Source organism: Cinclus cinclus, chromosome 2, assembly GCF_963662255.1.
Source record: "Cinclus cinclus chromosome 2, bCinCin1.1, whole genome shotgun sequence".
NCBI classification, from domain to species: domain Eukaryota; kingdom Metazoa; phylum Chordata; class Aves; order Passeriformes; family Cinclidae; genus Cinclus; species Cinclus cinclus.
Genome location: NC_085047.1, coordinates 86,403,035 through 86,524,930, shown reverse-complemented (window position 1 = coordinate 86,524,930; position 121,896 = coordinate 86,403,035). Strand labels below are relative to the sequence as shown.

At 40.3% G+C, this 121,896-nt stretch overlaps 1 protein-coding gene across 5 annotated transcripts; it reads right to left on the bottom strand.

Moving 5' to 3' along the window:
• Positions 1-290: 290 nt before the first annotated feature.
• UBE3A (ubiquitin protein ligase E3A) lies at positions 291-52,947 on the bottom strand. 5 transcript variants are annotated; one of them, XM_062487865.1, is made up of 14 exons: positions 52,702-52,947; positions 48,881-48,969; positions 43,136-43,203; positions 34,766-34,884; positions 31,386-31,430; positions 21,353-21,663; positions 16,947-18,202; positions 9,610-9,754; positions 5,809-6,014; positions 3,413-3,577; positions 2,882-3,037; positions 2,715-2,788; positions 2,107-2,250; positions 291-1,895 (listed from the first exon to the last, which is right to left on the bottom strand). In XM_062487865.1, the coding sequence occupies exons 4-14, from the start codon at positions 34,783-34,785 to the stop codon at positions 1,775-1,777; spliced, it is 2,643 nt and encodes an 880-aa protein (XP_062343849.1). In that variant the 5' UTR covers positions 34,786-34,884; positions 43,136-43,203; positions 48,881-48,969; positions 52,702-52,947; the 3' UTR covers positions 291-1,774. The 5 variants fall into 5 exon arrangements, with proteins under 5 accessions (XP_062343849.1, XP_062343851.1, XP_062343850.1 ...); XM_062487867.1 differs by lacking the exon at positions 48,881-48,969; XM_062487866.1 differs by lacking the exon at positions 52,702-52,947 and having other exon boundaries at positions 48,881-49,071.
• Between the last annotated feature and the right edge of the window lie 68,949 nt (positions 52,948-121,896).

Genomic DNA, 121,896 nt, shown 5'->3' with positions numbered 1-121,896 from the left:
AGACAGCATCTCTCCCTTTCCAGGAAGTTTCAGTCCCATGTGTCCAGGCCATCTGGCATTAGCTTGAATTTGAGAGGGGAACATCACTGGATCCCACATCACTACAGTTCACTTGAAAGCTTTCCGTACCTGCAACCCTCAAATTATGCAGTACTACAACAATTTCTAATCAAACCATTTAATATCTAATTTAATATCCAATTAATATCAAAGTAAGAAAGTAACTTGTGTTCTTTTTCACTGATCCATGGTGAAAAAAGGTCATTGTTTTATTCAGCATCATAGTTACATAACAGTTGTCTGTTTCTATTACTAGAAAGAATTTATTAAAATAGTCCTGAAAGACACCTTTTCTTTTTCCAATGATTTCAAAACTAAGCCTTTTAATGCCAATTCCACACAGTCACGGGTTTGATCGGTAGTAGCCAGTCATAGCAATTGTCAAGGCACAAGCTCAGCTCTGCACACCTGCTGCAGCTTGTATTGGAAAAGAGATATGCCAGTTACATCTGCACTTACAAATGCATAATCCCTTCATCATATATTGCAACAGGAGAAATTAACATTAAACACAGACTAAGAAAGGTAAAGGATTTATTTCTGATATGATTTGTAGAATTAAATAAAAAACCTACTGAATACTTTATGTAGTAGATGAACATAGCCTTAGTACTTACTTTCTAACAGTTTATTTAATGGTTGGAAGTGTACAACATGAAGTAGGCCTCACGTTTAATATTGTTCAATTTTGCTTGTTGTTAGATGAGATTAAAATACAGTAGCCATCCCTTTAGACTATGGTGCAACACTGATCATGTGCCTTGATAGGTAGGAAAAATGATTCATTAAATAAATGATGATGACATAACATGTAGGGAAGACTTTGGATTGTCTATTTTAAATGTCAACATAATAGGCAATTAAGAATAGAACTTCATTTTAAGTGCACTTCCACATGCTTTGTTAATAATATAGCAAAAACTTCCTATATTTTTTTCCAGACACTTCACTCCCTACTCTAAAGCTGTTCAGTTGAAAATGCACTTTTCCCAGTAAACTTCTTTTTTAAAAAAGTAACTAAAATTTCTACCCTTTCATATGCTAAGAAATGTTTCCTAATTAAAAACACAGTTTATTACAAGACATGTGAAGACAACATATAGTGAAATGAATTTTAATTGTTGTGCTGTGACTAAAGTAAAGTTCTCAAGGCTGCAATTTAACATTCCAAGTTCTCCCTTCCATCTTTATTGATTCTTAAGATTTTGCACAGAAACTCTTTGGGGGCTAGAACAGCAGTAATTGCATCACACTGTTTTTCAAGACTTCAAGTTTCAAAAGCAAACTCTTCAAAAAGTACAGTTCTTGATTTGATTAGATACAGGGACAAAAATATAGCACATACTTGAAGGTTACATGGTCTACAAATGATGGCAATATTTTCCTTGGGAGAGTACAGTTTGTTTTCTTGTAAATACTCAAAAAGGCTCAACTTCAAGCAGTAATAAACACAAGCAAAAGTGATTTAACCCTTAAAATAAATATTCAGGAAAACCTCTCTGTACATACAAGTGAAAGAATATGTAACACTTTCACGCTAAAAGAAAAAATAAAGATTTTGTTCATATAAGCAGCTGAAATCTGCTGTTCCAGCCCAATGTCCCCAGTAAAGAAGGGAGGCACAAACACAGGTGACTACTGTAGCTCACTATCTTATGGCCTTTTTGGACAGGGACATCATCACCATCATTTTTAATCCCTTTTGTTATACTTATTACAGCATGCCAAATCCTTTGGCATATGTGATGGCCTTCAATAATCTTTCTTTAAGCTTTTCTTTGCTTGAGTACTCCGGAAGCAAAAGTACATTAAAGCATGTGTGAGATGTAGGTAACCTGTGGGACAAAAAAGACAAGAATTCAGATCTTGGAACATGCAAAAGAAATACAACTCTACTTTAAAAGCAAAAAAAAATGAATTTGAAGAAAACAAACTCTTCTTATAGATCCAACTTGCCGATTTAACTAGGTTAATAGTTTAAAAGCACAAAATTCACTTTGATTTATAAAAAACCAAGCAAAATGCAGAGTTTTTGGTTTTTTTTACCTCTCTGTATCTGGGCCGTTTTTGGCTATGATCATCTTTAACTTTCCAAGTCCTCCCACAGGGGCTCTGTCTGTGCCTGTTGTAAACTGTAAGAATAGTCTTTTCTGTTCATCTGTAAATGAATGGACTATTTCCCAGAATTCCCTATCAAAGAAGAAATCAAAAAGTAAATAAACTGTAAACTTTGGTATAAATAAGAATTTCAAAAGTAATTGAGCTTTGAAGGTGTAATAATTCTAATAATTCTGATCAGTCTTAACATTAAGTTTACAAGTTGCATTCATAAAGTGAAAGTCTCAGAATGTATTTACCAATAAATGAGGTTCAGAAATAGAAATCAGAAATATTTCTAAATATTGCAGTTTAACTGTCTTTAAACATTAACTGTGTTCTGCAGCTATTTTATTATTCCTATTTCCTAAGGAATGATACTGATTCAACAATGCTTATACCATCTCCTCTAATGACAGTATCTGAGAAAAGTGAAATTACACATAAGATTTGCATCTCCAGTACTACAAAAATACTAAATCTTACAATATTAAATTCATTATGAAGAAACAAGCAAATTAAATGCTTTTTATCTTTACAAAATTGGAAAAAATTACCTAATAATAAGAGAGTCTCTTGTATAGCCACCATCATATTCTGTAGTTTCTTCTAGTGCTTGAAAATCTAAATTCTGCAAGAAGATCATATTTTTAAAGATGACCACTAATTATATACTTGGATCAAAAAAAAGCTCCACACTCTAGAGTATATTCAAAATTCTTACCCTACTTCCACAAATAAGTAATTCAATTTCCTCTGGTCTAAATAAATATTTCAAAGGAGATTCATTGGTCACCATGTGGAATCCTCTCCGAAAGGCCTTGAACTGCTTTTCTACTGATTTATTGAGTATATAGTCAGCATACAGATTGACAAACTCCTGCAAGGAAATAAACCCCAAAAAACCTTAGTGCTTCAACACATGCCACTTGAAGTACATCCCAAAAATACAAGACCCCAAAATATATATAATTCTGTCATTCTACGCAGATTATCTGAGCTCAGCTTTTATTCAACAAGGCAAAAGAATGAGTCTCAAATACTTATCAGAGAAGAAGTTACCCAGAAGCTACGTGTCCATTATCAACGCTTTCTTTAAGAGAAGCCTTTTCTGTTCACAACCACACTGTGCTATGGCAATTTTAAAAGCCTTTTAAATGAAAAAATTATGAGACCAAACCTTTGTAGGGTTCTACATAATTCTACATACAGCATATCAAAGAACTATAGATTCTGTTTAAAAAGCTGAGTGTACCTTTCTGTTTTCGTTTGTAATAGGAATTTTATCACCGTTTTCCTTTAAATCATGCATCATTGGATTGCCAAAGAGATCCGTGTGAGATATTTGAAACGTTATCATCATATCATCTTCCACACTTCCTTCATACTCTAGTAAGTCTCTCAAACTCTGATACAGAACCTAAAAGAATAAGAAATACATGTCTGTCAAAAATAAGCCTTGATAGATTCCACTGAGTAATACAAGACATGAAACCACCTGTCTCAAAAAAGGGCTGTTATATTCTATGACACAGATCACCTAAAAATCTGCCATAGCAGTCCAAACAATTATTTATTAAGCTCAACATCTGGAACGAGAAACAACAGAAGCTATTAAGATAAAAAAGAAACATGGCAATCAGTGACAACTCCCTCAAAATAGCCTTTTAGTATCCACCAATCTTCCAAAACGCAATGGTAAAACTTGCAATTTAATAAAGTCTTCTTAAGTCTTTTGAATCTGTCTTTACTTGAGGCATCCTGAATATGTTACAGTAGTAAGGAGAACATTTACGAGTTAAAAATCAAAGAAACCCCTGTATTTTATATCAGATAAAATTCAGAGAGCAGGCTTTTATCTTCTACTTCTTATTTAAAACCAAAATCAACCAGAAAGTAATCCTGAAGCAACACAGATGGGGTAGTCTTTAACATAAGAAGACATTTATGAACAAAAAACCAAAAACAAACAAACAAACAAAAAAACCCAACCAACCAAACAAAAAACCAAACAAACAAACAAACAAAAAAAAAAAATCACAAGTTTGGTCAGAATTTACCAAGTGGAATCTGAAATTACCTGTAAGAGTTTGCTCTGTTCAAAGGAGCAACCAGCTTTCCTCCCTGCTATGCCTTAGGAAAAACCCAAGACTCTCTTGGAAACAAAAGATTATGCAGCAAAGGAACAATTAATTATTTGGCTGCAGTAGAGGTATAGGGGCTAAAGAATACAAAGCAAAGGTGAAAGGGACAACTGTGCACAAATGTATTTTTATAGTGAAGTTGAAAAAATTTATTTCCCTCCAAGGTTTTAATTGAAACATGGAAATTAACATGTGAGCCTTAACCTCTTACTATCTGTGTGTTTTTGGTTCTTCCAAGGAAGAACTACTTAAAAAGGACCTTGCACTGAAAATCACTGGACTGTGAACCATTGGTGATGAGGGATAGTGAACATGAGCTTCTCCATGCTCTACAGTATTAGAAAAAGCATTTGGAGGCTTGACTACTGTGAATTTCATTTTGGGTTTGAAAAGCTCTGAAGTGTTTAAGTCATATGAGAAGACAAAGAGTTGAAAAAGGATTATTTTAAAAGAAATTAGTGTAGGTGTTAGAGGAGAAATGTAAGAGCAGGGGAGAAAAATTAGGAAATGCCCTGACTGCCCTGTTCCACAGAAATACATTCACTTTTCTTTTGGTCACGAAACGTTTTCAGTACGTAATAAAAGTTAGAGGAAACTCAGGGCACTATTTCCCAACAACATTATACAGAGGAACTGGTTGAATCTGGCATGCTGTTGTATGTAGCCATCCAAAGCAGACCAAATAATGTATTTTTTGACTACACATGCCCCATTTTCAAAAATGAAAACCAAGTTCTTTTTAGACAGTATCATTTTACTAATCTTTTTTGACAAGATGAAGATTTTGTATAACTGCTTATAACAGGGAAGTGTCCCATCGTTTAAAACAAAAAGAAGCTTGCTAACAACTCCTACCAGCAACATGAGGGGAAGACACTGGTGATCTCTGACTGCAGGTGGAGCAGGGCCAAGACATCCTGCACACACACTTGTGTGCTCTATCTAATAAATAAAGCACATGTACAGCTCAGTGCATGTGTACAGCCACTGGCTGGGAATGGGTGTGGAAAGATGGACACTCATCACTGCTCTGATAGGGATATTCATTAACTGTAGGGATACTCATAAACTGCTTCATCTGTCTCTTGCTTTAGACAAAAAACAGTAAGAACCTTTGCATGTTTACTCTTACTTGCACTTTCCTGGGATAGAATTTTACTTCTACAAATAGCTATAAACAGCCTAATTTTAGAAGTCGCTATGGGAAGAGACAGGTTTGTTTATGCTTAATAATTCTTAGCAACATTTAGGAGTCTATGTCGTAAAAAAATAAAGCTTTATTGATACTATGCTCTATTCATTGACATTACAGTTTTGCCTCCTCCAAACCAAATGTAGCAAGAAGTTTTATTGCTTATATATCTATTTTAACCAATATAGACTCTTAATGCAAGCCACTGTTTATTTCACTTTCACTTTTGACAGTGATCTTGCGTTTAACTGAAATATAGATTAAATTATTGCACGGAAAATGCACTATTGAACTTGAAGAACATAATGAACTTACAGGATGAGAGTCTGCCAGATCACGGAAAGTTCCTTTTTTGCCCATTAGCTTTCTGTAGACAACCATGGGGAAATGTACATCCAGTATACAGTTGTTGTAAATAGCCAGTCCCAGTACTATGCCAATCAAGGTGAACTGACCCTCAGTTTCAAAAGAGGACGGATTAAACCAAAACAGTTTTGTAGACTCATCGTATGTGAACATTCCTGTTAAAGAAAAAGAATTGAACAATTATGGTTGCAATTCAATGAAAATGGCATGTAAAACATACCACTATAAACCCATTTGCACTAGCCATTAAGACACGTTTAACTTAACATTATACTGAAGTGAATGGCAAAGAGAAACTAATTACCTTAGGGTGACTAGGGCTGCTCAAAACCCTGTTACTCAAAGCACCACTAAAAGTGTGCAAGACAACTGTGATGCAACATCCTACAACACTCACTGAAGCTGAATGTACACAAGCTTTCACCCCCTCCACTACTGAGGAACCAGCAGCACACCGACAACAGTGATTGTTACTTTGATAAATACAGTGGTACAAGAAAAGAATGCAGTCAAAAATATGTGGATGAAACAATCCTGAAGAACTCTTAATTACTAAAAAGTTACAGCCTTTCCTCAATGGCCAGTTCCAGCAAAGGAACAGAACTAGATGCAGTCCTACTACTTAATTAGAAGCTGTGATGATGGAGCAAGGATTGAACAAAACACATGATTTTAGAGTTATATGCCCAACACATTTGTTTGCTTGTTTTGAGGACCATTGTTACTGCAGCTATTATACACATCTGAACTTGAGGGGAAAATAGACCATGGCCTCACAGAAGGGGCTGCAATTTTAACAGCTTGCCACTGTCCAAAGGGAGTGGTTTTGCTTCTCTCGTTCAGCTCACTATTTCAAGTGACCAACTTCCTGCCCAGCTCATGAGCTGAGCACTGAAGACTTCAACAAACAACTGAACTGGTGCATGCCAGAAGCTGTAGGGAGAACATGTGAAGACAAGAGACAGGCAGAGGTCTTTACCTTTTTGGCTGTAGCAAGACACAAGATAGCTCTTGTTTATGAAACTGGAGTGTACAGGCTATAAATTATTTAAATGAAATCAACAATAAAATCTACTGCTTACCTGACTAGATACTGAAGCAAGATAAATGCAAACCCTATAGACTTAAGGTGAGAGAAAGACCATCCTGGACAGGCACAGTCCCAACCACCTGTTGCTTGTACAGCTGTCACAATTTTCTGGAAGAGCCTAAGAAAAACTGCCTCAGGCTCCTTATTCTCAACACACCGTAATTCAGATGTGGTCAAGAATTATCAACTCCATTTGCTACAAGGATTTATCTATCCAGCTCTTAAAAGATATGCTTGTTTGCAATCTATGAGATGTAGAAACTGACAACAAAGCGACATGAGCACAAAATTACTCTGAAGACTGAAAATATCATCTTCATTGAAGAGAGAAATTTCCTCATTCCATGTAAGGCAATGAACTGCAAGCTCATTCAAAGACTCTGGCTATTCCACAGAATGGATTATGTACCTCAGTAAATGACTAGGGCTGGGTCAGCAATTAGGGGAGCACACAAATAACAGACTGACCCATCAGATAAGGCAACTGGAAATCAGAAATAGATTAGCAACTCAGGCATATATAGGCCAAACACTATATAGAATCCTGCATGCCATTTTCTGAAATGACTGAAGTAACTTCTGGATTACTGGTACGTAAAGCAATGACTTGAACTTTTTGGTATATGATGGAAAAGTTAATCTGTCAAAACAAACAACTCCAGCAGATGTCTAATAATGAAGGGTCAACAGTTTGTCCAGGTCCACATCTGGAAACACTTCAAGGTGAAACACAATGTTTTACTCCCTTACCAAAATTAAGACTACAGTACATTAAAATCATAATGTAACACCAGAAGAAACTGGAATCTGCAAGAAGGGGAAAACAATTGCCCTTGAAGTTATATGAAGTTAGCACTTCTTCCCCTTTACCATGGAATACCTTTACCAGTAGCTTTTCTGAGTTATTGCCCCCTTTGAGTAAAACTTTAAGGTAGATCAATATGGAAATATTCAGAAAGTCAAAGAAGCTGTAATAACAGTATCTCTCCAAATTACAAACACATCTCTCCAAATACACCTATTAGAGGACAGACATTTTAAATTTCACTTACAGGATCTCCTTTGTTTTCTCAGGTAAAGAAAGCCTTTATAAATCAACAAAAGTTACACTTTATATATCTGGTGCATACACAAATTGCTATACTGCAACACATATATATACACATACACACATATATATATATATATATATACACACACACACACTGAATGCAAGCTATATTTTCTGCTTTTACACATTTATGCCAAAAGCAAATAAAAAGCTTCCACCCCCCAAAGTTACTATGAATACAAAACGTGTACATACTTTTTTACATTTTTAATAGAGAAGTAAAACTTAAAACATGCATGCACATCCAATCTATTGCCTATCTTTAAATGCAGGGAGTATATACACAGTGCTTGGATCTTAGGTAAGCACACCTTAGCAATACTAAATAAAGAGTATTTCAATACACCCACACAACCTGTGTTTTGATAAACTCAAATTGAAAATGCATTTATTTTGTGTTGAAAATAAAATTTCATCAATCGAAGTACTAAGAATTCTTTATTTTGCCATACTTCAAAGTAAGCTAATTCACATTCCAAATCTCTCCAAGTTAATTCCATTTTTCAGAGTAAGACTTGTCTACAGTTCTGTTCCACTTTATAAGAACTAGCTTGCATATGGGGAAGGGCAAGTGCCAAGGTTCAGATTTTTGCTACTGATTCTGGGTACTTCATATTGATACCTCCTCTCTAATCCAGTCAAAATAGATTTCTGTGTATGTTCATAAATTTTCTAAGCTACAAAACCAAGAACAGCTGCTTTCTCTTTTAAAATAATCCAGTGAAACCAAATTAACAGCCATGAGCTGTTAGGCTTCTTTAATGGAAGCCATTACAGGAAATACAATGTAACATCCTATTTCACATAATACCTGAAATTAGTACAGGAATGTGGCAGGTCTCATTTCTATTCTAACATGAAGTATTCTTATAATTTTATAACATTTTCATCTTTTCAGAGTAGCAGACAAGCTACACACTAAAAGAAGCATGTCCTGGCATAAATGATTGGTGCAAGGAGCAAGGGAAAAAAGGGAATATAATAGAAGTATGACTCCCAAAACACAATGTAAAATTTTGGCTCCAGTGTATCAAATTACTTTTGGTTCTTTAACTACAATAAAATTTGACATTTCTGTCACACTTATATCTGTAGAACTGAGACTTTAAGATTTACTAAGCTGAAGGAAGTGGAGGAAATAACTCAAAAACTCCCCATAGTCCTACTCTTGCTTTATTGCAGAAGCTCCTCCTCTTTGGTTTGTTTACTAATTCCAGAAGCTAATCACAAAGCAAAGTGAGGAGAAAGGTGAGAGAACAAACAAAGGAGCCCTGCAAAAACCCCCTGTACTAATGATTTGCATCCAAACAAGTAATGATGGTTCTCATTAGCTATACACAGTTACTCCTATCATTTGTCCTTTAAGAGGATGACTGCTGATAACATAGTGAGCCTCAATGTGCTGACCATCAATGAATCAGGAGAGCTTCAGAGAGAAGCAGCAGTGGATATAAAAGCATAAACAAAGAACAATCCAGTCTGGAAGATCACCCAGGCCAACATTTTCTGAGAAAAATCTGTTAAAACAGTAAATTATTAGAATACATACCAATATCTGGATTGAAGATTTCTTCCACAACCAGTTGAAAAAATTCTTTGGAAACACCTCCTTCATCTACCCCTTGCTCTCCTTCAAATTCAACATACAATTGCTTCTTCAAGTCTGCAGGATTTTCCATGGCAATCATCTCTAGCTATTGAGTGAAGAGATAGAAATATTTCATTAGTAAATCTGTTTATTGGAATAGTTCAGTATCAAATAATGAAAACAGAAGTACCCTCCAAATTTAAGAAGGAAGCAAGTGACAAACACAACAGTAAAATACGAGAAATCAATAGTAATGCTAAACCACTCAAAGCATGTTTTAGAATCTGGGGATTAACTGCAAGAAATTTACCACAGAGCTGATCTGTCAGCCCATTAAAGCTCACTGGCTGTTAGCATTCTCTATTTCTATTCTTTTAAGCACTTATTTCAAACAAGTTATTGTGTTGCACACAATTCACAGAAAAAGGAAGAAAACAATGTATTACTGGGATAATTAAATTCATCTGACAATGAAGATTCTGCAATATGATCTAAATGTTTGACAATAAACGGCTTTGTGAAAGGATTACACAAAGATATGTTTTCAGAATGGGAGACAGAAAACAAGCATTTGATGAGTAGTTGCATCTCTCAAACAAAGAGCTGGAAAAAAAACAACATATAAACAAAAAAGACAGTAGTATTAAAGTCAAATCAAGCCCCTCTTCTTGATCCTCATGAGGAAGTCTCAGAATTCTCTTGCTCTTATTTCTTCGATGCCTTTAAACAGATCTACTGCACTGCTGCTGTGAAAGTGAAAATTCAGTTAAGGCCAAATAGAAAGTCTGACATTTTACAAGAAAGGGTTTCAAGTCTATATAAAGGCCATTAGAGGCCACAGAATCACAAAATAGTTGGCATTGGAAAGGACCTGGAAAGATGATCTAGTTCCAACCCTTTTGCCATGGGCTGGGACACATTTCAGTAAACCAGCTTGCACAAAGCCCCTTCTAGCATCAAACAGTGCCAGGGATGGGACATTCCCAACCTTCCTAGGTAACCTGCTGCAGTGCCTCACCACCTTCATAGTAAAGAATTTCTTCTGAATACCTAATCTAAACTTCTCCTTTATCGTTTGAAGTCGTTCACCCTTGTCCCATCACTATATGCCATTTAAAAACTTCCTCTCCAGTCCTCATCAGCCCCTTTTAGGTGCTGGAAGTTTCTGTAAGGTTTCCTGGGAGCCTTCTCTTCTCTGGCTGAGCAACCCCAACTCTCCCAACCTGTCTTTATAGGAGAGATGCTCCAGCCCTCTGATCATTTCTGCATCTCTCCTCTGGACTCAACCCAACAGGTCCATATCCTTATTACGCTGGGGACCCAGAGCTGGATGCAGCACTCCAGGGGGGAGTCTCACAAGAGCTGAATAGAAGGGGACAGATGCCTCCCTTGACCTGCTGGCCATGCTGCTTTTGATGCAGCCCAGGGTATGGCTGGATTTCTGGGCTGTGAGTGCACATTGCCAGATTCTTTACTTTCTTACACCAAAAAATATATCCTTTCAGTAAATCAAAGTTAAGCAACCTCATATGAAATATGCTACTTAAAAGCATAAACACACTGGTTGCACTTACACAGCACAATTAGACTAAACATACCTATGTGACAAAGAAGACTCAACAGCAGTGAATTAAGGCACAGACAGACCTGTACACTCCTCTGCCAAGACCATATTACTTGTGAGATTTGCCTCTGATTTGGGCTACTGCAAATTGTACCTACTTGCAGGTGTCCTTAACATGCTAAGGCTTACTTTTTATTTCACTACCCTACCTTATCCACACATGCCAACATTCTTTATAGCCCAGAATTTTACTACAGAACTGTAAAGTAGAACAGGAACAGAACAGAGAAGGTAAAGGCAGCAGTAATGACACCACTGACTCACAAAATCACACCACCAGCAAGACACATTTTCTCCTTCTTACTGCCACGTCAGCCAGACATGATCCAGGCAGCACAACAGGCAGGATGTGTGAGAGTTAGGGGGATTATCATAATGTGTTTGAAGACTTTGAAACATCCCATGCAAAAGGACCATGTGGAGAAAAAATTGCACTACCTGGTATTGAACACTAAATTTGGGAAGAGAGGGAGTGTAACTTCATAGTATATAAGTATCAGTTAAAAAAAATATGAAGGCAAGCCATGAAGACCCCAAAAGTGACAGCAAGTAAGATTCGTCTATATTTCAATCAGCAAACCACGACATTTTCTGAAAAAATTAGTTATGTACAACCTAAGCCATTTGTATAAAAAATTCTTTTCCTATGATAGCAATGGACCTTAAACCATGATCCAAGTACAACTTGCAACTTTTGAAAAACAGAGAACTAGCATTTATTTTAAAGCTGTAAATTAAATGTTCAAGCTCGACAGACATAAAATCTCCTATTTGGATCCCTTCCACTTAAAACCGACATCAATAAAGCTGTGGTTTTTTTTCTCCCCAGTCATGACTTTGTTGGCTTTGTAGTCTTTACCACCAGTAATTTACTATACTGCATGATTTATGAATTTTCATGAGTTCTGAGAAAGCATATGTTGTCTCTGCATTTCTTTTGGGACAGCAACCCTATGTCATAGTGTGAACACTCTGTTGTGTAATGGAAATGCACTAAGGAAAGTGTTCATATTTATACATATAGAGCAGTTACAGAAATTTCAAAATGATCTTTTGGCTGACAAAAACAGCCTAAAAGAAAAGAGGAAGGAAACAGTCTTAGTTGAGCAATGCTGGCTAGGCAGATTAGAACAGTGCACTGGATGTCTGCAAGGGAGTCAGATAAAGGATTACCCAAAAGCCAGCATTCTGAGCAAAGCCTGATGCTCCTTGAAGTAGATTCTATGAGCAGGAATATGCTGCTAAGCTGCTCAACTCAAAGTTGTGGGTTTAGCTGCTCCTTTGAATATCTGTGTCAACACTGATGCTTCACAATAAAAACTGAATGCAGTGGGCAACAGCAGCAAACACAACAATAAGGAGGCACTAGATTTTAGCAGAACTGCAGCAGTATTTCTATAGCAAGGAAGTATGAACTTCAGTTATTGCTGTCTGGCTCTTGGGTTTTTTGGGGCTTTCCTTTGTTTTTAATAATCACAGCTACCTCAACCATGTCAACATAGATGCTGCTAGATAAATACAATCCAGCTGTGTGAATTACCAAGTTTTAGAAGTTGTTTTCTGTCATCATGTTTAACTGGCCACGTCATTGAAATAATCACTACATTTTCCTGGACTTCCTAAAAAGCAAATGTGTAGCATGTCTAAAGTAGCAGAAGAATGTTATTAACTGAAAAGCTGAAAGCTGAGAGATGATGTCATAAAGAATATCTGTATTTTGTTTGCTGAAACACAACAATGTACCACAGCTTAAGACATTGGGTGAGTTTACTTTGTTTACAGAATGACACTGCTTTCCTGAAAGACAGGAATGTTCACAGAATGACAGACATATGGCAACATTCAAAAGCTTAATGTAACACCAAAGTTTGGTGACCTGCTTAAAACTGATAGCAACTGAACTAACTTCTATGCAATTACAAACTACCACAAACCACCTTAAGTTCCAACATAACATACAAGTTCTCTTTAAGGCAGAGGCCAGAATACTTTTCACACCAGACAGCAAAAATGCCAGAACACAGTTAATTTAAGCTTGAAAGTACCAGTGACACATCATGACATAAGTTGGTCAACACATTTTTCTAAACACTGGCATGGAAAGTAACAGTTACAGTGACAAAGTAGCCTTTTCTCCAGCTGTACTTTACAGTTCATGCATCTGGAGCTTGCACACATCAAAGTCACATGCTCTGCATCCAACCAATGCATACCAGTGCTGACATTTTCACCTGAACACACAAACTTCAACTTGGTCTGAAACAATGTCAAATCTCCTGAAGTACTTAGCTGCTCATACAGGAGAGAATCTGCCTACTGGGCTCAGGTGTCACAGAAGAATTTTGGTCATCATTACACTCAGCAGAGTAATTTACAAGCAGGAGAGCGTTGCTGCCTACTAGCTGTCTGCATTCCACGTGAAATTTGTCAAAATGAGTTTCTAATTTGTAAGCAAGTACAAGCCTGATGCTGCTGAAGGATTCCACCATGTTTTCCACTTGCAGAAGTTGTGTCATAACTCACACCCATAGCTTTGAAGTTCCTTAAAAAAATGGGGACTAAAGTGTTACACATTCTACCATTCCACCCTTGTCCCCAGGTGACTTTTCAGACTGACATACATACAAATCAGTATATGCAAATAATACAAAGAAAGATGTGTCATTAAATAATTTCAAATAAAAAAGGAAAAATAAGTTTCTGAGGCAAGTTTCATACATGCAAAGAAATTTAAGAAGGAATTAGTAAATAAAATTTTTTCCTAGATGTATGTGTTATATGGAACTAAGATTCTTTCAATAAGCAACTTTAAACATGATAATGCCTTAAAGGTATTTAAAAAGTATTGCTTCATTCCTAGTAAAATAAAAAAAGTCCTACGCTAATAATAGCAACAAAAAATCACTTACAAGTATTCATATTTGCTTTAATGAAGTCCAAGAAGTGAGAATATATAAGTATTGAATTATAAAAGCTAAAATATTAAGTACTGATAGGAGAAAAGTAGCTTGACAATTACTTCATCAGCTCAACTAATTAGCAGAAAGCCAGTATGTAGTGTGCTTGCAAGAAAATGTGAAGGCTGATCAATATATTTGTTTGAAAAATATTCAACATCAGTAAGGAAAATATGAGTAAGACTATCATAACCTCATTTTAGTCAATATTCTTGAAAATGCTTTTATCGGGAAGTTTTCAGTTATTCCACAGATACTCAAAAAAGTTTTCACTGACTTTTCTGTGAAGACACAGGTCTAGTGACATAAGTAGTAGTTACAATTCAAAGAAGTCTGTAAATATTCAAACCTCTGAAGTTAAAACAATATGAAAATCGAGGGTAAATGTGTTGGTACTCATAATTAATTCCCTGTACATTGAGCATGTTCAGAAACATTTTGTCACTGAACAGATCTAAGAGCATGCTTTCAGTAGTGAAGATTATTATCTCTGAAAGATCTTGCTGGTATTTTTCAGTGAGACCCTTCCTAAATTCTGCACTGTACACCTGTTCTGATATTAAAATGAGAAAAAACAAATGAAAGGGAATAGGCACACTGCGGTCAACAGCTATAGCAGAGTGCTCCATTCCCTAACACTTCCTGGGGAATAATTAAAATATATTCCTTGAGCAATGATACTTTGTCTAATCAGTTAAGACATACCACTAGGTATAAAAGGTGGATTCTGTAGCCACTTCATACAACACAATTTTCCCTAAGTCCACATCATCCCACAACAGCTACCTTGTAACATTTATTTGAAAAAGCACACACTCCCTTCCTCCTCTTTGAATGGCATGTCTGTGCTTATCTCCATTTCACTGAATAGAATTAATGTTCCACTTCTGAGAAATGCCTGGGCTGCACTTGGTCATGTTGGCTACCACTACAGTTTAGTTCAGACTCCCTGAATTTAGAACAATTTTATCTTTTCCCTTTATTTTCTCTCCCAGAATATACAGTTTAAAATCTTACTTGTCTCCTGCTCGGACAGTCAGGTCACTATAATTTAGTATCTCTGGGAGTTTAAATTAACAGCCATAGGAGGAACCATGGCAACTGCCCAGGCATGCAACTCAGGCTGCTAGGCTGAGCAAGGGCTGCTGCAAGTGCATCACAATTTAGATTAGCATGTCTGAGCCTAATCTGAATTAAATTTCCTATAGGCCAAGAGTGTGCACAACAGTGACTGATGTTGCCCACAAGCTTTTTAACTGTACTAAACAATTTTTTTTGTCCGCAAAAGTTTCAACTTCCACAACATGCAGTATGTGGAAGAATGCCTCTTCTCATATTTATGGACTTTCTTTCTTATTATCAGCATAAAGAGGAAGGTTTGCTTTTGCTCTGCTGGAATTGACACTGTAAAGAACATCCAAAAACTAGCTCTTATGCTCTTTTAGCTCACCCTCTCCTAAAGAGAAAGTATTACCCCTCCCTTTTTCCCAGTATTTATGTGCCCAAAGCTGAACATTCAGGGAATAAACTCCATTACAATAATATGACAGAACATAACTGGACACAACTGTAAGTCTGATAGGCAGTGAAATTACAAAGAGTATTCTTAAAAAAACTGGTACACAGTATTTTCATATTTATTTGCCTAATATAAAGTTGAGTTAATAGACAGAAGCCATTTCTGCATTGCAGAAATTTTATTTTTCCTTTTGGTACTGAAGACAAATATTTTCCCTGATAAGTCATAATACCAGCAATTCCCATGAAGCAGCTAACCCAGCTGGAAATTCCTAGGCATACAGAAAAATCAAGGTAGAAGGTCATTCAGAGTTCTCACAATTGACCTGCACTGGCACTCAAAGTCATCAAATTTAACTACAAGTAACAGCTGGGCTGAGAGGCAAAATCAGGTAATTTCCCCAAAACCTCTCTAAACACCCCTCTGGGTCTTCAGTGACAAGTTTTAAGCCATAGGTAAATTTAAAAATTTACAAACATCGTGCTTTAATAACAGAACACTTGAAAATGAGTTTTTGAAAATTACCAGCTTTAACAAAAAAAAAAAAAAAAAAAAGGGGAAGAGTCCTAAAATTAAAGAACATATTAATGTTACATATGAACCTACTTACAGTAAAACAGTTTGTATCCTGTATGATTCTGCTCTTCCAAAAATGCATGAAGAAATAGCATCTAGTTTTAATATAAGAAGTCAGCAAATTCAGAAACAGGTTGCTCTCACGTTTCTCTGGTATTAACAGGTCTGTCTTTCTCAGCAGTATCAATATTTGCACCAAATTAAAATAATGCTTTATTTCTAGAAATTTTTAAGTCCACAAGAGGAGTACACAACTAAAATGTTTTAATTCTAACTTGTATCTGAAAATCCCTACCATCAGAAAATGATCCAAGACAGTGCAGAGGACAAAGAAACAGAAGTTGGTCAGTCTCACCATCAAGATCTGTGCAGGATCTGATAATGGGGAATAAGAGCTATTTGACACTTTAAAACATCTAAATCTGCAACCACTCTGAGCAGGAGTGCTGAACATAGAAATCTTCAGCATCATGCTTAGAATTCAAACAGTAAAGCCATTTGAGATTCTTCAAGAGGAAATCTAGTATATATGCACTCACACCGAGTCCTCAGTTACTCCAAGCCCATGTAGTTTGCACGAGTCAGGGAACAAACCCAGGCACCACGCTGCTGTGGGACTTACCCGGACAAGCGCATCATCGATGATGTGATCACGTCTCACTTTCAGTCGCAAATATGGGTTGAGCTGCTGCCCCTGAACTAAGCTGTAGAGCACAGTTATGCGTCTTTCACTGTACATCCGGATCCTATTGTCATAATACAATCCCAGGTTCTTGGTGACAGCATTCAATATGAAGGGACAGGTCATAAATGAGAATTTATTCTCTGTTTCTACTTTGAAGAAAGTGTAGTCTTTGTCCATTTCTAGAACATCATTCAGTGGTTCATTAATAAATTCTTCAAAAGGGATAAGTGGTTTTCTGCAATCTATAGTTTTAACACCAAGTTCAGTTTCCAGTGGGTCCACTCGAGGACCTTTTTTATTTCTTCTTTCCTCGCCTAACAGCTCTTGAAGAGTTAGTTCACTTGATTCTGGGATGGGTTCTTCATCTTCCTCTTCGTTATGATCTGTATCCACATCCCCTCCTACTACATTTGCATAGTAAACCATTTTCAAGCACTTTGAAGCAGCAACAACAGCATCATCATCATTCACTAGGTTACGACTATTGAACTCGTTGCTTATGACTTTGTAAGTAATAAGCTGCTGAAATGTTTCCATCATTCTCCGAATCTGATCTGCTCTATACTTAGACCACAGTCTGACCAGTTTTGCTTGAGCTGCAAGGGGTAGTTTGCTCATTGCTTTGCAAAACAACGGTAGAGCCATTTCCAGGTATTCTGGGCTATGAAGATTGCCATTCTCCATAACGATAATAAACAAATTCAGATAGTTAGGATCCCGAGAGTACACATTATGGTAAGTCAAGTCACATTCCACATTAGGTGACAAGTACACAAGTGCATTTAAAAAGGCAGTTTCTATTTTTTCGTTAGAAAGTAACCTATCATAGACCCGTCTGACTGCTTCAATATCTACAGACACTTCATCTGGGCCTAGTTTTTGGAGGTTATTGTCTCCCTGTGTGTTATCACCTATTCTTGATGACGAAGATGATGATGCACCAGAATCCTCTTCCATAGCAGCAGCTGAACAGGCAGCTTTTTCCTTTTCATCTTCATCTTTGTCTTCATCCTTTCCTTGAAGAGACTTGAGCTCCTCCTTTGTGTGCTGCTTGGTTTTTCGGAAACTCTGCACCAGTGCTTCAGCACTAGAAAACACTCTCCCAATCACCCGGATTAAAGGGGAATAATCCTCTTTTTCTCGACATAGTTCAAGAATTTCATATATCTTGTCTTCTGTTAGAAAAGTCACATCTATAAAAAGATAAAGATATTAGTTTTATTACGACAGAAAATGAAAAATATCAAATACTTCTGGTTTGCCCTACCCAAGAAATCTGTGTGTCATATCACTAAAACTGCAAAAACAGTGCTGAATAAATTCAAGACAGATAGTTTATAATTTCACTAGTATGAATAAATCATGATCTTATTCACTGACCTTGTAAAATATTTTATTCATGGATGTCAGTCAGAGAATGTGCACAATGGTGAAACTGTTTTGCAGCCAATTAACTACATTTGGTAGTTAACAGTAATGTATTGTCTAAACAAGTGTAATCAGTAAGAGGTTTAAATTTCACAAGACTTAATGAATAAGGCTGTGACAATACAGTCTTCTGGTAAATCTGCACAGTTAATGTGCAAGTCATTAAACTGAACAAACTAGACTGTATCAACCTATTTTTCCAAACCAGACCTTGAAGAAAAGACTCAATCACTTGTTTTGTTGTACATTAATGGGAATATAAGATTTCTTATTTCTTTTTTTCAGGCTTTCTGCAACTGTTTTTAGACAAAATTGATGCCTGAAAACCCACCCAAAACCCTCAATATATGCTCTGAAATTTATGCTGCCTTCTATATTACACGTACAGTGTGGCATGTAGATTAGCTCTTTGTACATTAGGCCTCACTAAGATAAGCAACTCGGGTATACTCATCAACATGTTATTCAAATGAACAAGATGGTTTACACACATCATCTGCTCCAAATACCTTTCTGTTCTCCCTTTCCCCAAACTCCTGATACAAAACAAGTCATTTGAAGGGTCCATTTGTTATTTGAAATCTTCCTTTCTCTTTAGAAAAAAAAAGAAAACATTATTTATAGCTTTCCTATGTTACTTCTCAAACAGAACCCACAGATGCTTTCAGATCAGGTGATGATTTATAGTAGGATTACCACATGATCAGAGCCTGAAAAGATATTCTAGTTTAAGCAGATTCTTCTGAACTGACACTAATTTAGAACTAAAACAGAATCTGTTTAATAGCATCTCTAGAAATCTAGAAAACACCTCAGTACTGTATTCACCAACCATGCTAGAACTACCTACCTCTGCAGAAAGAAGTGTATCACTTTAATAAAGACATTTAATAAAGATATACACGAAAATATTTTTAAATGCAATAATCTACACTGACACTCATTCCAAGAAATCATTAAAATAAAAATAGATGATGCAAAGACAGACAACCTACTGACTTTCACAGAACCCCAAGTCACTCTTAGAGCACATATAACACAGGAAAGGTTAAGCTTACTGTCTAAGCTTAGACTGACTTCCAATCTGAAGACGCTGACAAAGCTCAAAACTAAAGTCTGTCCTGCTAAAAAACCAGCTATATTGAAAACATTATGAAATGATTCAAGCTTAGCACAGCATCTATTTTTATCTGCTGCAGTGCATGCTCAGGAAGCAAAACTTGTCTTAAAAGAAGTCTTAATTTTCTTGTGTTAAGAGAAATTTACTTGCTGATACAGATGATGTTCCATGACATGGCTCCTCCAAAGGAGGACCACAGTCTCAAGTTCTGGACTGGAGACTGTCTCAAGACTCTGGATCACAGCCATTATTCATAGCAGAAAAATTATCAGCACAAGTTGATAAGTTAACAATACAACAAATTTCGGATTTCCATACTTAAACAGGAATTCCTCATTCACTCTTTTAAAGGTTTTAGTATTTCAGGAACTTCAGAAAATTAATTTAAGTAATTATTTCCGAAGGACATTTCTTTCTATTTATTTAGAACTTTCAATCCTATGTTAAGCATTTAAGCAAGTTACACATCCTTTTCCTTTGCTTTGCTAAACTTTGCTGCAGATTTCCCAGTAACTGTTGTAGCAGGTAGACCTTAAAAAAATATTCAGAGTGCTAGATTCCTCAGACATCACCTAATTCCAAAGGTAACTAAGCCTCAGATGAACTTCAAGAATGCATTAAAGCCCTCTGTCTATACAGCTACAAAGAAAGTTCAATACTTGTGATGTTCCAAGAGACAAGTCTGAGTCACTGCTGTAGCCAACAGACTGTCTCTGGAGGTAGGTTGTGAAGACTCTTAGGTACCTGCCTTAGGGAGAGGGAATGGTTATACAGAGTAAGGAAAATTCTGTATCCAAAAATCTCTATTAAAAGCACAAAAAAAAAATCAAGAAGCAAATAACGAAATAGACTTAATGTGCCTCTTTCTCATTTAATGCTACATTGCCTTCCTTTTCCCCTTCCTATTGTTTGCCTCTCTGCTTATTCAGATCATAAACAATTTAGGTACAAATTTATCCTTGCATCAGATAAAGAAGAAATGGATACTGCTATTGACTGGAACATTTTGCAACATCTAATAATGGGTAGCTTATAACACAGTACTCTGTTTTATTGCTAATTCTGCAGGATTTTTAAATCTTTGCTGTAAACAATTTCACCTCCTTTAAAATAAATGAATCCAGACTTGTGTTTATACCACTTTTTGCCACAATACTTAAAGGTGATCTCCTCAAAGGTTAATGGTTTTAAAAACCATTTGGCCTGGTTCCTGGATGTGTTTGCACGATGGATTTTGGTGACAACTAACATTATTCTGTTAGTATGTATTTACTATTAGAGATAGGTTGGAATGCTAAACAGAAGTTAGAAAACATACACAGAATAGTATTTTATTTTACACTGGCTTAAAAATAACTGTGCTCAAACATTAATTTTAGCTTAGTGAATGTATGGCCTATCACTGTATAATGTTTTTTATCTGTTACGTTTCTTAACATAGAATCTGAAATTAGTTAAAGTATAACTTTTAAAATTTATTAATTACAGAATAATTACAGAACTAGCAAAACTAAAACAGTCATACAACAGCACTTAAAGCTTTCCCATATTTGCAAAAATCACTCTTGTAAGACTACAAATGCAGACGGATTAATAGAGGTGTGGTCAGGATCCAGATTCAAATCAGTGTTTAGCATGAATCCATGCATTTTCCTGAATCCATAGTAAAATACTCAATTGTCCAATACTGTATTTTACTAAAGTCAGCAGAACACCACCAGAGTGAATTCTGTTGGTTTGAATGCGTGTATTTGAAACATGGGGCTTTCTTTTAGGAAAATTGTAAACATCTTACCTTTAAAGTCATCTCTTGGGCCTTGCATCTCCTTCTTATTCATTTTTCTGTCAGTGCAGGAATTGTTATGGGCACCTTTGGAATTGTTTTCTAGGTAAGCTGAGCTTGTTCCTTTCTTGGAGGGATGAGGATCACAGAGTTTTGCATTAATCTTATAAAGCTCGAGGGCCTTAATGGCTGCTGCATTGTTATCCATACGGAGAAAAGTTGGACAGGAAGCACAAAATTCATTCGTGCAGGCTTCATTTCCACAGCCCTCGGTTAACTGGTGGTAGTAGCGCTCTATTAGATGCTTTGCAGCTGCTCGCTTCCTGTAGCAAACATTCAAACAGTAAGTACAAGGATTAGTGGAGCTTTCACATACAAAGCTCATTCAATAGCATCAGCAAGGCAGAGATTAGTCAGGCACTGAAACACAAGATTTCTGTCAGAGAGAACACATCAGAGAATTTTTTAAATGCAGGATTCTCATCTTGACAAATGCAAATATATTTAACACACAATTTAATTTGTAGGTTCCATGTAAGTGAAAGATGAATCCTGTTTATGCATAGTTTTCAGCTTCACTTGGTAGAGCTACAGTGGAGACAATCTTGCAGAGCTCTGAACAATCTCAACTGTTGCTAAAAAAGAGAGCAATCTGGTTGCAAAACAAGGCTGCAACTGAAACAGAACTGGATCTTGTACAGGTGTTTAATCTAATATATAGTACTGAGGCATGATTGCACTGACAGATGAAAAAGACATGAAACACAAAAATCCAGACATTTATTAAGGATTACTGTCAATACTACACTATTTTACCCATTTTAACAAGATTCCAGATGACTAAATTATCCTATTTAGTCTGTTTAAATCCATACCAAAAAATACTCCTCGATTCATTAAACTCATGCTAAAAACACAATTATAGATGAGCTCAAGGCTGGATATATTTCTCCTCAGTTTAAATAAATTACATGATTGTCTAAATAAAAGGAAAAAACACCCCAAAAAAGTGCTATCTGTCAAATCCTTCTCTTTCTCCTGCCATTATAGGTGGCAGGTATGTATTCTGAAAATCCATAGCAGTATCTATCACTGTACAAGTCTAGTGCTCATTACTATATATATGCATAAAAGAAAATATAACTGCCTCATTAACAAGGTCACAGAGTTCTACAAAAACGTGCAAATAGTAAAAAAAATCACTGGAAGCTGAAGGCAACCAGGACAGAAGCAGCTGCATCCAGCACCAGGAACACCATGTTTGACCACATTTCAGAAGAAACCCCCTAAACCTTGACTTCATTAAAGATTTTAAGTTATTAATGAAAACTACCAACTATGAAAGATGTCAAACATTCTGACTAGATTTTACAGGCCTTTTATGGAACTTTAGTAATACAGTACTATTAACATTTGAACATCAGAAATTGTGATATTAACTTAAAATCATCTTTTCTGATGTTGATGCATGCACAGATTCTGCACAGAACAAGTACTTCAGAATTGAAGTGCTAGACCCACTGGTACTACTCAGCACTGGCTGCACCTTGCTGTTAATTATGGCTGGTTAAATAGCAGTTTCAGTGCAGCTATTTTAAAAGGGAAAATATTCTGAGAGTGACTACTGAGGTGTATATTACTCAGCAATAAGACCTCTGCCTCTTTCTTTTCACCCTTCAATATCTCATGATCCCAGAGAAGAAAATGTATCTTACAGGGAAAACAATTACTTTGCTGTATACCTGAGCTTTCAAATGTCCCAGTACATTCCAAGGAAAAGAAAACAAACAAAAAAACCAACAGAGAAGAAAGGTTTCCCTGGCACTCTGAGATGGATGTGGAAAGAAAAGGCAGCATGAACAACACCATTAAAACCATTACCATGTAAGAGGGAATAGCTATATTCTCATCTAAGGGAAGAATTCTAGTCTCTCGCATTTTTATATGTAGACTAAGGAATATCTGCCTTTCTCCATCTACATCTAAAAATAAGTGGGTTTTTTTAATCTTGTTTTTCATACTTCAGCCATTAGTATAACAGCTTTAAGAAAAAACACTCAACTCCCCCCCTAACCCAAAGCAACAGTGTTTTAATAAAACTTGGACCAGTAAATTATTTCAGAGACAACTATTTCTCAATGCAAAATTTAGTGCTTTGATCATTCCTGACTTTCAGTCATTCCACACTTCCAGATTTAGAGTGTGAAATACTGCAATTTTTAAGAAGGTTAAATATTTAATATGAAAAAGCTGAATTTTTGCACTTGAGCTGCGGCCACCAACATGCACACCTTTCTAGCTCACACATCAAGTTTGAATAAAGTTATATCCACGTATAAACACTCACATTAACAACACCTTTTATCATCCTAAACAGCACTCCACTTTAATCAGGTCATGTCTGAGATGCCAGCAGATAAAGCTAAGCTTAGACTTGCCTCTAACAATTAACTACTGAAGGGCTCAATATTTTTTTCCACTTTTAGTTTTTAGCTACCAATTACTTCTCAAACTTTGCCATGCCTACAATAAAGCTGATTGTACACTTTTATTTTGACTTGGGTTGGAGACTCACTGACTCAAGTTCTCTGACACTCTAATAGAGAAAGGTCTGACTGAAGGTTGCATTTAATTTTTTTTTTAAAAATCAAGTATGGAAGCAAACAATATGGTGTACAACAGTACTAGAACACAGGAGTATTAGAATTTCATAGAATATCCTTAGCTGGAAGTGAACCACAAGGATCATCCAAGTTCAACTTCTGGCCCTGCACAGAACCATCATCAAGAATCACACCATGTGCCTAACAAACACTTCTTGAATTCAGGCCCGGTGCTGTGATCACTTCCCTGGGGAGCCTGTTCCAGTGCCCAAACACCCTCTGGGTGAAGAATTTTTTCCTAATATCCAGTCTAAATCTTCCCTGACACAGTTTCATGCCATTCCCTTGGGTCCTGTCACCACAGAGAAGAGATCAGTATCTGTCCCTCTGCTTCACCTAATCAGGAAGCTGTAGACCATGATGAGGTCTCTCCTCAGTGTGCCTCTGCAGGCTGAACAGACCAAGTGGCCCCAGCCACCCCTCATATGGCTTCCCTTCAAGTCCCTTCACCATCTGTGTACCCCTCCTTCAGATGCTCTCCAATAGCTTTGTATCATTCTCATATTGCAATACCCAAAACTGAGCACAACATTCAAGGTGAGGCTGCCCCAGCGCAGAGCAGGACAATCCCGTCCCTTGCCCGGCTATGATGCTGTGTCTGATGCCCCCCAGGACAGCTGGCCCTCCTGGCTGCCAGGGCACTGCTGGCTCATGTTCACCTTGCTGCTGACCAGGGTCCCCAGGGGCCTTTCTGTGATGCAGATTCCAGGAGCACTTGCATTTGTTGAACTTCATGTGATTGGTGACTGCCCAACCTTCTAATTTGATGAGGTCTCTGAACAACCTGACTTCCTTCCAGGGAGTCAACAGCACCTCCTCAGTATCACTGACAAACCTCCTTTGTGGACCGTTGAGACCTGTGTCCCAGTCATTTCCGAAGATGTTGAGGAGGGAGAAGGATGGAGTCCTGTGGAACTCCACTAGCGACAGGTCACCAGTCTGGATGTCACTCCATTTACTGTAACACTGTGTGCCTGACCTGTGAGCCAGTTGCTCACTCCTCACATGATGCATTTATCAAGCTATGTTCTGGATATTTAATCCACAAGGATACTGTGAGAGACAGGATCAAAAACTTTATGGAAATCCAAAAATCCAAAAAGAGGACAACAACTGTCTTCTCTTGATCAACTGGATGGGTTACTTTGTCATAAAAAGAAAATGGGTTTGACATGAACCCATGATGGTTGTGACAGATTTCTGTGGTGTGCTTCAGGTGCTTTTTATTAACTCCCAAAATAATCTTGTCCATAATTTCACCAGGCACTGATGTGAGACTGACAGTCCTGTGGTTTTCAGGGTCATTCTTCCTGCCTTTCTTGAACATTGGGTCAATATCAGCCAGTGTCCAGTTGACTGAGACCTCTCCAGATTCCCAAGATCCTTGAAAAATCCTTCAGAGAGGCCTTGTGATGACATCAGCTATCTCTTTACGTATTCCAGTATGAGTTCTGCAAGGCCACAAACTTACAGGGATCCAGCTGGACCCTCCCCCCTCTCCCTGGCAGCTACTCCACAAACTTTTCACATTATTTACCTAAATCATTTGTCTGAGGTAAATAAATAAATTTAAGTGAGGATACAGACCTCAGAAGGTAGAAGAGAATTTACCTAGCCTTCCATAAGAGCTACACTTACCGAGGTACATCAATAAAAGGACTTACAGAAAATGCAGTTCTGAGTAAGTCAATGTGTGATTTTATAAAACAGACATTCCATACCACATTCCCACTGGAATACTTCAGCTATTTTATCAATGTCCATTGCCAAAAGCCCACATTTCCTATTTCTACATTATTTTGCAAAAGAACTTGTAGCATATTCTCTGCATTGTCCAAAAGTGAAAACTTGATCTCTTTCTACATTCCCCTGCTCATTTAGTATGCTGAAAACTAAAGTTCTTGGCCTGAGGCATTAAAACTGGTTCATCAAGCAAAGTAACATAAAACCACTCTATTCTTAGCTCATGCTACACCCGTGAAGACTGCGGCTCTCTTTAAGTTCCTATAAAGAGATCTGGTGAAGAGCAACTGGTCTCTTAGAAAACTCAAGGTCTGGTTCTCTGTACATTAGCACACGCAGTTACTACGGTAGCTTAGGCTGTAGTGACTGACTTGCACATACATTTCCAAATACTCATTGTTGTTGCACATCCAGCTATGAAACTGCACTGGTGTGGCTGCAGTTGTAAACTCTTCACAGACATTTCACAGGCGTATCCTTATGACTGAAGGATAACTTCCCACTCAGTGGGCCTTGTATAACCTCCTCAAGCAATACACACTGCTTCAGTGAGGAGGAGAGGCACCTAAAATAGACACCCAACTTCCTTCCTTAAAGTCCAACAATTTCACAAGCACACTTTTCTGTTTAAAATGAAATTAGCATTCAATGACTTACATTGTAATAGTTACAGAAAAAAGAATTGTCTTTAGGCTTTTCATATGTTCTTCTAATAAGTACTTTCCATTTGTAATTTAAATGGTGCCAAAATTATGGAGTATCATGAGAAACATGTATCACCAAGCCAAATGTGAACTGGGCTGCATTTTCTGTAGTATTTTTTGAATGTCTAAAACCTGTAAGAAACAAGGATTGAGTGTACTGGTTCAGAAGTTTCTATGAAACAGACCTTAATTTGCATTTCTCAAATATTTTAAATTAAATGCAGAGAAATATAATGTAAAGGTATCTCTTGCCACAGAGAAAATCAGAAGTTTAAACACTAAAGAAATTTTTGAAAGATTTGAAGCATGTAATAACTTAAAGTTTCCCTACAAAGCATTTACATTCAAGTTTACATTTACATTCAAAACATGCCTGAACCTTAAAATATCTGCATAACTCCATCGTTTTTGCTTGTAAGTTTACCTAAATTTTAGAAATACACATGGTTGTTTCATGCTTGTCTGGAAATACCAGCACAAAATAACACGCTTCGGAATGATTTATGCCTAGGACACAGTAATTGTTTTATTACTTTTACACATAAATCTCACATTGGACAGGAATGTTGATCTGCTGGAGGGCAGAAAGGGATCTTTCTGCCAATAGCATGAGATTCAACAAGGTGAAGTGTCACAGGTCCTGCCCTTGGGTCACAACAACCCAGTGCAGTGCCACGGGCTGGAGCAGAGTGGCTGGAAAGCTGCCCAGTGGAAAAGGACCTGAGGGGTGTGGTCCACAGCAGCTGAGCCAGCATGTGCCCAGGTGGCCAAGAAGGCCAATGGTGACCTGGCCTGAATCAGAAATAGTGCGGCCAGCAGGACAAGGATCTCCCTGTTCTTGGACCTTGAATCCCATGTCCAGTTTTAGGCCACTCACTGCCAGGAAGACACTGAGGTGCTGGAGTGTCCAGAATAGGGCAATAGAACTGGTGAAGGGTCTGGAGCACAAGCCTTACAAAGAGTAGCTGAGGAAGCTGGGGGTGTTCAGCCTGGACGAAAGGAGAGTCAAAAGTGACTTTTATCACTCTCTACAACCATCTGAAAGGAGGACGTAGCCAGGCAAGTGTTGGTTTATTTTCCCAGGCAACCAGTGACAGGACAGGAAAGAAATGGCATCAAGCTGTGCCAGGGAGTCCAGGCTGGACATAACAAAAAATTTCTTCACTGAAAGGGATGTCAAACTTTGGAATGGGAAGCCCATAGAGGTGGTGGAATCACCATTCCTGCCTGGAACTGTTCAAGAAATGACTGGACATGGCACTGATGTTCTAGTTGATAAGGTGGTGACTGGTCAAGGGTTGGACTCAATGATCTTGAAGTTCTTTTCCAGCCTTGATGATTCTATGATTGCTCCAAGATGGCTAATTTTATTAAATGGAAATCTGCAACAGCCTCTTATACAATGGCTATTAGGAATTTAGAAATGCCAAAATGTTCACAAGCAATTTTTCTTAAATAAAAAATCCAAAAAAGCATTAATATGCATGGAAACTAATATGCATGGAAAGTAGGTTTGTCTTTTGGCTAAGAAAAAACCCAGGAAATAATTTTTTTTTTTAGTACTAATAGCCAAACAACTTTCAATAGATGTGTTAACAGAGGCATAAAGAGACATGTCTGCAACAGTTATACTACACTTTGGAAACAGGACGACCAGCATAACAAAAACTGTTAAAGAAGGTGTTGTAGATGGTCATCTTCATAAAGTTAAATATTGCTTCATGCAAGTTTCAGCTTCAAACCTTGTACACTGGTTTTCCTGCTTCTGTTTAGTTAGAGTAAGAACAGCAGTGCCAGAAAAGACAAGCTTCCAGTAACAGCACTGCCCACACTGAGCCTTTTGAAAAGCCCTGCACACCAAACTGCCAAACACTCCACCCACAGCTGGAGCCTGGCCCTTTGTTCCAGCACTGCTGTAACACCTTTTGCCTTCTTCAGCCTCTGGCACCACAGCAAACGTGCACCTGTCAAATGTGAATGGAGCTCAAATTTTCCAAACTCCATTCCTTCCAGTGTGGTGGACCCCAATAGCAGGGGTGGATTGTGAGCCCCCTTTGGATCTCTTTGGGCTTAACCCAAGGGACCTCCCTTCCCACTGTGTATTCTAGTTCCACCATGCCTCCGGGAACATCATGTGCTGACAAAGGCAAGGCACTTCCTCAGGAAGGGCAACCCTGAGAACAGGTCTGTCCTGGGTATATGGAGCAATGCAGGAAGACAAAGGGAGTGAAGAACACAAGTCAGCAACTATCTCACAGTCTTGCCTCAAAGACTGCCTTGCTAGAGTCGTATTAAAAACAGAGAAGGGTTTCAAAATTGCGAAGAATCCCATCCTCAAAAGCAGAGGGAAAGATGAACACATAGAAAGCTGTAAGAAGACAGCCATACCTTTGCCTTGATATATGACACCACATAATAGAGGGAAAAGACATGAACACATAAGAAGTTATTGTTAAACAATCAAATGATGTAATTTAGTGCTAAAGAGATTTTTAGGAAGTTAAAGTAATCGAAGTTGAAAGTCAATGGAGATGTGTGACAGAAGCAGACAGAAAATGCTGACCTTAACAATTCTAAGACCTGAATGAATGTTAAGATAAAAAAACTCCTAACTTTGAGCTAGCACCAAGATGTTCATCACATGGCGACCAAGAATTTGAAAAGCCTGGAATAAGCGAGACTTACATATGGAACATTTTGCTGTGTAAGAATCTGAGTATTTTCTTTAAATTTCTTTTCCTTCACACATGAATCATATATGAGTATGCTCTTCGTATAAAGCTTTGCAATTCAAAACATGGAAATAAATAAAGCAATTGTATCAGCCAACCAGAGCAAAACCAATCATTCATTGTGCAAACAAAAAAACCCACTTGCTTTAGTCCCTGCATTTACTAATGAATTTTAGGCATGTAAATAACACACTATTTTAGCAACAGAGCAGGCTTGCAGGTCACAACTAGCACACAACCTGCCATTCCACCTTATGTGGCAAGAGCAGCTAGGCAGTAAGATTGCAAAAATTCTCTGTAACAGGTGTAGTGCACATCATATTGTGACATAGTTTAAAAAACATTTAGTTTTGCAAATATACTGTATAACTACTAGTCAAATATGTGAATTCCTACTTGACTTGTGAGCTTGACTGGCTCACATTTATTTTAGACAGGTAGCTAAAATTTATGAAGTCAAGACCACTGTGACCACTGGTCTATATCAAAAAAGAAAAAGCATTCAGCTATAACACAGAAAAGCTTACTACTGTAAATTATTTTTCATGTTTGGTTTTAAGGAAGATAAATCACACATATACAAGAATTGTCAAACTTCTAGAAGGAAAGAAGTTTTATTGCCTTTTCCTTCTGATTTATCCTACATCCTTAAGTCTTTGTTTCACACTAGTCTAGGTGAGTGCTGCTGACACATCTTTGCTTAAAATGTATAAAAACAAGTAATCAAACTGATAACATTCAGAGCAGACTACAGCCAGGCTGCAGCCTCACTTCTCCTGTTTGGCTAGGCCAAAGGAAACAAAAGGGCACAACTCAACTTGCTGCAGGAACAATAATCCACAATGCATCACGGGCCACTACTGGAGCAGGAATAAGTCAGCATGACAGGGCTTTTGCCCTGTGACCTCTAATGCAGCAACATGCAGAGTCCACATAGCAACAGGCAGAGTCACCTCTCAGGTCAGGATCCCTGCAGCCTTCACTCTTACGAAAGCAGCTGGACAGCACTTTGTTAGTAGATGGTGTGAGTGAGGGAAAAGAAATCTGTCATACCGGGAGAATTGCTTCTCCTAGTGCAAGAAAAGGCTTCATTGCAATGAATTGCTAATAACACAATAGAAAAGCCCTCACTGTTTCCTTGTCCTCATTTTTAGGTATGCAGTGCAATGTGTGGAGGGGCTTACTGCAGTTTTTCTCCTCCTTAAGTTGGGCAGCTACAGCAGAGAAATCCTTGAGCAATTCACAACTATGTCCCTAGCCTGCAAAACATCCCGAAAACGGCATCCAGCCCATGGCATGTAAAATGCTAGACTGCTGGGGGGAAGGCGTGAAGGAGACAGTTTAAGGTCAGAGAACAAGTCTGTGGCAGAAGAGAAATGAACCCAGATCCTTTGAAGTCTCAGACAGCACACTAACTACTGGGCTACATTCCCTCTATTATTTTGGAACTTGTGCTGTAAGCCAGAAGAGCAGTTTGTGGTTTCCCTGTTTGAGTTCTATGACAGGACAGTTTGAATAGCTAGAAAAGAATTTTGTTTGCTAACTCACAGAAGAATAAAGTCTCAAATAATTTTTTTTTAAATTGTCCTGTAATTCCTGCAACCCCTTTGAATTTTGAATTGAAATGAACATTTCAGCCTACCACAATGTTGATTTTAGCTCATCTTGGCTTCTAACCTAATGAAGCCAGACAAAAAAAGGTTCAGACCTGTCAGCAGATGCTCTGTGAATACTGTTTAGTGAAAGAGAGCTAGTTTTCTGTTTCTAGAAGTAACTGGCATATAAACTCACCAAATTAAGTCACAATTTCTTTTTCTCAGTTCAACAATCTATCTGCCACAACGGACACCAGCAGGTATTCTGCTTTACTACTGAAGTGTCTTCAAACCCATGCAAGATGTTAGTGAATGGCAGGTAAAAATTACATCCCGTAAGATTTATGACACTGTATTATGCTACCATCTACTGGTCCACATTAAATTAAACCTCTGAATTTCCCCTCCAAATCATTCACCCTCAAAAAAAAATTCTACAGAGGCTTAAAATTGCAAAAATTGCAAAATATTAATTTGAAATTTTCTAAGGTAATTTCACAGTTCTACTCAGTTTTTGTCTTCTTTTTATTAAGCAGATGCAAGAGTGTTACATATGTTCAGAACATTTTTAATCAAGATAAACCAAGCTCATCCACTCATTTACTTACATTCGGCTAGTTTCAATGTTCTCAGAGTGCGGTTCTCCTGGTGATCTGCAAAACCAGATAGAAAACCTTAAGCACTGCTTGCTCCTTCAAGTCATTACAATATGAAGTCATGAAAGATGGAATGCCATGAGTGTATTATTGCCACTAAAAGCATCAACTTTTTGACACTTGCAGATTTAATTTGTCAAACTCTAGACTACAGTTTATTACATAAAATATGATAGTATAATTAAGCCGAATTTCCCTAAGAAGGAGAGCACTTTTTCCCCACCGCTTACTCAACAGAAAGGGAAGAGATCTGCTGGCAGTACTTCCACATTCAGGCTGCATAGTGCTCCTGTTCTGGGCTAATTCCTCATAACCACTTCTGTAACCAAAACATGTACTCGAAGATTATCAGTGATCAGCTGCAATCAACAAATTCTCTACAGAGCTGGACTCTTAAGAAGTAGCAGCTCAGAAGCAGGGTCCAAAATAAACTCGAAGCAGATCTCGCATTTCTCTCCACCTGAATTCAAGGAGCTAATCTCACAAACTGCTTTCTGTTTTCTTCAATCCAGCCAAGAGATCAGCCAGTAATATTCAGAATTAAGTGTTATTGCCTGGCACAAGCAGCACCTGTGTTTAGCCTGGCAACCCCATTGACTTAATTTACAGAGTAATTCAAGTGCTATAGCTCAATACTAACTTAAAGTAGACTAAATTACAGTTATTTAGCTCCTCCTTACTCCCATGTTCCTTAAGACAGCACTGATTCAACTGTTAACTTTTTTTAGACAGTATTCTTTTTCTCTCTTTGAGGGAGAACTTCCCCCTAGCCAGTGACACTGTAGCCAGACGAAGACAAGGCAGTACAAAGTTTTGATTCCCATCATCTTAAGATGCCTTGAAATCAGACCTTGCGGAATCTTCACTTGGGTACAAACTTTGGTACAGTTGACCAGAACTGCCATGCTGGAAATACTGTGCAAGGACTGGAAATAGAGCACAGCCATTACAGTAAAACTCTGCAGCTCAGATGAACATAAATGTCTTTCATGACAGCTCTCTAAAAACAGAAGTGAGCTAAAATCTGCAAACAGAACTAACTTTGTAGGTTTCACCAGAGTCTGCTGGGAGACTTCACTTAGGACAGCTATGCAGACTTTCCCATAGTTTTACGGGGAAAAAAGACCTTTGTTTATAGGAACAAAATTTCTAAATTTCTTTATTATATAACTATCTATAATATTCTAAATGCTATTGGAAATATCCACATGTAGCCTGATACATTCCTTTTTGCCTGTTTCATTGTGCCATTTTACTGGATGGTCTCTCCTATTAAAGCTTGGACTACTCTTCAAATTCTCTACAAAAATTTTAATTCCTCTTCTGAAATACCTGAATTCTGAATCTTTTGGATTCTACTCAACAGAACCAGTGCCTAGAATGCATTTCTGGCAGACAGCTTATAATTCCTAAGATAGCTGGATACTGTGTGGTGACAGACGATGCAGAACACAGGAACTTATTTGTTTGTATTTCATTAACTCACAAAATTTAATGGACACTGGGGACAGAATTCAGAACTTCCTATTCAACTAACTTTATACTGATACTTAAAATATAAATACCCTTTAACTGAAAAATAACATAAAACCTGCCCAATCTCAACATTTGGCCTCTATTTATTACCTCCAAAATATGTTTCCCTTACTCTTTAAATTTAGGACTGACAAGGCAGTTGCTGACAAAAATAATGCTCAGCAGCAAAACAAAAAATAAAAATTTCCCTTTAATTCTGGTGACCAAAGCAAGCCTCTAAATACTTAGTGAAAAGAATCTCAATTTTTTTCCCCACTTATTCGCATGAGCATGTAAGCATTAGAAGCTGGAATAGTAGAAAGACACATATTTATATTTATACTGGTTAGCTCCTCTATTTACTTCCACAACTTTATAAGATGGTAGCAAAATGTCTGGACATTTAAGGATTTGCTCTCTTAATTCTAATATTGGGACATACAACACATTGAAGCTTTGGGAAAGAGTAGTGCTTTTAGTTGTTATGAAAATGCAAAGGAAATAGTGGTGTTAAAAGAAAAACATCAACAATACTCATTACTTTTAGCCTTTAAAATAAAAAGCAGTATGAAGAACTACAGAAAAAGAGCAGACTGGCATCTAAACTCTGCATATAAAAAACAGAAGCCTGGTGATCTGCAGTACAGACATGTAAACAGCTAGCAGTATATCCAAAATCTTTTTCTATCCTCATTATTTGTGAGAATATTATCAGGGGTGAAATGATACAATACAGTTCAGTGCATGTTACTAAAAAAAAAAAATAAAAAAAATAAAAAAGAGGTAAGAAAAAATACCATCTAGTTGAGGCAAAAAAGGTCTGGTCCTCTAAGTTAAGTGGTTCTGCAGAACAGAGGGTGAAAATTCCTTCAGCTGTTTTCTAAAACATGAGCAGACCTACTATAACTATGATTTACAGAACTATTAATGGACATGTTAACCTGATTTTAAAAGGTTTCAAATGACAATGTAAGCACCTAACAAAATGAGCTTTGAATACTCAGTAAAATGAAGTGGAAGATCAATCTAATTACAGGAATTGTACTTGTTTGCTGAGAAGCTATTTATTTTGCAATACCCAATTGTTTACAACCAAGATACCTTGTTATTTCCTGTGAGCAGGCAACAGTACTGAAAAACAACTATATAGTACGGCAAGACGTCCTTTCATCATGCTTAAAATCTGAAACAAGAGTTCTGTTCAGAGAAAATCTCAGAGCAAATGCTCTTAAAAATTTCAGCTTTGAATTAAATTGTAGATACTGATCACAAGACACCAATTAATCTGAATACTGCGGTATGAGCTCACAAATTCAAATGGTGGCTTATTTCCAATAACACAGGGAGCAACTTCTCCATTCTACAAGCCACTCCTTTTACCTCCAGTGTACCTCTCGAGATGAGAAACATAATGGTATGTAACCTTACACATACTTTAATATCAAGCCTCCCAGATAAATACTTCAAAACAAAAACTGAACACATGCTTGGATAAGCATGCTAAACAATTTATACAGAAATTCAGTATGACAGTGAAAACTACTAGAGACTTTTATGTGATAGTATTGTTCTTAAGAGGGACATAGTGGAGCACCACAATGCTTGTATTTTAAAAAGCAGGCAAGGACAAACTAAGTGAGCTTTGAAATCACTGTTAGCAAGAGTGAGTCAACCTTGCTAACTGACTTATCTTAAACAAACAACTGAACTTAATATTATTTATAAAACTAACTTCAAGCCATACAAATTAAATACCTTAAAATAAACATTATAGTAGAAAAACTTCTGAGAAATAACCTGATATGCTTCATGCTTACCTTTTACAAGCTGTGGCCATTCGGTGACATCAGGGTGATCACAATTTTGAGTCACTGATCAAAACCGAGTTGTTGTACCAGTCTTGTATCACGCTGGGCTAAGCATAAGCTTAACAATTCTAAATAAGTAAAAATAATTTAGTTAAAAGTCCTTAAAAATTATTTTCAGCCAATTCTCTAAATGAAAAAAAAGGAGAAAAATATTGATGCTAAGCATTGTTTTATCAGCAAGATTAAGACTTACATTCATTTTTTGCATGACATTCTAGCTTCTAGAGTAACTCACTACAGTACAATCAACTGGTAAACTTGAAAATTCAGGACCTTATTTTCGGTCTTCCTAAAAAAGCAAAAGCCATACCCATCTCTTGGACCACTGGAAAACACCCAATGTCAAGACAATAAGCATTCAAAGACCTGAAAGTGCGTGCATAAACATGAACTGTAATTTCTAAGTACAATAAAATTCGGGTAGATGTTTTGCTGCTACAACTGGGTTAACACTCCCTTAGCAAGGCTCTCTTCCCAGGGGAGCAACAAGCAACAAGTAACCTGAACTTTGTTATGCGCCTCTCCCCCCAAAAAAAAGTAAGCTATAGCTATGCAAAAGTTTCAGAGAAGCAACCTTTGCTATCTATGGCAAATCTTTTAGGTTCTTTGCTCCATTTATATCATGTGTCCTCTCTCCTTTCCCTTAAATTTTCAAAAGTATATTTTACCTGTCAATTGTTTCCCGTGATCTGGCTCCACTGGTATAAATTGAAGGGTTGGTCCTTTACTTTGTCACGCAGGTGGCAGCCAATGATCACTCAGCAATACTTGTGCCCAGAGCGCCCTGGGACCACCCCAGCTGATTACTTCCATGGCTGAAAAGGAACCAGTTAGTCTCTTACCTACTGCTATTATCTACTCTAAACTAAAGTTAACGGATAAAATATTTCCAAACATAATCCTCAACACTCAATTCTATCCCATTCTCTCTCCCCCCCAAGCTCCTAAGTGTGCTGGAGAAAGCCAAAAAAGAAAAAAGGCCTCTGAAGGAGAATCAGATGATAAACAGCATTTGCTTTTTGCTAATATAAAGTTTTGATAAAAATTGTAGTGTTAATATTGTATTTAGTAAATAAGAACTTATCTTACTTTTTCTTAAGAGCAGTAGCTATGAAGACAGACCTCTGTATAATATCCTGGGGAGTTTATTCCTGTGGTAACCCAGATGAAACCCCACATTTGCAGGTTGCCATGCAGCAAAAGCCTCACACAGAATGAAGGTGCACAAAGCTATTGAGGGCACAGCCGCAGCTCTCTGCAACTCCTGCAGATATAACAATCTGGTGCAAATACTAAGAGAGCACATCAGACAGCTTTAAATATTTAGTAAAAAACATTTATTTCTTTACTGCACCTTCTTTTGTGCTTCAGTCCAACCTATTACAAATTGCAGTAAGACCTTAGCAAGGCTCATGATTTTTTAAAGTTTGTCAGAGAAGCTGCCCAGTTTTGCCATTCTGCCATGAACTCTGCACAGAACAGTATTTGTCTTAGTTTCAGAATGATGCTTATTACTTTTATCATTCATTGAGATAGGTAAAGTGCCATCTGTTGATTTTAATATCAGTAATATTTGAGTGTTCTCACCGTAACACAAGTGCAGTTGACACAAGGAAAGTAAAAAAGAAATAGGCCACCAAAAAATCTCCAAAGCAAAACAGGTTCTCCAGTACTTCTGTTTCATAGGTGTAAATTGTCAAAGTTTAACTGAGCCAATGCCAGGAACATAGAACAATTAAAAGTCAGCTGGAAAGGTTCCTCATCTGTCAACATCACAGAACAGGGAAAAGATTTTCCATTTAATGTTTGCTGACCATCAGCTGTATATAAAGGCAACACCCAAGATACTGATGCAAAACTAAGTAGCTGTGAAACACTGCTCTGCTTATGACATTCTGACTGAGACCTGAAAACGTACATTTTCAGGCAAGCCTTAGTTTTAAGGAAACAGATGCCTATTCCAACACTACTTCTAGCACTCTGCCCAAATAACTTTTACTTCACTGGTCAGAGGACAGTTATACCTCTCTAAAACCTCACTGGTTGGGAAACCTGCATTCAGTCTGACTACTGGAAGTACCAGCTTGTGTTCTGGAGTGTGCCTGATCAATGACTCCCTACCTAGACTTGGTCCTGTATCACCCAGACTACTGACAAAAGCTTATTACAGTAGTCTTCAATTAAGATGGAAGCATGCCGAACACCAGGCTGCCATCAACCTGAGTAAAACAAAGTTTTCCTGAGGCTGTTTCATACAGGAGAAGTCATGAACATGACTGACAACAGCGAAGGAGCACATGAAATGCTGGTGCTGGATTCAAACACCACCAGATTTTGAAATGTTAAAAAATATACATTAAGTTGGCAGCTTCACAGTCATAGTCAAGACAAGCTTATGCCAAGGCCTGACACAAATCCAACTCTGTTAGTCTGATTTACCACACCACTGAACAGCAGTACCTACAGCAGTTTTGTGATGGGAGGCAGTGTCTCAACTGCCACAAGTATCACTGAGCTGAAGTTAACTCATCTGAGTTTTGTTGTGAAATTTGTATCTACAAACTGAATTTGTCATGGGTCAGAGCTTTGAGTCAGTTTGTTCCAGCATTTCTGATTCGTTGCACGATACCTTAAAAACTACACTTATTGTACTGTGGTCTAAAATTCTTATGCTTCTTTTCAGCAGTCTAGATGCAAAAAACCTTAATGAATAATTTTTCTCTTATCTCCTTCTCATCCTACCTTCCCCACCTATCCTTGCTGCCACTCCTGTGGAACAGAATATGACTGGCAAGGATTCAGATCAAACAATTAATTTTTCTAAAATCTTACTCATTCATGCATCAGCAGAGTAGCGTCTGCCTGCAAAGAGACCAGCATGCTGAAACACAGGGTGGGTGGTGAAGGAGACTGCCATCAAAGATTTATTCTGAATATATTTCAAAGGACATTTTGACTGCTTGATACAAACAAGGCACAAAAATCCCCAACCTGGTTAAGATAGTCAAAAGACACTACATGATTAGGAAAGGAAAACCTCACTGATGAATACACTAAAATCTTGGATAATGGTATTATGAATTGTGAATTGGTCTAAACCAACTGCTTTTTGTTACAGGAATTTCTCTACAAAAAACCTCCTCTGTTTGTAACTTACAGTATAGAAGACAGAAACAGCAGCCCTGGAGCAGATATTTATTCATATTACTCAAACTAATTTCCCTGGTCCTCACTGTTACGATCAGCATGGCTTACAGTTTAGGCTCTTACAGACACACTGAGCAGCTGAAGGTATGAAAGGAAGTTTGTGCCTGTGGAGTATGTCCAAGAAACCCAAGATGGCTGCCAGGCTCTTTGGGATGGGGCAGGCTCCAGAACAGACACATTTGTGTCTGCCTAGTGACTATTTACTAGGGGTAGAATCAACCAGGGCTGCAACAACCCCTATTACAGTTAGCAAGACAATAAACAAGGATCCATGCCTTCAAACCATGTATCTGAAGAACTCTGTGTCCTGAACTAGCTCTCATGAAAAAAGGAATGGGATAAATAATGTTTATGCAGTGATTTGGAACATCTATTTCTCCAAGATGGCACAGGTGAATATTTTCTTACAAGAATGTTCCTATCAACTCAAGGGGTTAAACAAGAGTGAAAGAACAAGACCTCAGGAAGGAAGTTCAGATGCATCAAAAGGGGCTAAAAGCAACTTTGTTGCATAGCTTCAACTTTGGGCACATTTCTTGAAACCTTGAAAGTCTACAAGCACAACAAGGCAAGAAGAGATCCCCAACTTCAACATACAGAACCTAAAGCCACACCCTGGAGATTTTAAGTACTTATTTTTCAGCAACCAAAAAAAGGGCAAATAACTTCCAGCTACCAGTCACTTATTTGAACATTGTTATTTACATGGATTCCCTAAACCTACTACTATCCCTGGGTTATCTGATGGTCACCTTCTGTGAGAGAAATGCAATCTGGCAGCTGAGACACCGTATCTGAGGTCTAGGAAGATCCCCTAGAGTATGAACACTTTCCTTATTTAAACTTTAACTTCTGATTGACTTATTCAAAAAGTGGCACTTGTAAGAATTTAGGTTTCCTTTACAAAGGAATTCAAGTATCTACATAAGTAATCTTCGATCCAAATTTAAGGTTTTCTTTTTGATCTATGATGAAAATAGGTGTGATTCATTGTACAATGAATTTGAGTTGCTTAATTAAACACCTCTCTCAAGAATATACCACTGAAGACAACTTTTAAAGGTCTTTTGAAGAGTCCCTCTGAATGCCTCAAGAATGAATTTTACATATTTCCAGAATGACTCTGAGTACCACAATGAAACAATCATCTATACAGTAAGAAATTGACACCTAATAGGAGAGCTGGCCTTTTATAATTTGAGATTGAGTCAAATGTCCCAGATAATAGTCATTAAACTCTTAAATTCAATCTTAATTGTCACATGCAGAAAAAAAAGAAAAAGTAATGTAATAGGCATGTTTGAGCTTGTATTTCTTCATAAAGTTGGAAGTACAAACTACTTTTCAGGTTGTATACTGCTTCCAATGCACAAAACATAAAAAAATAAGATTTATTCATCTAATTAGTAGGCAAAATTATTACTGATTCTACCGTTAAATAAACCAGTCACTAATACAACCTGGTCATACAAATCCTAAGAGAGCCAAAAAAGCACCAACAAAATAATAATAAGGCCTCTCTAACGTTTCTTTCCCCCACTGCCTGGCAAACCAAAGCAATTCAACTAGTAACAACAAACACAAAATCACATTAGTTAGAAAATCAAAAGAAGTGGGTTCTATCCTAGAAAACGCCAACCTAAAATGACTAAAGTAGTCACAACTGATGGGCAAATGTACACATGCTCCCATATATTACAAAAAGAATGACAGATATGACTCATGAAGGGTCCCTGGAAGAGTGTCTGTTTGTCTGCACAAAGTACTTCACACATCTTCCAAACTTAAACCCAGTTTTACAATTATCAATATTCTTTAAAAGTGTTCCAGAAGTAGTAGAAAAGAGCCACAAAACCAGCATGAAAATAGAAGAAAATGCCTTGTGATTAGACAATGAAAAGAGTTCAAAGTTAATCAAGCCTATCAATATATGTACTGGAAGAAACCAATTATTCTCACAGCAAAAAAAAATACATAAAGATCTTCCAACTGAAAGAATGCATATAAAATTCCCATGAATAGAAACTGAAGGCCCACAAATTCAAATTAGAGCAGGAACACGAGCATGCAGGAAAATGAGAACACTTGAATAAATTATTTGGGATGGCCATCTGAATTTGCTACTATCTTCAAATAAAAGTGCTACTCTGAAATTTACATTTCAGTAAAAACACTAAAATATTTACGACGAAAAGTTGTTTCTGAGTTTCATAAAGGCAGAATCTTGTTCATATCAACACAAAGAGATCAAACATGGATTTAAATAAACACTCCATCCTATAATATCTGTATACTTACTTTGCCTTGATGTCAATACTCTCCACTGTACTGGTTTTGGCTGGAATAGAGTTCATTTTCTTCATAGTAGCTAGTGTGGGGCTGTGTTTTGGATTTGCGTTGACACGGGGATGTTTTTGTTATTGCTGAGCAGCGCTTGCATAGATTCAAGGCCTTTTCTACTCCCCACCCCCCCAGGGAGGACGCTGGGGGTACACAGGGAGTGAGGAGGGTTCACAGCTGTGACAGCTGACCCCAGCTGACCATAGAGACATTCCGTATTATATGTCACCATGCTCAGTGTCAAAAGCTGGGGGAAGAAGGGAAAAGGGGAAATGTTCGGAGTTACGGCATTTGTCTTCCCAAGTTACTGCTACATATGATGGAGCCCTGCTTTTCTGGAGATGACAGAACATGTGCCTGTCCATGAGAAGTGGTGAATGAATCCCTTGTTTCACTTTTTTTTTTTTTTGCACAGCTTTTGCTTTACCTATTAAATTATCTTTATCTCAACCCACAAGTTTTCTCACTTTTACTCCTCCAATTCTCTTCCACATCCCACTGTGTGGGTAGGTGAGAGAGTAGCTGTTTGGTGTTTAGTTGCCAGCTGGGGTTAAACTATGATATCCATAATCACAGAGTAACAGAAAAATGTCTAATGTTTGCTCCCACTCCCTCCCCTCAGGCCAAAAATAGAGGTCTGCGTGTTATTCCCATTTTCTAGAACTGCCCCTGCAACTTTGGACTCTAAATTTCACCTTCAACACCTGGATTGGGTTAAATATTTCAGTGAGATCATATATGTATTTTGTTTACCTTTGCAAAAGCAGAAATGATCCAAAATTATCCTTAGCTTCTGTGTTTTACACTTAGACCACAGATGATTTTTTTTTTCTTCCACTAAACACACACACCCCATGACTTTTTTTTTTTTTTTTTTTTTTTTGCAGCAGAACCATTTGTTATATTATACCTGTTACTTCAGGCTCCCTCCAAAATGATACACAGCCATGAACAAAAAGCCCCTTCTACACCAGTAGGTGAAATTCAATCACCTATTTAAATGTCTTTTAGTAACTCTCCTTTTATTGGCTACTCATCATGTTAAGTTATTTTGCAGTCAGGTTAAGTTTTACAGCATAGCTTCAGCTTTACTACCTAAGCTTTTATTCCATCTGTCCTTTTGTTTATGCTCTATTTTGATTTCTTTTGCCATCCATCTTTCATTCTGCCTTCCATGTAAAGCATCTTTCTGTTCACCAAGTTCTTCAGCATGTTTGTTTAAATATAATTGATATTAAAACCAAGCAACCATGAAATTCTGTAGCATGACATTCAGCTTTTCTGATGTTCCATTAGTATTTATTAGTCACAATTTGTGGGGGATTAGAAGGGAATTCTTCATCAATTTATGAAGCACATACCATTACAAAGACTCTATGCATACATACAGTGGCAAGCAGTTAAACAATCAGAAGAAAAGCAGCCAGCAGGAATAATGGCAATAAAAAAAATAATGGCTTGGGTTTGAAGAAGAGCCATCATACACAGAACTGGTATTGACGCTGGAGAGCAAGAAGCAGGTGGGTGGTCCCAGTGGTGCTGTGGGTGCAAAAATGAATATGCACTACCTGCCAGATGCCTGCTAGAGTAAAGGACCAATCTATGCAATTCTCTCATTCTCTTGTGATAATGTAACATTGTAGCTTTTTGAGAGACTTAAAATTTTTAATTAGTACACACTACAGCTAAAGTTTCAGCTTAGAATTAACAGTTTTACTAGAACCTGTCCACAGCTTCCCACAAAACAGAACTTAAGAAGACATCAAACAATTCTTCAGTAAATTTGAGATTTCTAAACTTTATTTTTAAGTTAATTATCTTGAAAGAAAAATCCAGATATAAACCCATGGCACAGAAAACACAGAAAACTCCTATCAGCTGTTACTTAGCTCTTCCCCACAATGTAAGTGGTTAAAAGATAAAAGTACACACATGGCTTAGAAACTGCTCTTGAAATAGCTAGGTACAATCTCATATATGCGTTAAGAGATCTATTTAATACAGCAGAAAAATTAACTTAATTGTTGTTTTTCTGAATGCAGCGATGCTAAAAGTTTCAAAAATTCTTTATGTACCAAGCTGCAGAACTACAGAACTTAAAAGAGACAGTACAAAGTGGTGCAGTAACACCACGTATTACCAGAGAACTACACCAGAATTAAGTTAGGAAATGACAGTTAAAATAACTACAAGTTCAAGTTCCAACCCTGCCACAATACACATACATATTTTTAAGCTGGAGGGACATTTAACAGCCTAGACTAAAGAGAGATGCCATGTGCCACGGGTTTATGTTAACGTTGGTAATAAAGATTATATTTCTGTATTTCCCAGTATTCCTATTTGTGAACTTGACTTACACTGATGACTGTATAAATTTTCTGCAAGTTCTGAACTTATTTGTCAAGACATATCCTCACTGTAATATGTTCAGTAATGAATTAAAAAAAAAACAATACAGCTTTCAGAAACACACCAGTTCTTATCCAATCCATGGAGAAATAAATGGATGGTAGCAGCATGATGATAAGCTTGTTAAATCAAAAGGGAATTCATCAATGTTATATCATCAGTATTTATTTTCCCCAAGAAAAATCAAATAAGTCAGTTTTATGACTAAGTAATAGATACCATAGTTAGAAAGGGGGAAAAATAATGTGTGCCTCATCCTTAATGAATTTTCAACCTTTTTTTAAATCTCAGTGAAGAAAAGTATAATCATTTGCTATTACAATTAGCATACAAACAATATAAGTGGAAACATAAACATACCATATCTTTCCAGAGCTGCAGAATCTTGTTCTTTCAAATTCTAAAATGGACTCCTACAGTTCTTGTACCTATAAATGCAAAACATTAAAATTCAGTTCTTGCACTATGCTCCATACTAATCCGAAGCTCAATAAAACTTCAAGACATTACTTTCAAAAGTGCCTATTTGACTGGTCACAAGTCTGCAACTAAAGGAAACACAAAATCATAGAACATGTCTAGTCAGAAGGGACCTACAAGGATCATCATACCCAGCTCCCCACTCCTCAAAGGACTACCCAAAACTAAACCATGTAAAGTTAAATCATACTTCTCATAGAAAAGCACAACTGAAAACAATTATTATGTTAGATAAACTACAAAAACATTAAGTTCATACACACAGTGTTCCCATTCTTTCCCTGTAGTGATGCAATTGTTTTACAATTCCATTCATCCAGTTTGTTACAAATACTAATTTCCTTTCTCCTTCCCACCCCTTATTTTTTCCTTTTGTTTTTTCTTTTCTTTAAGAACTAGTATTTATAATAAGCAAAAAACAAACAAACAAAAACACTCAAAAGAAAAAGATAGAACCAAATCTTTGTTGTGGGTGCATAAAACTGCTGGAGTTGGAGTTCAGTAAGCTTTTCTATTAATTCATTTTCAGAGAAGTCAAAAATAACAAGGGACTAAAACATACCTGAAATATTTTCAACAAAGACCTATAATCACAACCAGCTTTGAAAGAAAAGGTGACAGAAACAGACACATACGCATATAACTAAAGAAAGACAGACTGTGGAGTCCCCATCACAGGATGTGTTCAAAACCAGGCTGGATGGGGCTCTCAGTAACCTGGTCTAGTGAAAGCTCTCCCTGCCCATGGGCTTGTAATTAGATTTTTCTTTAATGTTCCCTACCAATCCAAACCATTCCCTGATTCTATGAAATCTACTAATTACTTTCCAAAATGTCAGTAATTTGACACAGAATATCACATTTTCAGTACTGTGAACATTTAATCCATAATTTCTTGGCTTAAAGCTCTATTAAGAGCAAACAAATCCAATGTAGCTGATTTAGGCTGATCTCCAATATAGATCAGGGTTCTCACACAGGAAACCCCAATCTGGTTACCTTAATAGTACATTCAGTTTTATTTTAAAATATATCAAACCATCAAGAAATCATTTAGTATCAGGGGCCAAATTCTTTATCAGGGAATTGAAATGGGGTGACCCTAGACCAGTTTTGCCACTAAAGCTCTTAAGCACTAACAATACCACACACATTCTTGTGTTTAAAAAAATTAGTTAGACAGGGCACCATACAACTTTTGTGAAAAACGACCACTATTTCAACAAACAATTCTACTAATTATGTAGATTTCTGTACAGTTATGATTACAGTGTTAATGATATGCAACTGGTCAATAAAACTTTACTACCATTCAGAAAAAAGAAAATTTTATCTGAACAATATGAGGCAGTAGCTTATGATTTTCCTGATTGCAAGTAGCACTTCCACTGCATATCCACAGCAGGAATCCGAAATACCTTATATTCTACAAAAGAGTAATTCTTCATTCACAGTGGTATCATTAGATAAACTCAGTTAAAGGTATTCTCACAAATGCAACCAATATTTTCACACCTTGTGTCAAAAGGACTTCCAGATTCAATGTATACATTTGTTCTTGTACAGACAGAGCAGTGTCACCTGTATAAAATTCTCTCATTCTCCTCTTAAGATACAAAAGCATAAATTTTCAGTGTGCGCAGAGTAGGAGGACACCACCAAGTACAGCATGACAAAGTATTGCAAATACATGTAGAAGGGATCTTATGATTATTGCCCAACAATAGATTTTAAAAAATAATTACTCCCAACAGAACTGAAGCTATGGAGTAGAGCCATACAACTGATGGAGAAAACAGACCACAAAGCAGAAGATGTAGACAGGTTATTTGCGTAATAACACACAGCAACAGAAGAGCAAATCCAACAACACAAAACTGAAGTTCCTGGACTTCCAGCTCTTCTCCTTCAGTCTCTCCCCACCAGCTACCACTAAGGCAGAACAGAGTTCAGCAGTCTACTAAGTCTAAAGTCTACAATCGCTCAAAGGCTACATAACAACACAGAAGGAAATAAAGCTCTGTAATGCTTGTCTAACAGGAATGAAAATGATTACATGAAGTCAGATGTACTTCAACATTCACCTTCAGTACACTTAAGTAGCACTAAGCCACATCTGCCTAAAAAAAATGCAAATGACAATGTGAATAAAAGCTTGGCCAACCTTACTGCTTCCACTCAACATTAAAAAAATCTTGGTCAATCACGTGACCAGAGCCAAAAAAGTTGCTTGTTTACAACTATGTCATACTTTTTCAGTAAGAAAAGGAGACTTCAAGGCACATTGAATTATATTAACACAGAAAGTAAAGCACTGAATTAACCACACTGTAGCAAAAGGAATTAAAAAATATTTAAGAAATTATTTATAAATAAAAAAAAAATTTTGCAACTCTCGTGTCTGGCTCAAAAAAAGATATCATGAAATCATCCCTATCAGGTGCTTTCATTACGTTTTCCACTTGTGGTTTTGAGTTGTTGTGTTTGTCTGGTTTTATCCAATAACTAATAAAACAGGAATAGAAGAAAAAAATTCTGAGAGCACTACCCTAAAGAAATAATACCTAGTATTACAATTTTTTTGACACAATTTCAAATATTTAAGTTCAATTAAGAATCATTTTCTTCCACAACTAACATCCTTAACAGTAAACAAAAATCACGTTAGCCAAACAAAAAACAAATATTCACAAACATCCTTCTTTTAATCAGATATTCAGGTTATAGGAATAATGCAGATGGAGTATTTTTCACAGCCTTACTATGGAAACGGCTCAATCCTTGCAAGCAAGAAATACCAGGGTTTCAAAGAAGTGATACACTCTCTCAGGAGCTCCTTTGTCCTTGAAATCTGATGGGATTTGCAGGTTGTGTGGACTCTTAAGTATGTATTTCTATTGGCTACAATAAGCAAGTTTTGCTACACCAGTTGAAACACAAGGGGTTGCTACTCAGCCAGTGTACACTAACTAGTATACCTTGGACTTTCTAAAAATAAACGTGGGTGTACACACATAGCAAAATACAATATTCATCACCAAGATTTTGGACGTGAGATTTCACTATGAAAAAATGAGCAATCATTATCTGAATATAGCTATATAAATAAGAAAAATGAAAAACTGTATTGGAAACAGAAATTCTGAGACAGCGACAGACCTCTTCAGTATTATCTAACTTTGCAGAAGTTTGATTCCTTTCAAGAAAATGGCAAATACCACCTTGTAAAATAAGAATATTTAAAGCACTACTTAGCTCAAACATACAACTAACCACAACGCAAAAGCAAAACTCACCTACAAGCAAGACAGCCTTTCTTTAAGTATTTTGACCTACATTCCATTTGAGAAGTTCAGTTCCTTTAAGAGCCACTCCACCACCTGCTAACAGCCCAAGCCTGCTGAACTGCAGCTGCTCCAGCCTGGGTCCCAGGGAGCATACCAGAGCAGGAGTACACAAGTAGTGCCAGAGCCTGGCTGCCTGGACAAGCCTGGCATATCTCTGTGCCTTGCAAGCTTGGCAACACAAGATAGATCACTCTTGTACCTCCCCTGCACACAGCTCCTAAGGGTAAAGGAGAAGGTATCTGTTATCCTGATCTCTTAATTTCATCGATTTCCTTGCTGTAATGATTATCAACAAAGTATTAAGAAATCCTAAAAGCAGTCTGCCAAAGGAAGCAAAGAGCACAGTCGTCACACCTAGAACTCTAGTCTGGTCAGAAGTCTTGTCACAGTCCTGACACAACACCAGAAGGAAAGCAAACTATGTGGACTAATCATTGCCAGACCATTATGCAACAACTGCTAAACTTGAACAGAGGTTCTGTAATTTTCTATGTGTGATCCTACCGATCCACAGGCCACAAATTTCAAATTTCCTTTGGGTTTCAAACCACTCTTTAGTTTTTGATACTTAAATTTTGTCTTTAGCTGTTTAGGCCACAACTGTGACATTCTGTCACATGAGGAAGAACATGAAGGCACATGGAGGACAGGGAGATTTGAGACAGCTAGCATGGCTTCACCAACGGCAAATCCTGCTGGACCAACCTAATGGGTTTCTGTGACAGTGACTGCATCAGTGGACAAGGGAACAGCTAGTGGTGTCACCCGTTTGGACTTCTGTAAGGGCTTTGACATGGTCCTCCACAACACCCTTCACTCTAAACTGGAGAGAACATGAATGGACTCTTTGGTGGATAAGGAATTGGTTGGATGCTTGCATAAAGGTAGTCAATGGCTTAATGTTCAGATGGACATCAATGACAAGAGGTGTCCCTCAGGGGTCCATGCTGAGACCAGTATTGTTTAGCAGCTTCATTCATTACAGACAATGGGACTAAAAGTACCCTCAGGACACCCACAAACAATACTAAGCTCTGTGGTTGTGGCTGATATGCCTGAGGAATGGAATGCCATCCAGAGAGACCTGGACAAGACTCAGAAGTGGGCTCATGGGAACTTCATTCAGTGAGGCCAAGTGCAAGGTCCTGGGCTGAGACAGTCCCTGCTATCAATACAGGCCGGGGGATGAGGGAATTGGCAGCAGAAGTAATTCCAGAATATCGTGGAGACCCTGGTTACTGGAAGGCCAGCCTCGTCCCAGCAATGTGTGCTTGCAGCCCAGAATGTATCCTCAGCTGTGCCAAGAGCAGCATGGCCAGCAGGCCAAGGGAGACCAGTCTGCCCTTCTAACTCCTCAGAGATCCCCCCCACCTGCGGTGCTGCATCCAGCTCTGGAGTCCTCAGCACACAACAGGCATGCACCTCTTGGAGCAAGTCCAGAGGAGGGCCACAAAAATGATCAGACAGCTGGAGCAGCTCTCCTACAAAGAAAGATTGAAAGAGTTGGCGTTGTTCAGCCTAGAAAAGAGAAAGGATCTGGAGAGACCTGTTTGCTTTTGTTTAATAATGAAGAGGAGCTTACAAGACAGAGGACAGATTTTTACAAGGGCCTGCTATTACAGGACAAGAGGTAATAGCTTTTAACTAAAAGACAGTAGATTAAAACCAGATATAAAAATAATTTTTTACAATGAGGGTGGTAAAACACTGGAACAGATTGCCCGGGGGTAGGAGATGCCCCATCCCTGGAAATATACATGGTCAAGCTGGATGAGGCTCTGAGCAACCTGATCTATTTGAAAATGTCCCTGCTTATTGCAGAGGAATTTGGACTAGATGACATTTAAAGGTCCCTTCCAACCCAAACTATCCCAAATCTGTGGAAAAAAAAAAAAGTAATGCACCCCGTGTCAAGCAGCCAATTGGTACATCAGTTTGAGCTGTCCTATACCCACCACCACTGCAACCCACCTCTGGGTGACAGTCCCACTTCTGTCACACTACATAAGATAAGCATGGGTCTCAGAAGTAAGTGATATTAGTACACAGAGCATGTTTTTAAAGTTATTTGAATGGATGCAAACAGCAATGGTTTTCAATGAAAAGTACTGGGACAGCTACATACTGTGAATGCCCTTTTCAAGCCACCAGATTAAAAAACTAAAAAAGAATTCAAAGCTCTGCTTTGCTAACTAAAAGTTTATCTAAAAAAAAACATATATGCTTCTGTTCGAATGAAATGCAAGTAGCTTCAAAAGAAGCAGATCACCCCTCTTACCTAAGACAGTGAAGTGAGGGTCCAGAAGGAAGCCACCCATTTAGTTCCACTCAGCTGAACAACTGCAGCTTCTCTAATTCTTCACCACTCTGTAAAACATGGGTAAAGAACCATGCAGGATGGTAACGGAAAGAGTATCGGTAAAGACTGACTTCCACCCCCTTCCTCCATTCAGCAGTTTGCATAATACAGGGAAGCAGGCTCAACCTATCAAAGTAAGTAAGAAGTAGTTAATGCTTCCTTTAAGAGATTCATTCATAAGAGTATGTTAGACAGACCTATGATAACATTTAATTTACAATGCAATTTTGCACCCAGCAAGTTATTTTGTCAATAAGCTCTATCCCTCCTAACCACAGGAAGGTGTAGCTATTCAAAAACAGCAATTTTAAGTGCTATTTAGTCAGATGTTACATTGCCAAACCTGAATCTTGGATCTCAACATTATATGATTTCCATATTCTTCCTATGAGGTTATTTTCCTGAAGAAGTGTGTCACCAGCTGGTGTAGTTACTGAAGTGTTGCTTCATTACAAAATGTTACCTTTAGACTGTATTTGCTGACTTTCTGCTAACCAACCAGATATGTTACACACCTTACTATTCCTATCAACCAGCTTTTTTTTCAAATTTTATTCATGGGCAACACAGCTTATCAGCCACTGCTTGTTAATACAAAAAGTTAAAGCAGTAAATGTTAAGGTCAAAGTATTTAAGGTGACAAAATTCACTTCAAACACGAGATCTGCTCACTGCTGTTGTCTCTTGGAATCAGCTATTTAGCAGAGCTTATAAAACTTCAGTGAGGGGGTGATGTTTTTTTTTTTTTATAAAGTGAACAACGTACTCCAGATTTTTTCATTACAGACCCTGATAGCAAATGTATTGCTCCCCTCCCTCCAGGTATAAATCAGAATTTGATTAGTGACAGAAAACCTTTTAACACTGCTTCTCTAAAAAAAAAAAATCACAGCTACCTTAAATACACTGGATACTTCAGAAAAAATGTAAAACACACCTCCTTTGTTTAAAAATCAATATCAATTCATTAATTAGAGTGAAGAGTTGGCCCACACTATCAGAAGGAAGATTGATGCTGGAAATGAGATCTATGCCTACATACTTTTTGAATTCTGTTCCCTTTTCCCTCAATTGCATGTTCTATTTTTAAGAATTAGTGGCTTTCATCCTCAGGTGTATAGGTACACTGGTGTGGGGAGGGAGAAAGACATTTCTGCATTTAATTCTCTCTGGACATTCACTAAGTAAACTAAAACTAAAAGTAACACGGGAGAGGAAAAAAAAAAAAAAATCTTTCTTGCACAGCACAAATTAGGACGATGCATACTTACAAAAACATAAAAACTGAATTAATTCCATGATAAGCATCATATCAAGTACTATACTAATTATTGTATATAAAACATGTTATATGTTTAGCCATGTTCACAGTTAAACATGTTTATAACTTAAAACTCAACTCAAAGGTATTTCCACCCCCATTATTTATCTGGTTAAGCAGAACCTGTGAATTCTGAGAACTAGTGAAGAATATGTCAACAAAGGACATAATCATAATGAAACAAGCATGATTTTATACTGTGTGTGCTGGGTCCTGGTGGTACACATGACATTTTATACTTTCAAAAGAGAAGTAAATCATATGAAAAAGAACCTGGTTTATTTTTCAAGTTGATTAAAACAATCAGGGACAATTTCCAGCTGCTCTAACAGGGACTCCAACAGGCTGAGAACACCCCTATATGTATTCAACATACACACAAAGTTTTCAATTCCATTCACAAAAGAATCACCATGCCCACATTTTTAAACAGCAGCAGCAATTTAAAAAGAGGAAAAGACCAGAAGTCTTGTTTGCTATTAAAAAAAGGATCAAACCCACATAATTTTAGAGTTCTGAAGAGGACTTGGACTGAGAAATCTAGGCTTTAAAACACTGCTGTGAAGCAGTTTCTGCTTTTTCAAGTCTGAATTTTTTTTACAAAGTCACAGAATGATACCCTGAAATAAACCCAAACATTCATTTTGGTATTTAGCTTGGGGCTTTTATTTCTATATTCTTGGGGGATGCTCAGCACACTATGATGAGGAGAAATAGCAAATACATCTGATAAAAAAAATGAACTTAATTCCAGCAGGAAAGATGCTACATTAAATAGTAAACACTTAGAGTGGAATGGAAGGTATTTGCAAAAGAAAGATGAAGCATCTGTAATGCTGTACAGAAAAATGTCAATTAAAAGTATCAGCTCTGTAAATATAAGTAGTGGACTAGGTTTTCTTTCACAATCTTCCTGTCCTGAGTTGACAGAATGATACTGCACTACAAACTGCATCTATTTTAAAATACAAACACATGTGATAGTTTTCTCTGTATATCCATATCAATTTAGCAATACACATTTCGTACTTTCAGTTCAACACACTCAAACGGAATTTTGCCCTATTTTCAAATTTCAAAAAATACCTTCAACTGTTTCCAAAACGAAAGGGTACAGCTATTCAGAGCCAACAACTAAACCAAGCACTTTGTGAGAACTATAAGCCCATTTTCTAACATTTTCATTCTTATCAAGTAATACACCTCTCACTATCACCATTGTTTCCCTCTCCCTCCATCATAAGTGTCTAACAACAGTACAACTCAGAGTGTGGTTTCTGCCTTAGCAGGGAATCTAACTGGATGTTATTTGCATGAATTAGAAACTTAATCTTATCCTTTACACCTCTCCCTTTCAAAACCAGTCAGCTAATAAAAAAAACCAAAAAAAAACAACAAACAAAAAAAACCCCTGACAATACAATCACACAGGTACACAGGTCTTACTTATTTAAGAAATCAAGGCTAAAACCAGGTACAATTTTCCACTGAGAAACTTTCTGCTAGACATGCAAGAAACATAGTAAAACCACTCTGAGAAGCCAAATTCTCACAGGGCTTCAGGTTTGCAGACTTACTCAACAGGTAAGTTTCCACATGGACAGAGAGACCATCCCTGAAGTGACGTTTAAGACACACGCTTAGTCCCAGAATTAGACCAACATATTACACAGAAGGAAACATAAACAAGTATTTCCATTAACTGGAGAAAAAAAGAAAAGGAATAACTACAAGTCTGTAAGTTACAGGTTCTTGTCACTTAAAGAATTGCGAAACATGTTTTGTTTCTTAAGCAGTAGTAACTTCTGAATGACCACAAGACATCATCTTAGACATCTGATTTACAAATCAACAGTGAACTGTAATATCCCTTAACAGAAATACTTGTAAGTATGCTTAAAAACTGAAGCCTAGAAAGTCCTGCAGTGAGGGGCGACAGCATCACACGCAAGGCAGCCTGCTCACAGATTCAGATCAACCTCTTCAGACTGGACAGAAGGTAGCACGAGCAAGTGATCAGACCTACTTTGTCAAACAGGCCTTGGCCACTAGTTAAGAAAGAGACCCTCGCAGTACTTCCCATTCCGGCAGCCGGCCGCACCGACGGCATAGAGCCGTCCCATGCCCACAGCAGCCGGAGCAGTCACGGAACCGGGAAACTGAGGCAGAGGCAGACTGGGTTCACCCAAGGTCGCCCAGCGAGCCCGGTCTCGCCGGGGGAAGCAGGAGAAGCTCGGAGCCACCCGCCCGCCCGGCCCCGCACCCATGTGTGTCACGGCGCGGAAGGAGAGGACCTCCGGGGCTGCCGCCTTCCCCTCCCCGGCGCGGGGGAGCTGGCAGGGCCGCCTCCCTCCCCTTCAGGGCCAGCGTGAGCCGGGCGCCATCCCCGCTCCCGGCCCTGCGCAGCGTCCACACCGACCTGGGCACCTCGGCTGCTGCTTCCGGGCGCTCCCGCCGCCACTGCCACCCGGGCTCATACGGGGGCCGCGCCGCACTCGGGTCGGGCCGCGGGCGAGGAGGAGGCGCCGCCGCCGCTGCTGCTGCCGGTGCCGCGGCCTGGCGGGGCGGGGAAGGAGAGGCGGGCGGGCGGACGGGCCGGGTCGGGCCGGGCGGGTGCGTCTCCTGCTCCTGCGTCCGCCGGGCCGCGCTCACCGCGAGCCCCGCACCTCCATCTTGGGACAACGCGGATGTCGGCGCGGCGCAGGCTCGGGGCGCGGGGGGGGGGGCGCGCTGGAAGGAGGGAGGGAGAGAAGGAGGGAGGACCGGCCGTGTCCCGGCGTGCAGCGCGGGCGGGGGGCGAGGCGAGGCGGCGGCGGCGCGCTACCCACCGCGGGCAACCATAGAGAGCTGCCGGGCCGCGCCTTCCGGCCGTGTGCACTCGCGGCGGCGCCCGGCGGAAGAGCGGAGTCGCGGCGGCGCCTGCGCGCCTGCGCGCGCGGGACGGAGGCCGCCATGTTGGAAGAGGGCAGCGCGGGGTGGGGGCGCCGGCCTGGCGGGCGCGCGGGGCAGGGCGGTGCTCGGGTCTGCGCGTGCGCGCAGGGGGGAGGGCGACCCGTGGGTGAGGCGGTGCGAGGGGGGCGGGAACGGCTGTACGTACACATGTACACGTACGATCACGCACATACACAGGCACACGTACGTATACAGAAACATATGGAAATATAAACTCGTGCACACGGATGCGCACGCACACTCGTACTGACCCACACGCGGGCACAGTGGCGCGCAGGTGCCCAGCCGCACACGCAGCTCTGGAGGCCGGGGGGGAAGCCCAGGGACTGGTGGCACAGCAAGCGGCTATCGATCCCCTAGGCAAGGAGAGTGGCCGGCACCATCTCTGAGTCCCTTAGTCCCGAGCCCCACCAGAGCCCAGCCTGTCCGGCAGGCCCCGTGGCAGCCCGCCCAGGGTTTATCGGGTTTAATCTGGGCAGGGAGCCGTGGGCGGCTGGCAAAAGGGAGCAGTGGAAGGGAAGCGGCCGGTGACCTCTGGAGGAGAGCCCACCCTGGAGCCGTGTGTTAGCCAAGGCATGAGAGGACAGGCAGTACCAGGCCTCACCAGTCCCAGGCAAGGGAGGAGAGGACGGGGAGACCGAGAGCTGGGTGACCCATAGGTGGCAAAGCATGGGGACAGCCTTGTCCCAGCCTGCAGCGTCGGGCAGAGATCCACCACGGTGTAAATTTAGGTCATCTAATGCCTAGTGTTATTCAAACCTAGAACCCCGGGGGGTGCACAGAGGGCAGAGCTGGCTGGTGGGGCTGGAAGGGTCAGGGTCTGGGACACGGGGGTGCAGCCCAGAGGGTGGGCAGCACACCCTCTGGTCCTGTGCAGCCCTGCCTCCTGGCTCTTTCCTCTGCACCATGCTTAATTTTTCCATTGCCTCTTGGGTCATTCCTTTCTTTCCCCTACCTACACTCAGGCCTATGTGTTACAATGTAAGAAGCACAAGTGAAAGTGTTTTTGGCAGGTGAATGTTAAAAGCAGTTTGAACAAATTTAAAACTGGGCAATGCATGCAAAATTTTACTTTTTTTTGGATATTGAGTTTTTAAAGCTAGTTTTATGTGGCGCTTCCACCATAGAAGGGGGAAGGAGTAAGTAGGAAAAAAAAGGGGAAATAGATTTGACTCTTTTCTACGTTGTTCCTTAATAAAGGCAATTAAGTAGAGGTGCTTCTATCCTGGTAGAGAGTATGTGTTTTCTTTTGTTTCAAAAAATATAGACTAGAAAAATGAGTAGTTCTCAAACATTAGAATAAGCTGTTAAAACCATAAACACTAATTCTCAAAAGTATGATACTAAAACCAGGTTCTGGGCTAGGAAATATGTATTTAAGAGGACATATCTTGGGCACAATTTTGCGAGACCTGTTGTGTTTGTTGCTGGGTAATAGCTGTTAAGACCAGTGGACTCAAATGGCATTATTACAAACCAGGGCAGAGTCCTCGTACTTGCAGAGGACATGGTGGGCAGGTGTATCATTGAAATATTAAGGCTGAATGAAATATTCTTGTAGTTCAGTGTGGTCTAAAAGCAGGGTATGTTGCTGTGTTCAGATGGACATTGGTAATCATCTAAAAATAATCACTGGCATGAACACAGGCACCTGCATCTGGAGGCTCTCTCCCACATAGTAGCAGAACCTGCCAACTTTCATGTATTAAAATATCAGATTCAGGCCAAATTTATTGTGCCATGGTCTTTCCAGTCACTTCAGAAGTAGTAATAAAAAACTGCATCTAGAAAATGCAGAAAATGCACTGTCTTGTTACTTTTCCCTTGCTCTGCTGCAGAGCCCATGTATCTGGTCCTTATCTCCTGCTTGACTGTAAGGATGCTGTGGGGAAGCATGTCACAAGCTGAGTCCAAATAAACATCTGCTCTCTTCTTACCTGCTGTTGGGGGTTGGTTCTTTCCCTTTTCCCTCTGTAGAATTTTCCCCATTGTCATGCTAAGATACCTGTTGACTGGGCCCTGGTGGCAAGGGGGAGGGGAGAGAAGAGGGAAAGCCCTCGATATTCAAACAGCCAGAAGAGGAAACGGAAGGCTCGGCCTCGCCCCATTTTCCCCCGCGGAGTTCGGACGAGAAGGACGATCTCCGCCTCAGCCCCATCCCCGCCATGTCAGCGCTGGGATCCATCCTCACTGCTGTTGGACCCTGCACTGCTGCCTTCTTGCTGTAATCTGCCATCATCCAGCACTCTGCTGAGGATCGGGACCGACACCGTGAGCGGAGGGCTCTCTCCATCTCTCTCTCTCCCCCTGGGACAGCTCTGCCATCACCCCCAGCCCTCCTGCAGCTCTGCGGGACCTGCCCACCCCCAGCACCGGGAACTGCAGCTCGGGGAGGAGGTGCCTGCAGCCAGAAAGGGACTGGGACTGAGTTACTGTTCTGTTTGTGGCTAATTTCATAGCTGTTGTTGTTCTTGTTTGTCTTGTTAGATATACTAGTAAAGCACTGTTATTCCTACCCCCATATCTTTGCCTGAAAACTCCCTTAATTTCAAAATCATAATATTCTGTAGGAAGGAAGGATCACATTTTTCAGTTCAAAGGGAGGCTTCTGCCTTTCTTAGCAAACACCTGTCTTTCAAACTAGAACACCTGCAGAGCCTTTTCTTTTCAGCTCAGGCTGAGAAAAATGCTGAGGCATTATTTGCTTCTGGTATATCCATACTGGCTGTTCCCAGTCTGGATGCTCTTGATCTTACTGTGTCTGGAAATAAGCTCCCATATTTTCAGGTGAAGCTGCTCAGCTGTATCCTCACTGATCTCTGTACCTCAGATCTCCTTTCCTGCAGCCCTTGGGGACCTCTCACGAACGCTGTGATTATTGAGAGATGGCAGAAGGTGGCCTCACAGTGACAAGGACCTGCTCTGTTTATGTTATCACTTGCCATCTGATCTCATGAGTGTACATATGTCCAGTTTAAGTAGTCTCTAACTTCATGCTCCTCATCTGAGACCAGAATCTTTCTCCCTCAAGCTTTGCTATTCTCCATAAGGAACTTGGAACTCCAAGAATACACCATGCCAGCAGTGATGGCATTGATGTATTCTTTTCTGTATCCCATTTGCTGATGTTCTGTCTCATTTAGAAGAAGTAGCGCAATTTCCTTAGTCCTATTTTTGCTGCTAATGTACCTACCAATGCTCTTAGTTGTCCTTCATGTCCATCACCTATTTCAACTCCAGTTTAACTCCAGCCTTCATTATTTTATCCCTACACATTCAGGTGATGGTCCTAAAGACCTTCCTGGGATTTATGACAGTCAATGGAAGCTGTCTCCATAACTTTTATTAGGACATTGGGTCATCTTGTTTTCTTAGAGTAGAAAGACCAATATCCAAGATAGGAACACAATTTATATCTATGATGATGGTGTTTTAAAACCCTCTGTGTTTCCAAATAGTAGCTGATACTTGTTTGGGGTTTTTTGGCCATTGGAGACCATCAACTGTACTTTTTTTCTGTGGGTTGCAATCCTGAGGTCTTCTCCCATATTAGTAATGAGCATAACCCATCTCTGCTCTGAGATAATATAGCTTAGATGTGTCACAAGTTTTCTTCTGAAGAAACCAGTGCAATTATGAGAAAGGGGAGATGATAAGGGATGGAGGAAATGTGCAGGATGGATCGAGCTGATGTGGAAGCTGGTTATTGCACTGCCTAGATGCAGAGGTGGGGGAAGGAGAATTTTCTGAAAAGGACACAGGTGTGAAAAGACTCACCTTTCCTTCTGTTTTGAGATGTGGGACAAATCACACTGTGGACAGGTGGAGAATGATACATTAAGGAATACACCCCAGACTAATTGCAGTACAGCAGTGTTGCACGGATGACCAAGCTGCGTGACAGATTTTGTTTTGATTCTGGAGGGGACAAGTCGCCATTTTGGGGGATCACTTTTAGGTTTTGCAGCATGTGCTTGGGGCTTCTTGTTTTTTACTTTGCGATAGCGTGACTAGCAGTAGACTAACTGTGGCCATAGATGTGCCTAAGTTGTTTGTGTTCCAGTGGGGATATTTTTACTTTCTAGCCTCATTTATGTATGTTACATATTCTGAAGTGATGAGATACTAGGGTATAGAAATGCTTTTGCTGCCATGAGTGCTTTCAGCTACTTTACATTGGTATAGCCAGCTGCTGGAAATCAACTGGATCTGCCCAGCTGAGCATGCTCTGAGTTTGGAGAAATCTGACTGGAACTCCCAGTAGAAAAGCCACCACTCCCTCCCTGCTTCCTTGCTAATCCCCGCAACTCTTGGGCCTGGCTATGGACTGCAGCTGAGGAGAACAAATGATTTGACTGCCTTTTGCAGTGATCCCTTCACAAAGCAGGCTCTGGTGAAATGCTTCGATTACATTATTGAAGTAATGCTTGCTGAAAAAGTAAAAATCAACTATTATGGCTAATAACTTGGACATGAAGTAGAAGTTCTGCAAAAAATAGAGTTTTAGCATATGAATATTTGGAAACAGTTTTTTTTCAACTGCTGAAGGGAACAAACACAACTTGTCTCATAGACAAGTTGTATGGAATAGGCAGTGGTGCCCAGCGGGAGAAAAAAGACTTTAGAAATAGAATCCCAAGTCTCATTCACAATTTACTTATGATGCTGGAGAAATGCCATCGTGAACCAAGACTGCTGCATATTAATTTCAATAATGTTGATATCTCACTTCAGACATTTGTGGCAAATAGTTTCCTGCCTTTCTAAACATACAGTGCTGTGTGTGTTCTGTTCTCATTTAATTTGAAAACATCAATATAAATGGTTTGATAATCCTTTTTTTGGCATTCATTTCAAATAGTTATGTGAGAGAAAATTAAATTGTGAAGCTCTTTAAGTGTAACCCCTTAGGTGATAGGGGGTTAGAGACTTTGTGAGTCAAGCCAAATGCTTCAGCATACCATTTCAGATAAAAAGATAAGGGATGGGAAAAGATCATCAGTGATGGAATGAAATACTGAATTTTTGAGTTAGACCTTAGTCTGGGAAACTGGGAGATTCAAGAAATCCCCTTTATGCAAGCATTAAAGCATACTTGTTCTCCCTTTTCGCCACACAAATAGATGAACTGGTCCCTTGGTTGAACTGTGATGTGGAGGTTCATGTCATCTTGAAGTGGCTTTGTGAAGACTTCTCAGTCGAGTGAGGTTGTTTCAGTTCCTCCCTGTGACCTGAAGGAGGTTTCATGATTCTTTTGCTGAAGTAAGATTGTCAGGGAGAGTCTTGTTTCCTTGAATGCTTTGCCCAGCCCAGTGGCCTCTGGAAGGAAATAAGGTGAAAGGAGAAGCATGCAGCTGTTGTCTCCAAGTCCAATGTGCCATCTTTCTGCATGCCTTGCACTTAGGTCCTCCAGTCTTCTTGAAGACAGAGCAGAATGTAGGCAGCATTTCAGTTCTTTCTCAGGGGTGAGAGGTTTGTCGTTTGCTGCAGGTCTTAATTGAATTTCCATTGGTCACCTGTGCACATGAACTGGAAATGCTCTTTTTATGGCCATTATGCGTTTTTCTACATTCACAGTCTGGCCCTGGTTCCTGACTATCTGTTTTCAGAAAGAAATCTTGAGCAGTTGTAGCTGTGAAAGATGCTTGGGAGCAATGCTTTTGTTTACTCACAGATTTTGTGGGGACATCTTGTTATGTTTTGCAGCACTCAACACAGCTGAAGCTGCCTTGCATTACATAGCCATGCAGGTTTGGGCTAGCCATTGTTTTGATTGTAGAAGAGGAGCCTGACTGACAGCTGTTTTTCTGACCACATGCCTACATTTTTTTCTCAAGAGATATATAGAAGTCTGATTTGCTGAGCAGAGCAAAATGGCTTTGTGCAGTTAATGTGACATGCTTAAAAATGCTTGGAAGGATGCAGGCCACTGCATTTATAAATCTGCCATGGCTAAAAAAACAAAAAAATCTGACACGCAATCCCAGTGCAAGCACGTGTTTTTCTAAAAAAGGGACCATGTAGTGCCTAGTTGTAATGTTGCTTTTGAGACAAAACACTCTGTTTTTCCAAGAGAACTTAAGTCATGCCAGAAACTCACTTTATCCTTGGGTTATCCTACACAGTGACAAATTCAATTTATGACTTTTTTTCTTCTTGGGAATTTTAATGTCATAATTACACTCCTATTTAAACAGTTTATTCATTGAATACAGAGTATGGTTTGGTTATTTGCACTGCAGTGGCACCTTGGTGAAATCAGATTCAACCAGCTGTCCATATTTTTTCCAGTCAATAAATGATTTTTAAAAGGTAATCATGACATAATTGAAAAGCTGAAGGCTCAGGTAATTAGCATCAATATGCAGCTTTCTCCACCCAGTATTTTATAAGCTGATTTACTATTACTGTTGTCTGGGGAGGTTTTAATTTGAAAAGGGCACTCACAAGGGGTGTCTACATGATGATGAAACCTTATTTAGCTTGAGAAAAAGTACCATCAGCCACAGCTCCAATGTCTCTTGTCTTAAATGCAAGAGGCTGTTAGAAGAGAAGCCCATCTCCCCTCCTTTCCTTAGCAAGAGTACTCATTTTACTGTAGATGTTGCCACTGCAGATCACACCACCTGCAGCTACACACCAAGTTCAACCTCCTGTAGCTATAAGGACCTACCCTGCAGAATGACTTTGCTCTAAAGGTAGAATGTACAACTCACAACATTTCTTCAACAGTGTATAAACATCAGATGCCTGGCTGGCTACCCCTTTCAGGAAAAATGAGGGATGGGGAAGAAGATGGGTAGCTGGAGCTGCTTCATGTGTCTTGTCACAGTGAATTGACTGGGTTTAGTATCAGGTGGAAGTTTAATTCCTGTATTTTGTGACTTGCTCCCTGTCTTACTTCCAAGGAACATCAGAGGAGGAGGAGGAATAAGGACAAGGGTCTAGGAGGCATTGATCTTTGAAGAGTGTATCTGGGGAGAAGAGGATGAAAATGTTAATTTATTATCAGAGTGGGGATGAATTATATTTGAACCCAGAGGTTAAAAGTATGATAGTTTTTTGTGTCCTGAGGTAACTGCTATCCCCAGTGCTGAGGTCTCTGCAGAAGTGTAGGATTGAAAGACACCATATACATAAAGTTTTATGCTTGGAGTCCTGCTAGTGTGTGTTGCAGGCTGAATCTGACCCATGTGAACCTGTCACACCTCTTAACTCCAGATGTGGAAATTACTCTAGACTGGTAATACCCATTTTGCAGAAGAGACCACCCAGGCTATTTTGGACCCAGCAAAAGCATTTGATAAATGTTTGATCTGGCAGAGCATTGTACATCTATCCCATTCATATTGATCCAACAGCTGCCCAAACATAGATCTGCGGTTATGGGTCCTGTTTGCATTTTTTTTTCTTTCAGTTTTACTTTCTTATTTTTGCATTTTGTAAGATCAGAAAATAAAGCTTTCTGTCTGGCATGCTAGAGGAATATAGCTATTTTCACTGAGAAAGTGAAATCCTACGTGACAGAGGAAAATCCACTTGAAATATGCATGAGTTTTTCCCTGAATAAGCATTGAAATGTTTGGCCCTTGGAATGGAAATAGACCTTTGAGTTTTACCAAGGTGCTTCAGAGATCCCTTCTCCCACTGCTTTTCTCTTTCAAATGTGATGACTGGAGCTGTCCGGATGCAGGACTCATTTGAAACTAAAAATAAATATATTTTAAAACAGGATCCTCATTCTCTGGTCTCTCAGAAACTCTGCTATGGTATGATACAGTTCTTGGTGTTGATTTTCTAGGCTGTTTTTTAATCTCTGTAGATTTTTAAATGCTGATTTTACTTTATTTATGTGGAAAAGGCCAAGCTTGTGAATAAATTATTGTGTTGCTGAAGATCTGATAAGCTTTTTAGTACCAGTTCTTTCCTAACCTTCAGTACTCATTTATTGCAAGTACTTAAAAATAAAATCAGCTACTTCACTTTGTTTGGAGACGTTGAAGAAGAAATATAGAGCTCTTTATGCACATCAGATTCAGATACAATGAATGTTAATTGTGACTTCTTGTCATGTTTTCCTTTGTAAGCCTAAAAGTTCCTTCACAGCCTTGCAATTGTGGAAAGAAATATTTTTTAAAGCCACAGAGCAAATGTGATTCTGTGCCCTGAATAGCTGAACTGGCATCACTTTTGCAGAAGGAAGCAGTGGGTGAGTGCTTCTATGATTTTTCAAAAGTCACAGCTGGTTTAAGAAGTACCCTCACCACACCAAAGAGGATATTGAAAAGGAATATAATCTCATTATTCTAAATTGATCAAAATTGATATCTTTGCAGATTTAAAGACATTGTAAAGCTGGATGAGCACTCACAAGGCAAGGTAGGGTAAGACTCTTAAACAATGTAGGTTCTGTAATAGTGGACATCACAGCATGGTCTGCTGGGTTGCAGTTTCTTTCATTTGCTGTATGAACAAGACTGGATGCTTGTCTCTTATTTAGGACTTCCTACCTGTACTGACCATAAAGGACGTGAAAACGAAAAGTTAATTTTCAATTGTTGTTTTGTTGGACCCAAAGTACCAAGAATTGCATTTTTGAAATTGAGTCACAAACTCCTGTGTTGGAATGGAAAATTTTCATTCAAAGCACAAATTACCCTCTCCACCTTGGAGTGAAGAGCTGAAAATTGCTGAAGAATCTGTCCCTTGGAATGAATGAAAATGTGGCAAGATGCATTGTGTAGGATGGGAAGGTTATCTTTTATTAAAATACCCATTCTGAACTGATGTTACTAAGACTTGCATGTTACACTCCAGAAGGAATATCCTTCAGTTTCCAATTTTGGTTAATTCCATGCTTACAAATACTTAACTTATTCACTCTTAAACTGAATTAATGAGCCTCTAAATGTAGTAAATACATTTTTCCCCTTATTCATAAAAATGCTCTTCCTGAACTCAAAAGCAAGATTTGCACAAGAAAAATGTTTTCCCTCGGAGTGAAGGCTGTGACTTGATTTCCCTATCAAAACTGCAGGTTTTTCAAAAGCTTTTTTATAGGCATGTAGGGTCCTCAGCTAAGAGTTATATAGTACAGTAAGTGCTTGCAATAATTTATGAACAGGAATTAAAGTTGTAGAGTTATTTCTAATACTATAATGCTTGTAATGCTGGAAATAGTATTTTCATGCAACATGTCATATGTTTCATTACTAATTAAGATATAACTCTTGCTATCATGTATAAGTAATCTTTCTTTTTTTCCTTTTTTATTGTCTTTCAGAAAAATGATTCCAAATCTGTGAACTAAAAATAGATGAAAATAATATTAAAATTAATGTCAAAACACTCAAGGTTAGATATGAGCTCTGAAGTTTAACACTAAATGAAGTTCTGATCCTCAGTTTTACTGTGACTATATGCAAATATGGGATATATAAGGAGCCATGGCTTTCTTCTTCATGTTGAACTTTCCTTATATACTGGTTTTATCTGAGGCAATTTTCTTTTCAGTGGCTGATAAGGGGCTGTTTTTGATTTGTGCTAAACACAGAGTTGATAATATAGAGATGTTTTTTGTAATTGGTGAGCAGGACTTACACAGAGCCAAGGTCTTTTCTGCTTTTCCTACTGCCATGATGGTGTGAAGACTGCGAGTCCACGGGAAATTTAGGAAAGATGTCATTGTGACAGGTTACCCAAACTGACCAAAGGCATATTCCATACCATATGACATCCTTCCCTGTATGTAAAGTGGAGGGAAGAAGAAGGAATGGAAGGACATTTGGATTGATGGCATATGTCTTCCCAAGTCACCATTATGCATGACGGACCAATGATGTCCTGGAGATGGCTGAACACCTGCCTGCCTGTGGGAAGCAGTGAACTAATTTCTCCTTCTGCTTTGCTTCCATGCATGGCTTTTGCTTTCCCTATTAAACTGTCTTTATCTCAACCTGTGAGGTTTCTGGCTTTGTCTCTTCAGATTCTCTCCCCAGTCCTGCTGGTGGGGGAGTGAGCAAGTGGTTGTGTAGGGTTTGGCTGCTGGCTGGGGTTAAACCACGATGCCTTAGAAGAAGAAAAGACCTCTCATGCTGTCGCACAGAGGACATCATGAGATGTCATCAGAGACACAGTGCCTTACCTTCCTTGCATAGACACACATCTAAGGTGAGTGAGAACTGGAGAGGCCACCTCAGGCTGACCCCCATTAACAAGTCCTTTATGCTCATATTTCAGTTTCCACTCCCTTAAATTATAAATAAATAAATATAGATCTAGCACAAGAGAAGACCGCTTTTCATGGTGCTTATGCTACAGACTACATGTAAGTCATGTGAATGATGAAATACTTGAACTGCAAGGTCTTTTATGTCACATTTATATTAAAAAAAGTCTTTCCTGACCTATTTGAGCAAGTAATTCTCTTATGTACAGAGGTCATGATTTGTCTCATTTTCAAATGTCTTTTGCTAGGAGTGATTGGTCTAGAAAGTGTTTTGCTTTCCCTAGCTTTTCTATTTGTATTTATGGGGGGTGGGGAGCACTGATGCAGGAAAAAAGAAGGAAAATGTATAATAAAGGCCAATACTTGAAAAGGTTGCTTTGGAGTATTAAAACATACCTGTATTGGGATATTGTACACCTATGAAGAAGACAATTTTTATTTTTATCCTAGTGAGGAATTGGTAAGGAAAACAACAGCAGCTTATTTTAATTTTTTTTTAAACAAAGGATTTGAATGAATCTATATACTGTTAAAGTAAAATGTGGGTAACTGGAATAAATTGCTAATTGTTTATATAGAGAAAGTGTCAATCTAAATGAGTATTCATAAGAAATGACCTGACTGATAAGACCCTTATATCATGTGGATTCTACATCAGTGGTTATGACTGTCTAGTCTCTGCTCTTTTACAATTTTTTTTTTTTTCCATTCAGGGGTGACTTGATGTTTGAGAAGATGTGTGATGTTGTTAGCTTTGTGGCTGTGAAAATGCTTTCAGTCAAGGCAGCAGAGATAAAAAGGCTGCAGGGAAAGCATCAGGGAGGGATGTCTTTGCTCCATGGGTGCTGACTGAAGCTGATTATTGAAAGAGAGTTGTTCCCTGGACGTTTGTGCCAGGTTCTGGTAGCTGAAAATAGTGGTGATCGCTGTAGGGCTGTCTGTGAAGGACTAAATTTTATCTGTAGATAAAGCAATTATAAAGGAACTGTATGTACTATTATCACAATACTATTTTTTACCCACTTGAGAGAATAATGTGAGAGGCTTTGGACAGTCTCTGTTGATCTGTAAGCATCAGGGTCCTTAAGATGATGAATTACTAGGCTGAAAATGCCTTGTACTGGATTTGGACCGGAGAACTGGATTTGGAAACCAGTAGAGTTTATGCAGCATTGGAGTCATTTGGCCCTAGGGGACAAACCTGGGTGTGCTGCTGCCTGAGATCTGAGTTAAGCACAGAGTAACAGCACTTGGAGAATTGTAGCTAAGTCCAAACCTCCAAGATGGGCTTCTAATATCTCAGCCAACTGGACAGGAAGAAACATCCCTGACTAATGCTGCTAGCAATCGTATTGCAACAATGAGGGATCCAAGCAGGAGATTTTACATTTGGGGGTCAGATTCCTGAGGCCCCCTCACATTTTCTGCACTGGGTAACTGATGAGTCATCCTCTCTGCAGAGTTATGCTCTGACTAGGGATGGAATTTTTCAGTACTGACCTAATAACTTTCTTATTGGTGTTATGCAGAACGGAATTGGGCCAAAGCTAACCTTTTGGTGCAGCTATTTAAGCAAATGTAACACCTCATGCAAGTAACACCTCATATGTGAAACTTGCAGGAAGTCCCAGGGTGTCTAGGTGAATGTCTGAGGTACACTGAAGGGGTGTCACAGAAAAGGAGTTTCCTTCTCAGCTCTCCTGGCTTTTGTTCTCAAAGATTTATAACAGGTTTTGCCAGGATAAACCACGTGGCTTTTCCCGGCTATGTCCGGTAGGTCTGTGGTGCCTAAACTGAATGGCCTTTAACATTAGCCTTTAAATCTTTTAATGTAGTGATTGAAGATGACAGGGATTAAGTCCCTGCCCAATAGCAGCTCACCTGGGTGCGTTGTTGGTTAGATGCAATGCACAAAGCCAAATGCTCTTAAGTACCTAAGCATACGGCTGTTTGAAAATGTAGCAAGACCCGTCACGTCTTGTGGTTAAGAAGCATTTTTTCTTTATTGAAGATCGAGTGGAACAAAAAGGTGGTAAAAAGAAAGCCTTTCAGAGCAAAAGAAATAGACTGCGAACAGAGGTTGGAACAGAAATGGAAAGATTTTATCCTAAGTGTTTTTAAAATATATGTATATAGTATGGTTTAGATATATTTAGGAGGTACCTATTTTAATGAACAAAGAACTTAAAATTTCATAATTTCCTCAAGTATCTAGGCAAGAGACTAAATTACCCATATAAAGCAAATCCAATAGAGTTTGACACACAAACCATTAACTAATAAAAACATTCTTCTGGTTGCCAAGTCACTTAAAAATCTCTCAGGAAATGTCATAAAGGAGGTATATGTGGAAGCCATAGAGCCTTTAATTATGCCAACACATGTTATACTTATTATTGCAGGCTTTTTGTCTCAGTATGTTTTCTTTTCTCATCGTTTTATGTGGATTTATGGTTAACACACAGTTCATGCATGATTTAAAGCTTGTTCAGGAGACAAAGTCCTTTGTTTCCTTATTGGCCTTTTCCTATGATGCTAATTACTATAGCAACTGAGTGCTTCCCATGGTTTTATTTTCATAACATCTCAAAATGTTGAGGGGGTAGCATTACTGTGCTTTACAGATTAACAACAGAAAGTTTGAGGTAAAAAAATGAAGTAAGGTTATACATTTATAGAGGGAAAGTGCCATTTCAATTAAATTGTCCATTGATGAGTTTTGCTTTTAGCTGGAAATGACTCTGAAGAGTGTGATTGTGTCACTCTAGAAGCATGATAATTTTTTTTTTTTCTCCTCCAGAAGAATAAAATCAAAATATTTTCTTTCCATGTGCTTGACTTTAACAGGAACACATTTGAGCTGCACTGCCTCTAGATATTCCGTTTGAAACCTCTTCTCCTATAGCGAAGTGAACTCGGACAGTGGAGCACAGTCCCTGGCAGATTATGTCTCCTAATACAAAGCCTCTGTGCAGGGGTTGCATGATGCTATGTGCAGCAGATGGAAACTCGATTGTAAGCCTGGGTTTCTAAAAAAGCAAAGACAACTTGTGGATTTATCACACTATTGATTTGTGTGGACATGCTAACAGCCAGGACAAAAATGTCAATTTCCCTGCAGAACAATTTCTCTGTGGTAGGTGTGCAATGAAGTAGGTGGTAGACAGCAGCTGCCAGCTGGCCTTTGTGGGTTGCCTGGGGGCTTTTGGGAGGGCTTTGGGGTGCTTTGTCAGAAACTTTCATATGCATTTCTGGACTGAAAAATTTGGAAAAGGAGACACTCAATGCCTCTCACCTCCCAAAGCTTTTTCTTTAATCTTTCTACCTTTTCTTTTCATACTGCTTTGCACCTCTTGCTCTCTCCTGATGCCACATGTTCACTTTTCTCTGCATCCCTGGTTCTCCCCAGCCTTCTGTGCTTCTATTACCATGTTTTATTTATGCATCACTTTTCCTACTGCCTTGCTGAACTCCAGCCCCTGCTTTGCCTTTTCATGCTTTCACTACTCAGCCAGTCCCAGTTTTCCAGTTCTACTCCCACAAATGCTGTTTTCCTCATTGTCTTGACAGCATCCAAATCCATGCTCGCCGTTTTGTCCTCCTGATCTTTTTTTCCTTTTCCCAGTCCGGTTGTTGGTCCTCATCTGCCCCCTGCCTCCCCTAAACCCTGCAGATGCCCATCCACTCCAGGTCTGAATTCATGTGTTTTTTACATGGTGCTTGGATGGCATATTGCTATTCAGTTTTGGACTGCTCAGTCTGAAGTGTCCCAGAGATGTGAAAGTGCAGCTCCAGGCACAAGGGAGCAGATCAAGCATGTGGCAACAAGGAGACATCAGTCATTTGGAGGAGACCTTTCTGAGGCCGGAGGGGCTGTGGACATTGGAAAGGCTGCTCATGGACAAGCAAGATGTGTAAAACAGAATCCTTTGGCAGGTCTGGGAAGGATGGGGGGGAAGGGGGGGACAGAGAGTAGTGGGCAGGGGACACGGGTGGTGGGCAAGGGCCAGAGGTGGAGACTGCCCTATTCCTTCAAGGTGCCTTTTGGACAGCCTTCTTATTGCCAGCTCCTCTCTGGGTTTGCTTTTCCCATGCCCTCTGAGGCAGCAAGAGTTAACATGAAAGGAGGCAGCGGGACATGGCCAAAGCCTTTGGCCGGCCAGTCTGATCCATCCAGCAGCACCTGCCTCCTTCACTCTGTCCAACCAACACCCTCCACGCACTGGGCTGCCTCCTCTCTCAGGCAGAGGGGCAGTGTGAGACAGGTACTCTTTTGATCCTGCTCTTTTTTTTTGTGATGCACAGTGGCATGACCCAGCTAGGATTTTGTGAGAAGGAGCAAAGGATACTCTGACCCATCACAAAATCCCATTGCATGAACTGCTGCTAGAGGGAAGCTGCCCCCACAATGGAGAGAGAATTTTCAACAGAGAAGGTTATTTGCAGCAAGGTGTGCACGGGTGGTCAGAACAGTCTTTCAGTTTAGCTACTGCCTAAGCTAATTTTGAGATTGTTCAAGGAAGGCTGGAGAAATGGGGAAATGGTGCATAAAAGCAGAACAAAGAATCCTGAAACTGAAAAATTACCAAGGGCAAGACATCATCCACATGGCAAAGAATCCATAGATTCCACAGGATCCACAGTGGTCTCTACTTACTGCTGGAAATGTACCTTATCTGTACCTTACTTCTGAAACACAGCTGAGTTATGTTTAAGGAAACAAAGACTTTGCCCAAAGGTATTCTCTGTTCCAGCAAATGAACTGAAAATATAAAACATATGGGGCAATCTGATTTTCAACAATACTTTAACAAAAAAGAAAAAAAAAAGGAAAACGCTTTCACTGTGTATTTTAGAGTTTCAAGGACAGCAAAAAATCACTGGCATGATTTAACTGTACCTGGAGAGCTGATGCAATCCTTATCAGTAGGGAGTTATTTAACAAATCTGGGCAGAGTTCCTGCTGGTGGAATCTGTCGGACATCTTTGCAGTGTAATAGGTGATATGTGGATGTTTTCGGATTCCTGCTCTAGGTTCCTCTGTTAGAGGCTGTCAGTTCTGCTTGCTGACAGACTTTGGAACTGGGCTGTCCCATCAAACAAACACACATTTAATCCAATGTGCTTTTAACCCCCAGAAAGTACAAGTAGAAAGAGTAGAGGCCTTTCTGATAGCTTAAATTGGGGTATTTTGCTATCATTTGTATTTCTTTTGAGCTAAGAAGTTTATGAAAGAGGATTTAGGTACCCTTGCATTGAGTTTCACAGGCAAAATAATTATGAGTGTTGACAATAAAAATGCCTGTGTTATACCCTTTGTGGAGAGAAGCAGGAGGTGAAGACAGCAGGTGCATTGAACATTGCCACGATGATGGTCACTGTGGTAAGCAGAGGTCTCAGAAAGCCTATTTCAGCTAAAATAAAGCACTGCATCTTCCCTCTCACAGCAGACCAGAGATTTACACTTAGATTTTACACTTAGTTTAGGTTCCTCCCAAAGCTCTTGCAGTCTCCTCTGAACTCCTGCACGCACATAATCTCCTGCTTCTGCTAAGTGTCCAGACAGCCCAAAAATAATTTATATCTTTATGCTTTCAAATATCATTGTTGCTAAGAGGAAATCCCTGCTGTTTCCTCCTCATCTGTCTCTGCTTCTCCCCCCCTTGCCAGTGAGGATTAGGCTTGACTGCAGCTGACTTTGCTGTCTCATTTCCCGCAGTGGTTTGCCAAGCGTTCCACAGTGATACAGCAGTTTTTCCTCTGTTCCCTCCATTTCCCCTGGCTGCCCCACTCATTCAAAGCCACAGGGCTGATGATTTTTCCTGGTTCGGGGATGTGATAAGACTCTGAACTTTTTCTGGGGGCTGGCTTGCTACAGTGGGTCTGAAAAGTGCAGTGAGGTGAAAGAGTATGTGAGGGGCCACAGGATTTTTCACAGGAATGAACCAATTCAGAGTTTACTAATATTCTGCATTGGTAAAACAACACAACCTCTTTTTATACATTTTATTTTCTGTGGGAGGAAGGAAACCATTATGAAAAAGTTGTAAGTTTTATATCCACACATGCATGCTTGTTTGGATTCAGAAGTGGAATTGATAGCAATTAGCACTGAAGAAATGCAAGCACTTTTTAAAAATTTCTGTCAGACTTTTTTGTGAGCCTAAAGCATTGTCACAGGACTTGACTGGTTGCCGATTTTCCAAAATCCAATGAATTTGTGATCTCACTGAAATTCCTGTGAGTTTTAATAAGTACAAGTTATTGAGACAGTGAATAATACCTTAAAGACCTATTTTTTAATCTTGATTTTGAAATATAGTGATTTGTTATTATTGTTGTCATTCTTACTGCAAGTCTGAGGTGTAGAGGCTAAATTTCAATATTTTTGAATATACTCCTGGAAAACAAATGAAAAGGAATTCTGCATTAACATGGATGGTTCACATTCTACTCTACTTGGTACATTATAATTTTCCCTCTTATTGTTTTCCTTCTGATTGTCCAAAGCATTTTTTAATTTCTCCAAATCACTATGTAAATTTACATTCTGGCTTAGCTGCTCGACTTTTCTATTTTGGAAAAGTCAAATTGAATTGGCTTGGCAAAGTAAATTACTTCCTTTAATGAGAGGGTTTTCCTTGATGAGAGGGGTTTTACTCAAGTGTTGGTTCACAAGGTGCACAGCTCCCTAACTGCTGAGCTGCATTAGTTGACAGACATGCAAAGTTGTCCACCTGAAGTTGTTGCTACTTGTAAAGACTTGAATATGAAGGAAAGTTGTCCCCTTTTCCCCCCACCCCTGTTCCCTGCCCTGTGTTACCTGCATGTCCAAGGCCAGGTCCAACTCTGGGTGTGGTGCCTGCAGGGCAAGCCTAAGGATGAGCAGCAGCAGAAGGGATCTTTCCTCTGTTTTCTGTTCCAGGTTTCATGCACATGCTCATTCCCTGCCATGATCACTTTGGTCTTCACTAGATTAAGTTTTTAACTCAAGCTGCCCATCTCAACTGGAGTTCAGTAAACCTAGGAAAGCACATTATCAGTTTACAGGGAGAGGGATGCAGAAACAGGTGATATGAGAGCATCTGATACCAGTGAAGAGGCTGAAGATATCAGACTTACTAAGTGTTTTTGATTTTCTATTTATACTTTATCCTGCTATTGTCTTCAGAGGAGTTTCAGCAGTAGATGGTTGTGTAGGAAAGGTTGTCTTTTCTGTTTCATTGATGTTTATCATCTGTTCGGAAAGTTTTATACATTTGAAACTGCTTTAAGTCTTTTGGCCTACCTTTTTTTTCTTTTTTTTTTTCCCCACTGAAATCCTTGTGCCTATCTCTGACTTGAGAAGTCTTATGCAGATTGAGAACCTGATTGTGAAAGGTCTGTGAATAAGTATTTCTGCTGGTTAATATTCTGGCCTGTTGCTGGAGAGCAAAACATGTCTGTATTAAAATGCTAACCATTCTAAACACTGGTTCAAACCTTAAATTGATTATGGCAGAACCTCATCATCTTTCTGATAATTATCTGTGTACTGGAACATACACAAAAATATATATACAAAAATTGAAATCAAAGAGCCGATCACGTTGATGGTGCTCTCAGTCATATTTCTTTTTGAAGCAACTGAAGGAAAGAGATGTCTGAATTTTCCCAGGCTGTACTTGGCTGCTTTCCACTGCTGCTCTGCCTGGGTCTCCCCTCTGGCTGAGAGCAGAGGATGAACTCTTGGGAAAATAGGGAAAATCTCAGAGCAAGTCACAGACCTCCAAAAAAGCAGCTTGTCCTTTACAGAAGAAATAACTTCTAGCAAGTAGTGTTTTATTCCCTTCTTTAGGGGAAGGGAAAACTACTTGCAAATAACTGATTTTATATGTTAGGGAATTTCGAGACACTAAGCAAAAAGGAGCGTATAATGCAAGGATAGAGGTGTCAAGGGAATATTTTAATCTGGACTTTTGGAAAAAGCTACTGATTAGTTGTGTAAAAGCCTATGTTATGTTCACCTCCTCTAGCAGGGTGGCTGCATAACATAATTAGCCATGCAAAGTAGGGAGGATGCTGCATTGGATCATGTGAGAGAAGTGAAGTTAAAATAGCACAACAATAAAGACCATGGAGCAGAACTGATGCTTGAAACAGTCGTCCACACGCACGAAGGAGTAGCAGTTGCATTTCAGAACCTCTGCTGCTTTTGAAAGACAGAACGTCTCTGAAAACAAGCTGTAACAAGGAGGAGGGTGGCACATTTCTGAAATACTGAGTACTTGTGTGTGTGTGTGTGTGTGTGTGTGTGTGTGTGTGTGTTACACCATCTCTTTTTGTTCACAAATCTGTGTTTGTAGCCTAGGTGTTTGGCCCACTCCGAGTCCCTGAACAGGCAGCAGAGAGAGAGGGACTCCTGGCTGGAATCTCCAAAAGTGGTGAAACATCCTTGTTCACGTAATCCATGAGAGCAGCATGGTGGGCCTTACTGAAAATTTTAACAGAGGGCTGAAAGAAGTGGAATATGGAAGTTACACCAAAATTGTTCCTATTAATCTATTTAATATCTTAAAAAAAAGGACAAAAAATATTTAGTTTTAGCCGAGTCACTAAGGAAAAACAAATGAAATTGATGTATCTGTTCTTATAGTGTGTTTCAACAATAGCAAAACCACAGGAAAGCTGTCAATTAATTGAGCATGAGTTAGAATGTGTGAATCCCAGGGGTGAAAGTGAGACCAGTTAGCAAAATACAAGGTATCTCTGTTCCCCTCTGGAGCAAAGACACCATCTCCAGTCTTCATTTGACATGGTGGCTTGTGTTAGTTTATTCATCTCTGCTTATCCTAGGGTGACTTAGTGATGCTTGTGTCCCCAGTTGTCTGCTCTGTTTATGCTGGATATTAAGTTCTGCACCTTGAAGACTGGTTCTGAGAGCGAAGGAGGGGCAGAAGACGTGTGCAGTTTGTTTGCAGAAGCTGCATTTGCTCCCCCACTTTCCTTCTTTCTGTCTGTGTTGCCTGCAGCATGGACAGCAGAACAAACTCTCCTTTGCTTTTATTTATTTTTTGTTTTAGTTAGCTGAGGTCAGAAGTTTTTTGGAACTGTTCAGCTATTGTTCAGTCTGGGAACACCAGGACTATTGTCTGGGGCCCCCCAAGCTGCACTGCAGCCAGGACACTGGACCTGAATCCTGCAAAGAAAGACCCTAGCCCTGGAAAAACTGAGTGAGCCAAGCTACACCCCACGAAAAAGACTCTCTAATCTGAATTTACCATCTCTTCAAAACAACAAAAAGTAACATTATTTAATATTATTATTTTGTGCTTGTGAGTACTTTGCTTATTGAATCAACAGTTTTTTCCATTTCTCTCAAAAAAAAGTTTATAACTCCCAAAGCAATGGGGAAAAGGGCTGCTTAAATTTGCTTTCTAGAGGGACTCCATTTGGAAGTTTCCTCTCAAATTTTCCCTAAACCAAGGTACTCCTTAAGACCGTTGTGCCTAGAGCTTCTGTCTATTTTCTCCTGCTGGTTTCCAAGTGGGAGCATTATTCTCTCCAAGTCTGGATGTTTGGAAACTGAGTTGAAATGTGGGTCTGGTTTTAATTTTGCAGTCCTGCAAACTCTGTCTCTTTTTGTCCCCATGGCCATATTTAGTGTCTTCCAGATTTTTCCTGTTCACTGGTGCAGTAGAACAGGACCTGTTGCTCCATAACCAACCACTCCTGCATCTGCTCCAGCATCCTCTCTGGGGCAGTGGAAAGTGCCAGGTTTGGCAGTGAAAGGTCTGAGAAATTCTAGAGCATGATAGTTAAATAGAATTTCCTTGGAGGGGAAAAATTTGCTCTTGCCCACCCTTAAAGATCAGTTTATGTCTTGAAGCCTACACTGGAAGATAGTCTTCATTAAAACCAAATTACGTCTTCAGTTTTAGCACTTGACATATTCTTTTTTTTTTCCCATGAAAATTTTAATTCCTTTTTAATTCTCAAAAATTAATTCCTGGTTTCAGTTGTCTCTGGTGGAAAGGAATAGCAACAGGAAGTTCCTGTGGGAAAGAATTGTTCTTCATCCTTTGTCTTTCATTTTCAACAGATACCCTTCTGCTCCTTTATGATAGGAAATGATGAACAGAACCCACTTTTTTTGGTTCATTCATTAATTTGAACAACTTTATCTTTTTCCTTCTCTGTAATGAACAGGTTTGATATTCTTATTCATCTGGAAGCTTTTCATGGCTTCTGATTATTTTCATTGTAATTTCTAAATACATTTCATGTCTGTTTTGTCCTTCTCAAGATGTCCAGAACTGATCATGATGTGCTAAGTTTAGGTAATAAAAAGTATTTTCAGTATTGCTTCTCTGTTCCATTCTTTTCCCTTCCTAACTGTTCCTCTTTATAGCACCATGAGACATCGCTGCCAAAATGCCAGTGACACCCAAGTTTTTCTTACTCTTCACAGTTAAATTTAGAAGCCAGAAGATGTAGATTATATTCTTCCTCTCAGAAAGCACCATCTTCTGTTTGAAAATGCTGCATTCATCTGTGAAGGCATCTTGCTTTACCAGTGTCTCACCCAAGTTCCTCTCTTGATTTACTTAATTTTTTTTTTGCCTTCCACCATCTTTACTCTCCCATTTCTTTGTTCCTTTTCAAACTTTCTCAGCAAAAAATCTTTTGCACTTGGCTGTCCAAGACTGTTTTGTATCCACGTTTTATTCCTCTCCATTCCCAGAGCCTGATTTTATAACAAGATAACTTGAGTGATCTTTTACATTTAGTAGTGTATATATTTTAAATACTTTCAATCCAGGTCAGATCAAGGCATTACCATGGTTTATTAGCAGGTCTAAAAAAGCTTGGCTTGTCTATTCTGTACTTATGGCAAAACCACTTCATCAGCTAGGATAAATCACTAAAGTTCACTCAGAAGTACAGGTGCCCATCAGCTCATCAGTCAAACAGGCTGCAGAAGGCCATGGGGCAGCAAACATTAATAATTAATGGCAGATTTGTGGGCTTTTTGTTTATCTCCCTGAGACATACTGACCTACAAACAAAGAGAACACTGTCATTGGATATTTCATTATTACATCACCCATCAGAGAGGCATATTTGGGGGATCAGAAAAAATGACCAACTTTATTTTTTAAAAAAAATGCTTACTCAGGAATTGACCAATCTTTTCTCATTACTGTAAAATAGGATCGATTAAAAATGTAATTAAATATTTTAAAAAAGAATTTAAAAATCCTCCACACAAATGCTTGTTTCTTCTTTCTCAATTGCAATTTTCTGACTTGGGGACTGTTTCCAGGGCAACATAACAAACACTGAAGGAAGTACACAAGAGAACTCCCTCTTCTAATTTGGGTGAGAGTTATGTCCCTCCATTATTGCTAAGAAAATGAGGAGTATTTTGCACTGAAAAGTACTCATCATGCATCTCTGCTTGAAGTATGCAGAGCCTGTGCAGTCTGTTTTGTACCTGATGTTTGCCAAGAGATGGAGCTGCAGAGTAAGGCACCTACCAAGCCTGACCCTGTAAATCAGGAGAGTTATAATAAAACCCTTGGCAGCAAAAACCTGTAGCCTCTCATACTGATGCCTGTTGCTTTTCCCCAAGTGGCGAGGAGGCTTGTGTTGGGCACTTAGCCAACTCTGTTCAATCTATTCCAATTTATTTCATTAACCCGTGGCTCAGAAAAGCCAAGAAACAAGCTATATTAATCTTGCTGGATATCCTGGCTGCTGCTCAGATAATGCTATAGAAAATGCTCAGCAGCCCCACAGTTGAGCAGTAACAGGATGAAAACAGCTGCTCTTTTGGACTTGCCTTAAAACTTCTGTTCCCTACAAACATTCCAGTGAAATGTTGGTTGCGCTGTATTGTTATTACTCAGCTGGTAATTTTCTGGGGCTACCTTCACAATTTAGGCACTATGCAAAACATGTTTCAGTTTGTAGGCACCTGCAGTGAGAGACAGAAAATAGCAAAAGGATTCCCGAACTACCAGAGACCTGAGTTTGTCACTCTACAAAGTGTCCCTCCCCATATGGATTTACAGGCTTAGCTCTGGAAAGCTGTAAACCTGTGTTAGTACTGAGCAAAGCCAAGTATTTTTGGAGCAGAGCTTGGGTTCAATGCTGGGTTAATGCAGTGATCTGGTATGACTGAGCCAGCTGCCATCCACTCCATGCTCCTGTCCTTCCTGTCCCAGCACTCTGGCAGGCAGGACAAGTCCAGGTTTGTCTGTACCTGTCTTTAATGTCCCAGGATTGCCTGGAGCTACTTTGGGATTAGGTACAGCATAGGGAGCCTACTCAACTAATTGGGCTCCCACCCCTCTCCAAGCCCCAGGGGATTCTCAAAGTAGCTATTCCTGCAAACCAAGTCACTCCAGTTGCTGAGGCTCCCCAACATCTGCCATGTGAGTTCTCATGCCAAAAAAGGAAGAGCCAAGGACTGACTTACCCAAGTGTACCCTCTTGCACCAGTGGGCAGTCAGGGCATTTCTTTGTTTTCAAATCTGTGTTCTCCTTCATTTGTTTAATTCAAAATCCTCTACTGATCAGTGCCTACTGATTCTTTTGGTAAGAACCACCAGATTAACACGGGATAAATTCTGTCTTTGCTGCACTCTCAGGTGAGGGAAGGAGGGAGAGAGGGAGGTGAGCAAAGAGAGGTCAGTCTACCTCTGCCTTTGGACTGCAGTGCAAACCTTGGGGCTGTCCCAACCAGTTTAGAGCCCTTCTTCTGATGAAGATTTAATAGATTTCATCCTTTGTGTTATGTAAATGAGACAGAGACTCAAAAGTAAATTGATTAGAAGAAAAGCCACTTACACGTTTGCTAAACAGGGTTGAGAACAGTCTTTTTTTACTCCCTGGTTTTTTTCATGGGAAAAGGCAGACCTAGGTTATAAGCATAACTCCAGCAAGAAAATCTTGTCTGGGAATACTGATCAGACTGAGGGGTTCAAATACTTTTCAGGATAAGGATTCAGCAGCCTGTGTCTAGTTGGGATTTCTCTTTGGGTGTCCAAGACAGCTCTTTGCTTGTTAATTTTTGTTATTTTCCCTAATTTTTGGCTATGATTGGCCCTGGCTGTCACATATTTGGAAAATTTAGCATGGTAGCCCCAAGGTCACTTTTGAGTTTTAAACTGCACAGAGTTGGTGCAGTTGGTGCAGAGTTGGAATCTGATTTCCCAGGGGAACGTTTGTCAATCAGTCTGTTGTTTTGCAGTAGGGCAGGGAAGAAAATCCAAAAATAATACAGAAGAGAAATGAACTATTATCCATACTTGTGGGTGACTGGTGTCTGGTCAAAATATATGTATATTTCAGGCATGTGTAGATCCAAAATAGCTTAACACACATTGTGCCTTGCTGTAGTGTCAAAAGAGAGATTTTGAGTGATGGGCAAAAAAATATCTACCTGACTTCAGATGATAACTTTTTCAAATACCTGTGAGGTTTTAAAACAGTAAATCAATTATGTTTTTTTTTTTAAACCAAAATAATCCCCTTAGACTTAAGGCCTTGTGATACAATGACTTCCAGGTCCATACGTTCCACTGAAAAATGACTCCCAGTTTACACAGCCATGTCTCTGAGCCCAACAAATCCCTGTGGAGCACACGCTGGACTGGTGGGAGTGCTAGCTGGGGCACTGGGCTATGGTTCAGGTAAAATGTGCTTGTTCCTCACCTCTGAACACTCACCACATCACTAATTAGAAAGTGTAGCTGTAAGTAAGCCCTGGTAGCTCACTGAACCTCTGTGCCTCAGCCTCTCTGCATTGGTAAGTAGAAACATCAGTAATGGATAAATGTAATATGTTTTATCATAGCTTAAAAATATCCTGCTTTTTACAGGTGAGCAATGCTTTTCTACTGTCTCACACTGTCTCTGGTTTAGAGATGTGGTTACTGACAGAGAAGTGGGAAAGCATTTCCACATGGAGCTCAACAAATTCACCAGGAAGCTCTTAAGAGGTTTCACTTTAGTGTTGGAAAGATGCCAGTATATTTATGTACCTCTATCAGCTGGTTACAATACAGCTTGTTGGGAGCTTTTGCTCTGTGAAAGACCTGAGGCAGTTTGGTCCTGTCTCCTGTGTATATTTATCTTGGTTTTCAGGGAGTAGTTCCATGCACAGGAGAGCAGACAAATCACATGCATGGGGCTGAGCTGTGTTTTTAAAAAGCAATTGAGAGCAGTATTTTTGCACTGCAAAGATAGTTGATATTTTAAATTATGTAATTGCACACACGTGCTTTCTTTATTAAAAATAAACCATCTATTTTGAAGTCCTATAATTAAATAACCATGTCTTGTTGGAGCAGCTCTATTTTTAACATTGTAAAACCACATTCCCCCAGCACAAAATTTGTGGCACCATTCAGTTGCCCTCTGGGGCCATGAGGACGTTGTTGTGCTCCGCCTTAGCCAGGAGCTGGTTGTGTCTGGTGCCCAAAACCTGCCAACTTTCAACAGAAAAGTAGGCTTTGGTGGTTACTTCTGGAGTTAATTCTTGGCACCAGACAAAACCTTTAAACACCATTTAAACAACAGCTTTTTTCAGTCTCTAGCTGAAGTTCTATGCTATGCTGGTGTTAGCTACTTTAACAGTGTGTCAGGTAAAGCAGACATCTCTTGGACATTCTAGTTTTGCTCCTCTGATAAGCCATAGTGTAGTAGTGACTCGGACTTCAGGCACTTTTAAAAGTCATGGGATAGTAAGGACTATTTGAGCCTCTGCTTCTACCTGTGCTTATCTCTTTGTAAAACAAAGATTCAGTTGTAATGGGATCGTAATGGGATGAGTATACTCCACATTATTTTAAAACTAATTTATATGTGTATTGTGGGTTGACACCATACATAAGTTTGAAGAATGGGAAAAGAAAAAGATCACATTTGGGCTTTTTAGATGAAAATACTAATGGAGGAGCTTGGAGTAACAGGGCAGCAGATGGCATTTGTCCATATGCTTCCCTTTAGCTAGGTATTTGGTTTAGCTTTTTGGGCATTCCTTTGGGACAACATGAATAAAATTTTCTAGGGTGATCTGTTTAAGAGTAGTTTAGCCTTTGAGAAGCTTGGGATGAATGTAATAGCTTTTGGAAAATTTGTGTCCAGCTCCATTATTCTCACCTGTTGGAATGAGCAGCTTCAAAGACCAACAGGGATTGGTTTTTTTCCTCAGACCTTTTACTCTGACTTTTCTGAACCTCACTGCTATTAGGTTCAAGACTTACCATAGTATATGGGTCCACAGGGTTCTCTTTATTTATGAGGGTGGGTGGGCTGTGCAGCATATCTCCCAGTGTTACCAGTGTCAGGTAGTGGAAAAGAGAGGCAAAGCCCTTTCACTTTTGGAGCTCTCAGTCCTGGTGCTTTTCACAAGCAGCACATTCAACCTTTCTTCTTTGCTGGTGGCTCATGCAGTTTCCTCTGAGGCTCCTGCACTGTACTGATACAGCAACAGACTGACAGATTTTACATCAAGAGCTGTGTCATAGCTCTTTCTCCTAAGGTGGTCGATTCAGGATATCTGGAAGACTTTCTGTGCTGCTTCCATTACCTCTCTGGACTTTCAAATTCAAATCTATTTTTTTTCCCACAGAGATGTCAGATTACTTCCTTTTCTGCTGCATTCCCTTCTGGAGCACATTCTCCATTGGCACGTACAATTCTGTGGAGAGGTATAGGCAATGCCTGGCTATTTTTGATGTATACTTTAGCAGTGCCAAGTGCTTGCAATTCCTGGGCCATTAGACTGCTGGAAAGCCTAATTCCAGAGGAAATCTGCTTAGTTTCCCACCAGCTCACAAACTCGGACTCCTGGCCAGTGCTCCAGAGGCAGCCCTACCTTTCTGGCAGCTTTTGATTTGTATACTCTTATAAAGTCAAAAAGTGTGTCTGAGGCTCCCTAACAGGAATTGGATCAGAGGACACTGCAGGTTGTGACCATTAACTGGGCATCTGAGCTACATCTGTGTTTCATAAGGGTCGGGGCATGTGTTTGAGTACTGCTCTGTGGTTTCCCACACTGCTTGGTTGGGTTATCCTGGCTGCTGGCACGGTTGTTTTTTTTTAATACTGATTACCAGCTGCAGATACTGGGCAGTGTGAGGAGAGCAGCATATGCCAAGGGCCCTTCCTGCCAAGCAATCCTGAACACGGTGACCCTAATTTTGGGAGGAGTTTGCCATACACAGGGGAGAATTGAGTTTTGCCGTTTGTCCTCAGTGTCAGGGCACGGCTCATTTTACTATTCCAGACAAACCAGTAGGTGACTGCTGAGAGACTAATTGTGCCCTGGCTACTGCAGGGCAGGGTGCTCCCACAGCATTATGTAGGGCTGTATAGATCGGTCCTGTTCAGATGGCTTGAGGCTGGCTGCCTCTAGGGCAGGCTGGAGCCAGCCTATGGCACAGCTGGGCATCATGTGCTGCCCTGTGCCTCTGTTGTTGCTGCTGCTATTACTCTCATTGATATTGTGATGAAGATGATTAAGTGTGACTTTCTGGGCTTCCCACCTTTAAAATTATTTGAAGTCTCTTCTCTAACCTACCAGGCAACTTTAATGTCAGGAAATTGCAGGTGCAAGATTCATACCTTAAGCTGGGGCATAAAAGCCTGCAAGATCACATGGAGGTAAAGAATGGGCTGGGGACAAGCTGGATGGTGGTGATGGTAGACAAATGCAAAGCTGTTGTCATCACTTTCACACTGCCTGGTGGGAACTGCTCCTGGAGCATGCTGTCACCCTAAGCTGAAGGAAAAATCCCACTCATCCAGAGTAGAAGATCATCAAAGGCCAGGCCTTAACAAAGAACTTTGTGTTATTTAAGAACAGACATACCATAATAGTCTGAACTAGTAATTATGAAGCCCCAGCTGTGCAACTTCTTGAGGGCTGCCACCCTGCATCACTGCATCACTGTGCTGTCTGTCCCCAGGACTTGTCCCAAGTGTGCTGGAGATTTCCTCAAAGACTGACAGCTGCCCTGGCATGCCTTTCAGTGGCTCCTTGGGAGTGATGGGGCTGTGAGCATCAGTGAACAGCAGCAAGCAGATCTTTCCCAGTTTCCTCCCCTAGACTGGTATGTGTTGTGTATCTGAGTATTTTCTCTACCTGCAGGATGTCAAAAATGGCAGGCTGCACCCCAGCAGCATTTGTAAGCTCACAATGAGTCCTTCTAATTTACTGTGCAGGAAACAAGTGAAAATTCCTTTTTCCCAAAAGAACATAACAGTTTTAAAATAATTTGACAATATGATGAAATTATTTATTTACTTTAAGGGATGAAGAAACAAAGTTTGGGAATATAACAGTCATCCTGGTTCGTTGAACCAAAACTTCAGAGATGTTTTTTTCAGGATGACTAGTTTTACAGTCCTGGTGGAATTTCTCCTTTTAATTAAAACCAAGGAGTTTTCAGAACATGTTACATGCATCTTGAATAAGAACTATTCTGGGACTAAACTAAATCTGAAGTAGTTCTCCTTAAGCTTCAATAACGGATCCATTCAAAAGAGGGATAATCCTTTCCACTGTGAATCTTAAGTGCAGCATCCTTGCTAATCTTTTAATTGATGGCAAAGACAGTTCTTGTGTTTTACACATTAGTACTTTCCAGTTGGTGCCATGCCGAATGACTAGGCCTTAAGGTGAAAAAGGAATTCAGGCCTGAAAATGCTGCACTGCTTCCTATGATATTGTTATCTCTTTGATATAATTATAATTTAGAATAAAAAAGCATGGGTAGAACAGCTGCTTCTTCCTTGCCGTTGTGATCCCGCATATATCCTCTGTTTCATACCTGTGCTAACACATCATCAGAGCATAGGAGTTAGAAACATGTACTTCTATGAGTCACACTTCTGATGTTTCTACTTGAGACAAACCCATGAACTATTTAATGGTTAGCTTCATTTCCACATTTGAAGAACTGGAGCTCATGGGAGCCAATTATGAATAACATTGCTGAATGTCCTAGTGTTCTTTGCTGCTTAAATGATACACTTGTTCTTCTGGATTGTCTCAAAATACATAAAAAATGTGTTTTTAAAACATGTGGAATATGTTAGCTAAGAAGTTTTAATGTTTAGATCACGCAGGAATACCTGAACCTAGTGTCAGCTTAATTGGTTGGCTTGGAGTCTGGTGTTAAAAATACTTCTTCAAGGAAAGACCAGGCTCCAGGTATTATAATGTCAATATAGTTTTCAAAGTTCTTAAAAGTTTTACTTGTGTTTTAAAGAGACAGTAATTTCTTTTGTGATTCATAAAAGTAGTATATTTTTTTCATCAAGAAAATGAAAGATACCATAAAACTGTCCACATTGTCATTAAAGGAGACATATTAGTTGCATTGGTTGCAAAACTGATAAGAAGTCATGGAGTTTGCAATGAGTTATATATTCAAACAAGAATAGACATATCAAGGTAACTCTTGTTATGGAACTCCTGGGTGAAAAAGGGAATGACAGGTGACATATTTTTCTTATATTTTACTCAAAGATATGCTTTATTTTTCTACTGTCAGTACATGGTTAACAGTTTTAAAAAGGGTTTATTCCAGAATCAGCTGCAGTCAAAGAAACAGGTATTACTTTACTGAAGGTGAAGTAGTTGGCCTAACTACCAAAAAGCATGGTATAATGAATAGACTGAATTTTCTATCTCTGTTACACTGAAAGTGCACTTGAAATGTAATCTTCCTGCATGTTGATTTTTTCATGTTTTTTTAGAAGTAATCACTGTCTACTAAAAAGAGGCAAGCTCTTACCGTGTATATTTCTAGTTATTGTGGGTTTATATTTCATTACTTGAGTGTGAAAAGAATAATGATATTCTTAAAGAATGTTTGCCAGTTGTTTCTCACTCTTGTCCCTGCTGTGGTAAAGACATGTACTGATTATATCCAGATATGATACCTCCATGGAAAGGCTGGAAAGCCATGAGAACACCCAGACACAGCATAATATGGCTGTGCTTGGTCACCTGAGTGGGAGAGAAGGAAGAGAGAGGATAACACCCCATGTTGTTTCATTACACACAGATAGCCACAACTCACACTTACACATATGCTCTTGCCTTTAGCTTGGTAGTCGTTCTCCCCGTGCAGCTCCGTGCCACGCTGCATCACATATCATGAAAACTGTTGAAAAGCGTATAGGCTGTTACAACAGCAATGTTTTGCCACCTAAGCACCATCTGCTCACGAGCACTGGAAGTTGAACCCACCAGTTGAACTGTTTGGAGGCAGCTGAAACACGATGCAGAAACATGAGCAGAGAGGGCTGCCCGATGCTTTTGCTTCTTTTTGGTCCTTTGGTGGAACCATGCCATCCTCTTGGCCTAAGGAAAACAGGAGTCATTCTTCTGCTGGTTGTTTTCTTAGAAGTTGCTATAGTTTAAGAGGAATAAAAGGCTTTTTGGGTGATGACAGCACCCAAAGAAATTCACTTTGAAGAAGAGAAGAAAGCTGGCCCAGTCAGACCCATTCACTTATGAAGGGAGGCTGCAGAAGAGAGGAGAGGGAGAAAATAAACTTGTTAGTGCAAAAGCCAGGCTTGACTTCATGCCTTACCATTACTTACCTTGTTTCACTTTTTCCAGTCTCCCAGGGAGGCTTAACATCCCTAATGGCAGTTGTTGCAGTAGGAGTAAGTCCTGTAAAAGTTCAACTCATTTTCTAACCTCTCCTTGTGGGAAGGATATCATGCCTGTATTTAAAAGGACTGCAGTGCCAAGTGCAGTACACCGAGAGGCAATGCTGAGGTAAACTACAGAAGCATCATGTTTGTAATATCTGGGTTTGCTGGGAAGATTTTTTTTTTTTTTTTGCTACTTTCAAGGCTTTATTTGCATTATTTACTTTGGCGATCTGAGAGATCGCAATCCCTTGGTAACAACAAAGGTGTCATGGCAGGACTCACGTTTAAGCCACTGTTAGGGACAATACTCAAGGGACAAGGTATTCTTAGTGATCAGGAGACCTGGAGTCAATGCAGATAGTGCTCAGGAATTTAAAACAAGCTTTGAGCCTCACTTCAACCAGGCAGTCTCCTGAGTGTATGTTAACAGTAGGGTTGTTCTGAAATCTTGAGTAGAGAGCAAGCCTGTTACAACCCCAGCACATTTACTTCTAGTCCTAGTTTCTGAACTTCAAACATACTGAAGCAGTACTGGAAGTTAGAGGTAACTGGGATTCTGCAGATAGCACAGCTGCCTCACATAAATCCTTAGAGGTTTTTTCTTTCACGATATAGCCTGGAAAGTCTGGCCAGGGTGTCCTCTGCAGGAGCTGCTAATTAAGACGAAAGAGTGGAGAGATTTAATCCCTGTTTCACACCATGTTTCAGGGGTGCAGCATTTTACCCTTCACTTTCCTCATGATGTTGCTTTGAGTTTTCTTCTTGTCCCTGATCAGAGGAGGCTGTTAATTGCTTTTGTGTCTCTCTGGTCCTTTGCTCAAGTTACTTGTGCACTAAGAAGGAGTAAAGGCCTGCCATTTTTTACCCTCTGGTCACCAGCTTACAGTTCTCAGTCTTTACAAAGCTGATAGAATCAAAGTAAATATCAGAACACCTCTTGTTTCAGTGTAAGAGAGTTGACCCTGTCTAGCTTGATGGGATAAGCTTGGAAACATGAAGAAGGTATAAACTGTATCGGCACAAAGAGAAGAAACACTTCTCAGCCTATTTTTTGAACCTCAATCTTTTGGTGTTAACTTCAAGATTTTGGCTGCTTTGCAGAAGTGCTGTTGCCAATATGCTAAATTTGAATGTACACCCAAACACTTGTATATATATGCAGCTCCTTGGGGCTCAGTTACTCAGCCCTCCTTCTTGGTGCAAGTTTGTTCAGCAATCATTCTGCCTGCTCTAAACACCAGCTTTTGCCTAGCTGATGCATGTTGATTGCTTTATAGCAAGAGAAATTAGTCCTGCCTGTGCAGAAACATGCATTTTCTGGTGCTGCCTTAAGTGCTTTCTTCAGTTGTCTTTTGCTTGTGGATTCCCATCAGCTCTCCCCCTGTATCAGTGCATGTCTGAAAGGGCTTCCTGACACTCTCTGTGTCATCTCCAGCTCTGTGGTCTAAATCAAGAAAGGCTGTGGCTCTGGCTGTGCCAGCTTTCCTTCTCAGTGCTGTGAGCTGAGTGTTGACTCTTCTGAGTAAACTGGTGATTCATATGAAAATGCTCAGCTATGTGGGAAGAGTCACAGAGCAGTAACATGAAAATGAAGGTTTCTTTTTCCAAAGAATCTTTTGCAAGATTTTACTTTTGAAAATATTTTTCCCCTTCTTCAGATCACAAACAGAAAGTCAGATTTGTTTATTATTTTTTCCCTAGATTAAAGATAACAGTTTCATGTGTAATTTCAGGTGAAAATCCCTCTGCCATGTTAAGAAAATAGAAAAAGAGCTTTAAGACTAGCCCCTATTTCAGTATTTCTTTCCTTCACAGTCTCTTTTTCCCCAGTGTCTCTCTCCTCCATCTCTCTGCCTCTCCCAAATTTGGAGGGAGAGTCTTCTGAATTCTCCATTTGCTTCTCATCTGTTTCTTCCTGGCTCTGAACATTTCACCTCACCTCGTGGTGTTTGCCTCACTGCAGATGTCTCTCAGTAGCTTCTCTGAGGATATTTCTCACCTTTCTTGAGACATCTCTGTGTCTTTCTATAGGTCAGGTTTCGATAAACAAAGCAAGAAAGTAGGTTATGTGATGATATCTTCAAGTCAGAAAGCTTTTGGGCTGCAGTGGGCAGAATAATCCAGAGCTACCTTCCTCAGAAAATTCCTGTTTCAAATTTGTGCTTTGCCTGTATCCTCCACAAGGCCAGAGCCTCACAAGCAACACCCCCTGGCAAGCAGCATGGGAAAGAGCTGGACACCAGCATGGGGACAGAGCATCATTCTGGATGGACTTGTAGCCACACAACTCTCTCCTTGAGCGCTTGGGAAATTAAAGGGGGAACTAGAAAACGGAGCTCTTGCCAAGTTCACCTAACCCCCACCATACAGTCAGAGGGTTGCTGACCCTAATGAAGGACCTAAATGGTGTCTGAATCCTGCTTTTATGCATTTTAATGTTTTTGAAAATTGTATTTCTAATGCCTCAAATAAACCAAGAAAGTGCACAGCTTGCAGCATGGCAGCCCCAGTGCTTCACTCAGAGTGGCAGATTGTATTTTTCTTAATGTAAAGGGTATTTTTAAATGGGAAGCAAAGTGTAATATTGTGTCATTTATACAGGACATCAGAGATGTGCTGCACTCTGGCTGAAAATACACCCCAGTGCCTGGAGTGACACAGTCCTTGCTGTCAGTTATTGCTAGCAATTCTGCCAGGGAATTTCACTTTTAGGTAAGTCCTGTTGTAAATATAACATAATATAAGGGGGGCAGTGGGGGAGTCAGAGTAGCACAGGTAGGAGAGGCATGAAGGACCAGAATGCTCAGAGACATGGGGATGGAAGCTCCTGTCAGCCACTGTGTGCCATGACCCCATGCCCCACACACAAATGCAGCCTCCAGCACTTGAAAAAGCAGTAAGAAAATAGGTTCAATCCTAGTGAATTTTATTAACTGCCCCTTAATACAGTCAGACAGGTAATTATTGTATAGGTTTAATTGTTCCTATCTGGAATGAATGGTGTGCAGCTAATGAGCCCTGTGGGCAGTGGAAGCGCCCTGTCTGCCCCTGCTGGCAGAGGGAAGGAGGGGAGGGAGGGATGCAGGAGGTACAGGGGATGGAAGTGTGCAGGGATGCTGGACATCCACCTCCCGGGGATTTTTCCCAGCAGATGTCACTGTTCACCCACCAAATAAAAACACTCCCAGGCAGTAAAGGGCTTATGGAAAATGCCACCGCAGGCTATTACTTTAAAAATGAAATGTACTGCCTCAGAGGAACATTTCCACTCGGGGATGAGAGTGAGAGCAGGTGGTTTTTTTTTTGTTTTTTTTTTTTCTTTAATAGAGATGGCATGGGATGGAAATTTGCTTTATACCTGGAGGAGAGCATTACTGGGGGAGCTGTGCCTGCAGCAGCCCTGGCCCAGCACTGCCATACCTGGCACACAGCTTTAAGGTGGGCAACTGGGGGGCGGGGGGGGTGTGGATGGGAAGGAACCTCTGAGGGTGGAGGAGGAAACGTAGCTGGTCTCACTAATGTTCTAGCACTTCAGGGTTTAGTAGGGTTTAATCATGACTAACAATTTAGTGATTTAATAATGTCATAATTGTGTGGTATTAAATCATGACTAGCCCTACCCACACTTTGTTTGTTCAATATGTAGGTCCTTATGATGTTAAATAGATACAAAATTCATACACAATATTGGAAGAGCTAAACCATATTTCCCTCAGTACATAAATCAACCATGAGCAATTTGAAACCAGGCAATTTACACTAGAAGCAACTTGCATTCTTATTCTCTTTTAAAGATTTTCAGAGATACTCTTCAGAACTCTTCAGGAGAAAGGCTATAGGAGGGCTTTATTTCCCATGCAGTTTGACAGAGCCATTCCTGGCATGCAAGCAAAGTATCACTGCAGAGATATGCAGATACAACGATAAAGAAGCTCAGACACCCGAGTGACAGACGAGCAGAAATGCTGCACTGCACACAGGAGACAAGGGAAGCTGGGATCTTGCTGTCTAATGATGGGGCTGTAAATGGGATAATGGACACCTTCAACGTGGGACATCAGAAATGTCCACAATGGTATAGTTGCAAATCTCATCCTTGGTGATTTTGCATTTTAAAACAGGAGAGAAGGCGTGCATCAAGAGAAAAGCAATCATCTTACTGTTGGGACATCATTAGCCTGAAACATGCTGACACTGATAGGGGCATGCACAGAGCAGCAAAGGGCTAAACTGTGTGCTACACACTGCTTATTTCAGGGCCCCTGTGTGCAGAGCACTCCTGACGCTACAAAATCCCTTGAAGAAGGGCTTCTCCACCTGAAAACGTGTTCATTTTTTTCCATTTCAAAATCCCGTATTTTCCTGCAAGCCTAACCTCCCTTGTCTACTCACCCCACTGACACAGTTGTGCTTTCGCAAGCACAGCAGGCTCTGGTCAGGAAGATGTTTAGACTCTTTTCCCCATTGTGCTACACAAAATCTGACGCTGGATCCCTCCTCTCATCTTAATTTCCAGACTGAACTATTCATAGTCATTTAAACTTGTGCCAGCATTGTCTTTTGAGGTGAGGAGCTCCTCTGCCCCCTGGCAGGCATTTCTAGGAAAGCAATTGCATCCCCCTCTGTCCGTCCTCTACAGGATAAACAACCAGGGCTCTCTGGGGCTCTGCTTGTTGGACTGGCTGCACAGTACTGGTCCTCCTAGCAAGCCCACATGGAGTCTGGGCATTTAATATTCCTCCTTGTAAGGAGGGTGAGCAGAAGTGGACCGTTGTGCTGTGTGAGACCCACTTGCACCCCGTACATTTGTTTTACCAGGCATTTTTCATTTCTTTAAAGAGCTCATGATGGAGAAGTTTGAGCTCTCCATGATATCTGAAAGTAAGTGTCTGCATTCAGAATGAAAGCCATTGCTAAGACACTCCCTGAGATTGTTCCAAACTTGATTTCCTTGAGGAAACTCACCAGTGATTTCCTGTTAGCTCAAGAGTTCTCCATATGGGGCTGCTTCAGTCTCATCTCCAAATAGCACTTCAACTACTTGGCGTGTCCTGACAGTAAACTCAGTTTCCAGCATTATGAAACAGAGGTGACTCTGTGTGGAAGATGTCATATGTAAAACATGCCACGGGTGGGCTCAACCACTGCTGCTGTTTTCATTGTTCATGAAGCCTCAACAGAAAAACAACTGATTTAAGCAAAACACTGAGTACCCAAACCCTGTGATGACTGTGTTCACTCATGGGGCTGGGTTCCTGCTATGGTCTCTGGCCTTCTCTCTAACTCATGAGGGGTTTCCATCTACTTTGGCAGGAACGGGAAGAGTTTTTTACAGAAAAATGTAGGAGGCAGATAATTTTGGGGTCAGGGAGGAGATGCCTGTGAGATACTGGTGAAAAGGAGGATGACAAAGCAGGGCAGGAGGCCAGAGTTTGGTCTCTGCAGTGTGGCAGAAGGAGGAGCATCTGCTCCTCCTCAGGTGCTTTTGGGGTCCAGGGTGAGTCCCCTCCTTCACGTGCCTGTCTGGGCTGTGGGACCAGCCATGTCTGGGAGCAAGGAGCCCAAGTCAGATGCCTGGGTGAACCACTTCAAAGCTCTTTTTCTCAGACAGTGGGTGAGTATTTTGCTAAGGCTGTAGAGTGATAAGGCACTCCTTCATCATGAGTGTTACCCTGCCTGAAATCAGATTGCCTCACTTGCCAGCTCTCTGCTCAGCCAAGAACCATTATAAATTGGCCCTCATGAAATGCAAAATGCTTGTCTGGCAGAGTTAGAGAGGACATATTCCATTCCTTGGGTTTTGCTGTGGCTGAATAAGACTGCAGTGAATGGATAAGCACCTGGAGAGCACCTTGTTTTGGAGAGGAATTTACCAGTGTTGGAGGTGTAAATTAAATGCAGTGCAGACCTGGAGTCAGTGAAGATGGGGAGCTCAGTGTCTGCACATCACTCTGGTGCAGTGTGTGCTCCTCTGACCGCACCAGGAAGAGTTTGGCTCACCCAAAATAGAGCATTGAAAACTTAGGCGTGAGCAGATTGGGACTAAATAGCATCAGACCAAAGACATAGAATGGGCCTCAGTTGTAGAGCTCAGCAATTTGCAGTTAGATGTGCACATGAGGACTCCCAGCAGTAAACCAGGTATCCAAGTTTTCTTTCTTCTGCTCTGTTCAGGGGCTTGATTCAGGCCTCTCAACACAGGTCACAGGACCAGTGGGAATACCAGGTCCTTCTAAGACATCTTAAGTGGCCCTGGCTAGCAGTGGCATTAACCCTTAACTCGTATTTAGGAACCTGGGTGGAAGAATCTCACTCACAGTGTAATCAAAATACAATAAAAAAGGCCACTTCTGCATCTTAAAAAAAACCCCACTTTGTGGATATGAACTCAGTTAAAGCAAGTGGTGGTGGGCTGTCTTGCTGCAGGTTCTGTTGGTGGGTAAAGCTGGAAACAGTCTGTCAGCACATGCCCGGGGCTCTTGTGCATCCTGAGGATGACCCCAGAAAAGGTTTTGGGACTAGCAAACTGTGTAAAAAATGTATATAAGCTGTTCTTGATGGAAAGTTTGTGCTTTGCTAAATTATACTATTTCATGAAAAATGCCACCTCCTCACAGTAAAATGCAGATTTTTGTTGTCAAAAGGTAGGTTATAGAAAATGAGCACAGAGCCAGGGTACAAGGATTTCTTCATGTGGGATGCTGGGTTGTCTTGTGGGATGGATCATCTTAGCTAGCTGCTCACACCATAGCAGCAGCAAGAAAATGAGGCTCCTGAATCAGTGCTGTTGTGAAACACAGAGATACAGCCAAACTTTTGGAGAAAAACTCACATTTTTTCTGAAAGTTGGCAATTTCCATGGTGATATCCATAAAATCTCTTCGCTTATTTACATTTTGATTGTGAAAATAGTTTGCTTGCTGACCAGCCCTAGGAAGGACCATCCTGGGAGAGGCAAGGACTCCAGCTCAGGGGTGTTCAGCAAGGCAGAAGACAGAAACAGCAGTATGTTTCAGCAGTCATCAACATCCAACCTGGAGTTACAGGAGGTGTTTATGAACACCAAGCAGACGGGGAAGCCAGAGATTGCCCTCACAGGGCATGCAAGACAGCATCTTTTGATAGGTGGTTCTAAGCAGAGATAAAATGTTCTAATGCTGGGAGAAATGACCTTTGAGAGAGAGGCTTGGAAAAGTGGATTACAGGGTTCAAAAAGAAACTTTTTTCCAGAATACACGGATATTTTAAAAGCTAGAGATGCAACGGAAACTGAGAACAATCAAGGCAAAGCTACCAGGTGAAACAAAAACCAGCTGTACTCCTCCTGCCATTCCTCTGTGGGCTCATTAATAGGACTTATCTTCTTTTTTTTTTACCACCTATCTTGATGAAATATCTATGAAGCACAGCAGAGGCTGCTACTGCCTCAGTCCAGAGGGAATTGGCCAAAGTGTTCAGAAGCTGCTAGGAAAAAAGTGGGCATACAGGAAAACCCTCTGCTCACATTAGGCTTGTTTCCTTCAGTGCACAGGCTAATAGCAAACCTGTAACATACACATAAATTGATGGCCCTGCTTGAGCCTCCCACTGGACTTGGATGGACAACAACTTGCTAAGAAGTCAAACAAGGTCACAGCTTCTCAAGGTGGTAGTTTAAAAGTCTCTTTTATAAAGAATATTGAGAGGCAAAGAGAGGTAATGCATTGTTCAGGGGCAGATTGAGGGGGTTAATTTCTCTTGTTCTCCTGCTGTGACCATGGCACTGCAGTACAAGAAATATTTTTGGTGTGTGATACTTAGTTTCACAAATATGTGAATCCATAACTGGACCAAAATAATCAGAAACAGAAGCTTACCTAAAATACTTCAAAATGCACAGGGTTGTTACTAAAAATTTGCTTTTTCAAATTTTCAAAGTGACACAAAAGTCTTGCCCAGCACTTAACACCTGCAGATAGTAACAGCTGCATAATCTCAGTAATTATGCAAACAATGTTCTCTGAGTTTCATTTAACTTCCCCCATCCTTCTCCTCAGCTAGAAACTTGGCACTAATGAAAAGGCCTATCTGTGTTTATTTTATAATAAACACAGATATATATTTATATATGTATTTTTTTTTACAAAAAGGGAGATGTTGGCAACATCATTTCAACCAAATGAAGAAAACAGAACTGAAGACAGAACTCTACTGCCTTATATCTTTCCTTGATGTTGTGAGAAGACTGTGCAGTAAAAATCTGGGTTGATTTAATGAAAATGTGGGATTTGTTAGTTTTCCCATCCAAGGGAATGCACACTCATACAGTTCTTCACCACTCCTTGTGAAGAATTTGATTTTGAAGAGCAAAAGCTGCTAAATTCAATGCATGGCAGTAGAAAAAGTGGGAGTATGACCCCTTCACAAGTGCAACAAATTTGCCTGGAATCCACTTTCTTCCACCGGGTGGGGAACACCTTCCCTTTCATTCTTGGCTCTAGAGCATAATATATGTATCAAGATGCATATATATCTTAGATAAGAATATTTAAAGCAGAAAACCTAGGCTTAGTCTAATGCTTATGGGACTATTGAACCAAAAAGCTAAGCTGTTCTAGGTAACTCCTCTTCCATAAGAGGCTCACTGATGGTCCTGCTAGTGAGAAACATCTTCCTTGATGTGGGAAATACCACACCTGAGAACAAACTTTAAGATAGAAAAACTTAATATTTCAAATTAGTTTCTTAACATCTTAAACAGTCCATACGGCAAAGATGTTAATGAAACTACTTCTGGAGCTTGGATAAACCCAACAGAACTCTGTGATGTGTAAGAAACTGTAAATATTACATACACTCCAAGAAACTGCCCTGCATCTCTTTAGAGAGCATAAATTTTTGTCTTCCTTGCTAGGTTTTGACTGCACACTCATTGTGAGCACTCCTCCTACAGTCACATGTGCAGATGGAGAGATGATAGGAAAACGTGGTTTGTGTCTTCCTCTCCCAACAGTCCCATGCCCTGGCAGGAGTTGTGTCAGGGAGGGCCCGCAGAGGGGAGTCTCTCCAGCATTTAACACCAGCAGCAGAAAGGAAAGGGATGTTCGAGATGGTTGCATTTGGGCACCTTATCCCTGGGCTGTTGCATCACAGTTTGCAGCACGTGCAAAAAAGGCACAGCTCATCCTGAGAGTTGTGTACGTGGAGTGCTATCTGTATTTTACTGGTAGGAGGGGAAATTCCACATTTGGTAATTCTCACCCTGCACACCCAAAAATAAAGTAGGCACTACTCAATGAGAGTGGCAAATTGCAGATTCTTGCTTTCTGCATCCACAGCTTGAGCCTGTTGCTTTCCAGCCAGAATATCCCCAGCTTGCTTTTCATTGTCTTTGTTTTCTTTTGTCCACACAAGGGTGTGGTTTCTTCTTCACTTAGGACAGACTCTAAGCAAGCTCTCTGAATGGGTCTGGCTGACCCCATCCCTCCAAACCACTTTGTGTTGCATCCTCCAGACTCTTTTACAGTTGAACACAGTGGATGTTGATACACACTGTGGGCCAGATTCTGCCATTCTTCTCAGTTGGAGATGGTCCTAATTCAAGTTTTGGTGACAGGGTGCTGCCTTAGAAGTGCAGGGTCATTATGTGGACTTCCAGTATTTATTGTTTCCCATTTAGAGTTCTTACAAAAACCCCCAAAACACTCAGAGGTCCTTGTTGTCAAGTAGTCTATAAATCTATGTGATGATATTTTAATTTACTTTTTATTTACTAGTTTAAAATGCCACCTTCTGTGATTTATGTCTTGCAGTGTTCACCAGCAGCCTTTAAATATATCAAAGCAATGATTTATCAACAATTTTCAACAATTCCCTATTGGAAGTGGGGTTTTCTGTGAAAAATTAGGAATTACAGCACTCTCACATCAGGCAGTAGCTTTTGACTAATAAATTTTGCACCCAGACATTAACCACTTCTTTAGTTTGCAAATGGTGATCATGATTCCTAATAGTGCAGTGCTAATAATAATTAGAAAAAAAAGAAGATGGCCTTCCAGAATATGACTAAATAGGGCTGAATGCTTTGTTCTAGTATCCAGGACTTTGTCAGCTATTACCAGGCAGTGAATGAGCATTTATTCAGCTTTGAGAGGACCACAAAAGATACATGATTAAGACATACTGTAATTTATTAGCTTCCAGTGTATGAATGTTGTAGCAATGCAGTATGCCCTCGCTGCAGTGCCCTCAATTTGAGTGACTGCTTTGCCTCTGCCCATCCACGTGTAATTTCTTTGCTCCATACAGAGTGTGGTATTAGCCAAGTTCAAAGGACAGCAGCGATAATTTAAGACTCTTATGCTTTCACTTGTTAGTCATCAAGATGAAATTAGTCCAAGGTAAAAAATGCTCAGAGGATTGGCTCCAGCTCTACATGCCTTAAAGTTAGATGCCAGAGTGAGACAGACTCCATGGGCAGCTCTGCTGCCCTGCTGGACCATTTCCATCATCGATGGAGAGTGACAGGCAAACCCAAAGGGAAATCAGCCAATGTAATGTTTGAATGGCTTTCAGAAGTGCCTCTCTGGTGGCTGCAGTGGGACCTGGGCATGCTGTGTGATCAGCATGATGGTGCTAAGTGAGGTAAAACCATGCCTTGCTTGCCCTGTTCATCCCTTTTTGGTTTTTTTCCTTGTTGTTGGTACTCCACCTGGCTTCAGATAGACATTGCTATTTAGAAACTAGAACCAGTCCTTGCTAAGTTCATATTAAGACCAAACTACCCAGTGCTTACTATATCTAAAAGGAGATTTTCTTTTTCCCTCTTTCCATGGAAAGGTGCTGGATTTTGTCTCACCTATGGCTTCCCAGTACAAAATCACCTCTGAGCATTCAGAACAGAGTTAGTCCTCCTGAGGTCTCATTGAAATTATAGCTAATGCCCAGCATATGAGTGCCTTTAAAGCTCATCCAGCTCTGCAGGGACTCATGGTTCCAGAGGGAAACAGGAATCAGAGACAGTCTGTAGGGTTCAAGTCTTTTCATATATTTTCTCCAAGTGAACATCCTTTGCAAAATGGAAGAATCATCATCTCATAATTCTTGTTGCATAAGGAAATCACATGAAAATAATCCACCTGTTTTTTTGAATGTATTACATGAGCCTAGAAGAACTGTCATACTAGAGACAAATAAAAGATCTTTTTCAACTCCCATGCATACATGACAGAGGATGTATAAATCCAAATTATGGAGCTTGTTCTCTTTTGCTGCAAGTGAACTACTTGGTGCTGGAAGTGTAGCCACCTGTGAAGTTGGATTAGTTGTAGAACTAGAGTTGTCTGTAGTAGGCTTGTCTATAGAAGAGGCAGAGTTTGGTTTATTTGGTTGTTTTGTTGGGTTGGGTTTTTTTTCCTTTTTCTTTAATAATATAGATGCTTAGATTCTTTCAGGGTCTCGCTGGGATGCAGTTAGCTTTCTTCATATTTTCATTCAGCCTCTGTGGTGCTGGGCTTTGCATTTGTGGCTAAAACAGTACTGAGAAGACACTAGTGTTTTGGCTGAGCAGTGACTGCACAGCATCAAGGCTGTCTTGCAAATCCTTTCACCCCTAAACAGACCAGGTTGGCAGTGGGCAGGAGACTGGGAGAGAGAAGTGGCCAAAGGAATATCCCACACTACATAACGTTGTACTGAGTGATAAAAACAGAGATAAAGGGAAGAATGATGAGACATCATGGTTGTGATGTTTGTATTCCCAAGCAATTGCTATATGTACTGAGGCCCTGCTTCCTAGGAAGTGCCTGATGATGGGAAGTAGGGAATAAATTCCTCTTCTCATTTTGCTTCTCTGCACAGCTTTTGGTTTTCTTACTCAACCCATGAATTTTTCCATCTCATTTTCTCCCCCCATTCTGCTGAGGAGAGGGAGGGAGAGTGTCTGGGTGGGTGTCTGGCAGCCAGCCAAGGTGAACCCACCACATCCTGCCAGCACAGCCTTCTGCCAACTACTTCATAAGCCTCCAGCCTTTGTGTGACTTCACAGTTGGATGTTTGAGATTTTAATTTCTGTATTGCCAGTGACAAATTGAAAGGTTAAGTTTTACTGTGAACTGTGCTGAGCCTCAGAGGGGACCATCATGACAATAAAGGTAGGATAGGCCGTAAAATGCTATAAGGCAGGGAAAGCAAAAACAAACGCAAATGCTGTTTGTGATTAAAAACAACAGGGTATCAATTCAGAATAACTTTTTCTCCTTTTAAACAATGGTAGTTACTCTGCATACGTGTGCCAGGCCCCCAGCTGATAATGCACAGCTCAAGGGCTCTTGGCTTGCCCAGCTGCCCATGCTAGAATTTGGACAGCTGGTGAGTGCCACTGTGTCAGCACTATCCTCGACCAAAATATATACTCCTTATACAAAAACCAGAAATCAGAGGAGATCCTCCAGGAGAGGGCTGAGGAACAGAGCCTCAAGCTGGGCTTTTTAATGGCCATCTATGAATAGCCTGAGAAACAAGATCATTAAACCTATTCTTGCAGGGATTTGCTGTTATCTTTTTTTTTTTTTCTTTCTTCCTTTTCACAGAATCTCAGTGACTCACCTGAAAATTTTCTTCCTCCAATATCACTTGGGTCTGACATCAGAAATGTGATTTTCCTTGTCCCTTTCCAGTACAAGACCACTGGTAGCTGGAATTGGGTGGGTGAACCTCTATCTGCCAGGTTTTCCTATTGGGCATTTCAGATGTTAGGGCAAAGAACACTCAGTAGTGCTATCGTAATAAACACCATTCTTTCACGTTACTTGTACAGACAGCAAGCCATCCTTACTCATGGATCTGACTAATGATGTTTTTTAGGCATCTCAAGATACCCCCAGGTGCCTTTTGGGATTTATTAAAGTTCCTGAATTGGACAAGATCATAGCTGCCCTACATCCAGACCACTTCTTCAATGGGCTGCACTGCAGGAATGGATCCTATGGGATCCAGGGGAGCCAGAGGAGCTGACAACCATCACTGCTTAGCTGAAAGCAGCACCTGGCTGGGAGGTGAGGCTGTTCAGCACTGCAGGCAGAAGCCTCACATCCAGGCACCTGGCTGAGAGCAGTGCGGGTTGGAGGCCCTGCCCTTAGCATGGGAACCTGTGTTTTGCTGTGTCCTTATTTCAGTGCTGTAGGTTTGGGGTTCCTGCCTGCCTCAAACACCCACCATAAACCCAGCCTGGCTCTACAGCTTAGGGCAAGAGATTCAGTGCAATGCAAGGCAAGGCACTTCTGCTCCCTTTCTTTTAATGCATTTTAAGCTTTTAAGCAATGAGCCTCTGAAAACACACACAGAGTTCTGCAGTATTGTCACATAAGTAGATGGTGTAGTTTACAGTAATTCAGTTACTCCCATAGTCATAATGATCATAGAACCATAGAACCATAGAACTGTAGAATGGTTTGTTTGGAAAGAACCTTAAAGATCATGTTGTTGCAACCCCCTGCCATGGGCAGGGGCACCTTCCACTAGACCAGGATGCTCAGCCTACCATCCAGCCTGTATTTGGCACTTCCAGGGATGGAGCATCCACAAGTTCTCTAGGCAATCTGTTGCAGTGCCTCACCACCCTTGCAGTGAAGGATTTCTTTCTAATATCTTATCAAAATCTGCCTCTTTCAGTTCTATTATGCACTGTCAGACTTAGTGGTAAGCTGGGCTTCTACAGCCTCTAAAGCCTAAATGCTCAGGTGCTTATCTGGACTGCTTAAGCGGGGAAAAAAAGAATTCCTGTGTTAACTGCAGTATCTTATTTCAACTGAGATTTTCATAATTTCTTTTGGACTCTGCAGTTTTACCCATCATTGTATCTGATAAATCTGACTCTGCTAAACTGCAGAGGTTATAAGCCTTTAAAACAGTGTGGCCTCAGCAAAAGCCCAGTAGTGAAATCTGGGAGAACTGTGTGTTTCAGAAACAAAATGGAATTTTACTGTAGATGCTAAAAATATTGTAAGTGCATTGGCTGCGACAAAGACTCCCAGATAAGCTGAAGCAGCAAAGCAGAAATCTTCATTTGCTATCAGAGACATGGAAATGTTTGCAGGGAAACTTCTGGTGAGGGTAGTTGCTGGTAGTGATTTCTCAGGACCCAAAGCTCCCTGAACTTTCCCGAAGTTTCACAGCCTTTCACTGAACTTCCCATAGGCAGAGCATCCCACAGGATGGCCTAAAGCCTTCACGTCTCTGTTTCTCAGCATCCTTCTCATCATAGGCTCTTTCATTTTGTCCCCTTGGATTCCCCATCTTTCAACTGAGAGACTTTGGGATCAATTTGCCAGCGGTGCAAAACCAACGTGTGCCAACCCAACTCGGTGCTGATCCCCTCTGTGAGAGCAGGCTGCTTCTGTTCTCATTATATAGTACTTGGCCTTGGCTTTTCCTTGGGTCACTTGGGCTAGTCCTGTGGCTGTGCTTATGTGGGGATGTGTGAATGCCCATCTTGCTTTTGCAGTTTCCAGGGAAGCAGAAGCCACTCTAAAGCCCACCAGAGTGAGGCTTTGAGAGTGTGAAATTGGTGTCTGTGTTGCAGGCTCTGGGGAACAGCACAAGAGCTTGCAGTCACAAAGGCACCTGGGATAGTACAAGAGGGCTATGTGTTCTTGAGAGAAACAGACCTGGGATTGCTTTGTCCTTTATTTATTTTTTCAGCATAATAGGGGGTGCAGTATTCCTATGAAGTTCCTGTAAAGAGGATGCATGTGGTATTACCTGGCAGGCTTTTACAGATTCACTCTCTGTGGCTCAGGGGTTTTCCTCAATAAGCAGCTGCAGACAGACCATCATGTTAATAGTCTTTGGTGGTGTTTCATGAACTGTTCTAATACCCTTTTGAAATGATTACCATTTATTCAGTTTGCATTATCCTGTGCCACTGGGTTCAATGATATAATGATGTGATGTGTGAAAAAGTTCTTCCTTAATCTTTGTTTTAAACCTGTTACCAGAACATGCCACTCTTCCCAGAAAAACAAGAAATAGGGAACAACTTCCTCTATTTGTTTTAGCAACAGTGTGTTGACTTTGGAGCCCTGTGCTATATACCTCTTCAATCATACAATTTCCAAAGGGAATGCCTGGTCTCTATAATAATTTTTTCATCTGGAAGTCATACCATCCTGCTCCCCACCAGCACTGCTTCCAACTGTATTGTATTCCTTTCAAGATGGCATGACCAGAGTAGTACTCAATATTCCATGAGTATATACTCTGGGGATTTTTACAATGGCGTGAAAGTATTGTCTGGTTTGTTTGTTTTTTTTTTCCCTCTGTTCTTTTGCTAGTAATTCCTTCAGTGCCTTTTCAATAACTGCTGAACATAGATTTACTCCCATAGAAGATTTCTTTCCTGACTGATTAAACTTTCTTAAGACTCCATTAGGTATAGTTTAAGGTTTTGGTTTTCTCCCCATGCACTTTTTTTGTGTGGTTACAGACACTGAAATTTGTCTGCCATTATCTTCATGTTGTGTAATCCCTCTGCAGCTCTGCAGTATCTGCTTGCCTCCAGCTTTTCCCACAGCTGGACCTGGCTGCTCTGAATCACTCTGCACCCCCTGTGAACTAGTCACTTCAATTCTCCCCCTTTTCCTTTCCAGGTCACACATGGATATCCCATTTAATACAGGACATTCAAATCACTGGATCCTGCTGTGAAATTCACTTCACTGTGAACTTGGACCATGTCTGTGTCCTTTGTGTTATATCTTCTCACTAGTCACTGATTCAGAAGAGTGTATTCTCACATGTATCCTGACAACTCAGATGCTTAACAGTCTTTGGCAAGGAGCTCGTTTAAAGCCTTCTGAAAATCAAAAAACGTGCACCCGTCCAAGATAGCATCCATTTGCTTGCATACTAATGTCTCATTTCTTTGGTTTGAAGTGAATGTTTCTCATTTTATGGGAACTCTAGAAGGATTTTCCTGCATGCTAGCATAGGGTTTGAGGGCTGTTACTTATATATAAATGCCAGAGAAGATCTCTGGCAAAGAGTAGCTGCAGTTACATGTCTATTTACTGAATAAGTTTAAGTTAACCCACATCAGCTGGCTTTGAATTTAGTTGATTATATCATTGCAGTTTATTTGACTGTGAGGAGACAGACGTGTTTTCATTGTCTGGTAGTGTGTGTTTGATGAAGAGATCAGGCCAAGGATATTTGCAGCCCCTCCTGGTCATGTTACCACTGAACAATTCACTTAGTGACAAAGAGACTGCACTCAGAGAGGTGGTACCTTGAACTCTCCATCTGTCAAACCAGAAGAATATTCACCTCCAGTCCATGCCAAAGATGCCATTATCAGCAGACAAGACATAGTCCTTTCTTTTCATAAAATGGCAGATTGCAGGCTTCGGCAAATCTTGTAACAAAAGGCAATTACAAAAGTATTTCAGTTTTGTCTTTGTCATGCATGCATAAAGTAATTTAGAGTCCATATTAAGGACTATGTTTTCATCTCCATGTCTTAGAATGATGTTTGCTTTGGAAATACCTCTAAGCCTTCCTATAAAACCCAAATAACCTTTGGTCTGCCAAGAGCCAGCCGTGAAGGCAACTGTGGATGACTACTATATAAAGACTCACATGATAAAGCCAGTTATGAATAGAGGAAGAAGACAAAATGTTAATACTTATCACAGTATCAGGTGTAAGTTTTAGCATTGTTTCCTCAAGATGTTGTAACAGACACACAGCCTAAAGCCAAAAACATGAGACTTAACTTTGGCTGTTGAAAAGTTTGTAAAGACACCTGCAGAAGGAAAGAAAAGGAAAAAAAGTGACCTTTCATTTCTTTACTGGACATGGAGCGCCAAGTGGTGTTTAGTACCAGACACAGACAACAAGAGAGGAGGTTTCACAATGGAGAAACAAGCAAGCTTTGAACATCTTGGCTGGGGCTGGCATGAAGGAATGATCTCTGTGCTTCCAGAGAGGGCAAGTGGATGATTGAGGAAAAGGTGCAAGAGGAATAAGAAACAATCTCGTAAGAAAAAAGAACATGTTTATTATTTTTTGACCTAGAACAAAAAAAGGGTAAACACCAGCTGCTATGGAGGAGGATCTCTTTTGTTAAACATGCTTTTGTTCAACTTATTTTGTCCTTTATAATGTCATTCCATGATTGCCTATCAATTTAAAGTAAACATTTTATTCTCAAATCCTGATTTGGGTTAAACCTGATTCTGAGTGACTTGGCTGGAAGCAGATGACTCCTCTGGAGGTCTGGTGCAGGCAAACCCAGGGCCCAGGAGCCCTAAATAAAAGCATCCAGATCTTTGTGCATTGCTCCAAAACAAGGGTTGTTACTACTGCCATTGAAATTGAGTGAGTCTGGGTTAAAAGATGAAATCAGTGAGCTGGAAAAGAAGGAATGTGTCTTACAAGGGAAAACTAAGCAGTTCAGTGCTAAGGAGGAAGATGCTTCAACTTGAAGGTCTACAGGGCGTTAGTAATATACCCGCACAATCTCATGGACTTCAAGATTGTGATCTGGTCAAAAGCCCTTTTGTATGCTGATTTCCAGAACATTTGAAAACAGAATACCCATGCCAAACTTCTGAGCCTCAGGAACAAGAGAAAAAAAAAAAGCTTCCTGTGTCTGAAGTCTGAATATAAAAAAATAATGTAAACTACAAGCAAACCTCTCCTTGAGAATTAAAAAAAATGGAGAAACTTGTTACTTATATTAGTTCACTATTACATGTATTTTGGGCCAACAGGAATTGCCTATATGAAGTAATTAATTGCCAACTGAATCTTAAAAATTTTAGTCTGGGGCAGCGTAGTGGGTTGAGCCTAGGCTGAATTCCAGGCACTCACCAAAGCTGCTCTCTCGTGTCTGCATGACAGGACAGAAAAGTGAAACATAACAAAAGGATAATGAGTTAAGGACTGTGAGAGATCACTCACCAAATACTGTCATGTATTTGGTGAGAATTGTCAGAACAACCTCAGCTTGGGGATATTTATTAGATTTGTTACTAACAAGATTAGAGCAGCATAATGCAAAATAAAACAAATTTAAAAAACATCTTCCTCCCACCCATACCTCCTTCCTGGGCTCTACCTCCTGCCCTGAAGCAGTGCAGGGAGATGGGAAATGGAGGTTACAGACAGTTCATCACATGTTGTTTCTTCCACTGCTCAGGGAGAGGAGTCTTTCTCCTGCTCCAGTGTGGCTCCCACCCACGGGAGACAGCTCTTCACGAACTTCTCCAGTGTGAACTCATCCCACGGGCAGCACTTCTCCCCGAACTATTCCACACAGGGCAGTCCTTCCAGAACAGCCTGCTCCAGCGTGGGTCCCCCACAGGGTCACTCACAAATCCTACTAGGAAACCTCCAGTGTGGGCTCCTCTCTTCACAGGTTTACAGGTTCCTGCCAAGACTCTGCTCCAGCATGGGTTTCCTATGGATTCACAGCTTTCTTTCAGGCATCCTCCTGCTCCAGGGTGGATCTGCTCCGTGGGTTGCACATGGATCTCTGCATTCCCCATGGCCCTCTGTGGGCTGCAGCTGCTTCACCATGGTCTGCACCATGGGCTGCAGGGGAATCTCAGCTCTGGCACCTGGAGCACCTCCCCCCCCACCCCATCCTTCTGCACTGACCTTGGTGTCTGCAGAGTTGTTCCTCTCACATGTTCTCACCCCACTCTTTTCTGGTCCCAGTTACATCGGCACAATTTTTTTTTTTTCCTTTGATATACGTTATCAAATAGGCATTACTGTCATTCCTGAGGGCTCAGCCATGGCCAGTGGTACATCCTGGAGCTGGCTGGCATTGGCTCTGCTGGACATGGGGAAGCTTTCAGCAGCTTCTGTCAGAAGTCACCCCTGTCAGCTTCTGTCAGAAGTCACCCCTGTAACCCCCCACAACAAAACCTGGCCATGCAAACCCAGTACAGCTCATGGTGGAATTTTGTACTTGCCAGCTGCAAGATGCACCACTCTTGTTGATAGAGTCAACCTCCACCTGTGCTTGTTCCTGTTATTCTTAATGCTCTTCATGTTTAAAGATGATTTTTATCATTGGGATATGTTTATTTCAAAACATTTGAAGAGATTGGTTTCATGGAGATTAGCATTATTATTAGAATGGTGCTTATTTTACTAATCTCTATTATGCAACTGTTCATTCTTGATTATTAATAATCATTTTCTTTTGATAGAAACACTTCCACAGCAACCAATTATAGTGCTTTGTGCAAACACAGGATTATGAATTCCAGTGGGGAATAAACAACAAGTGCAGTGGAATTTTAAAAACAAAGATCTTGTTTTCATGCAAATGCCTCAGTGCTAAAAAATGGGGAAAATTATATGCTGGAGGAGCAGAAGTTCCTTCCAATTAGAATGTTTTTCAACAATTTCCACAAAATGCCTAAATTAAGAACTTAGCTGCTTGCTGGAGCAGTACATCTCATCTGGTATTCTCTCTTCAGCAGCAGCCAATGTCAGAAATGTGTAATCACAACTCCTCCCCAGATCCATTTTCCCTGAAAAGACTCACTGGATGTCATAGCTGGTCCAGTCTGCTTAATTAGGCATGACTGCAGCCATTTCCAAGCAGGGCTTTTTACTGAGAAGATCCAGCTGAAAAAGGATGCCCTGACTTCATGATTTGTTTCCTGGCTCTGATACCACCTATCTTGGGGCAGTGCAGCTGGAGCAAAAGGTGTCCCTGTTCTGCAAATGCTTTTGTATATGATTAATGCTATACACTTGATGAGAGTTTCTGTATCTAATCATAAGCAGAGGAGAAGGTATTTGCAGAACCTGGTACACATTTACTCCTTGCTCTACAAAGGGTGGTCTATCTGTGAGAGGTGAGCTTTGCAATTTCTTTTAAACAGGTGATAATACTTAGGCTTGAGCCAGAATACCCTATATTACACATATCCAAGTCTTAAGATTAGAATAAAATACATGCCAAAAATATTTTAAAACTGTTTATTTAATTTTGGTTTTATCAATCACGAGATTTCCTCTATCTTCATGGCTTCAATTTACTGTTTATACTCCATAGTGTGATTTTTTCCTCTAACAAATACAGCCTTGTACCCCTTATCTACAATAATGATTGCTTCAAATAAAATTTACTTTCTGCCTGCGAAAACAATTCCAAGGGTAAATAGCAATTTGCTATTGTGTGCTTTAAATAAGCTTTATTTTGTTGATGTCATATGTGATTATTTGGAAAAGAGATTTTATTCCCCAAGAATTGGCTGGTGCTGTGAGGGAACTTGATCACCTGACAAAAGCAGACATACAGTTACCTCATGGTAGAAAGAAAAAAGTATAAATGTCTCATGGGCCCATTTCAAAGACACAGCAAAATCAGAGAGCCTCCATCCTACAAAGGTCAGCCGTGCTCCTGATGCCTGGAGAGTGAACAGACACCTCTCTCCTGAGATGAATTTCCCTCAATTTAAAAAAAAAACAGGATGGTGAGGCAAAATAAGGATGGCACAGAATATAATGATTTCTTCTTTGAGCTGAATCTGTGCATTTCTAGTGTGGTGTAAAGCAAATGACTCAAAAAAAAAAAAAAGAAAAAAAAGAAAAAGCAAAACCTCTGCACTGTCAGGTGTTGTGTGTTATGGGCTGTATGGGATGCAAGTACAAGGCAGCAGGATGGATAAGCCTGACTCTCTCTGCCAGTCCCACAGGGGCTGTGTTACAGGAAGAGATGGCTCTCAGGTGTGGTGGAGGCTGGCAGGGATGTGCTGGGACCTGGGTGGTGTTGCTGGAGCCCTTTGCCAGGATATGACACAGCCCAGTACACCCCTGTGTGAGCCTGGAAAGACAAGCCAGAGGCAGTGCCTGGATGCTGCTGGGCCTCAAAGCACAGGTGTGGGTCTGAAAGCAGTGCAGTAATGTGTTCAAATGGGAAAGGTACCACAGCTAAGAGACCTTGAGCTTTTAAGGGTTTTGCAGTTGTGACTGGAGCAAAATTCTCATGGGTCCCATTTATCCCAAGTGCAACACAGTTGAAATCAGCATGAGTGACCTCTTGGTTTGATTCCCCACAAATGAAAATGTAGAGCTACCTCTTAACTGCCCGGATTTTATTAAACTTGTCAGTTTTCCTCAGCTATCCAAAAGAATTCAGGGAGCTTAAAAACCAGAAGGACCACTCTGGCTATAAAGTAACTGGGTCTTAACTTGTCAGCCCTGTCCTTAAAGGAGAAGAGTTGGAAATTCCAAGCCATCCATGTCTCATTGAAAGATTCCAGTAGCAATAACAGAAATATAGGGGTTCCCCCTGACCCCCCCCCCAAAAAAAATCCCCTGAAAAATTCCTTTACAAATCCTGTAATTATCCTATGTGATAAGCTCTGATCTTCTCTGTTAGGATGCCTCTGGTTTTCCCATGAGAGAGAACCTGATCCTGCTGTAGCTGAAGTCAAGGGCATCTTCAGCACTCATTGCAATGGAGCAGATTGCAGAGGGTTCTGTTTGGAGACCCCACAGTTCAGCAGGGCTTGCCTTGGCTGCTGTGGTGCTTTTGCCTTGGTGGAGTTGCTCTAGGGACACAAATGGTCCCTTCTATTACTTTTAGAGCAGCAGTGTCAATAAGGTCAACTCTTGCTGTTCTGGGGCACCAGGTGAGAAAATGCTGACAGGAGCAGGACTGGTTCCCAAGCACAGATGCTTTAGTGTGATTTGCAAGCCTGGCACACATCTGCAGGTTGTGCCTTAGCAGCAAGCAGACAGTGTGGCACAAGTATAAACCAAGGTTTTTGTTTTTAATTTTTTTTCTCTTTCTGTTGTTTCCTTCTTCTTCCCATGAGTCTTTTAAAACTGGATACTGCTTTTAAGCCAAAATGGTTTGTGATTCTTCACAGGAAGGCATTACACTGTGAATGTCTGTAACTGGGCTGATCAAAGCTTTTTTCCACCTCTGCTTACTCTTCTGCAGTGTTCCTAGCAGTCCTGTGTCAGCCTCTTCATCGTGAAACTCTTTCACTTATCCTCAAAGTTGCAGCTTTAACTTTTGTCTTTTATTCACTCCTTGTGATAATCCTTGACTACCCTAAAGCTCTGCTACCTCTTGCTGTTTCTGGAAGTTCCTGGAAGCTTGGTTGTGGTTCTTGGTGCTGGATTGAAGAGTGTGCTCACAGGATTAAAAGCCATCCCATTTTCTTCTTCACACTGGGTTTCTGTGGGAGCTGGGAACTATCTCATGTGACACATATGAACTGGGCTCTCAGAAAACCCCTAATAGAATGAGGAAAGGATTCTTTGAGAACAGTCTGTGGCCCTTGTTGTCTAGTGATGAATAAATAAGCCACCATCAGCTAGAAAGACACTAAATATGTCTTTATTAGGGGCTGTGGAATGGGGGAATATTGTACCACAAATTGTTTTCTATTAAGTAGCTGTTTGTGTTGGTTTTTAACACTTTAAAAAAAAATTAAGAATTATGCTGCACTCTGAGAAGTGATAATTTGAACTTGAAGTTTCAACATGAAAGAGATCAGCATGATCTCTTTCAGCATGAAAGAGATCCCATGTTGGAGCTGGTCAGGAAAGCTGAAAATGCAAACAAAGAGCTTGATCTTTTCCCACTGCTGTAGCCTTTTTTCCTGATTTTGCATAGTTCCTGCCCTTCCGCCTCTCACCAGGGATAAACTTTCTGACCTCATCAGCAGATGTATTTTTAGCTGTATTGTTTTTAGCTAGAAGGTTGCAACAGAGAGGGCTGTTAACATGTGTTACTTTGAGTTTGTGCTCTTTGTGTTTCAGAATACTGCAGCCTTCAGCACCTTTGAAGGGAATGGCCTTGCTGCTCTTTCCTTGCTCTTTTTTGACTCGCTTGGCAGATGAAAGTTCTCACATCAACAAAGTAGTCTTGGGTCTGGCCACTTTTGATTTGCAATGTATTTGATACTGTTTATAACACTGCTAAATGAACAGATTGACTATCCTGGATTTGACTCCCTTTAAAAGAGAAGGAAATAATGCATAACATGGAAATAGATGTTTAGTAATTAGTACTTATTATGCAGCATCACAGAGCCGCTCATTGTCACAGCACACACCAATATTGCTCATCTGCCTCATGGTTTACCTGTACATTTTCTTACTTGAGTGATAATGTTACAATACAAGATGTGCCTGGAAAGCTGTGATGCCAGCTCCTTCATGGACTTTGTTCTTCAAATCAAAATTAATTTTGAGTAACATTTGTACAGGAAAAATAAAGTGGAAAGAATTGAGAAGCTTTTATAGAGGACCTGTTTCATTAATACTCCCCTGCAACCTGGTGAGACAGAGCTCTAATTGTTATCTGTATGGTATACAGATACTCCCTCCCCTGTTCTGATGGCTTGGCTGACCATAAAAGTGTGCTCCTAATTTCCTAATTTCAGTAGTAAAATAGAGCATTTTTGTGGAATAGGGAGCAATTCAAAATAATGAGGGACAGCCCTCAAATACTTAAATTGAATTGACAAATAAAAAATATGCTAACTGATGGTTGTGTTGACACATGTGGTCAAACACCACCCTCCCCTCTTCAGGGCACAGTCCCACTTGTGCTGGGTGACCCCACTGGATCCATATTCCAGATGAGTAAAGCAGTGAAAATACACGGGCTTTTGGGCTGTGCAGTTGGACATGCCTTTCCCAAGGTGTGCAAGGTTTAAAAGCAAAGGGATGGTGAATGGTTCAGTTGATGCAGTGCTACCTCTTGCTGGCCCAGCCCCAAGCCTTGGGTGCATCCCATCACTATCTCTGTGGGAAAAAACCCACTCCAGGGGCACAGGGTGGGTGAAATTGCATCTATACCAAGAAGAGAGGCTTGTCCTACACATCTGGCCCAAGTACCAGAGCCAAGTACTTAAAAGGGAGGAAGGAAGCTCCCTGGGCCACCTCTGCTTTGACAAAGATGAGCTGTGTTCTGGCCAGTGAGGACAATCATGGGGACTCTGGGAAAAGTGGCATCACTTTCCATGCAACTTCACCTCCTTCTCATTGCCTCTGTGGAAAGAATTCCCTTGGCTGCTTTGTAGATGGTGTTATATATAGCCCAAACACTTACTGCCTCTGCCTATATGGATACCTATTGTGTAGCAAAGAAAAACAGAGGAAGATAATTAATCCTGGAGGCCCAGCCTTCTCAGAAACAATCAATAAAGAGTTTTCCTTGCTGTGTTTCCAGGTAAGAGAAGAGAGGACAATCTTTATTACAACTGACAGTTCCCTTCCCTGGAGCAGAAAGGTTTTCCTTACACCTAGCAGAGAGAATAGTGTTTTGCACCTGCCAGATGCCGTTGCCATGGCAATTGAACTTCACACTTACATCGGAGAAGCAAAGCCCCAGGAGCAGGTACAGAGCAAACACAGCAGAGAAGGTGCTCTGCTGGGGGCTGCCAGGTAGCCCAGGACTTTGCCTCCTGGTTTCCCCATTCAATAGATGGGTAATTTAACTTTTTAAACAATTTTGGAAGGAGTTTCAACTGAGCAAATGACACTGGCTGGGAATTTTCTTGCCAGCAGATTGTGTTTGGGCTGCTTGCCTGTAGCTCTGGATGTGCTGGTCTGCAGGAGCCGAGCGTGCCTTCAGGGCTCTGCCAGCCCATGCTGCCCTGACACCTTGTGCCCTACTGGCCCTGTCCCCTCCTGTGCCCAGACCATGTAGTTAGACAGCTGCAGGCTTTATAAAGCACTTGTCATTTCCCTGAATTCCTGAACCAGTGCCTAAATATTCACAAGGTACCCTCACAGGTGGTCTAAATCCACAACAAAGTGCCCAAAGAGATCATAAGTAGGCCACTTACTCCTAACACCTCATTTCCCAAATGTCCCAAGCAAATGCACATTTTGGCTGAGGACTTCCACACCCAACTTAGTTCCCAAGGACTTCCCATTGTTTGAACACAATTAACAGGTTAGTGAGTCTGTGGTGTAATGAGCACCCAGAGCTTCTTCTAGGCTCAACTGCCTCTTTGTTTTGAGAGCACCACACACGAGGATATGGCACATTGACCTTAATCATTGATTGGTGCCCCATCCTGCCAGGCATTGCATACATCAAGGGAGACTCAGCCTCCAGAGAAATCCCTGTTTATCAGTGCACTTAAGGCAACCAGAGAGGGTCATAATGTGGTGAGAGGTGCAGCTGACAACTGCAGAGTGCTGTGCACTCACTGGAGGAAAGGAACTTCAGTTGCACAGTGCTATAATGCTATTCTTTTTAAAAGACAATTTTCCATGGAAAATAAACCCCAAAGCTCAGAGAATGGTTATAGGTGAGACATTTCATTAGGAGAAATGACTGACTGAATTAAATACTAATCAAGCAAGCTCTGAAGCAGCATGCTACAATTTTAGCCTCTAGGACCTTGAAGAATTGGCTTTCGTACAATTTCTACTTCAAAAACAAAAAAAAACCCCAAACAAACAAAAGAAAAAACAAAAAAAAAAGAGATGATGGAAAAAGACTTCTGCTTTAAACTATGTACTTATAACTCTGTTAACCCCTAGTTACCTTGGCTGAGATTCATGCCAGTCTCTACATCTCAGCTGACTTGTTCCTTTCAGCTACTGCATGCTCATATTCAGGCTCCTTCTGTAGTTAGTGGAGAAAGAGAGACATTGCTCTCAAGGCAGACACCCAACCCCAATCTGAGGAACCTGACAAGTGCCTGTTCCCCTCCCTCTGGAATAAGTGGGGATGGGCACCATCTGCACTGGGCATTTCTAAGCTTAGAAACCTGACATTTCTAAGGTTAGGTGACAGGTTTCAAGGTCCAGGTCAGCAGAGAAGCATTGCAGACAGGCAGGAATGGCCAAAGTACAATGCTCACTGTGTTTTCTTGAAGGAAGTTGTGCTTGAATCTTTGTGGTAGCATAGCATGAGATAAACAATAGGAATAAGGTGGGATAGAGGGTGTTGAGCTCTGACTACCCCAGCAAGCTATCCCAGCTCCCCCTTAACACAGGAGAAAACATTTATTCGGTTCTTTTTCTGTGTGTTGGTCCTGTCTAATAATACAGTACTTGATGGAACACCGTCTCTTTCTCTGGGTCTGCACAAAATAATTCCTCTAGTATCTCAAGGAGACTGTCACAGAGCATAATAAGCTGATCTGTCTGGGTAATTACAACAAAATCAATCACTTGAATGGCAGGAAGAAAGTAACGAGTAGTGGCTGAAGGAAGGGTCTTCTCTTCCCATCTTTAGCTCCGTGTTTCAGTCAGGCCACTCAGCTTTGAATTATCTCCCAGAAAATGCCACAGGAGCAGGGCTGAAGCAGACGTTAATCTTAAAAAAAAAGGATCAGCGAAGAGTTTGGGTGGGGCTCAGTGTTGCTGCCACTTGTGAACATTTGGTCCCTGGCATCAGCGCATGCAGCAGGTGAGGATGGACAGCTGGACTTTTTCACCAGGACATATTGAAGAGGTCAGACAGGCCACTGAGGGATGTGTAAGTGCATTGAGAGAGGGATGTGGCTTTAAAAAAAATATTTGACCCCCATGTACCCCTGTGACACCCTCAAGGTAAGAGTGGCTTTTGCTTCATCTCCCATCCATACACCACTTTCCCTTGAAAATGAGCATATTGTACTCTGCAGAGGCGGACAATTTGCTGAATTTAATTTCACTCCTTCAATCTGCTTAATGAATAACAATAAGCTTGAAGGTTTCGCTGGATTCCAGCACTGAGCTGAAATTTTCATTAACAACAGGTTTTCAGACCTCACTTGAATTTGGCTCTGCCTGGATCACCTGCCTCTTGCCTGTCCTTGGACAGCTAAATTTTAAGTTGCCAAACTAAACCATGTTCACCTGAAAGGCAGAAAGGAATAGTCTGATAGGAAATTCTTGAAAGAGATTTGTAATGCCAAAAGTTACTGCATAGACAGATTTCACTCTTCTGGTAGTTAATGTGACTCATTTTGAAATTGGTTAATTGCTATATGATGGTGAGTTCATCACTTCAAAACAAAAGGAGGTGTGGGTGTGTTTATGTAGTGTGCAGGGCATTAACATTTACTAGCCATTAAAGAAAGTATATCTTCAGTCTACTAGTTCAACTTGAACTTCTGAACAATTATTTTCCAAATCGAAGTGGAAACCCTCTGTTCTATAAATAGTTAAAGTCCAGTCAAATGTTGGTGGTCTTCTGGATTCTGACCAGCATTCACCTGGGCAGGTGAGCTCTGTCAGCTCTGTCTAGGGAAGGGTCAAGGTACTCACTCGCAGGAAGGACCCAAATGCACATGGCTGGATGCATGACAAAAGTGAAGACACAGAACTTGCAGTGGTACAGCCCAAACTCTGGCAAGACTTGTTGTGGTTGTCTAAGCTGAACCCGCAGTGAAGAGAGGTGATTAGGATAGAGGTAGAAAGGGGTTCTAGAATAATCCTTTTGACCTCATAAGCAATTTTTATGATTTATGGTTATCTTTTCATTTAAATATGCTTAGATTATGCACTGAGTAAAAAACGCAGGTGTTCATAAACTTTTTTTGTCCTAGAGATTCTAGCAAATATACCTTTAGAACCAAATTATTGAGCAAGTCAGGACCAGGCTGCTTCAGAACTTTTCAATGAAATGGACTGACTACAAGAGCAAATTAACTACTCCTAAGGTGGAGACAGAATGGAAGAATTCCATCCCATGCATGCATGACAGAGGATGCAAAATATTTTTCCATTGTGTGAGGAAATGCAAATGTCTGAAGATTATGGGGATGTTGTTCTGCCTTCTCTGAAAACCCAGCTTCTCATAATATTTAATCTAAGTCCTACAAGTCACAAATGAATGCCCTGAACTCGAGTCCTTCAGAGATAAAATCCCATTTCTTAAGTCTTTCTCATATTCCAAAGAGACAGGAGAATGGGAATTTTTCAAAAGTGATCTGGGCAAGACCTTGAACAACGTTTTGAAGTTAACCTTGTTTGGAGCGCAGATTTGGACTAGACAATCTCCACAAGCCCCCTTCGAGCTAAATTTCCCAGATAATCTATCTTTCTCTGCAGGGGGTTCTCTCCAGACAGATCCACCTTTCCTGAAACATGTCTACATACAGACATTGAACTACATCTTGGCTTTGAGCAAAAGTTATTTGGGATGCTTTATTATCCTGTTCATACACCTCAGTATTATCTTCATATAACAGTTCTGCCTTGTGTTCATCTTACAATGGATCATCACAACCCCTACATCCTTTCCTGCATAACTCTCATTGAGGTTTTCCAACCCAGCAGGCCCTTAGTTGAATATTTTTGTATACCTGAACTAACTTGTATTTATATTACTGAGTTTTTTCGGGTTTTTTTCAGCTTACATCTCCTGTTTGTTGAGATAATTTTGAATTCCAACCCTATCTTTTGATGTACTTACACATCAAAGTCCCCTCAAAGCTTGGTATTTACAGATTAAATAACCAGGAGGTTATTAAACACTTCCTGATCTCTCCCTCTGTTCCACCCACTTCTTACAAGTGAGCCACAGAGGAAACATGAAAGACCAAAGGAAGATATTATTTTGCTATTGGATACTACTTCTGAGCTACATTTTCACTGAGAAAAATAAAATCCTCTGTTATGGCTACCCCTAAATAAAGGCAGTGTGATCCCCCAGAGCACAAAACAGTAGAAATCCTACGAGGATGAAGGGTCATATCCTAAACCAAGCAAGCTAACACACTTGTGACACACACTCCCTTACTGAAGGCCAAGGTGCAGAAAGAGCAGCGGGGGAATAAGCCTGGCACTTGCAGCACAGTGCTGAGAAGTGTGCATTAGCATCTTCTGTTGAGCTGCTGCCTGCCTCCCTTCCTTCCTTCAGAGAGCTGTGCTGTTGCCTCCTCCCACTGCAGGGTGTCTCAGCAGTCTCTGTATCTCAGGCCCATGGCTTATTGGCCAAAAGCTTTTATTTCACCCATGCAGAAGATCATCTGCACAGCTGTTGCATATTAACCAACGTGTGGTTCACAGTTGTAGGAGCCATCTGTGCTGAGTACCATTTTGACTGCTGTCCTGATGCTTCTAAGAGTAGCCTCACTCTCCCTCTTTTTCAAATGTTATAGAGCCCCCAAGACTACACAGCACATTTATTAAGTGAACAGAATTTGTTCCACACTGATAGCACTCTCTGGGAACATAGCTCTGAAACTAAATGCTTTTGCCACGCACAGATGTCAAGCCCCATAAGGTTACCACAAGCCAGACATGGAAATGTCAGCAGTCTGTTAAATGGGGGGTGGAGGGAAGCTTATATGATTATCCCAAATTAGCTGGAAATGTGAGAAAAAATTCTTGCTAAAGAACTTTCAGACTTTTAATCACCTCTTGCTGATGGCAGCAGCTCTTCCCATCTAAACATTATGAGGACACAAAATCCCAAAAGCAGATCTGTAACCTTGGCTTTGCAAGGACCCAAAGGCTGGACTGTCTCTGCACAAAACACTCCTTTGGAGTATGCAAATAAACATGCCACAGACTTGCACAGCATTGGTGCTGTAGACAGCTTTTTGCCCATTGCTCTCAGCTCATCACCATCAGGAATGATGGACCAGGAAGTAGCAGTTTACTCCCAGGATGATTCTGCTGGCCCTCTGCTGTTTCCCTCAGTGCTGGTTGGGCAGTTCTGCACCAAGCTCCCAGATTTAGGATACATCCCAGTTGTTGCAGGCCCATGTAAATTCATGAAATTATCTTTGGACTGGTGCAGCATAAAAATAAGAATATATTGCTGACATGGGAGTGGCTGTCAAGGGCAGCAGAATGGGTATTCCTTGGTGTTGTTACCCCATAAGTGAGATAAGATACCTGGGATAAGGGGAATCTAGCTGTGCAAACCATGTTTTGTAGTTCAACAATTAAATTAAAGAGAAAATTTTACAGTACTTTGGTCCCCATTGGCAGGGTGCCTATTCTCCTGCCATTTCTTCCTGCAGGCTATGGAAGCAGCTTCTCCCAACACACCTTATCTGCAGAGGTCAGAAAGGGCAGCTCACATCAGAGGAGGTCCTGGTATAGATACAGACACGACTTTTTCTCTGCAGTGATGACACTAATGCTTGCCCCAGTATCCTGCTTTCCCTCTGATCCTGTGCCATGTTCTAGCTTTTCCAGCTCCACTCTTCCACTAAGCACATTCCACTAGAGAATATCAATTGGATCATTCCTGTTCTCACAAACTCTGTTGTATTACTAGTAATAGGCCAAATTTCAAATATCTATGTAACAGAAAGAGCTAGCACTCCTACATTAGCTCAATTCAAGGTAGAAATCCAGTTTGTGTATCCAAGCTCAGACATAGATATGCAAATAGGAGACCCCACAAAGCCTTAAGTAGAAACTGTTATCCATAAGCCTATATGACTAATGTCAGGTGCATTTTTTACTCAAAAGTCACATTTCCTCTCAGAGATAAAAGCCCTTCCGATAACTGATAAGGTACTCAGTTTAAATGTTGTCTATCCAAGCCTGGGTCCATGCCTGCACCCTTATTGAGAACGTTTCTGGGCAGATTCAGCTCATCCAACATATTCATAATTGTAGGTGTCTTCATCTGAACTAATCAATCTGGACTCCCTTTTATAATCAATAGAGGGAAATAGGCAATTTTAAGTTGTGACTCATCTGACATATCATCTGTTTTAGGGTAAAGTGAATCATGCTCTAGAGATGTTTCTTTCCTTTTTTTTTTTTTTTCTCTTGAGGCAACTAGGTTTACTAAATTGGGCAGCAATATCTACACACCTCTCTCCCCTTCTTCCCTAGAATCCATCCAGATCACAATATCTCCACTTAGCCTCTGAATAGGCAACTTTTGCTTCATCTTTTCCACCTATACAATTTGTGTTCTGGTCAGTGCTTTGCCATGGCTTACAATATGTTCACTGGTGAAGTCCTCCTGAAGTTATCCCTCAGTACTTTCTCCCTACATCTCCCCATCATTCTGCAGCTCTTTCCTCACATACTGCCAGCAAACAAGCAGGACATCATTACATCTCTGTGCCTTGTGAATATCTGCAACCTGAGTAAAACACTTGTATTTTCCTAGGGCTGGCTGACTTATACTCCTGCTTTGCTTCTGTCTCTATGTTTTCATGGTATCCAGCTGAAACCCAGTTAGGTGGTAATTGAAAACCCTCCTGTCCTCAAGTTAAACAGGAAGAATAGAAACAAAAATAGTTTCGTGAGAAGGAGACATATTTCAAAGTCACATTCTGCATGAGACCACTCTCAAGTGAGCTCTGCAGAACACAAGAGGAGCATTCCTGGGGAGAGCTCATCTACTGGCACCTGCAAGAGAGTGTGAGAGAGGTCTGTGTGTACCATTAGTGTTCTCAGCACAAGCTGAGAATCCCATTTTCTTGAACCTTGCTAGAATTTCAAATATACCTGCAATGCTGATTACCTGTAGATGTATTAGTTCCATAATACCGTTGCCAAATTCTCCTAGCATGGCCTCAAATGGTATTTTTCATCACTACACCATTTACCTAGGTACCAGAGGCAAGCTGTGTTCCAGACAGCAGTAATCTTTTGGTTTTGCATTGATAAAATATTAGGGTGAGAGCTGCCTGGGGCAAGCTCATGATAGAGTTCCATAGGAATTCATTCCCTCCTGCAGAAATTCCGGAGCCAGACCATGATTCTGTTGTGGTGTGTGAATTTGCTTGCTCCTAAGGAGCTGCTTTGCAGGTGAGGTAAAAAAGGCAATCACAAGATGCATCATGCTGTGCAAAGATGTGATAATTTCTGCTCCCGGAGATCCTTGAGGATCCCTGCAAATCCTAAAATGTTTCTCTCCCCTTCAGTGGCAACTGGGAAGCTGGGTTGTTTCACCCTGCTGTGAGATGCCTGAGTGGTGCAAAAGGCTGTCAGGCCATCATTCTAATGTGAGGCAACAATTTCCATCTTTCAGAGCTGCAGAGAGGAGAAGGCAGAATCCATTGCTGCTGTGCCAACTGAGCAAAGAGATCATCACTCATGCCTAGAAAGGCTCTGCTCAAACATCCACTGCAGTAGCTGGCTGGACTGCACAGCAATCCCACAAACTGAGCAATAAATTAACTCACTCTGGATGGAAAAGGGACAGTCATACAGGCTGATCCACAGAAATCCTGTGCTGACACCCTCTCTTCTCCAAATGTTAAAATTACAAGACACAGGAAAGCATGGGATGGGACAGCCCTTCCAAGGGCACTTAAAATCACAAGGCTCATTTACCTTCCAGGGCTTTTTTCACTGTAATATCATGTATGAGCTTTTGACATGTGACCTACTTTTCTAATCCTCCAGTCACTTCCCATATTTCTTAGTACTTGTTTGTTGTTTTGTTTTGGGTTCTCTCTTTCATTGTTGTTGTTGTTTTCTTTCTCTTTTTTCTTTTTTATGATAGAAGCAACTGTGGTCTAAAAACCTTTGGACAAAAGGGAAAAAAATCCAAGCAGAGGGATAGGTTGCAACCTATTTCTAGTTTCAGAAAAAAACCCAGTAATTCTATTACTGAAAAGGAATCTGTAGTGCAATATTAAAAGATAAATTTCTTTAAGAATGAAATTACTCTAAGAAAGATGAATATTCTATTGCATATGTAAGGTTGGTGTTCATCCAGAAGAAAAAAGGACCTTTTATAAGGTCATGTAAAACATTTGCAGCAGCAGAAAATGTTACTCATTTACATTCCACAGTTTTTTCTTCTTTTAAATATTTTCTAGCAAAGAAAATGGTTTCAGGCTAAGAGAACCCACTCACTAGATTTACTTTTCTCTTTGGTTAGCCCAGTATGTATAGACAAAAGTGTAGTTTTGCTATCTGCTGCACCTGAGCAGTATTTAACAACAACAGCAGCCCAGCTGAAACAAATAATCTCCTTTGTGGAGGAAGAGGTAATTCAGTGAAAAAGTGGCAGAGCTCCAACAAAAGGCTCAATCCTGAGAGATGCTTAGCAGTCTGGCACTGATCTATCATGAGCCCCAGTTTGAAAACTGCAGAGCTAACTGTGTATTGCCAAGCATTTCCTTAGGTACAATGCACGACCTAAACACCTGCAGGACACAGGCCCAAACAAGAAGAAATAACCTGAGCACATCTTCTGGGTATAACAGAGATCTATGAAACACTAGGACAGCTGATGAGGTAAAAATTTGACCTCAAGAAGCACCTGATTTATGTACATCTGTTGTGTGAGCCAGTTTTTTTAATAGATAGTGACTGGTGAGGTAGCTCTATTACTACCAGCTGGTATCCTGCTCTTCATCTTTAGATATATGCTGGAAGCAATTAAAGTTAATCCTATTTTACATGCTACATGGAAGATTTGAAAGCCAAAGAGATTGCTTAGCGCTTGCTTTAATTTATTTTGGGGGGTGTGGGGGGCAGGGAGGGCATGTGGAAAGAGTTGTTATATTCCTTATCTTCTTTTAAACATTAGCACCTTGTATTCTTGTAGATTCTGATTTTTTTTTGTTGTTGTTCTAAATTGTTGCATTAGACACTATGTCCTGAATTCCCTGCCAGATTTGAAAATTATGGTATTTGATAACCAGTAGTTTATAGGATACTTTTAAATTCTATTTCTGGAGCTTTAAAGTTCTCTGATTTTAAAAAAAATATTTTCTTATCCCCATAAGAATGATAAACACAGAAAAGATTATAAGGCCATTCCATATTCACAGAAGTCTATCAGAATTTTTATATTCTATTGTCTATTTAAGTATGCCATTTTAGTGACCACTGGCTACTTATTGCTTTATAAACACTAAAAAAAAGAGACTATTTTGTGTCAGGCCTCCATGAACTGCAATTATTACCCAACAGCGGTTAATCCTGGATGACTTGGATATATGACAGGATACATGGGATAGTTTATATGATCTTTAGGCTTTCACAACTGAGAGGTTTCCTACAGGGATGTTTTCTAGCACTGTTTCTTGGTCACCAGCATTCTGAGGAGGACGTGGCTCAGGACTGGCCTAGGTTGAACAATCCTCTAAAAAACTCGTACCTGAAGTTTTCTGGGGGGACTCTTCAATCTTTGAAAGGTAGCATCTTTTCCAAAATGAATCCAAGAATCATTGCATCATGTGCATCACGACAGATGCATATTTCTTGATTTCTCTGGTGCAGTCACACTGGTGAAAAATTGAGAGGATTAAATTGGGAGTTTGTTTCTTGGCCTGTCAGCCACTGAGTCATGAGCTGGTCAAACGCTGATGGGATGTGGTGGCTGGAGCTGCTTTTGAGATGCCCTTTTCCCATGCTCAGGATTGACAAAAGCAGCTAATGACAGTCTCTGTGCTGATCCATGTACTGGGTATCCTGCACCCCTTTCTCCAGGAGCCAGGACAATAGCTCCCAGCCAGCTCCATTCCTGGCACTGCATGTGCAAGGGGATGTGTTGGCTGCTGAAGCATTGCTTTCCTCCTGAACACTGTCAGGCTCTTGGGGTAAGGCTGGAGCCACGTGGAAATATCCCATATCTGTGGGCTGCCAGTTGGACCACTATGAATAGAGGCTGATATTGCCCCACGAGCACAGACAGAAAGAGGCCATCCTTCCTTCTGTGGAAAACAGCAGAATGATAACTCTCTTGTTTCCTAATAAGGAGATTTCACAGAGAATTTTAGTTTAGCCAATTTTTGTCACACATTGCTGGCTAATTGTTTTTGTCTCTTAATTAAGTTCTTCTGCCAGGATTTTCCCAGAGAACTGTATCTAAGAGCCCTTTTGCTGACTTCAAATGTCTGTGGAACATTTTTTCCCTAAATTATTTGGTTTGCTGTGTTTGAATTTATTGATCAGAGTTGTCAAAAGTTTAGGACAGGACTTTTTGGTTCATTTAAGGAAGGCTTCAAAATATGTAATTGGCAAAGTTTACATTTTGATAATGATGTTAGAAGTTCCCACATATCCCTCCCCCTCCAAAACCTGAAGAGCACAAAACAAAACAAAATAAAACAAAAAACAACAGATCAGAGATATAGATATAGGGATACAGATTTGCTGAGCTTCATAATAGCTACCTTAGAGAACCTGAACCCAAAGCCCATAACTTGAGATGATTCATCGTCTCGCAACAGTCATCCAAAACTTGGCATTGTGTGGCTGCAAGGGAAAATTCCACAGCTTTGACATCTCTCTGATTTTGTTGTACTTGCACAGTTAATTTTTAAAAGGCAAAGCAGATGCCACTTTGAGAAAATCTAGTAAAGAAATTAAAGGGAAAAACAAGAGATGATTGCTGGCTGAACTAGAACAAAAGGAACAGAAACAATTGTTTTTAAACTTTATACACTGCAAATATGTAACTGCTACTATTGTGCTTATCAGAGGAAATAGAGAAATCAGAATGATCCCTTATACCACTAAATATTTTTCCCCCTTTTCAGAATAGTTTTGAGGTACCACATTGGTAACTTTAATTTCAAGTGATTGTTTTTTCCTAGATTTTGGAAAGGAGAGTCTTCAAAAAAACCCCAAGCTTGGCTTCAAATTGTAGTTAGTATTTAAATACGTACTGTTGTGAGATACAGCACATGTCCTCCTGCCCTCGCATTTTAGTATTCATACTCATCACCTCTCATTTTCTTTTTCCTGGGTCAAGAAGAATTATCTGCATTTGTCTGGCTTCAGAAGAGCTGCTGTCATTATTTATAAAATGTCTGCATCTTCCTTATATTTGCCTCTACAATCTGTAGGTAATGGAAACTGAACGTGATGCACAAGAAGGCAATTGCTACAATGCAATTTCCCAGTCTGTGTCTATTAGCACCTCCCTACTCCTGGAACACTGAGTCCATGTTTCCATTCAATGCTTCCAACAAACACATAAATGGTTCCAGACGTATGGGGTGGTGAAATATATCTAATCCTGAAAACCTGGGAGACAACTTCCCAGCAATCCTGAATAAATCTTCCCCAGATCATATGAAACAGTCCATCTCCCACTGCAGTCAGGACCTGAAGAACCTAACCAGAAGACTGAAGCTGAAGCTCTCCAAAATTCACTTTGGCTGTGGAGCAAGAGGACAAGGGAGCAAGACCAGGAAGATGCATCACTGCATCTTCAGGCCATGTTGTGCTGGAGAAGCTTCTTCACACCCCTGTGCATTTTCTTAGTCTTATAAATCCTATGGAAATAGTGCGCATAAGGACTTCCTATCTATTTGTAGAGTGCTTTGTGAAATGGGAAGTGATTTTTGATGTTAAATGTAGTGGGCAACAAAGTTGAGAGAAAATAAAAAAAAGAAGCTGCCAGTAGATAATGGCTAAGGAGGAGTTTCATTCCCATCTGGACATTTCCAGCTAACCCATATAGAATGAAATGGTTTTTTAATGTGTACATAAATTCCCACTCAATCAGTCAAGAAGTGATCTCATAAAGACAGAGCGTGAAGTGTAATCCTGCAGTAAGCGGGCATGTTGGCATCAGGAAAAAAAAATAAAAAAGGAGATAAATATATTTATTCAGACTGAATTTGCTCTACAGAAGAAAAGGGAATGCTACTCTGTGGCAAATGACACTGTCCTTGTACCTTAGGCAACCACAGTCACAATAAGTCTCTGAAGAGAACTGCAGAAAATGAAAAAAAGCAAGTGTCAGACATGGTCTTTTAAGAAGATTATTTTTCCAATTGATCTTTTATGTAGAGGGAAACTGATTTTGTCCCATCTCAATCTTAGAATTTGTTACAAGATTTGCCATTTTTCTAGTCTTCAGTGAACAGAATAATAGTTTGCTTTTTTCCCTTCACCTTGGAGCGAAACACTGAAACCTAGAATTATTGCCACAAAACAGATGGGGATATTTCTCATGAAGATGAAAAAGCAAAGACCTAATAAATGAAGAACATTTGAGAAGAGAAGGTTAAAGCAGGCTCTGCTGCACTGTGTTTGGCATTACTATTTTAGCAATGTAGATGGTTTTACAAACCAATGCTTTTTTATGTTTTAACTGCTGCAATGCGTCTGAAGGGAAGGGCGGATTGGTGTTCACTGTTCACTGCAAAGGTGGGTGCAGTCTGGTCACAAACCTGGCCACACTTCTGCATTTCAGCTCTCTCATAGTTCTATTCTGGCCAAAGGGGTGCAGTTCTACCAGGTTTTCTCCATGGCTTCAGCATCCCCCTTCCTTGGGTTTTTTTCCTGCTGGGACTAACCATTCTGACAACAGGGACACAACCAGGGCAGTTGTGTCTGTTTTCTAGCTTGGCTTTCCCCCTTCTCTCTGTATGCTCAGAGATGCTGGTGGATAATACCAGCAGTGACCTTGTGTTTTGAGTCAAGGACTGCAGCTGACACAACCGTGCTAAAAATCAGGATAAGAGGTAGAGAGCTGGGGTCCCAAGACAGGCTGTGGAGTGTAGCTGCACCCAGATACTCTGGATAACACCCCATGTGCCTGCCTAGCCCTCCATACCTAGCTTCCTTGTTTGAGGTATCTTCTCTTCCAGGAAGGAATAGTCTGATTCTCTGTGGTAGCACAGTCTCTGCTACAGGAATTAGCCATTTTTTGTTCCTTATCTTTTAGACTGAGAAATGATCTCAAGAGAGGAAACAGAATTACTGTTTTGTGTGTGTGGTGTTAGTCTCTTAAAAAAATTTTATTCCTTCAATTTCTAGTCAGCTGAAAGTTTTCTTTCAAAATTAACATACAGACAATGTTATCCCCTGAGACAAAACATGAAGAATTTGAGGCCCATCAGGGAGTTTATCATAAGGTTAGCAGCCTGTGAAAACCAATGGTCCTAATAGAAATATATAGATCTTAAATCCAGAAGGCACATTAGGAATGCATAATATGATCTCTTGTATAAAATAATTAATAGACTTTTATTTAAAATTTTTCACCCACCTTAACTAAACCAAATAATCTCGAAAAGATAGATGGCCTCATTTCAAAAATTCAAGATTAAAAGACATAGCCTGGGATTTTGTTTTTTATTTTGTGTGGGTAATTACTTTCACTGTCACAACATTTTGTTCACTTCTGTTGTGAGTTTATCATAACTGTAATACATATCTCTCTGCTCTGAAAAGCGTCTTCTCACATGCAGGCTCTTCTCACCACTGATCAGCTCATGTGCAGAAATTAATAATTTCCTCCCCTTATCCTGCAGACTAACCAGAAAGAACTCCTTCATGTTTGGTGAAAGAGCTAAATTTTACATTCATATCTTCATGTAGTGTTTTTTAGGGGGGGAAGGGTTTTTTTTTTTTGTTTGTTTGTTTTTATATTTTTTTTTTTTTTTAGTATTTAGCTGGTGTGTCAGGATCTTCTTCACTTACAAAGAAGGTTTTCTTTCAGTTCAAATAAAATGGTGGAAAAGCAGAGCATTTTTTGTGGGCCAATCCATCCTTGAGATTACTGATGCTGGATACCAGATCCGCTTCTTTACCCCAAGGCCTTTTCTATCTTTGCCTGTGTAGAACTAAGTCCTTCAAGCAGTGAAAATTTGGGGTGGATAAATAATAAAGACGTGCAGGGCCTCATGCAAGAAAGGGGCGTTTCCTTTATGGCCACTAGTGCTATCAATAATCACTGTGAGTTACACGGATTTGCAGTAAAGTATTGAAAGTTTTACAGAAATCCAGAAAGATGACATCAGCTGGCTTCCCTTGATCAACTAGATGGGTTACCTTGTCTTAGAAAAAGAAATTAAGTTTGACACGAACCCATGCTGGCTGTGACTAATGACTGAAGTGACATTCAGGTATTTTTTCAGTAACTTCCAGAATAATCTTCTCCATAATTTTACCAGGCAC

Bases quoted from the DNA above. Each gene is read 5' to 3' on its own strand.
- UBE3A (XM_062487865.1), bottom strand. From the start codon at position 34,785: ATGGCCACAGCTTGTAAAAG. The intron at 18,203-21,352 runs GTAAGATGTTTA...ATCTTTTTATAG, and splicing joins CCCAAGAGATGACTTTAAAG to ATGTGACTTTTCTAACAGAA. The intron at 3,578-5,808 runs GTAAGTTCATTA...TTATTCTTTTAG, and splicing joins ATCTGGCAGACTCTCATCCT to GTTCTGTATCAGAGTTTGAG.